The 144,179-nt window shown below is 41.8% G+C and overlaps 1 protein-coding gene across 2 annotated transcripts; it reads right to left on the bottom strand.

Annotated features, from left to right (window-relative positions):
• Nucleotides 1-28,925: 28,925 nt before the first annotated feature.
• MSRB3 (methionine sulfoxide reductase B3) lies at nt 28,926-132,419 on the bottom strand. Of its 2 annotated transcripts, XM_026648787.1 has the most exons (7): nt 132,276-132,363; nt 130,836-130,962; nt 111,503-111,611; nt 109,707-109,784; nt 92,851-92,879; nt 39,349-39,446; nt 28,926-29,494 (listed from the first exon to the last, which is right to left on the bottom strand). In XM_026648787.1, exons 2-7 carry the CDS (start codon nt 130,909-130,911, stop codon nt 29,330-29,332), a joined length of 555 nt encoding a protein of 184 aa, XP_026504572.1. In that variant the 5' UTR covers nt 130,912-130,962; nt 132,276-132,363; the 3' UTR covers nt 28,926-29,329. The 2 variants fall into 2 exon arrangements, with proteins under 2 accessions (XP_026504572.1, XP_026504571.1); XM_026648786.1 differs by lacking the exon at nt 130,836-130,962 and having other exon boundaries at nt 132,276-132,419.
• Nucleotides 132,420-144,179: the final 11,760 nt, after the last annotated feature.

The raw sequence follows: 144,179 nt of genomic DNA, 5'->3' as shown, positions 1-144,179 counted from the left end.
CCTCCAACTACTCTGTCTTGTGCCCCAGTATGTCACACTCGTCTACTACTAATATGAAGTACTGCCTTCTTACTTTTTTCTTTACATGAATTTCAGTTTTAAGATACACATTTTTGTCAGCGAGTTGCTGTAATAGTAACCTTCCCTAATGACAATATTGCTTTGTTATCTACCTTGAAAGATCAGCTTGTAAAATTACTTTGAAACAATCATGGGTGAGAAGTCACAGTAGTGAATCTGAATTCATCTAAGAATGGTAAAAAAGGTGTATTCCAGGAGACTAGAAACCAAGAAAGAGTGGGATGGGAAGCCTGTGTATCTAATAAGGGAGGGAGTAGCTAAATATCTGGGGGATGACAGTAATTCACCACTAAAATGACTTAATTTATGGTAAATCATTGGTACTTCAGGAATCTTGGAATCGGACATTTCCATCAGCTAAAGCTCTTGGCTTGAAAATGAATGCAGCAAGTTCCGTTTCAGAAAGAACATCATACAAAAGTGAATCACAAACAAAGAGCCTGATCCAAGGTCGCTGAAGCCAATGAAAAGACTCCTAATTACTTCAATGGGCATTTGGAGCAGGCCTAAGATAGGCAGTAGCATTAAACAGGGATAAATTCCCTTAACTAGTTAGATGGATTAGATAGACTACGAAGGCACAGCACATGGTGCACCCTCCTTTTTAATAGTTTCAGTTTGCAGCCAGACCATCTCAAGGCATTATCTCATTAGACCTAATCTTCTTCTTACTGGATGCAAAGCTTGCCAAGCCAATTCGATCTAATAAAAGTGCTTCTCTTATTAGAGCACATTGGGCTCACTACTTGGGTAAGTGATCTCTAGGGAAAACATAGGTGCTGCATGACATAGTGATGACGATTCAGTAGATATCAAGGTCCCCTCTGAGTGAACACTGATCCAGTGCCCCAGCCAGGTGTTAGGGGTCACTGTGCTGCTGGAGGTTCCATCTCTCAAATGAAACTTAAAATTAAGATCCTGATGACTTGTAGTCATTTAAAATCCCCTGGCACTTTTTATAACAGTAGGTGCGTGACCCTCAGTGTCCTAGCACATTCTAACTTGGGCAGTTGCATTCCACCTATTTGCAAAGCACTTTGAGATCCATTTAGATGAAAGTTACATGTAGATTAAAGCCAGAAGGGACCACTATGATCATCTAGTCTGACCTGCAGCATGTAGGCCATAGACTTTCACCAAATGGTTCCTGCATCAAGACCATCACTTTTGGTTGAGCTAAAAACCTATCTTTTAGAAAGACATCCTATCTTGCTATGTAAGATCATGATAGTCTAGAGAGCAATGTGCTCTTATTTTTAATGCACAGAAGTTAACAAGCTAATTCCTCATAAATGAATATGAGGTAAGTGCAGAACGTTGCAAAGCTGTCAGCCAAACTGCTTGTGGAGCTCAACAAGGTGCTAAAGAACAATGGTGGAAGCAGGGCTGTCATACAAAAAGAAGCTATGGTAAGGCTGGTTCAAAAGGGCAAGTGAGTCCTCCTCCATGCTCTCTCTGCTGTTCTCTTATCCTTATGCTCCATCTCTATTCCCTTCCCCTCCATTTCCTGTATTTCACACCACTAATGCACTATGTATGAATTAGCAGGTAAGCTAAAGTGTCTAGAATCTCAGTCTCTGAAGCAGTCTGGGCCAGTACTTCCACAATCCTACAATTTAATAAAATGTTGCTTTGCTGCTAAGGGGAGAGCAGAGAATAACATGGGAAGTAGACGGAAGAGTGGAGTATAGAGTGTTTGTCTGGTTGCTAGGTCAAGGAAGGAATTTCAGGGTGGAACAAGCTCTCCATTCCTTAAGTCCCAATGGCATAATCTTTTGGTCTGGAAGAATATTGTGCATACCTAGTATCTGTACATTGTGGTAGCATTAGCAATGCAAACTCAACCATACTGCAACCATCTGTGACCATAATTACTGGTTTGTGTGACCCCATTACTACACATTGTGGCCAAGAAGTACAATGAGGACACAAGCTGACAAGTTGAATATTGACAGCCTCACAGGATGGGCTTTCCCAGCTCATAAGCCATTGTAAGAAAATTGTTTTCATTATGTTTACAGCTGGTTACACAGTATGAACACTCTCCCTTTAGTGACGCTAATGCACAAGCCCTTCCCTAGAAGTACAGAGCCCTGGTCTCCATTTTGGAAATTCTGAGTCCAGTGAATGGTGAGTTATGGTCGAATGCAAGTAAATCAGACTGCTGGAGATCAACCCGCTCGCTAGAGCTGGTGATCCAACAATAATTTCCAACAACCCCAGTAGGGGTACCCACCACTGTCAGGCACTTTGCTATGACCTGCCTGTGGTGGGGCTTACTCACCCTTACAGTGCCCCCTTGCATTGGTGCAGCATGTTGCCACTATCTTCAGATCCAGCAGCTGCTCTAGGCCACCTACCTCTGGTGCCAGACCATGTGGGGCTCTGCCCTTCAGCCAAGTCACCTAAGTTCAGACCCCAGCCAGGGCATCATAAATAAGTCCAAATGAAATTGAACAATTCTTCTGCCCCCTTAGGCTACCAAAGTCTTCTCTTACAAACCCTATCTCAGGGCTTCCCTTGCAGGAGCTTACATTGTCCTGCAGTGCACTACCCCCATTGTCTCTGTTACTCTAGCCCTAGGCTTCTCTCAGCCACAGAGACCTAGCTCCTCTCCAGTCTACTTATTATGGCTTAGCTCCACCCCCTGGCCAAGAGCCAATTAGCTACTCACCTGCCCAGATGCAAAGCATGACTAATTAGATGCATACACTAGCCTTGCAGGTGATGGAGGTTAAGGCCCAGCAGTTCTCTTAGCATGAGGAAGCCTTGTCTGTACCTTCCAGGGGCAACATAAGCTTCCCCCCACATGGGGCTCTGCTGTCCCTCATACATGCTAGTGACAGGACTCTAACCTCCAAGCCGCCACCTGGAGTGTTCAGCCCCTTATCCATTGGATACTCACAGAATTACCAGACCTGCTGTTCCTAAAGGAATTGTACACCACAGCTTGCTAGTTACACCTTAGCCCCCCAGCTCCACTTAACATACAGCACTTAGATGTGTTTGTAATGAAAATGAAAATAAGTTTGTTAACCAAAGAAGAGAGATTAAAATGCTAGCAAACAGAAATGTTGGGAACAAAGGGCTACATATAAAATAAAATCATAACACACGTGCTAGAGCTTAAACTTGACTAACAAGATGCCCTCTTGTATAATATGGTTCTGCTTACCCACAGTCCTTCTCACAGCATTTTTCAGCCACGATGGCTGGGAGTAGGACCTGCCTTTCATGAGAGCAAGCCCAATGGCAGCTTGTCTGCCCCAGAAGAAGGATGCCAGGGCATACTTCTGCACCCCTAGCTGTATTAAAGCAGTCCTTTTTTCTTTACCTGTAAACAGGGCTCCCTCCCCCCGCTGTTCACCTCTTCTTGTTAATTTCTTCTCTGGAAGCACCCTGCAATCTCTTCATTAGCATTTGACTCAGTATGCAAATTGACTTCCAGTGTAGGACATACAATACACAATAGTCAGCTAGGGAGGTAAGTGTCTCCTGCCTCCTGCCTAGTGGGACCTCCCTTAAGGCACACTACCGCTGGGTGACCTATCTTTAACAAGATGGCCTTAGGCACATAATTTCCAATATATATCCAAATCTCCTCCCATATTATCCACACACACTTTTCTCAAAGATTATGATGACAAGTGTGACACAGGCGTTCAGTAGAAACCTTCCATGACACTCTTTGTTGAACTAGACCACATGCAGGGGACCCCAATAGCCCTTACACAGCCCAGTGCCCTCTGCCAGTTGGCATCAAGAAGTCCTTGGGTCACATAGATCAAACAACTCCCAGAGGCTGGTGGTCCATCAATATTTCCCAACAGTCATTAATTATAGGGCCAAGACATTTCTGCTCTTTTAAAACCCGGTTGTAGTGCACAAATACAGGCATACAGTTGCTTCATATTTGGGCTGCACAAGGCAATTCAATTCAAGGCAATTCCACAATGCTAAAGTGGAAAATATTTCTAAAAATCCTCTTTATCTCTCCTGTGGGGGTTCATTTCTTTCTCTCCCATTTAAATATCACTGTGGAATATAGTGCAGCCCTTGCATGTCTGAAGGATGCACAGGAGGGTTGGGGTACATGGGGATTTTTTCCCCCTGAGAACGATTTTTCTCAATCAATAGCTACTTTTTCTTCTTTTTTTTATTCCCTTTGTTTTCAGACTCAGGAAGCTCTACATTCTTCAGCTCAGGATCTGTCTAAACCAGAGTTGAAAATAGAGACTGTGGCCCTTGTGATTAGAACAACATCAGTCTTTCACTTGAAAGAAACAGTTACTGGGAAAATCCAACCAACAGTTGGGAGCAGGCTTCGGTGGATTTGTCTTTAATGTGTGGGGAAAGGCATGGTCTCATTTATAGAATGGTAACTGGTATTAGCTGATGTCTGGAAATGTCAAACCTATTAACATGAAATACTAAACTCATGTGAAATCAGTACTATAATGGCCCGTCTAGTTAACTTCTTGAATGTGTTTTGGACCATATTGCATGCAAGGATTTAAACAAAACAAAACAAAACAAAAAGTGCTTGGTACTCAACAATAGTGCCCGCTTTACAGCTGACCCTTGTGCGTTTTCCAAAGTCCTTAAGCCTGCAGTTTTCAGAGTCGCTGTCTCCATGGATTTATGAGGTGTTTCCAATATTACTACTTTCCCACCGCCCCCTCCTTTTCTGTACCCCTTTCCCCTATATCTGAGGTACTTTAAAGGCACATATTTACACATCTGGGTAATGGAAACGAGACCCACATGACTTCTGGACTCAAAGAATGTATCGTGACAATCTCCCTATGGACTTAGTACCCAAGTGGCCTCCTAATGTGCCCTGGAGATAGTTGATGTCAAATGGGGAAGACAGGCAGGCACTGCAAAGGGAGGGAAACAGTCCAAGGAAAGGTTACAGACAACAAGGTGTAAAGGCATCCCTCACCATGTTTTGGTTATGACTGAGTGCTGAGCTTTCAATACATTTTGATAAGAAACAGGGCCTTTTCGTTCCAAGAGGGACTGGCTGGGAGCTGCGGTAGACAAAGCAGGAATTTAAACGCTGTTAACCCACAGCCTGTGATATAGTGGTAGCAATGATACTTGATAGCCCCCTCCCTGCAGCCCTTGTTAATTTAAGCCACCCACAGTGAATGCATTCACATAAAAAAAAAAACCCAAACCCTATAGATTTCTTGTCACTAAATACCTTTGTTAATTGTAAAAGCTGTCTGGCGATGACGGTGCCCTTCAGGAAACATTCCATCTAGCCCTTCACAGAAAGGGCAGCTGCACAACATACCCTTTGGATTGTTCTCATTTGCTTGGTTTCTGAAACACCACTAAACAGGCAGGCAAAACAAACCAGCCAGCCAAAAAGCACAGGAGAGATGATGACTAAGGACACAGTGCCGCAGACATTTAAGGCCTTAACTTTATTCCCATGAATAATCCCACGGAAGGTAGGGGTAACGTTACTTCTGTGTGTGTTTGCAGGACCGGGCTCAAAGAGATCACATTTTATTCATTTATGATCTAGCATATGTAACATTTTTTTAAATAGCCTTTATGATGTCACAGAGTGACTGAAATCCTGAAGGGCGATTATTATATGGCACACCTGAATAGGCATGTTGTGGAGCTACTCTGGTGACCAGAGCAAAGAGCGGGGAGTCAGGGATTCTGGATTCTTTTTTCATTGATTGACTGTTTAACTGACCTTGGGGATATAAAATTGTATCTGTGCAGGGCTCTAACCTCAAGTTAAGTAATAAAGACCGTGATCTTACTCCCATTGAAAATAATGGCAAAATTCCCACTGACTTCATTGAGTCATAGATTCCACGGCCAGAAGGGATCATTGTGATCATCTAGTCTGACCTCCTGCATAACACAGGCTATAAAACTTCCCCACATAATTCCTAGAGCACAAGTCCCAAAATTTGGGGGGTGAGGGAAGAGTGCACAGAGGAACATTCAGGGGAGCGCAATGGGCCAGGCCAGGCCCCCAGTGGCGCGGGGAGAGAGCGCCACCCAGCCCTGCTCCACCCTCAGCTCTGCTCCAGCCCTGGCTCCCAGCTCCATGCCTGACCCTGTCCCCAGCCTTGGCGCGGCTCCGCACCTGGCTGGGGGGCTGTAGCCCCTGCTGTGGCTTGGCTGCGACTCCACCCCCAGCCCCTGGCCACAGCTCCAGACCCAGACCTCACCCCGAGATGAGGCCCCCTTACCCCTGTCCGTGCCTCCTCCCCAGGAGCTGCAGCCCCACTCTTTGCTCTGGCAGAGCAGGGTGCAGACAAGGGGAAGGGGAGATGTGACCCTCAAAAGTTTGGGGACCACTGTCCTAGAGCATCTCTTTTAGAACATCCAATCTTGATTTTAAATGGTCAGTGATGGAAAATCTACCACACCTGTTGGTAAATAGTTCCAACAGTTAATTACCCTCACTGTTAAAAATTTACACCTTATTTCCAGTCTGAATTTGTCTAACTTCAGCTTCCAGCCATTGGATTGTGTTATACCTTTCTCTCCTAGACTGAAGAGCCCACTATCAAATATTTGTTCTCCATGTAGATATTTCTAGACTGTAATCAAGTCTCCCCTTAGACTTCTCTTTATTAAGCTAAATACGTAGAGCATCTTGAGTCTATCATTATAAGACTAAACAGTCTCGTGGCTCTTCTCTCAATCCGCTCCAATTTATCAATATCCTTCTTGAATTGTGGGCACCAGAACTGGACTCAGTATTCCAGGAGCGGTCATCCCAGTGCCAAATACAGATGTAAAATAACCTCTCTACTCCTAATCAAGATTCCCATTTATGCATCCAAGGATTCCTTTAGCCCTGTTGGCCACAGCACCACATTAGGAGCTCATATTCAGCTGATTATCCAGGGAAGCAGTGTCCCAGAAAAAGATTTGGAGGTCATGGCAGATAGAGTCCTCCACCATGTAAGCATGGCCTACACTCTTTGTTCATAGATATATCCTTTACATTTAGCTGTATTAAAATGCATACTGTTTGCTTGTGCCCAGTTTACCAAGATATCCAGCTGGCTCCCTGAAAGCAACCTGTCTTGTTCATTATTTACCACTCCCTCAATTTTTGTGTCATTTGCAAATGTTATCCATGGTGGTTTTATGTTTTCTTCCAGGTCATTTGTAAAAATGTTTAATAGTGTAGGGCTAAGAATCGATCCCTGCAAGACCCCAGTAGAAACACACCCGCTCAATGATGATTCCTTGTCTACAGTTACAGTTGGAGACTTATTAGTTAATAAGCTTTTAATTCATTTAATGTGTACCATGTTAATTTTATAGCGTTCTAGTTTTTTCAGTGAAAATGTCATGTTAAATGCCTTATGGAAGTCTAAGGGCTGGTCTACACTGGGGGGGGGAGGGGAAATCGATCAAAGATATGCAACTTCAGCTATGCGAATAGCGTAGCTGAAGTCGAAGTATCTTGGATCGAATTACCTGGGGTCCAGACGGCGCGGGATTGATGGCCGCGGCTCCCCCATCGACTGTGCTACCGTCGCTCGCTCTGGTGGAGTTCCGGAGTCGACGGTGAGCGCGTTCGGGGATCGATATATCGCGTCTTAACGAGACGCGATATATCGATCCCGGATAAATCGATTGCTACCTGCCGATACGGCGGGTAGTGAAGTCATACCCTAAGCATCTTGCATCAACACTATTACCTTTATCAACCAAAGTTGTAATCTCATCAAAAAAGTTATCAAGGTAGTGTGACAGGATCAATTTCCAAAAAATCATGTTGATTGATATTAATTATATTACCATCCTTTAATTCTTTATTTAATTGAGTCCCATATTATCCTCTCCATTATTTGGCCCATGATTGATGTCAGGCCTGTAATTATCTGGGTCATCCCATTTACCCTTTTAAAATATTGGCACAACATTAGCTTTCTTCCAGTCTTCTGGAACCAGTATTCTAAGACTTATTGAAAATAAACATTACTGGTCCAGCAGGCTCCTCAGCCAGCTCTTTTAAAAGTCTTGGATGCAAGTTATCTGAATCTGCTGATTTAAAAATGTCTAATTTTAGTTGCTGCTGTTTAACATCTTCCTGAGACACTAATGGCCTGGAAAGAGTGATGTCACCATATGAGACTATAGCGTCTGTTTTTTCCCCCAAATACAGAAGTATTTATTGAACATGTCTGCCTTTTCTGCATTATTATTGATAGCTCTACTTCAGTGCTGCTGGCTAGGGCCCTCATACACCTTTGCAAGGTATTGTACAGTTGGATTAGCTTAAACATCTGCCATCTGGAATAAATATATTCATTGATAAAAACAGTTCCAACACAGTGCAATGTGTTTTGGTTCTTTGATTCTCAAGCACAAGCCAGCTATTACTTTAAAAAAAAAAATGAAGCCCAGATTCCAGAGCTGTAAAGTGACTACAGTGCTGGCATTGGTATGACATTTGGTGATTAATAGTCTTGCTTAGAAAAGTTTACAAATGTATAGTAGAGTTCTATGCAGCTAGGCCTGCATAAATCTGATCTCAAAACGAGCTTAACAGGAGTCAGAGGGAGCCAAGGGTGCACAGCATCCCAAAAGTGGTTCTCAGCATCTTGCAGGATCAGGCGCAGAAAAAACCTATGCCACCAGACTTCTCAGGTCCCACCCCAGAACCGTGAAAGAACATCTGCATCTATATAATCTCTTGAAATCCTTGGGCCCAATTCACCATTGCCCTGCTGCATTTTGTATAGTCATTTACAAAGTGAATGTAAAAAGATGTCTATGCTGAGTTTGTACCATTCCTATTTGGTAACATTTTCCACTCACTTTGCACTGCACAAGGTGAAAGGCAATAGTGAATCAGGCTCTTTAGCTGTTTCTTAGACACCACCAGTTGATTTAAGTACTATTTCTCTTTCCTTCTTAGCTCAAAATTGCATAATGAGGATCTGGAGTTGTATTAGAAAAGCAACACTCTGCTGAAAAATAACATGGCTGAAACCTTGGCTCTATTGAAATCCATGGGAATTTTGTCATTGACTTTAGCAGACCCAGGATTTCATCCCATGTCTCTAATCTCGAAAGCTTGGATGCAGCCCTTTCCTCACTCCAGGCATTGTAGAGTAGAAGCGATTATTCTCTCCCCAGTGTTTAGTAACCATCCTGTCCTTTAAGCAGATTCTTGCTTTCCTAGTTAGAAAAGACTGCTACTAAAGGACCACTGGCACAAACCTACTTTCCTGGGAATATTCAGAAACAAAGGTGTACTGTCTCTTTGAGGTTTTTTGTTTTTGTTTTTCTTAAGGAGTTCAGTGGTGGTTGTAGTACTAAACGCAGTCCTTAGGCAACTAGGACATAGAGACTGCTTTCCACCATCTTAGAATATGATCATCCTCTTTATTTCTCGTCTGACTTCTAAAGTTGTAGTATTGTGATCCATTAACTCTGATTAGCTTAAAAAATGGATGTAAATTCAGTGGGACAAATTTTCAAAGACCTTTGCTCAGACATGAAGCAGAATAGAACAGGAGTACTTGTGGCACCTTAGAGACTAACAAATTTATTTGAGCATAAGCTTTCGTGGGCTACAGAGCACTTCTTCGGATGCATGCATCCAAAGAAATGGGCTGTAGCCCACGAAAGCTTATGCTCAAACAAATTTATTAGTCTCTAAGGTGCCACAAGTACTCCTGGTCTTTTTGCAGATACAGACTAACACGGCTGCTACTCTGAAACCTGTCATGAAGCAGAATGTTACTTTCCTACAAGTACAAGATTGATTGGGAGCGAGGTGAGGGGAGTCCTATCTTCAAAGAGTTATGTGTGCATCTAGGCTGGAAGAAAGTTAGGCCAGCAGAGGAGTCAGCAATGGCATGGCTGACAATACAGCTGTTGATTTGCATGCAGTTGCACACCAGTGGGATTTTGAAAGACGGTTTTTTGCATCATTCAGCTCTACCGCGGTCTCCAGCTTTCAGGGTGGTTCCCCCATCCCCTCCTTTTGTTGCTAATGTACTTAGAGGTGCAATGTTTGTTGGAAACTCACTTTACCATTTGGGTACAAGCAGTTGAAGCTAGATAAATATCAAAGACAGTTTCTACCACATGTTGATTATTACAAATTTGGGGCAGACCCCGGTTGGCTGAGCATATATCCAGCAGGCACGTATCTTTTCTGCCAGATTGTGAAAGGGAAACTGTTTCTTGGACTCGACACCATATGTTGAAAGAAAGACAGGATGAAAGGTGCCAAAAAGTTCTGCCTTCTACAAGCTGGACAGGAACACATCCTTGCTATCCGTATTGGTGGCTGGGTCATACAAAATGCATTTCTGATGTAAATTAGCCTCAATCCTTTGGCTACTCTTTAAGTTTCACTGTCCCTTTGCAATTTATGGCCAAATCCTACTACTAAACATAGGCCTTTTTGCCATGAGTAACCAGTGACTTCAGTGGTGCTCTTCACTGGAGTAGGTGTTATACTCTGTAGTAAAGGGCCCTCTCTGCGAACCTTAGGCAATAAAAAGGGATCCTTCTTCCAAATGAAATTGCCACTTAGCAACACATGTGCTATTCAGTATTATTAATACAAATGGATAAGACTTCAGCTAAGAACCTATTCCTATAAATCATCAGCTGGTGGGAACCTTTACAGTGAAGTATCTCCATAGAAGCTCCCAGCTGCCCTAAGATAGGGAAATCAAACGTAGGGCTAGTCCACACTACTACTTAAGTCAATGTAGTGGAGTGACACAAGTTACATCCACCTAAGCACTTTCCAGACCAGCGCTATGTCGCCGGGCGACGCTCTCCTGCCGACATAGCTTCTGCCTCTCACGGAGGTGAAGTAATTTAGCTGACAGGAGAGCGCTTTCACCTCAGCATAGCGCGTCTTCATCGGACGTGCTACAGCTGCATCGGTGCAGCTGCCCCGATGTAGCGTGGTAGTGTAGACTTGCCCTTAGATACTACATAGCGGACACTGTTTAATTGTCCACATGCAGGGTAATCTGAATGGAACTCTTTGAATCACAAACTTTCATATCTTTGGCAAATGGAAAAGCAGGCATTCAGGATATGATGAACGTAGTGTGAATTGTATTATAACTGGAAATAAGTTGTCTGTTGCCCTGTACTGGGTGAAATAACAGGATTAGAATAGCTGTGCTGAAAAAGCTCACACCCCGCTTGCATAATTTTTCCTAACATTTTAAACTCATGCCACAGAATCAGCAATATTCTGCTAATAGAAGTTTGCCTATAATAAATTCAAAGAGCCATTAATAAGAATATAACAGAACAAAACCAAAACTCTTTTTTTTGAGTAGCACTTTGTTAAGAACTAAACAATAACAAATAAAAAAGAAATGCATGACAAACAGCAGCTGTACTATTTCAATTACCTAGGCCTATATGGGTATGTCTACACAGCAGTTAAACACCTGTTGACTTGGGCTCAGGCTGTGGGACTGTAAAAATTGCTGTGTAGATGTTCGGGATCAGACTGGAGCCCAGGCTTTGGGACCCTCCCCAGACCACCAGTTCCAGTACCATCCTGAATGTCTACACAGCAATTTTACAGCCCCACAGCCCAAGTCAGCTGACCCAGGCTGGCCACAGATGTTTAATTGCTGTGTAGAAAGAATCCCAAGAAATCATGGCAGTGAAGCCAACATTCATATGAAGATGGGCCTCAGAAGTCCCTATTTACCTTTCAGCCTCTCAGATATAGAGTAGATGTGTAGTGGTATGCTACAGAGAGAATTTAGCACTAAAGACAAATTAGCAAATAGCAGTATGCTGCAATTAGATAATTAGAGTAACATTTACAAAGCTGGTGATTTGGAGAAAAAAATATTGATGTGGCCCAGGCTAGATCCATCTGAAGGGATAATTTTCCAAATCTGGGTGTTAGTAAGCAGATCCTTTACTAATGGGCCTGTTTGTCCTCAGTCCCCTCCAAAGCAAGGGTTTGTAATTATATGCACAATCAAAGCCTCTGTATCATATTACGAGTAGTATTACTGTCAGACTATGGCCTCTTTTAAAAAACACTATTTTTCCAGAAATGTTTATTTTAAATTTAGAGTTGTTATTGTTATTTCTGCTTGGTGGGTTAAGAAGGATTTTCTTTCCTCTGCACTGAGGTTGAAAATTCCTGGAAAGCCATGACAATATTCGGCATTCATGATTACGCAGACAGACATATTTCATGAAAATTGCATAGGCTTTTAATACAGAATTATGAATGAGCTCTAATGTTGACATTAGATTGCTTTTCAGAACATATTTAACATATTTCCACATGGCAACCTTGGGGTGTCTCTTCAATAACAGCGATTACTATGGATAGGCTATTTTTTTTTATGAAAACATTTGTTCAGAGTGGACAAGACTTCCTGAAAAATGTTGTACATCTTTATGGCTGACATTGCAGTTGTTTTGAATTAGCTTCCCAGCCCCACCAGGTTTCACCATATAAGTCGTCATGTGCATTTTCAAACAGACCTAGAGATTTTCCTCAGAAGTTTCTGCACTGTAATGTAAACTCAGATGTGAAAATAATTTGTGAGTTGGGAAGTAAATATATAGCCCAAGTTATCCCGTTACTCAGAAGGTATAAATATTCTTAGCTAATGTCAAGCATTTTTTTAAGACAGTGATTTTCTCAGCTGATTCCAAGGGGTTCTGTAAGTATTACCTTGTGAACAATCCTAAATTTACTCTGATAAGAACAAGCTGTTTGATTCCTGGATTGAGTGGAATAGAGTTCGGATTTACCTTTGTATAATGCTAAACACATTGTGATTATACATTACACAGTATACACAGGGCACTATGTGCATTTGGTAAGCAAATGTCTGAGACTTACCTTTGGGCTTTGCCTGAAACAGCAGCTTGAGTGTGTGTGTGTGTGGGGGGGGGGGTACATTTACGTGAGATTCCCTCAGATGGACGGTTTAGTTCTACCACTCTATGGTTTATCCCTTATTTCTGGGGCCCTGTTCTCAAACAAGTGGCAAGGTTTTATATTTCTTTTTCAGAAATGGCTATGTAAAGGTTTTGTTAATTCATTTAGAAATGTATCCAGTATGCTAGAGATCAAGATGGCTGAGCAGCAGTTTTGCAGACTATATGGTGCTTTCAGTTGCTGACATTGCCTTTTGTTCATGTTGACAGGAAGCCACTTGCACCACTTGGAATGATGCACTTTGTTGAAGGTGGGCTTCTACTCTCACTCACATGGGTGCAAATCAGAAGTAAGGCCATAGAAATCAAGTGGGTTATGTCAGTATAAAAGTAATGTAAATGAGAAATGGATGAGTCCCTTAACTGCATAGTAAGAAAGTTTGATAGTTCTAATCTATCTAATTTCATCACCTGGACAAAAAAAAATATTTATTTGACACACTGTTGATATAAATGTATATTTTCAAATATAAACCAATAGCCCACTAGTAGTGTGTATCACTTACCTCTACTGAATAGTAACAGAACTGCTCACCCTATGCGTCACAGGCCAAGCTGATTAGCTAAGAAAGGATTGGGTCACCTAAACTGTTTTGCACAACTGCACCGGTCATAAACATTTATCAGCTGATTCTTCTTTTTCTTTCATATGACAAGAGAGGTGATGAGCATTGTGGATCTCCTTGCCTGAGGAAGTTGTGAAGGCTAGGACTATAACAGGGTTTAAAAGAGAACTGGATAAATTCATGACGGTTAAGTCCATTAATGGCTATTAGCCAGGATGGGTAAGGAATGGTGTCCCTAGCCTCTGTTTGTCACAGGGTGGTGATGGACGGCAGGAGAGAGATCACTTGATCATTACCTGTTAGGTTCACTCCCTCTGGGGCACCTGGCATTGGCCACTGTCGGTAGACAGGATACTGGGCTGGATGGACCTTTGGTCTGACCCAGTACGGCCGTTCTTATGAGCAATGTTCAAATATCCAGGCTCCGTTTAGTGAGGCGTAATCTGCTAATTAAATAGCAATAGCGGACAAATATTTTTATTGTCGTCATCTATGGCTATTTTGGCTTCTGGACTGAAGACATGGAGGAATAAAAACACAGAAAGTCACACACAGCTTTTTACTGCATTAATACTCACACCTGCGGATGGAATTAGCAAGAGATGTATGCTCGCCAACTCTGCATCAAGAAGTGGCATAGGCAGCGGTACCGGAGCCTGTCCTTCCTACTCTAGCAGTGTTCCATTATGGCAATTCCTACAACTCAGCCAGTTGGTAACCCAGAACCAATGCCATGTGACTCACCTGACTAACCTCAATCTGGCAACCTGGCTCGAAACATGAAATAAGAATGAAAACCTTTGTGTGAAAGTGTCCCGGTCATCTAATAGTGACTTTTTTTTGGTCATGATATAGCAACATTTTAACAATTTGCTTCTTCAGCGGCACAACAAAATTCACAACTGAGAAAGAAAGCCATTTTGAAAAAAATCTTTGCATTCTATTTCACCCATGTCTAGGGTGTAACAAAACCTACTGGTTAGTTTTGAGTTTTAGGTGGAGGGAAAAAGATGGCCCCTTTGTGACCAATATGCTTTCAGACACAGGCATTGTATCCCACTACTGGGCACGGCTTCACCCTTTGGAATCTCTTTCCACTGAAACGTCAGCTGTAGTCAATACATAATATTTACCCAACTCACTTGAGGATAACTCCTGCAGGACCCTGCATGGATTGAAGTATTTGATGTTCATGGAGGGAGAATACCAAATATTATTCCCCTTGGACGGACGTCATTCAGCTGTTGGACTCGCTCCCTTCATGTCACGGTGTCACTAGGGATAAATGAAGCCGCCCTTTGGCCAGGTCAGTGTTCGGTTTAGAATGTTAGGTTTGGTGTAGCAATTCAGGCACCTCCCACCACCTTTGCCCTCATTTTTCAATGCAAACAGGCGCCGGCGTCTTGTGACCTAAACAGCCACAAGAGTCTGCCCTTGAAAAACACAAACACTGTTATTTTAAATGAAAGGGCTCTCTGCTTCAACCTGCATCTTCTGGGGAACGACTGCCCTCCCCCTGCAGGACACAAGCATTGTCCACCCACTTCAGTGGAAGCTACTCGGACCCTGGGGCTCTAAAGGGGAGAATAGGACCTTTGGTGCCTTCCCACCACCCACTAATCTTAGCTATCTTGGGGGGGCAATTGTGCTCCCACTGGGGTCAATGGCAAAACTCCCACTGATTTCAAACTGCAGCAGGATCAGTCTCTCAATCAGTAAATTCTCAGCTATCCTTTGTCACTCATTCTGTTGGGTGATATTTACTACGTATGCACAGACCTGTTCTTGCACATACACTCCAAGTAACAATTTATTGGACAATGGCTTTGAACTGGCAAAACACCAAAAGGACACAATGGCAGAGAAAAACTATCTGATGAACAGAGAGGACACTGAATTCATTCTGCAATTTGTGACCACTCAGGTCACTGCTAGCCCACAAAACTATATTCAGTGACCTGGAGACAGATGGGTAGAAATTCCTTAGATTGGGATAATATGATAGGTTTTTTGGAGTCCTGTGCAACATTTGAGTCTGCAAAACATGTGGGAACCTCCTGTAACTGTGAAAGCCTGTATTGACATACAAAGGGGCACGCGTGTGCAAATGGGGTAACAGTACCTGCAAAAAGACTGCTCAGGCAGTTTTTTGCTTAGAAAAATTCAGGATTTCATGAATAAAGAGGGATGCATGCATTTTGTATGGCACAAGAATTGGTTAAGAACTTGGTCCACTATTTTTAGAATGGCTATGCCCCATAGCTCATACACTGGCTAGATCTCTGAGGTGCTGGGCTTACATATGCTATGGGTGGGGTTTTCAAAAGCAATTAAGAATTAGGCAGCCAACTCCCATTGAAAGTTTTCAATGAACATTCAAAAGATTTTCTCTTAGGTGCTTTTGAAAATCTCAATCAATGGGCCTGACTCTCCATTCTATTGTACCATGTTTACAGGAGCTTAACTTCCTGGCATAAAACTGATGCAATGGAGTGGAAAAACCAAGACTTGTATTTTTGTAAATTATTTCAGAGGCTTATATTGTTTTATGTTTGAGTGATTTTAGAGCTCATAGTAGCTGCCAGGTTGGAAATCCTTTTAGCGTAAGGCCTTTCTTTAGCCACAAAACAGGTACAGGATGAACAGTGCGAATGCAAATTTCCCCACTCTGCTACACCTGCCCCTGAACACAAAAGAACCACTGCTAGAGCAAAGGTAGTTGTTCCGTCTCTGTGCTCATTCAGTTCTTGGATTATTGGCCGAGGCTGCCAATAAGCGGGGTTATTGGGGTGGTGGGTTTGTAAAGTGGTGCCAAGACCAACTCATTTCACAAAGGCCAATGAACAGCTATGAAATCATTGTGGATTTTGGCTATTACAGACACAGGCCAAAATTGAAGTGGTGTTCTAGAGGCGAAAGTGTCTCTATCCAATACATACCTTCTCAATTATCCAGCCCCCAGGGGCATACTTTCATGGAAAGCAAAACTTGTTTCAGATAATTACAGATATTTTCCACACTGCCCAAGAGTTACACCTGACGATGTTCTCCAGATGTTCATGTATGTACAAAATGTACAATAATGAAGTTGTTAACTGGATGAGAATGCCCAGACTACAAGAAAAGGGCTACATGAAAAACAGCCTGGAAAAAAACATTCTAAAAATGTACTAGCCCAGGCACAAAATCTACTTGTCCACTTTTACAGTAATAATGAAAGACATCTCTCACTTGTTTGTCATGACAGCTACTTGCTCTAGGCAAGTGGATCTGTAAAATGTGGAATTGCTCTTTTAGGAACATTTAAGACAGACAGGGCACAATATTTTGATCACTTATATTTTTGGGAACAGGTATTTTTCCTCACCTGGGCAGGCAGGATGTTTGTAGTTCTGTCCGTGGGATGTAACATGAAGCCACAGTTTTCAATAGGATTGCCAGTTTCGGTTGGACGTATACCTGGAGGTATCATCGCATGACATAATCTTTAATGCCTTGAGACTCCAGTACAATCCTGGAGGGTTGGCAACCCTAGTTTTCATACTTAAGTGAGAGAGAAAAATCCTTCACATTGGAGCTGCATTGACTTAAATGCTACCAGTCCAAAACCAAACAAACAAACAAAAAAAAAAGGAAAGAAAAAAAAAACATGCCAGTAGCTGAAAATGGAAGTGGAAGAAAACAGATCTGTTGTATTAGCCTAGCAATTCTTTTTGGCTGAAGACAAGAGATTAGATTGCTAGTGTCAGTCTCAGTGAAGCATTAAAAAAACACCAAATCCAAAAGCCCTGTCTGAGATATCTTCAGACTGAAATTTTTCCAAGTGTTTGAAAGCTGTCCAAGAACAGAAGAAACAAGGACTTTTGAAACTAGAAGGCTTTTTTTTTTTTTCATTTGTGGAACAACTTTTCTTTTACTATTGGCCTGTGTTGGTTAAGCAAAAGAAAGTCTGAAAAGTTTGACCAGAAATGCTAGAAATTCTGTGGAGCAGGTTTGCAATTAGCCACACCCGAATATATTATTTCTGCTCAATTTGAACGGTTGGGTCCTGAGCCTGAAAACACATACACACGTGTAAGCCTGCACATGATGGGGGCCTTATTGCTTAGGGAGTTCAATACTTTTTACTGGATTGGTTGCCGCTATAAGGACTACAGAAAGACTTAAGTCTGCACTGTCTGTAAGTTTTCTGTCTTTCACAATTTCATTGACAGTGAAACATCTTGGGTAGAAATATTATTTTCATTTATTTTAAAAATTTATTATGAAAATAATACTATAGTCAATTATTACCAGACACTTGATCGGAAAAGACTTACTGAACATGCCTATAGATCTATTTTATTATAACGGGGGAAAACAAGGTCAAAATGTAACACACATCATTCCCACTCAGCGACACAAAATGCTGAGTCAGATATTTTGCAGGTTTATTGTGAGCTCTGTAGAAGACATCATTTTAATAGTAAATAAACTTAACAAATATTAATTCAACTTTCCCACTGACCTAAGCAGCATTTCAACCTTGTTGTAGTGCATTGGGAAGCCTATGCATTCGTTCATGGTGCCAATCTTATCACACAATGATCCGGATCATATTGATGTTGTTTTTTAAGAAACGGATACTAGCTTTATTTTCATTCTTATGTTTATGGAAAACATTGCTTTAGAATGGGATGTGAGAGGGCACTATTTCATTATCTTTATTAGCTAAAGGAGACTAGAATTGATTTTTAACTTTTATTGCAGGCATTTTATTACAAATTGGAAAAATAAAATGAATGTAAAGAACATTTATGTTACACTAGGAAAGGGCAGCTGGGACCTGATCTCATGGCTGCTCTGCATGCCAAAGTCTTGTTGAAGCCAATGGGTGCGCCAAGAGTGGAAGCTCTATAGAACTAGATCCAGTGAATTAAGAAAGAGGCTCTTTCATACAGTAAGTAAATAACTATTAAGCAGTGTGAAGGGGTGTATTGAACTCTGGTGAATGCCTCCTATTGACTGGGAGTGGTGCTGCAATTTTCTTTTTCTCCTGGCACCCCCTGTAGCGTGTTGACCTCATCAGGTGGGTCTTCAATGGCTCACTCCTCCAGCTAAGTCACAGAGGCCACAATGGGTGAACCCCTTCCCGGGTAACAAGGGGTTGGCCCTCTCCAAGGTCTTCAGCCCCATCTCCGGGCCTGTTTAAATTCCAGCCCCTTTCTCAGGCTTTTAGTACAGAGTTTTATCCCCTTCTCAGGGCGTAGGTCACTTCCCCAGTGGTTGGTGGGTGGACCTGGGCCCACCCATTAGTCCAGATCCCAACCCATGGACCCTATAAACAGCAGCCACCTGCTCCTTCCCTTTAATAGTTGCTGCTGCTGCATTCCCGGGGTGCTTCCCACTTGGTCCCATCACCTTCAGACGTTACCTAAGGGTTACAGTCCCTGGGTTCTCCCAGTCTGTTCCCTGTTTGAGCAGGATCTCTCCCAAGTCTCCTTGACTGGTGAGTTTCTCTGTCCTACCCCTGCTTGACCAGGGTCTCCCCCCAGCCTCTTTGCCTGGAGAGTTTCACCATCTTCCAGCCCTTCCTGGTCCCAGCCAGCAACTGCTCTACTCAGCCCCTGTAGCTCTTTTTATACTGTGCTCTAACTGGCTGCTTCCTTGCAGCCTTTCTAGGCAAGTCTGGAGGATCCACCTTCACTGCTCCTTTCCTGGGATGGAGTGTGGTACGACCGCGAGGCCTCCAGCAGTCACAAGGAGATATAGCATCAGCATCCACATTTATGTTTGTACAGCACATGGGCATAGGCTGCCCCCCAAACTCCAAGCCTCAGGCAGGTGCAGAATTTGCTCCCCCTCCCCAATACAGAAGTCAGACTATGTCTATGGTAGAGCACTTAGCATAACAGGCGTCTCCTTCAGGTGCTATTGCAATATACATGTTAAAAATTTATGCAGCAAAAAACCATCATTTGGTGAAAAAAGAGACAGATGCTTGCTGGTGCCATGGGATAGCAAGCTAGACTTTTATCTATAGTTTGAGATGGGCATTATATTCCTCACTCCCTGTCCTAAAGCGGCAAGGAATCTTGTTGGACCTTATCAAATAGCTTCCCCAAGTCACCTGACTAGTGGCTGCATTTCAGGTGCAGATAAAGTGATTCCTATTATTATTATCATGGTATTATATTAAGTCAATGGGAGTAGGGCCTTACTTTTATATACTGCCCTTTATCCTGATGGATCACAAAGCTTCTATGAAAACATCACTAACAGATCATTTTACATATGCAGCTGCAAGTTCAGTTTATTCACCCGCATCACCTCATCCTCTCTTTCTTTTAAATGACTCTGCTATGGAAATATAGATACCAATGCTACATCTACTGAATAGTTTCTTGAATGCATACTTTACTTGCTATATTAAGGCCCCCATTGTAAGTGATTTCTCACACACTTTACGTATTGGATCCTACATTTTAAATATTATATATAAATATAAAATAAAATCAGATTCTCATATTTGAAAAGAGCTTTGGGAGTCATGAAAATCATATAAATGTAAGATCAATGACTCCCTTTCCCCACTACAAAAACGGAGCTACCTCTATATTGAAACCTGGCTGCTAACAGTTCACAGGAATACCATTTTTGAACAGGGAGTAAAGAATACTACATCTAACTGAAACTAGAGATAAAAGTCTAGCTCACTAACTCAGAGCACCACTTAGCCCTTCATTATGTAATATCTGTTAATAGCATGTGGAGTTTTCTGGGTGGAAGGCACTATTACAACCGCAGGTTAATGGTCAATAGCAAACTCTCGTAGACTGCAGTGGGAACAGAAGCACATCCATTACCAATATCTCTGGAGATCTGGGTCCAGCTCTAGTAAAAAAAATTAATGTGACAGTCTCGTTCCCTTCCCTTGTGGATAATTTTTGTTATTACAAAACTATGACACAATTGGGCGCATGAGAGGCCAAGGACCAGAACAACAGGAATATTGCAGGTCCTGACTGATGTTTATTGGCAGAGTTACATGGGGAAGTTTGCGCCAAGCCTGCCCATGTTATCAGTCACAACCTCATCTACAGCCAAACTGCAAACAGTGCAACCTTGTGATTGGGGGTGCAAGGTGACTTCAAGATCATCTCTACCCTCCATGGGTCCAGCATGTGGGGTCCATCCCTCTGGGTCAAGTTAGAGCAGTCTAATGGCCCCCAAGGAGCCAAAACTGTAGCTAGGGATTGATATGAAATGGGGGTGCACCCTGGTCATTCCCCCTTTCCTCTGCTATGCCATCAGCAGGGAAGGGTGTAAGAGTCTCTACACCAGCTCTAAGCCACTAGACTAGAGGATCTTCCTTGCACTGACTGGGATACACTGGTGTTAGGGTCAGATTATAGCAGCAGTGCAGTACAAAACAATCAGAACATGAGAGAGAAGTTGGCGCCGTGTCACATTTTAGTCAGTATTATCAGTCCCAGAAGCATCAAATGATCTCAGTTATGAAAGGAGGCAAAAAGGGGAGGGGGTAGAGTATACTAATGTGGCAAAATGAGTCCTCAGAATGTCACCTGATATTCTAATTGATTGTCACACAAATTGTCCTTAGATGCCCTGCAATACTTGAGAACAATTAACAACTGAATTACTGCACCAATACCACTTAGGTTCCCAGGAATGTAAACATGAAAGCAGGACTGAAAACAACATGAAAGCTTTTCTCCCCCCCCCCCCCCATTTTTGTAAAACTTTTTGTAGAGTTGATTTATCAAACTGAGTTAATCTGTGAACAACGAAGCGTTCCAAACCTGTTTCCCTAGAGACGAATCCTTAACAAAATGCAAGTTTTCAGCCAAATTGTTCAGCTGCAGTCTATGCACTGGCATGGTATAATTCTTATAATTTGCAAAGTGCTATCCGCATAGAACTCCCCACAGTCCGACACTACACATGAAAACATACGGAAGTGGCTGAAGATTTTTGCTAAGGTGAAGGTTGAGCACTTATGTAAATGTTTCTCTCCCCTCAATTATATCTGGATCTCTCAAATACTTTCCCAGGGACTGTTGCATGAAGGGAATCCGAGTACATTATACTGCTTAGGCCCCTACTACAGAAAGCTGCTTGTGATAAAAAGTTGGATATATATAGAATACACAAAATGCAGACTGGCAGTAAGGGGACCGGGATAAAGGAAGCACCTTAGGATTGGCTGCAGTTGAGAGCAGATGAACCCATGGCAAAAACAGACACACTTAGGAAAGAAAACAGAACAGTGTTTATTCAGAAAGTAATTTTATTGTATATTCATATATGATAAATATATGAAAAGAAATTTTCATTGAAAAATGTATATATGATTTCTTAAAAGTATTGAACTGTTCTGAGAAAAGGTTTTAGTTATTAAAAGGTACCGAAGGGTGAAACGATCATTGGATATCTATAATATGTATGCGTACCTTTTACGTAACATTAAAAAAGTTATTCTATTCAAACATCCAAGTTGCAATAGAGAGAGGATATTATAAAAGATAGCTTTCTATTTCGGCATCATTTGCTTTCAGTACATATAAGCATCGAGACAGTGCAAAGTTTAACCAGATAGAAATGCTCACTTGTTACATTAGACATTGTGCTCAACTCCCAAGATCCTTTTGTCATGACCACAGACAGACTGACCTAAATTTGGATTTTTTAATACCAGCCAATGCTGGCATCTTCTAATAGCACTTACCTTGCACTGTGCTGTGGTGCAGAGAGAGAACAATGAATTTCCTATGTTAAACGGTGTAATTCCCACAGATCACATACACCTCACCATATTGATTCAGTTCATTGCATTCCATATCCTGCAAAAATAAATCTACTGTAGGACAGCTGACATTATTGCTCACTGAAGATTTAGTAATATATTTCTCTAACATAAGACAGAAATACACTGAAATTTGATAACAAATCCAACAGCAATCTGAAATTAAACCACACGTATGCACCACATTTTTATAGACGTTGCATTTTTTACGTTTATGTCAGAAAATGTGGTAGGAGAAAACTTACTTCTCTTCAGACGAAGGTAAGGAATAAAAACAGCCCTTCTGTAAGAAATTGTTAAAGAATAACGGGACCCCGGAAAGCTTGACTGCCTTTATACACTAAGGACTAGCCTGTGTAACCTTTACCTACTTCAGTGAGTAACTGTTTACACTACATCAGTGGGACTACTCCCGAGTAGCGGCTCGGTAATGTTAGGATTGAACAATCTAACCCTAAATATTTAGCATCTTTATTTGTACACCTCTACCCCGATATAACGCGACCCGATACAACACGAATTCCGATAGAACGCGGTAAAGCAGTGCTCTGGGGGGGCAGGCCTAGCACTCCGGCCGATCAAAGCAAGTTCGATATAACGCGGTTTCACCTATAATGCGGTAAGATTTTTTGGCTCCTGAGGACAGCGTTATATCGAGGTAGAGGTGTATTAATTTTACTTTAAAGCATTTTATGCTGCCTCCCTACTTTTGTAATAGAGCTAACGGGGCAATTCTCATCTTTTCATATGCTTTTACAGAGGCTGTTTTTAAAATAAAGGGCGACTGTGTCTACACTTCAAGCTGGGGGTGTGATTCCCATTGGTATTGAGCTAGCATGCTAAAAATAGAGCGCAGCCACTGCAATGCAAGCCCTGAGTATGAACCCGGATGAGGCGCTAAGTGCAGACTTGTGGTGGGTAGCCCCTCCCTTCAAGTGTGCTGCCACAATTACACTCTCTTTTTAGCAAATAAACAGAGCTACTGCGTGTACGTAGGGGGGAGGGATAGCTCAGTGGTTAGAGCATTGGCCTGTTAAACCCAGGGTTGTGAGTTCAATCCTTGAGGGGGCCATTTAGGGAGCGGGGCAAAAATTGGGAATTGGTCCTGCTTTGAGCAGGGGGTTGGACTAGATGACCTCCTGAGGTCCATTCCAACCCTGATATTCTATGATTCCATATGTCTCATGGAGCTGGGAGCCACCCGAGCTCGAAGTGCAGCCATCCTCTACATTTCAGGTGGTATGTTCAGTTTTATTGATATAATAGGCTCAATCCTGCTTCCATTAAAATCAAGGGGAATTTTGTTCCCAGCAGGAATAAGATTGGACCCAATGTCAATCGTAATAGGATACTCACAAAGGGATTACTTGATCTGATTGGTCACTGAACATTTCAAGGCAAAGTGATATTAGATAATACTGTATCACTAAAGCTTAGAAAACCTTATTACTCGCAATTATATCCATATGCTACTAAACTAAATGCTAAGAGCAGTTGTGGAAAACTTCTTGCCAGGTGAAACCAGCAACTTTTCTCAACAAGTGAATAGTCTGGCTTTTTGCCAGGCTTTTTCATGCTCATTTGTTACATCCACCTCCCCACCCACATCCCTCACCATAGCTACTGTGACAAAGTTCCTCCTCTATCTTGGTGGGTTCTGCGCTTATTGGCGGATTTTCTTGCCTCAGAGATTCACCATGTGGGTTGGGGAACACCCCAGAGACCTTCCACTCTGAAAGAACCCATAGTCCAGGTCAATTGGGAGGTTTGGGGGGGAACCCGGGCCCGCCCTCTACTCCGGGTTCCAGCCCAGGGCCCTGTGGACTGCAGCTGTCTATAGTGCCTCCTGTAACAGCTGCATGACAGCTACAACTCCCTGGGCTACTTCCCCATGGCCTCCTCCAAACATCTTCCTTATTCTCACCACAGGACCTTCCTCCTGGTGTCTGATAACGCTTGTGCTCCTCAGTCCTCCAACAGCACACCCTCTCACTCTCAGCTCCTTGCGCCTCTTGCTCCCAGCTCCTCACACTCACACGACAAACTGAAGTGAGCTCCTTTTAAAACCCAGGTGCCCTGATTAGCCTGCCTTAATTGATTCTAGCAGCTTCTTCTTAATTGGCTCCAGGTGTCCTAATTAGCCTGCCTGCCTTATCTGGTTCTAGCAGGTTCCTGATTACTCTAGTGCAGCCCCTGCTCTGGTCACTCAGGGAACAGAAAACTACTTATCCAATGACCAGTATATTTGCCCTCTACCAGACTCCTGTACCCCACTGGTCTGGGTCTGTCACATATCCCTCCCCCCCTGCTCAATGCCAAGGGGTTGGGCAGCTTGGGACGCCAGACAGTGCACACGTGACAAGCCATCGGCGTTGCCATGACGGCTCCCTGCTCTGTGTTGCACACGGAACTGGAAAGGTTGGAGGGATAAGAACCATCTGGTCACCCTTGTGTTCTTCTCCTTGTTCCGCTGCGTCCATTGAAGAGGGGCATGGTCGGTCACAAGGACAAATCTGCGCCCGAGCAGGTAGTAGCGCAATGTTTCCATGGCCCATTTTACAGCGAGGCATTCTCTCTCCACCACTGCATATTTTTGTTCCCTTGGAAGGAGTTTCCGACTGAGGTATAGAATTGGGTGTTCCTCCTCCCCGACCATCTGTGATAGAACGGCCCCCAACCCTACTTCCGATGCATCCGTCTGCAGGATAAACTCCTTGGTGAAATCAGGGGCTATCAGTACGGGGTTATTGCAGAGGGCAGTCCGTAGGTCTGTGAATGCTTCCTCTGCTGCATCAGATCATCTCACCAGATCAGGTCCACGGGCTTTCCCTAGGTCTGTCAGGGGGCTTGCCCTTGTGGCAAAGTGGGGGATAAATCGTCGGTAATACCCCACCACACCTAGGAACGCCTGGACTTGTTTCTTGCGACTTGGTCGGGGCCAATTTTGGATGGCCTCTAACTTGTTCACTTGGGGTTTTACCAGACCTTTTCCCACAATGTAGCCAAGATATCTGGCCTCTGTAAACCCTACAGCGCACTTCGCAGGGTTTGCTGTAAGGCCAGCTCGCCTGAAGGTATCGAGGACTGCCTCCACCTTCTCCAGGTGGGTTTCCCAGTCTGGGGTATGAATGACCACATCGTCCAAGTAGGCAGCAGCATAACTGTTATGCGGGCATAATAGCTTGTCCATGAGGCGCTGGAAGGTAGCTGGGGCCCCATGTAGTCCAAAAGGGAGGACAGTATATTGAAAAAGACCCTCTGATGTAGAGAACGCACTCTTTTCCTTTGCGTCTTCCGCAAGGGGAATCTGCCAGTACCCCTTTGTCAAGTCTAGGGTAGTCAAGTACCGGGCATTACCCAGACGGTCCACTAGCTCATCTATGCGAGGTATGGGGTACGCGTCGAACTGGGATACTTCGTTTAGTCGCCGGAAGTCATTGCAAAATCTTGTGGTGCCATCAGGTTTGGGCACCAGCACGATTGGGCTGGACCACTGACTGTGGGATTCTTCGATAATCCGCAACTCCAGCATTTTTTTTACTTCTGCTTTTATTTCCTCCCTTTTTGCCGCTGGCACCCGATAGGGCCTCATTGTTACTCTGGCCCCAGGGTTCGGGACGATGTGGTGATATGTCTCGGTTGTTCGACCCGGTTTTGTCGAGAACACATCTTGGTTCCGGAAGATCATCTCAGACACCTCATTCTTCTGGTCTGGTGTTAAATCGGGAGACACTCTCACCTGTTTGGAAGGCTTGTTTTCCTGGGTTAGGTCTTTTTGGACAGTTGTGCATGCCTCTTGTGCATGCCAGGGTTTCAGAAGGTTAACGTGATAAATCTGTTCTTGTTTTCTGCGTCCTGGCTGCCGCACCTTGTAGGTTACTTCCCTCACAGGTTCAACCACCTCACAGGGCTCCTGCCATTGGGCCAGAAGCTTGCTTTCTGCCGTGGGTATCAACACCATAACCCGATCCCCTGGTTGGAACTGTCGCACTTTTGCCTGGCGATTGTAATGGGTTCGCTGGGCCTCCTGTGCCTTCTCCAAATGTTCCCGTACAATAGAGGTAACCCGGGCTATCCAGTCTCGCATCTGCATTACATGCTCTATTATATTTCTCCCCTCATTGGGTTCCTCTTCCCAGATCTCTTTGGCGATATCTAGTATGCCACGGGGGTGACGCCCGTATAATAACTCAAAGGGGGAAAACCCAGTTGAGGCCTGTGGTACCTCCCGGATAGCGAACATAAGGTAGGGTAGTAGGGTGTCCCAATCCTTCCCATCCCGACTTATCACCTTCCTTATCATAGCCTTGAGGGTTCGGTTAAACCTTTCTACCAACCCATCAGTCTGCGGATGGTAGACCGAAGTTCTCAGGGTCTGTATATGGAGCAGCGTACAGAGGTCCTTCATTAGCTTCGACATAAATGGGGTTCCTTGGTCGGTTACTATCTCCTTCGGTAGCCCCATTCAGGCAAAGATCCCCACCAGCTCTTTGGCTATAGTTTTAGAGGCCGTGTGCCGAAGGGGGACGGCTTCTGGGTAGCGAGTAGCATAGTCCAAAACAACAAGTATATATTGGTGGCCCCGAGCCATCTTCTCCAGGGGTCCCACTAGGTCCATGGCTATTCGCTCGAAGGGGACCTCTATGATGGGAAGGGGTACTAAAGGTGCCCTCAAGTGGGGACGGGGACTGTGCAGCTGACACTCCGGGCAGGAGGCACAGTACCTCCACACTTCTTCATCTACTCCGGGCCAGAAGAACCGTCGTAGGACTCGTGCCAGGGTCTTCTCTACTCCCAAATGCCCCCCCAAAAGATGACTATGAGCAAGACTTAATACAGCGTTCTGGTGTTTTTGAGGTACTAGGATCTGCTGTACCTTCTGCCCCTGTACTGGTGCAACCCGGTATAAGAGATCCTTCTTCATTATGAAGTAGGGTCCTGGTCCCTGGGTTTTTCCTTCCACGGGGACCCCATCTATTTCAGTCACCTCCTTCCTAATGTTGTCATACCTTGGGTCTTCTGCCTGGTCCCGTCCAAAATTTCCTCTCCCGGGGCTAATCTGCCCAAGATCTAGGGGCCCAGTCTCTGTTGCCTCTACTGGTTCAGAAGCATTAGGGTGGGGGTCAGACTCAGTTGCTTCTCCCTCCTGCGTGGCCTCCTTTTCAGCTGCGCGGGTCCGCCTACCTACAAGAGTGACCCTCTGGCTTTGGGTCAGTATTCGGGTTCCCAAGGCCTTAGCTGCCCTTCTTTCCCTTTTCATCTTTCTACCCTGTCTGGGAGTGGAGAACAAATCTGGGGATATTTCAGAGAAGATTGGGGGTTGACAGTCTGCTGTGGATGCCTCACCAATTTTAGGGTCCCCATCTTTCTCCAATCCCCCTACTGGGAGTAAGTTTCCAAACCCTGGGAAGTCCCTCTCTATGAGCACCGGGTATGGGAGTTTAGGGACTACACCTGCTGCTACCTCAGTAGTGTTCCCTTGGATCTCGATTTTTACTGGGATGGTGGGGTTGTAACTAACTGTCCCATGGACACATGTTATCCCTGTACGTTTAGCCTGCAGCAGCTGACTACGCTTCACGAGCTTCCCTGAGATAAGCGTGATAGCACTCCCCGAATCAACCAGTGCCGTGGTCCCTACCGCATTTAGTTTCACTGGTCTGGTATACATATGTGGGGTTAGTGAGACCCCCACAAGGTGGATTAGGGAGCATGGATCTGCCCAGTTCCCCAGGTTACACTGCATAGGCTCCTCAGAATTGGGACACTGTGCAGCTATGTGTCCCCACTCCCCGCAGGCATAACATCTGTATGGAGCCCTAGGCGTTCCCCGGTCTCTTGGTTTGGGCAGTCTAACATCACGATCCTCTTCTCCCTCAGTGCTCCGACTCTTTGTGGCCTCTGATGGGCCTCTGTCACACTACATATAATAAAGACCTGGCCCTTCAAGGCTATATGGGCCCAGGCCAGCTTAAATTAAAAATGGAGTATTTCAGAAGGGCATTACTTTTCATTATGCAGTCCCACGGTTCCTCAGAGTCTGCTGATGCCTTGTAGTGATTGCTTGCCTTGGGTAGGGCAAACAGCCCACCTATGTCAACCCACATCCACTTCAATTCTCCACAAGTTCTACCTGTTCCTGCCCAAATAACTAATCCCCTTTAATAGTTGTAGCTGCAGAAGACAGGGCCTCACGAAAAAGCAAAGGATATTCAGTGAACCTTGAACAAGTGAAGCTCAATGGTTTTGAGCTTGATTTAATACTCCATTCCAACATCCAACAAGGGGAAAAAATTGATTATAATGCAACATATATGTCCCTGCAACTACACCCTTTGTATTTTGGCAGTAATTTAGCCAAAGGAAGGGCTTTACATCTCATCCATCACTTTTAGTTGGAAGGGAATTGCCTAAATCCAAGTTTTTGCAGGGTGTGGTTGATACAGTGAGATGGTTGAATACACATGACCAAAGGCCACATGCCTCACAAATCAAAACAACCACAGATGTGCTGGGTCTCAAGAATTTTATTACACTCAAGAGTTTTCTGTTGTCTGAAGATAACCACAATCCCCTTTTCTTCACACACACAAAAAAAGAAAAAGAAAAATATTCAAATCTATAGTAACAAAGCAAGAAGAAGAAATTAATAACTAATGGGGCTAAAGTCTCTTGTTTTAAGGCTTCCCCAAAGCAATCTCCAAAAACAAAACCAGGAGAGTCAGTCCACAAATATTTAGAACCTATTATATAGTAAAATACATTGGCAGGCAAGGCCTCAATTTCAACAAAGAAAAAAAAACCTAATGGTGCAGAATGCCTTTATACATTTAAAAATATGATATAATATAGCAGGCAAGTTAGAAAAAACATTGTTCATACGCCGTGAGTTTTCTGCAGACCGCCCTTTGTTCTACAGCTCGGTTTTGTCTGTTTGGGCAGGACTGGTGCTACTGCTGCCTTCTCCAGCATTGTTCTTATCTACAGGCTCGAACGATAACGAAGCAGAGTTTATGCAATATCTTTTGCCAGTTGGACGAGGCCCATCATCAAAGATATGCCCCAGGTGAGCACCACACTGAAATAAAACAACAGAGTATCATTGTATTTCTATACAACTACATGGCACGGCAATGCTATTAATACTAATGTCTTAAGGTTACTCTATAGTGGGACAATGTTTACAATAGGAAACTAGATTGAACAATATCTTAGATACCTTTCATTAGCCTAACCCCTAGTCGATGTCTTTGTGGGCTGTACTGTGCATACGAGGGAACACAGAATAGCAGAACTGTACATATCCGAAATCATTCAGAAAATCATATTTCAGATATGTTCAGATTTTTTGGCTAAATAATTGAAGCCAGGAATAATTTATAAATTGGATTGATGCTTACTTGCAAGGAATTTGTTACTTGCAAGGAATGTGAAAGTATATGTGCTGTCACCACAGAGAGAAGTATTGTTTTGGATGAGTGGATTTCAGATATGTATGATTGCATGGTAAAAGCCATGTTGCTGACTATAACAGAGGTAACATTCACTTTCCTTGACATAGAGAACATAACATTTGAAGAAGCTGATCCATTGAGCCATTACTGAAGAACTAGGACTGCTGTAGAGGCGCATGATGGGAGGAGAATTAGGTTAACAAACATCTTGAAACCAACAGCATGCTGTAATTAGCCACTCCGATTCTTTCTTATTTCTCCAGCATGTCATGAGGAATAAAAAATAAAACCCTGAACTGTAGAAACATTCACTTTGAATAGGGAGTCATGCTGCTTTGCTAGGGCCCAGTGCATCTCCCATTAAAGTAAATGGTTGATTCCAACATGAGTTGCAATCAGTGGAGTTACAGCGGTGTCACAGTTCAGAATCTATCCCTTAGTGGGCTAGCAGTCTGACAGACAGTCACCCAGCCAGACAGCCAGATAACAGAAATTAAGGCAAAGAATTATTCTTTACGCTTAATTCATTTCTAGCACAGTATCCAAAGCACACACCAGAAATATTGAGTATTCCTGACTGTGAATAATTATTCATGTTGGCTAAGTTCCTAGCAGCTCAGCATAATGGGGATAATTTTTTTCTCTCTTTGATCCATTTTATTGCAGTGTCCTCCTCATGTTATAGTCCTCGATTCACCAAAGCATGCACTTGGGTGTCGGTAGGAGCAGGCAGAGATCACTGCTGCAGGTTATACTCTCTTCATGCTTTCAAGGGGTATTTCACAATCGTGAGGGCTAGAAAAAGCTCTCCCTCCCCCCAAAAAAATGAAAACTGAAATTCTTACTAGAGCTGGGCAGGAAACTGCTTTCCCATCCACCCCTTAAATATTTTCCAGATTTTGAAAAAAAAAAAAAAATTAGCACCTCAAATTGGGACAAAAAGTCCAAATCTCAAACATATTCACAAACATGTTTGACAAAAAAATGTTTTATTGAAAAATTCCCCACCTGCTCGAATTCTGATCAACACAAGACTATTGGAGCAGGGGTCCTATGCATGTGCATAACCCAGTGCTGGATAAAGACAGTCCTTACCATGAAGAGTTTAAAGTTTAAGACTCCAATCCTGCAATCAGATCTGTGTGGGCGGATCGCTGAGAGTGGCAGGCTCCAGCTGTGGTATTGGGGATGGCACCATTAAGGGCTAAACTTCCCAGACAGTTTTGGAAGGGCTCTATGAAACTCTTGTTGTTATGTACAGCCAGTTGGAATCAGCCACAGAAAAATGCAGAGCTCTTGCAAGCACGCATTGAGCAATCACTGAAAACCACACCAGGTTCATGAGGGCAGCCCATGATAAAGCCTTTCTGCCCTGGGAAGGCAACGGAAATGGCAGTGGTAGCTCAGTGGAAACACACCATTAGCCAATGAGACTGCTTCCACCCTGTGGCATCATCAGGAAGTGCTCTCAGTAGCTGCTATTATGCAAATGAGTGTTGGGAAGGCGCAGGAATGACTTTTGGGTAGGTGGTTAAGGAAGTGGTTAACAGCATTGGTAAGGCTGGGGACAAAACAACTACCTACAATGTTTTTTTTCAGGAGGGGGAAAAACAAAGGAGGTAATGAGGGTTAAATGAAAAAATAAAAGCATAATATAAACAAAGATGATGCTTTAAAATAATACAACTAACAAGTCTGATGTCATTCATGACTGATCACTTGCTTGTATCCCTCTTTCCTAGCCCTGATCCCTTTTGTCCTTTGAGTTTGTAAGTTTTTTGAAGCTGGGATTGTCCTCATTTTATTGTTTATTACAGCATGTGGTTTAGCATAATGAGGATCTTGTTCTGATTGGGGCCATTGGACATTACCATAATACAAAGAATAAATCATCATAATTTAGTTTCCCAAAGTATTTGTACAAATCCAAAATATGGCAATTAATCTTCTTGACTGAGAAAGTTTTCAAACCTCATGGCTCAATAGCAAAGTCTTTTCCAGATTAACATTTACCAAAAGATTATTTATAAATCACTCATTCTCCAATGTAAAGGAACAGAGGAAGAGAAATTACACAGAGGAGCAGATTTCAGGAAACACTGGCACACAAATTTACGGACTACCAAGTCAACCGATCACAACAGAACTCCTTGGCAAGGAATTCTAAAGCCTCAACACGGTTAGAGGTGGTTTCATTATATTTTTCTGTGGTAGCAGAGTCACACCAGGATTGGATTACTGAGAAATCTGTTATATTTTGTGACATTGTCTCTCCCTAAAATTTACATATAGATTCCATGTACACATGTGCTAATACTCATGTGCAATGAAAATAACTCAAATTCAATTGTTTGCACCAGAAAGGAATTGTTCTGGTTGTCATTTGAGAGTATGAAAGATGTGCTGTCCCTACACAACATACAACGTTTCACCCATCACGGGTGTGGACTATTTTTCTTTGGTGACTGTTGAAGTTGGTAAAGCCTCCCCATGAAAATCATCCTATGCTGGTTCATATATTGGGCAGAACGTGGCAAGATGATGGAATGCCAAGTGTAACTCGTGTCTTTGGCAGATTGGGAGCATAGCTGACCACAGCCAAGTGTCAGCATGGTTGGGTCTCTCTGGGCTCCTGGTTCTCATTGGTTGCCATGATCTGAAGAAAGCACTGTGCAATCGGCTGCTAATGATTTATTCAGAGCATATCAATGTGCAACCAATCTTTTTGAGATTAAAGAATTGTATTGGTTTTTACAGGTACAACATAATAGCTAGAGAGACCCTAGGGGGAAGGACCCCCTGCACAGGAAAGGAAAAGGAAGGAGACAGAATGTGCAACCAATTTAATATTATTTCCTAAATGGGCCGGCAATTAACGTTTACCTGTCACAAGTATCTGACATTATACGTATTTCCAGGATGAAGTGTTTCTAACAGAACTGTAAAAATTGTTTCTCGGATAATCCCAGGGATGCTTTTGTTTTATATTAAGGTGACCCCCCCCCCCGCAGCGTTTGATCTCTAAATTGAAGAACATTTTAAAGAGAGGCTTTTACACAGGAGCAAACAGATGGAGGGACATTTACAGAAAAAGCAACTTACTTTTTCATCTGCAAGAGATTAATACAGTTTGGAGCATGGGGGGTGGGGGGTGTTTACCAAGAACTGCACTGCAGTAAAATTGTGGTCTTTTTTGCTGCTGGAAACATGATTCACATTCTTAGGATCCAGGGGAGGGGAGGAAATGGCTGCGTTATGGGTACACTATATGGGGGTGTTAGTTATCCCTTAGAGTGGCTGCAAGTTGTTCCCCACCCCCAGGCTATCATACTGTGTGATCTGTCCCACCTGCTGGGCCAAGAACACAGGTTCCACTGGTGGGAAGCCACTGATGGGAAGCTGCTGTTGGACTTTGCTGTGGGGTTTAGCCTCATATTTTCCTACACTATTTAGTAAATTCGGGTTTTGGTGTGTTTTAAATTGGTGTGTGCATTGCTAATGCCATTCTGTGAAGTCTGCTAGTTCTAGTTTCTCCGAAGCCAGGTAAACAACGTTCTCAGATTCCTCCACCCCGACCATACGCTGTTTTCGGCTCCATTCAGATGAATCCAAAAACTTTGGGTTCTCTGGAAGGGAGTTGTCATACTCCAACCCATATGTTGGCCACAGGCTTCATTTGACAGTGCTCACGTCCTGCCAGCTGGCACTGAGTAGGCTGCATTTTCAAGTAATCACTGAATAAAGGAGAGATTCCCAAATTCTGGTCCCACAGGGACCTGGCTAGTGGCTCACAGAGAGCTGCCTGCTCAGATGACGCTGGCTTTCCTTCTCATTTTCTGCTAAGAGAAACAGAACAGATGGAACGATGATACAAAGCAAGATTTTTGTAGATCCAGAAGAGGGCAATTAGATCTCTAGGAGGGACACAGGTGAGTTATGCATCACGTGAAAGTATTTTATTTGATCCTGCTTTCAATTTGCAGCCCTGTGTTTGTATTATGAGAGAAGTAGACATTGCTCTCTTTGCTTTTCATTATTTGATATATCTCCACTATGTCACCTCTTATTTGTTTTTTCTCTATACTAATACAAGTAAGCTCTGATAAGATGAAGATCTCAGAGGAATGCTTCAAAAAGAACAGTTACTATTTTGATATGAACATTAGATACATGGCCAGATATGAATTTCAGATAACAAAGATATTCAGATATTAGGGGCTGGTAAACACAACCCTAATAATTTTTAGTGTCTCCTCATCTGGAAATTTTTCCATGCCTTTAATTTAATTTCATTGCTTTTCCTTGGATTTTTTCTATTTGCACTACATCCTTTTCGAGACAGCATGACCCAACATGAACAGTGTTCTATGTGAGGCCATATCTGTGATTTATAGAATGGCATTATAATGTTTGCAGTATTATTCTTTATACCTGAATACTCTCTAACATTTCGGTTGCTTTTCTAACCACCAAAATCCATTGATCAAATCTTTTCACTGAGCTGTCCACAATAAAGTCCATGTCTTTTTCCTGAGTGGTTTCAGTTAATTTAGAACCCATGAATGTGTATGAGTAGGGACTTGTCTATATGGCGCCAGCAAAGCTCCCTAGAGAGTTGTGATTTGTACAGTGTTCTAACATGCTATGCACTAACTGCCCCTGTAGACCCAGCTGGGACACTCTTTCAGGTACCTGGTTCGCGTTGATGTAGTCCTGTTTCAGACTTTTAGAACAAGGTATACACAGGGCAGTTGGAGAGCATGTTATTGCGCTTTACAAATTGCACCCCTCTGGCATGCTTTGCTCTGCCGTGTAGACAAGCCTTGTTAAAATCGTTCCTTCCAAAGCACAAGTTAATATTCAACTGAAAAAATGTGAGGTATCTGCCATTGTATTATGGAACTGTTAAATCATTGTTAAATAGCACCAGTTACCAGCTGGACAGGGTTCTAAGCACAGATTGTGGCACAAAGTATTCTCAATACTTCTAGTACTTCAAAGAGCAGCACTGTCCTAAACTCTGCCAGGGAAGAACTAGTTCTTGTTCCCTCCACACATTGCCCAGCATGCATGGAAGGGGAGATTACTTACCTGTAACTGGAGGTTCTTCAAGATGTGTGGTCCCTATCTATATTCCACTGAGGGTTATGAGCATGCGCCCTGCGCCCAGAGCTGGAACTTTTCAAAGTAGAAATGTTCGGCGTGCCATGCATGCACCCTTGCACTGCCTTATGGTTTTTCCCGAGGCAATGAGAGATGGGGCAGACTGACCACGTCTTCAGTTCCTTTTCTACCACGAATAGACCAGAACTGCAGCAGAGGGGAAGGAGGGTGGGATTGGAACACAGCCAGGGACCACACATCTTGAAGAACCTCCAGTTACAGGTAAGTAACCTCCCCTTCTTCTTCGAGTGATAGTCCCTATTGTATTCAACTGAAGGTGAGTAACAAGCGGTACCTAGCTAGGTGCGAGGAAGATGCTGGAACTGTGGAACGGAGGACCACTGCGACAAACAAGGTGTCCCTTGCAGAACCATGCACTAGAGCATAATGAGAAGAAAAGGCGTGTACCAAACTCCATGTGGCTGCCTTACATATGTCCACAAGTGGCACGTTGTGGAGTGCGGCGGAATTTGATGCTTGCGCTCTCTTGGAATGGGCCCGTATCCCACTTGGTGGGGACCATCTCGATAATTGATAGCAGAGCATAATGCACCCTCAGACCCACTTCGAGATTCCCTGGGTGGAAATGGCCTGCCCTTTCTCTCTGCTAAGACAACAAATAATCTGGGAGACTTCCAGAATGGCTTCATTCTTTGTAGATAAATGCCAGGGCCCTACGTACATTGAGGGAGTGAAGCTGGCATTTCTCAGTTGAGATGGTGGTGTGCAGTTTGGGAAAGAAAGTGGGCAAATGTAGGGTTGGAAGAGGTGGAAGCGAGAAACCACTTTTGGTTGAAATTTGGGATGCAGGTGCAGTGAAACTTTGTCCTTATGGAATGCGGTGAAAAGGAGGTTTGCCTTCATGGCCCCCAGTTTGCCAACCCTCCTTGCAGAGGTAATAGTAACCAGGAAAGCGAGCTTCATGGAAAGAAGAGAAAGGGAGCAGAAGGCCAGAGGTTCGAAGGGAGAGTTCATTAATGACATAAGCACTAGATTGAGGTCCCATTGGGGAGTGTTAGGCTGAATGGGCAGGTATTTATTTACAAGGCTCTTCCAGAATTGAGTAGTCAAAGGAGGGGTAAAAACTGAATACTCCTCAATGGGAGGGTGGAAAGCGCTAATAGCCACTGCGTGCACCCAGATGGAGTTGAGAGCAAGACCCGAGGCCTTCAGATAGAGGAAATAGTCTAAGAGCTTCGGGATGTCCACAGCTTTGGGGGAAAACCCTTGCTCTTGGGCCCAGGAAGCGAAATGCACCCATTTGGCTTGGTAGGATCATCTTGTGGAGTCCTTACTGCTACTGGAAAGGACATCCTCTACTGCCAACAAACACTCCCATGCTAGTGGAGGTGTCCATCCAAAAACCAAGCTCTCAGGTGAAGCATCTGTGGATCGGGGTGCCTGAGTCTGCCATTGTGTTGTATGAACAGTTCCAGAAACATCAGGAGCAGGAGTGGAGATGCTTCGACATGCAGAGAAAAAGAGGAAACCAGAACTAGCAAGGCCAGAATGGAGCAATCAGGATGACAATCACCATCTCCCATTGGAGTCTGTGAAGGATGCACAGCAAGAGTGATAGGGGAGGGAAGGAGTGGTTGATCTGGTCCAACCAGTCGATGACCAGGGCAGTGCCCATTCACAGGGCAATGAGTGCTCCCCTTGAGCAGTATTGAATGCACTTGATGTTAGCATGAGATGCAAAGAGGTCCCTGATCAGAATTCCCCAGTGACCAAAAATGTCCACAATTACCATGTCATGCAACTCCCATTTATGGTCAGCTGCAAAGTTCCTGCTGAGAGCATCGGCAACCACATTCTGGGTTCCTGGCAGCCAGGCTGCCGACAAATGGATACGATGTGCAATGCAACATTTCTGGAGGTATACTGCTTGCGCACACAGCACTGGGGACTTTGTGCCTCCTTGCTTGTGTACGGTGTTGTCCGACATGACAAGAAGGGATAGCTGGTAAAAACGCGTGGCATGCCTTGCATACTGCCTGAAGTTCCAGGATAGCGATATGAATCCTGACTTCCTGAGAGGTCCAAGTGCCTTGTGTCACATGATCTCCCACGTGGGCACCCCAGCCATTGAGCTATGATTATTATGATTATGATTGTCTCGCACGGCGAGGACAGAAGAAAGGGCATTCTGGAGCAAACTTGGAACAGTTCATGAGGCCAAGGAGCAATTCTGAGTCTCCCCAGAGTCAATGGCCGGCAGTCTATGGATGGAACTGGGGCTCATAAGGGGAGCTGTCTCATGACCCACGAATCACGAGATGTCAGCGGGGCCAATGCAGGAGGAGCATGTGGTGCTGGAACCGGGACCGGCAGATTCGATGAGCGATCCAACTTCTTGTCGCTCTTGTGGGTCTTGGAAGGCGGCGTTCCTCTGTGGCCGGAACTCGTGGATGGTGTGACATCTTTCTTGGATCGAAAGGAAGACTTACTGCCATGCTTATGTGCATGCTTCCGAGACTCATGGCTAGGCCCCAGCATGGGGTCTATAGCACTAGTACTGGCAGAGCCGGACTGAGGCTCCGAGGTAGGAGGCACACTCTTGGATTGTGGGGGGGAAGGAGGGTTACCCAGCCAGGATCTGACTGAGGCCCCCTGGCAATGTCCATGAGCTGCTTCTTAAGACAGAGGGCTTGGCCTTCCCATGTACGGGCAGGGAAGTTAGAGGCAGATACTTCACCTGGATGCGGCACAGGCTTCCCCCAAGCAGTACAGACAGCACTGGTGCTCGTCGCTGAGCGAAAACGAGCAAGGGCAGGAAGCGCAAATTTTGAATCCTGGCATATTTGGCACAATCCAGTACCCCACATGGGTTTTAAAATACAAATTGTCAACATCACATTTCAAAATATGCAAACCAAATATCCTTAAATCAAACTAAGTTCTCATGCACACTTTTTCCCCCCACTTTGGCTATCTGTAAATTTCAATTATTGATGGAAATATTTTTTCATCGCTGTGTGTGTATAGAAGGAAATCAACTTTTACCAACATTTACTGATAAAAATAAAATCCTTCCAAGTCTATTTATATTTATCATTTAGTTCCACAAAGCAATTCAGTAAAGTGATGATTATAAGCTCATAAGGTTCCTCAGTCTATTATTATGAAATAAAAACAACACAGCCTGAGTGCCTTTAATACTGAGCATATCTTTTTATGCAGTAAATTTTCCTGCAAGGTGTTAAAATTCTTTTGCAATCAGAGGTCATAGTAGAGCTTCTGAGATTCCTAAAACACGTACAGCACAGCTACCAAAAATGTGTTAAATGGTTTTCTTGCAGCATGTTACCTAGATAAGAATAATACAATTTCTCCAATTATATTAGTAGATATTTCCCTTCAGACTGATTCAGGCACTGGCATGTTGGGCCCCATCCTGCACACACTAAAGTTAACTGAAATTTTGCCATTGACTTCAGTGGGAGCAGAAATGGCCCCAGAAGAATACAACACCATTTCAGAGAGCCTCTTTCTTAACATGCGCTAAGCATTCCTGTATGAGCACAGAATAATCAGGATATATTTCAGCAATGCTGAAATCGGTTATCCCAGCCTTGGTCCTGTCTGGAAACAGAAAGGCAGATTTATACAGCATGAATGAAGCTGCTGCAGTCTCACCAGAAGGAATTTGAGGATTTAGAACTGGATGGTTGAGAGTTGCTGGGTGTTTTTGTAACATGTCAAGTCAGCAGTTCCCCTCCCTTCTAGATAATGATTATGCCATTCACTTCACAGAAAGCTGGGCATCATAATGGATGAAAGCAAGTAGAACAAGACAGATAATGGAAAGTTGGGAGCATCTGGCATTATTATGGAGTTCATTATTATGGCAGATGGGATTACTTGATTTGGTCATTAAGACTGACCTGGGAATGGGGCTTGGATTTCAGTTAGTGCTGCTCTTCAGTAATGCGCAGTGATGGTATCAGCACACAAATAGTCGCTACAACGCTTCCAATCTCTATCAAAACCATTCGCACATGGAAGTAGAAAAGTGGGGCTCAGGGATGAGCATTGAAGGGATTCCTTTCAACAAGACAATTTCTGTATACTTGGCACCACTGATTCAAGCCATTTATGTATGCTCTGTTAAACAGTGCTTAAGAACACTCTCATTAGCACTTTGTACTTTCACTCGGACCATTTGTCTGTCACTTGCAATCCACCATGCGATATTAAGATTATTAGTATTTAATGAACTAAAAGCTTTGTAAATCACAGTGAGAGGGTAAGGTGCTGTAACAATATTTGCAGCCTTTACAATCAGAATGGTCTCTGTGTGCTGTACACTGACCTGACTGCAGCCTGTTTCAATCCTGTGCATCCCATAAGAGAAGTCATCTGTGAACATAATTGCATCAGGACTGATCACATCATAGAATGAAGGCCAACCTGGAAAAGAGGAACAAGAGAAATCAAGAGCTGCAGTATCTTTGTGTCAGATCGTGTTACCAACAAATTATAGACTATGGGGAACGCTGTCAAAAGCACCTACGTGACTTAGGAGCCTAAGTCCCATTTTCAAAAACGCCTGTTATCTCGCATGTACAATTATAATAAATTATTCACATTTAGGCCCTCTCAGAGAACAAGCTGCCAGCAGCTGCCTTTCTTCTGCATCTGCAGAGCTCCCTGGCATGCACCGCCACTGACAGCAACTGCGGCAGTCTAGCCCAGGTAAAGAGATGGGTGCTCTGGTAACCCAGACACAGATTCCAACCATGTAAGGCTTTAAAGATCAGTAAAAAAATACTTTGAGTTCCACCCACCTACCAAAGGCAACCACACTAGCTCATGGGATGCACGTGTTACGTGCTCCCAGTGGAAAGCCCCACTTACTAAAGGGCTCCGGAATTCTGGAATAGCTCAGCTTCCGCATGGTCTCAGGTGCAGCCCCAAGTAGAGAGCATTAAGGGGGTGTAATCTCAGGGTGACAAAGGCATGGATAAGCATAAGGCCTGCATCCAAAACAAAAGACCTCACTTCACTTTGCCACGCACCGATGGAAACACGCGCTCTTCAACACAGCTGCTATCCGAGCCTTCCATAGCAGCCTCAGGTACAATATATTGTGACCCCTATTTACAATCCATGGCTGCACATCACCATCTGAAGAATAACTATTCGCTCCCTAGTCTCCCCCTATCCACCAACACAGGGACTGGAGAACCCAAGCCCCTGCAACTACAGCGTCCCAGCAGATTCCCCTCACACAGCCTGATTAGTTCACCTAAAAAGCAATCGAAGGGCTGTATTGCCTATAGCTTGGCTTCCACATGAGAATCTACTTGAAAGATTTTAAAGGTCACTTAAAAATCCATCCCATACCCACCTCATCACCACCAGATACCTGCCCCTCTCATGCAATCCCCTAAGGTCACTCACCCATACACACACACACACTCTCTCTCTGTATATATGCTCACACATACCAGAGTTCCTTGTTCTTTCTCCTAATATCTGTTAAACATTTGTTACTAATGGTTTCATAAAATGCCTTGCAGTAAGTCATTAAAGAATGTAGGCTGCAACTACAAATCACTTTGCACAGATGAATACAGGATGTACAGAATTTCCCACAAGATTTTTAGTAAAGGGAGGTGTGGAAGCTATCAAATGGTCTCAATATGTGCAGAGAAAGCATGTCAATGTGGAACAATAGTGCACAGCTTTAGTTACACCTTACACAGTTCAATGTGGAGGGAAACTTTTGAGGAAGAAACCATGTAAGAGTGAAATTAAAGGGGAAAAACAGCCCCTCCCCAAGATGGTTCATTTCTCACCCTTTGGGGAAAACATGGATAAATACAGTATCATCTTAATTAAAGCCCCAATCCTGCAATGAGTTCCAAGTAGGAGCCCACCAGGACCCCCAATGAAGTCCATGGGGCCTACCCACACAAAGCTCATTGTGGGATCAGTGTCTAAAAGTGTTATCCAAGTGTGAACGACAGGAAAAAATGGACAGCAGTAAAGCTGAAGATCAAATACGCTGAACAAGGCAAACATCCTGCAAGAGAGAAACCCACCTCTGAATCCCTTTAGTAATGTCAATCTTTAAAAAGAATTGTTACAAAGTAACAAACGTCTTTATAAATTACTCCATACTGTAAACCATCCCTGCCAAACAATGCACATAGCTTCACACAAAAAAACAAACAAAGAAGCAGCCTATTACAAAGTTCTGCAGAACGGGAACCCTTCAAAAATTCTTATCTTCCAGTTGGTGGATCCTCTCCAGCAATGCAAATTATCTCCTGAGTTGGAACTCCACCTAATGATGAGTGAGGTCTTAAGCAGACCTGGCTGAATAATTTTCAACAGAACTTTTTCTGTCAAAAATGAAATGTTTTGCGAAGCAGAATTCTTGTTTTCTGGCCAGCCCTAAGTCTTAATGAAGAGAAGCCCCAAAGAAGAGAGCATTTTCCTCATAATGTGAAAGTATTTGAAGGAGGAACTCTTCACTGCTGTAGAAATCCTCAAAGGGAACCCTCCCTCCCCCTACACACAACAATAAGGAGAAAGCTTCAAAGGCTGCTATGCAGAGATTGAAGCAATCTGTGTCTTGCTGAGAAAATTATCTTGTGCAAAGGGGTTGGGGGGATATGTTTATGTCAGTTTTGACATTAAAGGAAGATCATCCATCCTCCTCTCTCCAGACTTTTCCTTTTGGTCTTCCCATCTAGCACAAAAAATTATTTGTTTTGGATGCATTCCATGCACTTTTTAAAAGTGAAGTCAGCTGAAAACCTGTACAAACAGAGTTGAGCTCCCTTAAAGCAGCCTTTGTACCCAACTGGAGTGACTAGAATTTAGTTTATTAATTTCCAGTGCACACACTGTTTTTTCAGAATGTCCCTTGTTCTATAGATTCTGCCAGTGAGGCATCTGCTCCCCCAAAGTAGTGACTACAACACAGTTAGAAAATCCAAGCGATGGCTCCTAAGATTTTCAACCACTTAATGCTAAATTGTTGCATTTCCACCTCAATGACATCTCCTCCATCTGGTCGCCTCTTTGTGTCTCTTACAGTATTACTGTGATGAACTAATAACATTAAGAGGGTTGACAGTACAGCTATGTGAAACCTGCAGGGTACAGTTCATGAAGGGCACCATCATGTGGTTGGCCTGGAGATGGAACCAAACTAACTGCTGCATGTTTGGTGGAAAGTTTGAATTTATTGGGCAAACTTACAAGGTGACCCAGTACCCTTCACCCTCACCTCTCTCACTCCCTCTCGTGGGAAATGTAGCAAATAGGAATAGAAGGGTATCCTTTGGATAGTTTGTGAGCCTTCTAGTAGCGCTCATTGTGTACTATGTTTCAAAAGCAGCCAGAAACCAGTCAGAGCTGCAGAATGTATCTAGCTAGACCTGGCATGTTTGTGTATATTTAATAAACACACTTATCTGGCACCCAGTCGTACCCATGTGGCTTCTTCATATTGTCTGTATTGTGTAACTAGAAAAAGACACAATAGGGGCTTCTTGTTTCTCCTTCTTTCCCAGGAACCTCCAGAAGATCTCTTCTTGCTTTAGGGTACATCTACACTACAACTTAAGGTGTAACTGTAGCTCAAGTAGGTTACGTGTGCTAGTTTTAATCTAGGAGTCAAGATGTGTCAGCATGGGCTTCATTGCAGGCTAGCTGCCACAGTAAATGTCTGTCTGGGATGCTGTTTACTGGATATGTACTCTGGTTGCAAGCCCATGCTGAAGCCTCTGCCGCCATGTCTTCATTACCATTGTTACCCACACTAGCTAGAATAAAGCTAGGATGGGTACACCTACTCTTCCTTTGCTGCGTGGATATACTCTTAGATTTGTCTTCACCACGGGGGTAAGTCGACCTAAGTTACGCTACTCCAGCTATGTGAATAACGTAGCTGAAGTCAATGTAGCTTAGGTCGACTTAGGTGTTTTCACTGCACTGCGTTGATGGGAGACGCTCTCCAATCGACTTCCCTTACTCGTCTCAGAGAGCTGGAGTACTGGGGTCAACCACAGAGTGTTCTGCTGTCAATTTAGCGGATCTTCACTAGACCCACTAAATTGACCCCTGCTGCATCGATTGCAGCAGTGTGGATATCCTCGTAGTGAAGATCAGCCCTTAGATGTTGTAATCTCCCACCACTTCTCCCTCCTCCAGCGACCTAAGCCCTGCCACCTCCTCCTCCCTCCCAAGGTCCATAAGTGGTGCAGAGTGGCTGCAGTAGCATGGTTTTCAGGTGGCTGCAAGCTACTGACTCATGCTTCATTCAGTTTTTCAAACGGCATTTTGGGGTTGGATGCTTCCAAAAGGGAAATAGGAATGGGGGAGAAAAAGCCCTCCCACTTCTGCTCTCATCTGGTTCTACTGAGTTGGGGCTGAGAGGAACTGTAATCCTTTGCATTGTAAAGACTGTCCCCGGGAAGAGACACCTCATTAATGTTCATGTGTGGTTTCTTTAGAAGGGTAGCACACTAATGATTATTGGACGTTTATCAGCTTGAGCTCAACAGATCTAGCTGGCAGCAATAGCAGGAGTGTTTTCCCTTGAAGAACAGTAAGCTTGGTGGGTAGAACAGGACAGCAGCTGTGGGGAGGGGAAGAAGGGTAATTGCAGGAGACAAGCTGGGGACAGGGAGTTTTGGATTTCCCAGCTAAGTGAACAACTTCAACTAAAGTTTGCAAATTTTTGTGAATAGGAGCCAAGGTTTGTGAATACATTGATCCCTGAACTCAAGATTCAGTTTTGAGAGGGACTGATGCAAATGTTACACACAGCCTTGTTTGTTAGCAATTCATATTGGATTATAGACATTTAAAATGGGCCTAATTCTTATCTTCACTCAGGCCATTTTACACCATTCTGACAGTGGAAAGGTGCTTTAAAACAGGAATATATTATATATATGCACCCACTTAAAGGCCCTGAGGCCTTAGAGTAAATGAGAATCAGGCCCATTTATCCTTGGTTCTGTGGGTTTCTGACATATTACATGCCAGATTTAATTATTTAGATATAGTGAACATCCTTTCTGAGCCAAAAATGCAAACATACAAAACAATGGAACGTTATTCTATCCATTACCTCACTAAAAACTGTGTATAAACGGTACATTAGAGACAGGTCATTTCCACTTGGCCCTGAACAACAAAGACTCTTAAACCAGTAGATTTAACATATTTAATCAGTCATTTGCTACACTTCTCTCCACCTCCTCCATCTGAGATTTCTCCCAAATATTTTGTAAAAGCTGCATGGCTTTTGCCCTAAAATTGGGATAATTTGTTTTTACTGATGACCCTTAATTTGCTGAAGAGAAGATGAAGGCTCATACTCCTTCATCAGAGAATGCTTTCTCCAGAACAGAGAACACCTGATGACTGCCCTGGGCAGCCAGGTTAAGAGCAGGAAGGAATAGAAATGTTTCTGCTCATACAGTATGTCTGATGTTGTTTGTGCAACCCACAAAATCTACTCATAGTCTTGTGTGTGAGAGACAGAGAAATCAAAACTTGTTCCAGCAAGGGTTGCAGTGTATGGCATATGATCTCTATCACATTAAGGTTAAAAGGACAGAAGGAAGCTTATTCTCCATGAAGATGAAAATTCTAGAAAACCTTTGGCATATGCACTCCCAGGGCATATTTTCATAAGGTGATACTGACCTCTGAGAAGAGTCCTATAGAGTACACAACATATTTCCTACTTAAACCATCAAATTACAGCATAACTGTAACACATGATAAATATTTTCAAAACAGTCTACCCCTGGATTTTGTTATTTATCTTTCAAGGAAAATCTCAATCCTGCTTCCAATTTTGTGAGTTGGGGCACATTTTGTATCACTTAGACATCTAACTGCCTGCGTCCACGAATTAGGAAGTTAGAGGTTTAACTGCTAAAATGTGAGCCTATAATTATTTGCAGAAGCAAAACTGCAGGCTGCTTTAGAAAAATCAGGCCCAGTTAGCATTTTTTTTTTTTTCAGAATATTCCTTTTGATAATGTCCTGAACAGCACAATTGCAGTCACAAACCATTTTATGTTTTTGCATTAGTGCCCCCTTCACATACCCGTGAATTGGAGATCTCCTCTCTGTCTTCCATAGCAGTGATTTTTACAGTTATGTTTTCCATTTTAGATTCCAGAGACAGTAAAGGGTAGGCTGCACTTCATCATTTTTTTGCTAAATTATTCCAAGCATTTCCTTCAGAAAGCTGTTTGCAGGTGGAAAGGTAGGGAGTGATGGCATATGCTAGGGCTGCAAAATGGCACCAGCTGGTGGGAGGCAGGGCAGGAGGGAAAAGGGCCTTGACCTGAAAAATGCCTGGTTTCTCTGATGGGTTGGGTTTTGGAACTCGTATGCTTTTTAAACACAATTTTTGTTATTGAAAACCGCAGTATTTAATGTAGAGTCTCATAGTTTGTCTTATTCCACTGAGAAACTACATCTTTGTAAAAACACGAAGCATACAAGGTTTAAATACAGTAATAAATCTTCCACTTTAAAACAGTTGTAGGTCTTTAAGTTACTTCACTCACTCTCTCTCTCTCTCTCCCCCAATACATATTTATACTAAGACTGAGTCTGACAGATCCATATACCAGCCTCTATTTTCACACACACAACCTAGATGTAAAAACTGTACAACTGCTGTAATTTTGTTATATATAATATAATGCCTTTGCAAATACAAGATGTGCTTTGGGTAATTTGGCTAGCTTTACACATTTATTTTCACAGCATTTTCTGGATGATGAATATGCAGCGAACAGTTACAGGAAATAAGAAATATTTCTCACAATATATCTTGCTTACGCTTCAGTAAAGAAGTGGTACCAGATTTGAAATACTGTCCTTGATTCAAAATACTACTTGCTAGGATGGCATTGGATAGAGTAGGCCTGATTATGGTTTCATTTATGCACATTTTACAGTGAAGGAAAATTAATTTCAATGCCGTTACTCCCGATTTACACCAGCATATCTATAAGCAGAATCAGGCACAGAAATCTTGTGAGCCTCCAGGATTATAATCAAGTGTTATATACATCCCACTGGAAAGGAAACAATCCCAATTGTCCCATTCCTATGGCATAAGGCTTTCAGCAGGACCATGAGACCATATTGTTAGGAAGGGACAGGTAGGGAGCTGGGCTGGGAGCAAGGCTGTTAATGTGAGGGAGCATAAGGAAAAAGTAGGGCCTGGAGTTTGGAAAGAGAAGTGGGTGAGCTCTAACAAACTCTCTGTGATCAGCAGAGTTGCACCACTACAACAAGGAAATATCACCCTTAGGAACTGTGTCTGAAGGAAATTTTACAAAATAATTGTTGATATGAGAGGATCATCATCTTGCTATTCTGTCTCTCATTTGGGAAGTAAAGGATTGGAAGTCATAAATAAAGACAATGATTTTTTTTCTTTCTATCGCTGCTCTCTGAATGTCAAAACAGGTCTTTACAAAACAATGTATCAAATCTGGATTTATTTCTTTTGCTTAGTTTTAGCATGATAAATCTGTTTAAAATGATTGTTGAGAGAAGTCTGAAACTTCACATCTACAATCTTGTTTGACATTTGAATAACTCAGAACAATTGGATTGACAAGAGCAACCCAGATATTCCTGGGTCAATGAAAACATACTGCATCTGTTCGCTTTAGAAAATAATAACAATATTAGCATACAGCTATTGCTATGCCTGCTTCATTAACCCTTCCGCAATATTCTAAAACACCTCTATATATAGGAAGAGAGAGAGGTGTTTTAGAATATTGCGGAAGGGTTAATGAATATGCATACTGGGAATGGGCTGCATTTCCTCTAAACTACATCAGACATCTCCAACCTTGGACTTTATTAAAATGCAACAGGTAGGCAGGAGCACTGATCTTTCCCCCAGTTTTCTTACATAGATTCAGCTACAAATGATTTCTTTTTGGTTGAGATTCAATAAAACTACTGAACCTAACACACTTCATCCAAAGGTTTTTTTCCTCCCCTCATCTGAACAGTGTTTCTTGTTACTTTAAATCATGGTTAATGTTTTTAAATATATCTTACACATAAGTCAGTTGTAGATCTGCAGCAGCAAAGTATCTGAATAATATCATGTGTAGCAGTGTAACTATAATTTTAAAATGTCATTAAGAAATGTCTCAAATCGTTTTTAAAATTTACTGTTGACCTGGTAACCTCAATCCAAAAGCATTCAGTTTTGGATAATGGATTTATTTTCCTTATAAGAGCCCGAACAGTAAAGCAAATGTACGTCTTGCAAGAGGCTTGTGATTTGCATAATTATGTATTAGCACCATAATTCACTAAATCAATCACAATTTTCATCTAGTATAAATAAGTCAGTATTAAATTGTGACTGCAAGTTGTGTAGTTATATAAGTGAGTTAGCCTTGACAGCAACCTGATATAATGCATTAATGGGGAGAATCAAATAAATAAAACAAATACAGCCCAGTTATCAACATAATCCAACTAGAAATGAAACTATTATTTATGTTGTGGTAGCACCTAGGAGCCCTAATCAGAGACCAGGACCCTAACTGTGTTAGGTGCTGTACAAACTCAGACCAAAAAGATAGGATCTAAGCTCTTTGGGGCAAGATCTTTCATTTATACAGCCCAGTCCTTCAAGGTTTACTCAAGAAAAGCTCCCACTAAAATCACGAAGATTTTTCCTGAGTAGTATTAATATTTTACCACCACCACCACCACCTAGCTCTTATATAGCACTTTTCATCTACAGATCTCAAAGCAATCGACAAAGGTAGGCAAGTATCTTTCACCTCTTATCTTCCTGGCCATCCATATTAAAACCAAATTTAAAAAAAAAATCCATTTATAAGAGACATTGCAAAATGCCACATCAATTGGGCAATATTTCATAATTTGTTACTGCTTTTAAAAAGCATTTTGCATTGAGGTGGCAAGGGAAAAATAATTTGAGGGCTTCCAAACTTCATGGGCCTGATTCTCTCCTCGTTTACACCAATTTGGTACAACATATCAATCTTAGGGTACGTCTTCACTACACGTAAAGACGCGATATATCGATCCCCGAACGCACTCACCGTCGACTCTGGAACTCCACCAGAGCGAGCGGCAGTAGCGCAGTCGACGGGGGAGCCGCGGCTGTCGATCCCGCGCCGTGTGGACCCCAGGTAATTCGATCTTAGATACTTCGACTTCAGCTACGCTATTCGCGTAGCTGATGTTGCGTATCTTAGATCGATTCCCCGCCCCAGTGTAGACCAGCCCTTAGGTACTTAGATGACCCCATTACCATAGTATCTGAACACCTCACAATTTTTCATATATTTATTCTCACAATATCCCTGCACTATTATCCCCATTTTAGATGGGAAACTGAGGCACGGGTAGACAGTGACTTGCCCAAAATCACTCAGGGCACCTGTGGCTGAACAGGGACTTGAACCCAGGTCTCCTGAGTTCCAAGCTAGCACCTGTACTACAGAACCAAGTATCAAACAGCACAATTCATCAGACGCAATTATTGATGAGCTTGTATAACAAAGTCCCTTTTTACCAGCGGCAATCAAGTATGTAATCCTCTGATTTCTATGTTTACTCAAACATAACTGTGCACAGAGCCTACTTCATCGGAATTCAAGCATGTTTTCATCCTTTGAGAGGCCTGCGTTTGCGGCAACTTTGCTTTGGAGTATTTCAAGAACAGAATATCTATAATTGTCCTTTTTAAAATAAATTCCGTAGATCTACAGAATATTACAAGCCAAAATATTTTAACACTTTTTTAAAAAAATCACAGTTCGGTTAGAGAGAAAAACTAGAATCATGGTGATGGAATTCTGATAAGAAAATTGTTTTGACCCCCTAGTAGTTGGTCGGATATCACCAGATTAGAGACACTCAATCAAAATGTGCCTTGTTACTGAGCAACATGTCATCCACACAACATACTCCCACCTACAGTTGAACAAACATGGATCTCAGTACGAAGACAAGATTATTAAACAAGGGAAAGAGTTATGCGTAATGATAAAAAAGTAAGGCTCCCTTCCTTTTGTTTACTTTAGCTATTAAATGTGATGTCTTTGAAAGAGAATTTATGTGATACTTACATCACAATTAATTTAAAAGGAACAAAATATTCTTACTCATCAAGGACATTTTTTCATGATTTGGGACAAAACTTAGGAAATTAACTGATGACAATTTCCACCCATGATCTACCAAGAAAACTGCACTCCTCTGGGACAAATAAATTCACAAAGCCCAAGAGGATATGAGTGAAAAATGAGGAGCCATTGCTCTGAGGATCCCATAATCCAAAGTAGTCGCAGCAGAAGTAAAACCATCTACCCTGTGGAATTTGGCTAAAGAATGAATGAATATTAACATGGCTGTTCCACAGATCTCTCCAGAACAAGTTCCATTTCCTTGCTCAGGGGGCACTCTCTCTCTTATATGCTTGAGAGAACTAGAAGTTGCCGGCTTAGCAGGCCTCTGAGGTGCCAAACACCCACCAGTTCTAAGAGGTTATGGATCCATTTTAACTTGCTCACACCAAAACAAGAAGGTAGTCAAATTCTGAAAGGAACGTATCAAGCAGCACAAACACTTCTTTCATTCTCCATCAAGAAAAAAAGGTGAGCAACATGTTCATCTAAATTAAAATGAAGTGATATGCCATTATTTGGGCAGAGGGGGAGAATTCAAAGGAAGGAAAAAACAAAGGAAAGGCAACTGCCCTCAAGACCACTCCTCTTGAGGGAGAAAAGTGCAGGTTAACATCTAGAGTGAAGATCTCACATAGCTTCATTTCTTTCTTTCTGAGTGGAGCTGAGAATGTTGCCCTCAGATCTGAAAAGTCCTTTTTAAATATTTAACCAACTCCAGGTCACAGTTCTGGAGTGAATGAATTGTGGTAGTGTCTAGGCAGCAAGTTCTTCTAGATTTCCATAATCAGAAGACAAATGAATAGTTGGCACGAACAATCTGGAAGCTGCCTGGTGCACTGCCTTCAAAGTCTCTTATTGCAAGGGGTATTTGTCTCTACACAATCTGGATTAAACATTTTCAGCACGCTGAGTCATACAAGCACATCTTCCACAGTGTCAGGAACGAAGAGTTGCCTTCCCTGGCCTTTTCAACCACTGAACATGAGGCGAGCATAGAGAATTGTTGCCCCTTAATAAGATCTTAGCTGTTCCCCCTCTTTAAACAGTGAAGGAGAAGAACAAAGAAAGCAATATTTGCTGAGTTGCCAACTTGACATGTGAGGATGCTATTTGAGAATGACCTGCAATGCTAGACCCAGGCCTATTGAGCTTTCACAGTGTAGAACCGGAAGCTGAAGGGACTCACCTAAAATTGGACACTACTAGCAACATGAACAAGATTGTCTAGAATAGGTCAGAAGCCTGATACACTTAAGAAAATCACTAAATAGCACAGAGCTGCTTCCCCCTGGTGGTGACAGTAAACAACTGGTGAATGAGATCCAGCAAGCATGCTACAGAAAGAGTGACATCTAATGTTTTGTTCCTGTCTCCACCTGCTGATAGGGAAAGTAAACCCACTTGCCCAGGCTAATACAGGACTTGTAGAAAGTCATACATAGAAATGTAAGATGATTGTTCTAAAATTGTGTTGGTTAAAGCACATATATAGCTAATCATACAGTTCTAACACCAAAATTTGGAGGTGGCGGGGGGGGGGGGGATGAGTGGATTGTGACAATGGCATAAGAAAACATTCATTTATAATTTAACTATGTTTTTTTCACTAATCTTCCTCAAGACAAGAATAATTTTACCCTAAAACTTACCCAGTCTCTAACATTTTAACATATGGATATAGATTATGCAATGCTAGCATATGTGCTATATTCAGCCATTTAAAATTGTTGTATACATGTATATGGCAATTCATTTATTCATTTGGTTTTCAAAGTAAATATCACAAAAAAGTATTTGCTACATAGCTGCTGATTCTGTGGGTGCTCCAGAGCTAGAGCACCCACGGGAAAAAAAATGGTGGGTGCTCAGCACCCCCCCGGCAGCTCCCCCCCCATCAGCGCCTCCTGCCCATTGGTAGGCCCTGCCAAACAGAGCCTCCCCCTGCCTCCCAGTGCCTCCCACTTGCCATGGATCAGCTGTTTAGTGGTGTGCAGGATGCGCTGGGGAGGAGGAGGAGAAGGGGGAGGAGCGACGGTGGGGCGTGCTCGGAGTAGGGGGAGGGAAGATGCAGGGGGGCCGGGAAGAGGAGGGGTAGGTTGGGGGCAGGGCCTGGGGTGGAGTGGGAGTTGAGCACCCCGCAGGAAAGGACAAAGTCAGCGCCTATGATTCGCTATATCAATTTTTAATTTCAGAAATTTTGGCCCTTTATTTAATTTGAAGCTTTTGATGCTGATTAAAACTGTTCTGCTATATTACTGATTTTTAACTATTATAAACAAATGTGAAACTAGATTCTCCATTGGTACAACAGAGTAACAATTTATACTGCAGTAAAACTGCTGTAAGAGTGGAGGATTAAGACCATACAATTTGATAAATAAAATTGTACTGTTAATATATTTGTGACTTTTTAAAAATGAAATAATTACACAAGCAATGAGTCTGTTCTTAGAGAGTTTTTGTTTATAGCTACAGTCTTCACTAAACCAAGAATTACTGTCACAAATTTATATCTGGGTCTAAACAGTTACATGCATAATACTTAGCTCAGAAATTTGCTGATTGTCTCAAAAGACCACTTTCTTTGCTGTTTTGAAACATGTTATGCTATATGTATCTTCCAAAGTACAAGGATCTGAGGATCCTTTACAACTGTCATCTTGACAAATGAAGTTGAATTCATTTCTAAATAGCATCCAGGCTTACACTTCAGTTTTTTCAGCTTAAGGACATTCAAATATATCCCATAACTCTAACAACAAATGGCAGCTAAGCACTGTCATTTTACACGTAGAGAGAGACACACAGATGAAACTCCTTGTATAAGCAGGACTCGCTCACACTACAATCACTCTAAACATTTCTGGAACTCACATGTCAAAAAGTATCATCTTCAATACACTGAACCTTTCAAAACAAGAACACACAAGGTTTCTGGTATTCCAACCTAACCTGACTTTCACCTCCTTCAAAAGAAGTAAAAGACTAAAACAAGAAGGAAAAAGGACATACACAGGCATTTCTCATCAATTGCTAAATGGTCCAATATACTCGTAACTCTCCTTTACATCATGTGAGTGATGAAAACCTGATGGGAAAGGCCGGCAAGCTACATACTAACATTAAATCACTGGGGTGCATGCTCAGAATTAGACACAAATATTCATAGGCAGACATGGGGAAACTGCAGAGGCAGCAAGTGAAAAACATTGTTGTCATGAAAGGAAGATGCCAAAAAGATTTTAAACATTTCTGAATAAAATGACTACAGGTAAGGCACTGAAGGGGATCAATTTTCTTGAAAAACAGGAGTCAGTCTGTGACCTGGCTCTCCAGGTATTACATGGAGATCTGAACCACAGTGTAATTTAGAAAGTAACTGCTTCAAGGAGCCCAGCTAAACCTACAGACATGAAATTCCAGTCAGACACAGGAAATTCTTTAGGAAATAAAAGAATTTTATGAGTCAGAAGATGAAAATCCCCGTGAATACCCAACCCAACTAATCTAATGAAGTACTGTCACCAGGAAAGGGGTTTGATGAATGTGTGTGTAGTGCACCACAAATTTAAACAAATCAGGAAACCTGAACCTGTTTTCCTTCTTGCATTCCCCCTCCCTCCACACCTTCCCCCCCCACACACACACCTTGTTTGTTTGTTTTTGGTTTTTAAAGGTGCAAAAACAAATTGCCTCAGACTCTCCCCTGTCATGGGATTGTTTCATTTGAGATAAAAGCACAATTCAAAACTACTCAAATATTTGGCAAGATCTCCCCTCTGTGGCCATGGGGAAGTCATTTATTTATATTACTGTAGGGCCCGGAGGCCCAAATCAGGTCAAAACCCCATCCTGTTAAGCACTGTGTAGAAATATAATAAAAGACAGTCCCTGACCCAAAGAGCTTATAATCTAAAATGTAACCTTTGCCTCAGTTTCCCCATCCATAGCATGTGTTCCTAATATCTTCTTCACACAGCTATTGTGAGGACAGACACTCTGTTAAGTGCTTTGAGTACAAAGAATGCTATGTGGGCTTGATCCTGAACGGTGCTGAGCACTCTGGTCTCACTCAGCATAGCAGTTGGGCACATACTTACCTTTACGCATATGAGCGGTCCCATTGACTTCAACAGAACTACTCACATGCTGAAAGTGAAGACTTAAAGTTAAGCATATGCATAAGTGCTTTGCTGAATCAGGCTATAATGCTCAGCATTTTGCAGGATTGAGCCTTAAATTTATTTAGTAGTAGTATCAGTATTCTACTTGGATTCAGAAATGCAACAAATCAAGCCCTAGACTCAATAGCTGGCAACATGGTTATTTGGGGATACACAGCATGACTGGCCACTTCATTTCATCATCACTTACAGCATTTAAAATAAGGAGCTGGAGGGTTATTCGTGTCCCATTTTGGATTCCTCTGTGTGGGGCAAGGAGAGTTTTCAATGACTTCTTTGATGAGTTCTTAGTACAATTTCACTAATTCACATAAGCAATATTTAGTTGTTTGAATGAGCAGAATGCATTTTAGGACACAAACTATGAAAATATTTTTTTTAATTATGCTTGCCCAGAATTCTTGCAAGTTTCAGTAGTTTGAAATCTCTTCTATTCACAAACAGAACAAAAACAAAAATAAAAAATGAAATTATCCATGAATCCAAACTGAAAAAAAATGCGTTTTGGGTCGATCTAAACCTTACATTCCGATTTAGATTTTTTTTTTCATTTTATTTTATATTTAAACTACTTTTACATTCATTTAGTCTACTGCTTAGTTTAATCTCTGAACTGTCTGTCTGCATCCTTCTATTTTGGTTTGATTATGGACTCCACTTAAAATAGTAATTGTTTACATTAACTGGACAAGAGAATGCATGATGTATTTTAACTGTCAAAAGTGTTGTGAACAGCAGCAGCTGGAAGAAGAATGTCTAATTCACTCACAGCCTTGTAGATTCAAGCCTCAAGCCTTCTATATTCCCTATATCAGCAGCTACATTTTTATTCTTGCATGCAAAAAATCCTTTTCTGGTGCAAAGGATTAGCACAGCAAAATAAAACAGTAATATGGACTCCATGGGTGCTGCCATACTGGGTCAGAATGGTAGTCTATTTAATCGAGTATTTTATCTACAGCACGGGCTAGTACCAGACCCTTCAGAGGTGTAAAAATGTCCATTATGTTTCTTCCTAATTCTTGTCAATAGTTGGTTGGTTTATGTCAGAGATGTGATACAGTTTCCCCTCCCTGGTAAATGTTATAAACTTTGACTCATAACTTTACACTTGTCAGTTGTGGAATTTAATTCTAATCTCTTTAAAAAGATGTCTGTCATAACAGGATAATTTAATCACCAAGGGCTGAATCCTGGCCCCAGTGAAGTCAACAGGAGTTTTACCATTGTCTTCAATGGGGTTTCTCCTCTGATGTCCCTTTCATGGCCTACATGTTGATTTATATTTGTTTAAAAGGATTTATGCATAATAATTTGGTGATTCAGTTCATTTCCTAGTGATCAGCTATCCACATGACAAAAGACATCTTCAATCTTGGCAGTCCCATCTGCGATCTCTGGAGAGAGAACAAATGGTTGAATGGTGATCAACACTACTCTGTCACCTCTGAAGGAGATCTCTCCCGATCAAAGGAACAACATATTGGCAGAACAGTGTAAGCAACCCTCCACCACTGCCTGTGCAGGATAAACAGAGAACTATAAATAGATGTCAAATTGACCCAATGGAATCTGTGTTGTATTTGTATTAATATTACAAAAACAGAAGTTACAAAAACTGTGATGATCCAAGGATTCATATTTATGGTTCAGCTGGGCAGATGTTTGTACATAATGTCCTAGTTTATGTATTCATCACTCTTGAAACAAAGATTAAAATACTATTTATAATATTGCTCTTGTACGGTTATCTACGTGACCGGTACCTACATCCTATGTAGACTGGCACTTTATAAATGCCTAAAATAAACAGATTTTACATTAAATATATAGATTATATATTATACAAACATATTCGTCTGATGTCACAAGTAATATACACAATGTTAATTTAAACAAAATTTATGTTAATATCCACTTTTCTGCTGCCACCTATTAATTTAAATTTACTTTTTAATTGTTGAGAAATTCATATTACTGGTTTAGTTTACTTTCTTATAAATGAAAAATCGAACAATAAACCAGGCTACACAAGAGCACCAGATACAAGAAGACATAACTCAGCTTCTGGGAGATGAAAGTCAAGGTATGATTATTATTTTTTTCTTTTTCAGGCATTACCACCAGTACCTAAAGTTACTGCAGGCCAAATTATGCCTCACTTTTGCCTTTGCAACCCCATTGTCTTCACTAACCTTGAGTTCAGCGGTTTAAGGTAACCATTTTTATTGTGGTTTATTTACTTGTTTATGAGGGTTTTCTTGTGGAAGATTTTTTGGGGGGGGCTTGCGGGGGGGGTCTATTGTAGAAATGTAAGTGAATTTTAAAATATCAAAACAAAGGGTAGCCATTTTTATTTAAGAGGTTTATTAAAATTCAAGCCTCAATTAACTAATAATGGGGAAGTCTGTTTGAGCATTTCATAAAAACTCTTCAAACTTGGAAAAGAAGAAAAGTTCCCATTACCTAGCTATTTGTATGTATTCTTCCTTGAGGTATTCTGAATATAATAGGTTTCAGATGTACAAGAGGTTGTTTTAGTGGCTGAGACAGAGTAATAGTTTTACTCAACTACAAAATAAACAGATTCATAAAACTTGTGCAAACAGTCATAGCACTGGTCCTTTTGGCAAATGTCACCATTAAAAATGGATACATTTATTTAGCATGTTCAACCGAGGAACACCTCTTTTTGTTCACTCCATTTCGTCTTTTACCTGTACAATTACCACTTATGTACTAGTACAAAAAATAGACTTAATGAAGTGTAAAATCATGCACTGCATTCAAAGACAGTGCTGTACTTCATTTCACTTTAGTATTTATTTTAAAGTAAACTCTGCTGACACGCTACATAAACAGTGCCTAGTGCATTTGTGAAGTGTTTGAAAATCACTGAAACAAAATTAATTCATATATCAGACATACTATGACTTGTCTGGTACCTCACTGGCAAAAATTCTGACAAAAAACTCTCTGAGAGAAGCAACTGGGGATATGATTCCACTATACGTTTGATTGGAAGAAGAGTCAACAGCAAGATAGACTTTGCCAACAGAATCATGCCCTTGCCAACCATCAATAATTAAGAAAGCTAAGGTTTATGGTGGCACGAGATAGAGAATTTTTTGACACCTCAAGTCATTAGAGGTCTTTTTAATCTTCAGTCACTCCCCTTATTTGCCCCCTCTTCTTCTTTCCTTCCTCTACCGGCAGCCTTGTTCTTCTTCCATTTTATTCAATGAGGCAGGGAACTTGTCTTCTGAGTGGCCAGCTTTCTCCTACTGCAGTCCGTGCTTCAGACTGGGAAGCACAGAGCCGAAGGTACAGGATTTCCCAATAGATCACTGGGAATTCTTTAGCATTGGGGGTGAGTTCCATGGCTCATTCTGTGAGGGGACAATAACCTCTATCCCTGCCCCAATGGAAGGAAGGAATGCTGCAAGGAGATCCTCACAGAGACATTCACCAAAGGAGACAATCCAGCCCAATGACTATAACTGATTCCAGTATTGGGGTTACATATAAAATACTGGCTAACTGAACTACAGAAATATTAGGCTAAAATTTCCACCTGATATTCAGAATCATCACAAATATCTTGAAAGCTATGAAATGGCAGGTAGAGATTTTTCTGCACTCACAAACACATGCTCATGAAGATTGGGCTGACTAAGCTGGTACAGGATTGAATTATTTTCCTCTTATAGCACTGCAAGCAACTGGAGGTTAGCTTTTACATCAGTGGTATAATATTGGCAGTATTATTCTGCTGGAGTTGTCCCAAGTGACTCTCTGGAACCATTTTGGAAGGTGCAGTAGGATTCTTGAAATTACTTACAATCCATTTTACAGGGTCACAACTGTCAGGGTTTCCAGTCAGCTAAGCCAAAAGCAACTCAGCTGCCATTTAAACGTCTCTTCCCTTTTAGGTCAGCCTCAAAGATGCAGCAACTAGGTAATTGGCTCAAATGGAGATCTAACTTGACATACCTGGATATAATTGAGAAATTAGGATAAGGCAGGCCTTCTGCTCCCAGCAACTCTGCTGCTGAGTCTCTGAAGTTGTAACATATTTCAGTGATAGAAGCTAACCATGTGGAGAATGTGTTCAGCTAAAATATTGCTGTCGGTCAGTGTCATTGTAATTTACTTCTTGATTCATCAGAATTGATAACTAAAGATGATCCCAAACTGGAGCCTCATATCCAAACCCTTTAGGATTTTGGGAGCCTTCAGATTCAGATCCTTGTATCTAAACACAACCTGATAGTTTGGTTCTGGGTTTGACCATAAGGAACCTGTGTTCTGGTTCTGCGGTTCCATGTTTCACCCATGTTAAAGGCTCTCACCATCCCAACATCATAAAAAGGAAAAAAGAGCCTGAGACTAGAATTTCAAAAATCAAAGGGTATGTCCACAGTGCAATAAAAAACCTGCAACACCAAGTCTCAGAGACCAGGTCAACTGACTCGGGCTCGTGGCACTCAGGCTGTGGGGCTAAAAATTGCACTGTAGATGTTCGAGCTCAGGCTGGAGCCTGGGCTTTGAGATCCTCGCCTCTTGTGAGGTTTCAGAGCCCGGGCTCCAGCCCAAGCCTGAACGTCTACTCTGCAGTTTTTAGCCCCACAACCCAATCCCCACCATCCTGAGTCAGCTGACCTGGTGCAGCCGCTGCCATGCCGTGGGTCTTTTATTGCAGGGTAGACATATCCTAAGTTACCACCCACCACTGGGCCTAATCTTCTGTCTGTGAGCAGTTTCTAGAGTGTAAGGTTCTCAAGACAAAGACTCTGACAAGACTGCAAATCACTGAGCATATTTTTGGGTCCCTAGGAAATAATAACGCACAAGAACAGCCAATTCTAAACTCTGCCTCTGATTCTACCTCAAACCTCAACCCCTAGCACCAGCCTACACTTAACCTGGATTCATTTATATTTATATTTATATATATATTCATTTATATTTATATATATTTATCACACTCTTAAATGCTACATGGCTATTTGTATATCAAATGTAAGATGTAACTATATAAGGTATCTGCCGGCAATGTTTTTGCTACCAAAATACGGATCATCTCCCAGAGCATTTTCAGTTAATAGGATTACATGAGTTTGGAAATTTCACACAGTGAAAAAATATTTATTTACTTATTTACTTACGTAGTGATAATTAATTTACCCTTTCTGTGCATCAGGAATATAAAAACTTGTGCCAAAGCCACAGACTCTTTCAACTAACTGTGTCAAAGAAAGAAGTGTTTCTTGTGGATGAGAGGTGCACCTAAATACAGGTCTACCTACTCTCTCATGCCAGATTCCACTTCTAACTCAATTCCACTTGAGACATTTTCTCCTTTTTGTAACCTTTGCACCATCCTTCATCCTGACCTTCCCCTCTCTCCTGGATCTGCTTGCCTGCAAGTCTTCACCCTGTTGGGAATAATGCCTGTGTACCTTACTGCTTTGGCTTGCCTCTCCCAAAATCCTCATCCATGCCCACATTTCTTACAGCTCCCTTCTCTGCAACATCCCCAAGTCCAAGTTGCTCAGACTCTCGCACAAGCCGAACATTGCTATCCACATTCCCAGGCATGCTGTACAAAGAAGTGTGACCACGTCACCACTCCTGTCCTCAAACAGCTCTGCTGACTCTCTGTTCATTTCAGGGTCCAATTAAAAAGGTCTCTCCTTCATTAGAATACTCTGCAGGCTTGCTCAGGCTTCTTCAGAGCTCTTGTCTCTCTGCATCCCCCTCCTGATTCCCTTTGCTCACCTAGCACCATCCTGATGTTTCTTACCACAGTCTCACGATGGGGGTGCAGTAGCATTCTTCACTGCCGTGGAAGCAGGCTGTGTGTGGAGAGCCTAGCTGCTCTTCAGGGGCTTTAGCAACAACCACTTTGCGGGTGTGGCATGGCGATGGCCAATAGGTCAGTGACTACACACATTCCCACAGCAGACGTGGACACCACTAAACCCAGGAGGGGCAGTAGCAATGGTGGAGCTTTGGCTGGAGCCCTCTGTCTCCACCCCACAGCACCCCTACCCCACCCCAAGTCCATTGCTTTATGTGTGGGAGTAGAGGATTTGGCCCCATTGCAGTAACTGAGGTAATGTTGATGGGCAGGCCCAGAATGCAAGAATTCACTGACTGAGAGTTACCCCTTCTCATCAGGTTACCTCCCACATTGGCAGGCAAAAATGTGCTTTATGGCTGCAGTCAACTCTGATCCCCTATGGAGAGGGTCTGCTTTTCTTTGCTCAAAACTCTGCAGAAATCTAAAGGGTGACTATTGCCCCTGAGATGTTTGCTGTCAACCCTGAAATATTTGCAGCCCTCTGAAAAGCTTGAACATACCAACAGCTTTGCACACACCCCTGCTGTAATTGTATAGCACTCCGGGTGTTCTCAGTAGGGTTCCTTCCTATACAACCACTAAAGAAGTAAACTGCAGTCTAAATCTCTGCAGGAAAAAAGTGAACCACTAGGACAATCAGTTTCAGAGAGCTGACTTGGTTCCCACACCACAGGCAGTAGCATACAAAGTACCTCTCAGAAGGTGCTCAAACACCTTGCAGGATCCAGTTTAAAGGCAAGGATCAAAAAGTTCTGAGGACCCCAAATCATGCAGCTCCATTTCTGTCCTTTGAAAACACACAAGGGCCTTGCAAGCTCTGTTAATCCAGGCAACATTTAGCCTTAGGGCAAGAACCCCAGCTGCAGCCCCCTTGTGCTAAGCACCATACAAACACAAAAACAGTCAGACCCTGAAGATTTTGCATTCTAATACCAACATACTCAAATGGAGGTGCCTACAGTTAAGCATCGAATTAAAAATGTCCTGATTTTTGAACTGTGGGTATCACGCTCTCTGAAAAGTCAAGGCATTTATTTCACCTTAGCCATCTCCATTTGAACATTTTATATGCTTTTATAAAGAAAAGTTACAATCATGGCAAATAACCTAATTTAAATATTTGGACTGGTTAACAAGATAAATTATGTCATTTACACCTTCTTCTTCTTTCTGCTCTTGCTTTGGCCAACCATCTACTTTACTCTGTCCATCTTACAACATTATTTCCCTTATCTTGGCTTTGCATTTTCTTCATTAATCTTTATTAGGGCCTGATCCAAAGCCAGCTGAAGTCAAAGGAAAGACTCACACTTACTGAGGACTGCATCAGCTCATTAGTGCCAGTCCTTTTGTTGTCTCCACTCACTTTCTGAAGGCTTTTAAAAATGAGTGCTATCATTTCTCTGGTCTCCCATTATCCATTAGTTTTACAACAGGCTTACATAAATAAACCGTAATACTGAAATAATGTGCTAAGGGCAAAAAGTTTCTGTAAACATCGTCCATATTTGGCAGCGGTGGCTATCTCTTGATACAAGGATGATGTCTGCCAGGGGAAAAGTCATTGATGAGACTTAAGATGGCTGAGGAGTCCAATCTGTGCTCTACAGGTTTTTCCACATATGTGACAGGTGGTTGCGTGGAGAGAGCACAACTGCAAGCCGGGATGCTGTACACTTTCCTTCCTCCTCCGCCATTTCTCAGCCTCTTTAGCAAGGTGATTCTCTTCAAAATGGGTTCCAGCTTGATGTATGATGCAATGCCATTGTAGTCTATTGCCAATCAGCTCTTCCTAATTCATGGGGTCAATGCCTCCCTTCTTAAGATATACTATCAGGGAGTCTTTGTAGTGTTTCCTCTATCCCCCACCGGTCCTCTTACCATGATTAAGTTGAGAAAAGAGGACTTGCTTCGGAAGACAAGTATCAGCCATCCACACACAACGACAAGCCCAGTGAAGCTGATGTTTCATAATCTTCACCTCAACATTGGTGATGTTAGCTGCAGATAGAACACTGGCATTGGTGTGACAGTCTTCCCCTCTGATACAGAGAATCTTCCTAAGGCAGTGCTGTTGGTACCACTCCAGACGCTTAAGATGGCTTTGGTATGCTACCCATGTCTCGCACCCAGAAAGGAGAAGGGGGATGACTACTGCATTGTAGACCAGGATCTTAATTTCCATTTGCAGATCTCTGTCAAAGACATGACGAGCAACTTTCTGAAGGATGCGTTGGCACAACAGATCCTATGTTCAATCTCCACATCAAGATTGGCTGTCTAGTAGAGGTGGCTATCAAGATAAGGGAAATACTCAACGTTTTCCAGGCGTTCACCACTGATGACAATTTGTGGGAGAATGGGGGCAACTTGTGCTAGGGCAGGCTGATGGAGCACCTTAGGTCTTCCCAATGTTGAGGGAAAGTCCCAGGCTATGATAGGCACCTGAGAAAAGATCTAGGATGGATTGCAAGTCAGCCTCAGTGTGTGTGAGAATAGCATGGTCATCAACATGCTGAAGATCAGTAATAACCATCCTGGTGACCTTAGTTTTAGAAAGAAGACACTGCAGGTTCAAGAGCTGGCCATCCATGCAGCACTCACAATCCCAATTCCAGAAGAAAGGTGGTCATGAATAAGAATCAAAATCACAGCAAGATAGATGGGGAAAAGGGTTGGGGCAATAACACAATAACTGTTTGATACCAGTACGGATGGCGAACAGGTCCATCTCCAGCCCATTACAGAGGACAGTGGCAATCATCCCATCATGATGTAGCCTGAGAATGCAAATGAAAGTCAATGGACAACCGAACCTAGACAGCACATTTCCATCAATCATGAAGCGTTATGGATCAAAGGCCTTAGTTAGGTCAATAAATGCTACAAACAATGGCTGGTGTTGTTCTCTACATTTCTCTTGGGTCTGTTGTGCAACAAAAATCATGTCGACAGTGCCCTGAGGTGGTCTGAAACCACACTGGGATTCTGGAAGGACGTCTTCAGCAAGAGGGAGGAGATAGTTCAAAAAGATGCGAGCAAGGATCTTCACAGCAATGGAGAGGAGGGCAATACCTCGATAATTCCCCCACATTGACTTGTCCCTTTTCTTAAAAATGGTCAGTATACTGGCATTCTTTAGGTCGGGTGGAATTTCCTCATTAATCCAAATTCTAACAAAAAGTTGATGAAGTTTTTGCATGAGTGCTATTACACCAGCTTTGAAGACCTCCACGGGAATGCCATCTAGGCCTGGTGCCTTGTTGTTCCTAGCCTGATGATGGCACTCAACTTCCTCAGAAGATGGGGGGGGTCAGCAAGAGGTTCTATTAATGAATGCTGAGGAATGAACTTGATGGTGGCAGCTGAGACTTCAGATTCATGGTTCAATACTCTCAAAATGTTCCTTCCAATGCTGCTTGAGGGGTACATTGTCCTTAAGAAGGGTGAAGCTGTCCCGGGATTGCATAAGGGTTGTGCCATTTGAATTTGGCTTGTAGATGGCTTTCGTTACTTGAAAAAAAGCTTCTTATGTCATGTTGATCAGTGAAGCTCTGGATTTTCATGGGCCTTTGCTTGCCACGACTGATTTTTAATGTCTCACAGCCTCCTTTGAACTACAGCTTTAAGCCAATGTAAGTCTCTTGTTTTTGCTGCTTAGCGGGTTCATTCTGCCAAGTGCAAAATGTGCTTCTCAGTTGACATTAGTAAAGACATTCATATTAAGCTTTGTGAACTTTGTTTTCAAAGTAAAACCCTGGTATTATTCCATAAGGTTCCTTACCGTGTTGTTAATTTTACAAAATGTCAGAAAATGGGTAAGGATACATATATATTAAAAAGAACAGTATTGCAGGTTGTAGGATTGTTTGATTAAAAACTTCACTGATACACCTTTGGATGTTACTATTCATGTCAATTTGTGAATAAGCCCTGAAATGACCAGTATAAATCATGAAAAAGTTGAGAAGTATATATATATATATATATATATATATACACACACACACACACACACACACACACACACACACACGCACTCCATTAGCCAAAGGGCCAAGGAAACACATTAACATCACTAGTACAGGAAGCTAGCAACTGATTTCAGCACTGAATTGTTGATGCCATTTGTAGCTGAACACACAATTCTATGAGCTAAATTCTCCTTTTACCAGGATTTTTCCTGCACAGGATAAAGATAATTCTATGCATTTCAACTTCCGGGGTTTCCTGGGAATTCCTTCCATTTGGGAAGTGTGGGAAAGGGGTTATTCTCACTGCAAAACAAGCCACAGGTTTTGCCCCCTTTGCTGATCTTGGGGAACCCACTGAAAGCAAGTAGCATTTGAATGGAAGCCACTGACCTCCTCACTACCTCCTAGATATGGGCCCAGAAGAGTCATTTGCCAGGAGCTCCTCTGACTGTGCCTGCCCATGGATTCCAAACTACAGAGGATCAAGCTCTTTATGAAACTCAACCTGCTGTACACAAGGCACTTACTTAACACACAGGCTACCCCTATGGGTTGGGAGGAGGGCGGAACCCAGCTAACATTATACACCCACTTCCCTTCTTCTCCCCCCTCCCAGCTGAAACTGCTCAGAAAAAGCGGGGGTGGGAAACATGCTGTAAAAAGACACTCCCCATTGTTCCATGTTTCCTGGCCTAGATCCTTGGGCACAAATTCACCATTGTGTGAGGAAGCATCAGGGAGCACAAGAGCTTATGTTAACATAGCATTAAAGCAACATTTAGAGACTACAGCAAGGAATTATGAGTTAAGATTAAAATTCCATTCTCAATTCATTCGGTGGTAGCTATTTTTCAAGCTCTTTAATAGTGGGATATCTTTCATACCACATGTATTCTAATACCTGGTCTCAACAGAGCAAAAGTGGCTAGATCCATAGGTTTCCACAGCACACTATTCTTTAGAATACTAAAAATACAGCCCACTCAGGAGCATTTATGAAGGGATAAAGATCAAGGTCCATTGGAAACATGCTACAATTGTGAGGCAAGAGAAGAATCTAAAAGATGCAAAAAGTTAAGAAAATAGGAACATGTTTAAAGAAGAGAGTTCCTATAATTCTCCCCTCCATGGACCCAGTTAACTGTGTGAGCAATGGCCAATGTAACTTCAATTTGCTACTGACAATTTAAACTGACATTCCAAGGCTTGATTTAAAATCTAAGTCCCTCGATCCTGTTTCAGTCTAAGATCACTGCCTAGCTTTTAAAAATTGGTGCGTGTAATTTTAGGAAACCCTATACTTCCCTCCGCCACATTTAAACTTGTTTTTGTACCCTCAATCCAATGTTTTATTCAGCAGGCTACATTATTCATTACGATATTTCTTCCATCATTCTTGGAAATCAGTTTTCAGAAACTGTATCAGAGCTGATCATTGGCATTCCAAGTTCCAGCCTAGTGCGAATTAAAATGACTGGGTCACTGTCAAGGCTGTATCCCCACTTTGAACCTTAGGGTACAAATGTAGGGGCCTGCATGAAAACTTCTAAGCTTATCTACCAGCTTAGCTTTGGTCCGCTGCCACCATCACAAGAACTCCCTCCCTGGGAAGCCTTGAGAAACCTTTCACCAATTCCCTGGTGAACACAGATCCAAACCCCCTTGGATCTTAAAACAAGGAGAAATTAACCATCCCCCCTCCTTCTTCCCACCCTCCTTTCACCAACTCCTGGTGAGTACAGATCCAAACCCCCTTGGATCTTAAAACAAAGAGCACACACAAAAGCCTTTCCCCCCCCAAGATTTGAAAGTATCTTGCCCCCTTATTGGTCCTTCGGGTCAGGTGTCAGCCAGGTTACCCGAGCCTCTTAACCCTTTACAGGTAAAAGGATTTGGAGTCTCTGTACACAGAGAGCTGTTACCCTTCCCTTTATAGTTATGACAGTCACTTTTTAAACCTCTTAGAAACAGGGCACAAAACAAACAACAATTGACTCAATAGGAGACAATAATATAGAAGCTGTTAGATGAGCAGTTTACAAAAAACAGGATTATTAGTGGGAAATAAAAAAAATTATTTGAACTATTAAGAAAGGGGGTTCTGTTCCCTTGACCACCACTTTGAAATCCTTATAAAACATAAATAGAACATTTCAAATAATATTTTAAATACACCTTTTTGTTTTTTTAAAAAAGTCTTTATTGTGTCCTATGACTATAGCTTAGTTACCATGATTAACATATACTAAGTGATTGTAACAATTCTAAAGTGTTAATGAATAGCAATGTAAATGCAGCAAAATCCCTGTCTAAAGATTAAGAATATTTGGCAATTTTTCCACAAATTCTGAAGATTTGACAAAGACCAGCCTATTGTTTGGGGGTTGACAAAAGCTAATTTTTGTACATTTATAGCACATTTTAGTTTCATTCTCATAACTTCTATTCCATCTCCACCTCCCCCCCATCCAAACACAAACAGACAATTTCCCTCCAGCCCCAGAGTGGATGCTTATCGGTGAGTAATGTGTTTGCTCAGGTTGAATGGTATCATTAGGTAAAATGGACTTTCTGGACTTTACCACATTTGACAATATTTACTAATAATTCCAAGGCAGAAAAAAGAGGGTTGTAACATGAGTCGCTTTGGGAGTAGAGAATGACTGGGAGTGGATAAACAGAATTTCCTCTTAAAATTAAAAAAATATATAAGTTATTAGCACTGGATTTAATTGTTACTATTACATTCATTACTCGTACACATGCACAGCACACAATGGGCCAAGTTCTGCCTGCCTATGTATACAAGTGCATGGCAGAAAACCCAACCAGCGGAAGAATTGAGAAGTTTATCAAACTTCACAGAGGTAGTGTTCTAACCATCCTCCTCAACAGGAGCCATGGAAAGGTGTAATGCAATATGGGGACTACACCCACTGATCACCTGTACCTGCATATACACTCCCTGACCCAGCAATGACCTCTATGGAAGCTCCCACTTATTCAGTGTCTCAACAGGAATAGATTGTGTGAAGAGGCCAGGCATAGGGCTAACTGGAGAATGACCCAAATAATCAAAGCACTTAGATAACACAGTGATAGAAAAAAGCTAAAATAGATGGTAGGTGAGACAGATAGAATGTTTATTCTGATTAGTCATACATTCAGAATATTAATACTGCAGTTTTCATGTAAACCTTGTTCAGAGAAGGGGATGGATAATATGCATCTATCCAGGAGCCTGCCAGAGTTTTATGACTGTTTCAGAAATGGACATCCTTTTCTAAGCCCTGCTCAGCCAGACACCTGTAAGCATGAGGAGTTACTGATGGAAAAAAGACTGGGACTGCTTAATTTGGAGACGAGACCAGTAAAGGGGAGATGATAGAGGTATACAAAATGATGAGGCAATAATACCCAGACACAGGGTGGGAAATGAGATTTATCGTTTAATCTGATATTCTTGCCTTGCAGAGCAGAATGATTTGGAAAAATGCAGGATACATGGCAGTGCTTCTGACCATTTTAATTAACTCATTGTCTGTTTCCAGCCTGTTCATATAGTCATTACTCAGGTAAAATTCAGTGCAAGGTTTGTCTGACAACAGCCTTCAGGATTAGACCTTAATGAAGTTGTGACATCTGCCTTTCACCCAAGCAGATGTGGGTGTCTGGATATGTTTATTTGCCAATCCCACAGTGGCAGTCACAATGCTATGATACAAACCTGTCTACGATTAATGCTTAAACTCTGTGGTTTTGCCATTAAATTAATTCAGCAAAAGGAAAACTGTAATGTTCATTACTTCGTATATGGATCAACATAATAAATTACTTGCAAATAGTTATTGTAGAGATTTTAAGGGTGACCACTGAACACTGCAGTTTAATTAAAAGCAGGCTGCATTTTTCTTCTTACTCTTGCTTCTATAAAAACTAAGTTCAGTTTGTTAATTAAGACTATTATTTGAAGAGGATTAAAAGATGACAGATCTCACCTATAATTTCTTACTAGTCATAAATTTACAGCACTAATTCAAGATGGTCATTAAAATGAAATGAAAATATTTTAATCTACTTTTGCCATTAATCATTACATTTTTACCAGACTGTACAGCTGAGTTATATGAAACAGATTAATATTCTTTACAACAGCATAACTTTCCCATTTCTGCTCATTCTGCATATCATCCTCATCTTCTTGCTCAGAGAAGATTTTATAACTCAATTCCTCTTCTCTCTCTCTTTTTTTTTTTTTTTAGCCAGATGGCCAAAGCTCTTACCCTTTTGTTATTCAGATCTATGACCTCACAGACCACGCTAGTTGAAATAGAAGACATGAAGGTTTGGACAACATCCTCTTGGAAAACAAGCTTGTGTGTCAATTAAAATCAAGAGAGGAAAAAATGCATATTATGTAGCAAGAAATTGATGAGAGAAGAGTGAACATTCAGATCCTCCCATCTAGCTGAGTTCAGCATGAGACTGAAGAGGACAGGGCAAAGTTGCCTTTAAGACACCTTAATACTCCCCAGATCCTGCTGTTTGGCTGGGGACCAGTCCATTCTTTCGCATATGTTAGAGAAGCTCAAGTGGCCATTGGCAACCAGAGATTGCTGGGGCTTAGGGATGCTATGGCCTTGCCCCATTCCCTTTGGCCACACCCCTGTGCCAGAAGCCGGGTGGGCTGGTGGCGTAGTAGAGGCCACAATGGCTTTACAGTGTGCAAGTTTTCCCCTAGGCAGGGGAAATCTTTCTAGGGCCAGATCCTCTGCCTTTATACGGCCTCTTTGTGCCACAGTAGCAGCACAAAGCTGCCTGAGCATGGGTAGGATCAGACCATGGTTATTTTGTGGCCCTTGCCTCAAAATGCAGGTTCTTCACAACATGGAGCTCAAGTGAAGCAACTGGCATGTTCAGTGAGTATTGTGTGTGAGAAGCAGTCCCAGTCTGGGCTGCTAGGCTATCGGCCATTTTTGCCTGGTGGTGCCTATAATCAGACCACTCCAAATACCAACATATATGTACTGAATAAGCTAGTTGGGTGCTTAGAGCTGCTACCTGTTAAAATAGGTGGCAAGATCTCAGGCTGAGCAGGATCTGAACAGTACCAACTGCTGACCAACAGTGCCATGTCATAAGTCAGGGCCACAAGCCAGCATGCCACCCTGTTCTAACAGCTCAATCTTTCCTTTCCTCCAGCCCAGGCTGCCTGGCATCATGAGAAGCACGAGGACACAAAGGGAACATAAGGAATATGGGGTCACCTCTCCTCAGGATGGTCCTGTAACCAGTGATCCAGCCCAGGAGGCCTGGGAGATTGGGGAAGGAGCCATTGCTAACCTCTGCTGTGCCTGATGTCCCAGTGTAATCTATTGGTGAGCATGTGTTACAAGGTCCCCTCTCTAATGATCACAGAGGATATGAGTTATTACAGCCCCCAGTTACATCGCCCTTGCCCCTTTAGCTCAAGCCATAGGAGCTCTTGCTTTTAGTTTGCAAAACCTATGTTTTCTACTGCACTCAATGTATGCTATTGATAACATAGATTGGCATAAGATGGGCAGGTAACATCAATGCAATAATGAAATATTAGATGAGATCAGAACTAGAAGATCAGCTTTCTTGAACAAGTATGACTAATGGGGAGGTTTGCTTAGCCACGTCAAGTTGACTATTAAGTGTTTAAGATTTACCAGTATTGCTACTCTGAGCGTCTAAGCCTTGAGTCTAACTTTATAATATGCAATGACTACTTGAACTACATCTAAGACCAGATGTAATTATGCATTTTATTTGTACACATTCATGAATGAATCCAGGCCCTTGGTCCATAGCCTCAGAGGACCCTTTGACAACAGAAAAGGTACGACTCCTCTGTGAGAGGGTTGCTCGATCTAGGGAAGAGCTGCCATGCATTGGATGCACACCCTTGACATAGCACAGAGATCCACTCCACACCAGCTTGCTACATGGAAGGGACTGGGTAGGGCAGACCTGAAAACTGTTCATTCAGTTATTTCATTTACTAATCTAATAAAAGAAGCTGTCTTCTATACCACATTTCAAAGACTTTCTACCAAAACTACATTTGCTCAATCTAATCTAAGATGAAATTCAATAAGGACAAATGCAAAGTACTCCACTTAGGAAGGAACAATCAGTTGCACAAATACAAAATGGGAAATGACTGCCTAGGAAGGAGTACTACAGAAAGGGATCTGGGGGCCATATAGGACCACAAGCTAAATATGAGTCAACAGTGAAGCACTGTTGCAAAAAATGCAAACATCATTCTGGAGTGTAGTAGCAGAAGTGTTGTAAGCAAGACACAAGAAATAATTCTTCCGTTCTACTCTGCGATGATTAGGCCTCAGCTAGAGTATTGTGTCCAGTTCTGGACGCCACATTGCAGGAAAGATGTGGACAAATTGGATAAAGTCCAGAGAAGAGCAACAAAAATGACTAAAGGTCTAGAAACCATAACCTGTGAGGGAAGATTGAAAAAATTAGGTTTGTTTAGTCTGGAGAAGAGAAGACAGAAGGGACATGATAACAGTTTTCAAGTACATAAAAGGTTCTTACAAAGAGGAGGGAGAAAAATTATTCTTCTTAACCTCTGAGGATAGGACAAGAAGCAATGGCCTTAAATTGCAGCAAGGGCAGTTTAGGTTGGACACTAGGAAAAACTTCCTAACTGTCAGGGTGCTTAAGCACTGGAATAAATTGTCCAGGAAGGTTGTGGAATCTCCACCACTGGAGATTTTTAAGAGCAGGTTAGACAAATACCTGTCATGGATGGTCTAGATAATATTTAGTCCTGCCATGAGTTCAGGGGACTGGACTAGATGACCTCTCGAAGTCACTTCCAATCCTACGATTCTATGATTCTATAAACTAATGTACTTCAGAAAGGCAACCCATCAATTGTTATTCTTCATTATTTGTTACCATTATTTGCATTATGGTAGTGCCTAGAGGCCCCAACTGAGATCAGAGTCTCCTCATGCTACAGGTAGACACAGAACATACATATAATAAGAGGCAGTCAGTCCCTGCCCTGAAAAACTTCCTGTATGGACAAGTCAGACAATGGCCAGGAGGGGAAATGGAGACACAGAAAAGGGGAAGAGCTTGTGCATGGTCACACAGCAGGTCAGTGTGGCAAAGCTGGGATCCAATCTGTTGTCTCTTTGATCTCTACCCTCATTAACATTATGAGGAAACCACACAAACACAGTAAGATTCCAAATAACGGTGTTCACTAACTATGACACAATGCGACCCACAACCCCTAACTACATACAGACACTGCTGCTCACGTAGATTGTGGTGGCTTTGGCCTCCCTTCATAAGCTCTACTCCATAAAAACATGTATGAAAGTTACTCAGGGAACTGTATGGTAATATTCCACTTCGGAATGAAGAAGAAGTTACTCACCTTGTGCAATAACAATGGTTCTTCGAGATGTGTGTATAGGGTGCCGCCTGGAACTGGGGTACCAGTGAGCCTGCCTGATCCACCAGCCTGGGCTCCCTCTCACTCTATGCTGCAGTGATAAGGTTCTTTAACCAGCCCCTGCATGGGAAGGCACAGCTCAGGCACCTCCCAGTTGCTAAGACACACACCACCCCCTTTGGAGGATAAACCCGAAAGGCTGATTGTGGGTGTTTTCAACCTCACAATATGTTTCAGTAACACATACATAACCAAACTTCATAACTTCACATATGACGATAGCACATACCATCCAATGAAATATTAATGTCTAGCAGATCAAGACTTTTAGAAAGATACCTCACAAGGCATACTTTGTACAAAACATATCCTAACTACATGACAGCGGTGAATATTGGGGTACTAGGGTGTCACGGTGTGTTCCTTTGGGTGCTCTACTGTAGGTGCGCTTACGTCCTTGCACTGCCGATTGGAGAACTTTGATAGCAGTGTCTGTTCGGCCCTCACATGTGCTGTTCCCTTTTCATGCCCTGCCAAAAGGCTAAGCAGCGTGTGCGGGCAAACCGCCCTCAGTTCCTTTTCTACCACAGAGTCCTTGACAAGATCTCTGAAGTAGACGGGAGGAGGGTTGTTGTGGAGCACCCATAGGGACACGCATCCCTAAGAACCATCGTTACTGCACAAGGTGAGTAACTTCCCTTCTTCTTCGAGTAGTGTCCCTATGGGTGCTCCACTGTAGGCGACTCTTGAGCAGTATCCCCACTGCAGGACTAGGGCTTCAGAGTCGAGTCCATTATAGATGAAAATACCATGGAGCTGAAGATGGCATAAGAAGTGGAGTCCCTGGTAATCGTGTAACGTTCGGCAAAGGTATGCACAGACGTCCAGGTTGCCACTCTACAGATTTCTGAGATAGGGACATTTTTGAGGAAGGCGACGGCAGATGAAACCGACCTCCTTGAGGGAGTGCACACTCCAGATGGAGGTGTTATGTTGCGAATCTGGCGGTCCTGTTTGAGACCCATTTGGAGAATCTCTGGGCTGCTATCTCTGTGCTCTTAGACCGCTCTGCAATGGAAAGGAAAAGCTTAGGAGACTTCCTAAAAGCCTTCATCCTATCCAGGTAAAAGGCCAGAGCTCTCCTAACATCTAGCATATGCAATATAGCCTCCATTATCATGGCGAGGCTTGGGGTAAAAGGTCGGGAGGTGAATCAGTAGGTCTATGTGAAAAGGGGAGGTCACTTCAGTCTGAGAGCGAGCTTGTCCTGAGAGAATATTGTATAGAGGGGGTGTGCCATCAGTGCTGCTGCTTCCCCTATTCTCCTCGCCATGGTGATCGCCACCAGGAAGGCGGTCTTCATCGACAAGTATGCGAGCAAAAAAGGTAGCCATGGGTTCAAAGGGAGGTCTAGTCAGGCTTTTTAGTACCATGTTTAGAGCCCATGTTGGGGTGGGATGTCTGGATTGGGGGAAAAGGTTTACTATTCTTCTGAGAAACTGTTTTGTGGTTGGGTGTGAGAACACGGAGTATCCCTCTACTTGTTGATGGAAGGCTGCTATAGCCGCTAGGTGAACTCTGAATGAACTGAGGGATAGCCCTGATTTTTTGAGAGTCAGTATATAGTCTAGCACTATTGGGAGAGTAGGAGATGACAGGAAAATCTGTCTAGAATTACACCAAACCTGAAACCTGGATAACTTTTGCAATTAAGAATGACGTGCGGTAGATTTTCTACTGTGTAGTAACACTTCCTGTACCTCCTCAGAGCAAGATCTTTCTATGCGCTGGAACCATGAAGGAGCCAGGCTTGAGGTGGAGTATCCGCAAGTTAGGAGGGAGAGTGTCCTTCATTCTGCGATAGGAGATATGGACTGGGTTGGAGAGAGATTGGAGGGCACATCACCAGTTGTGACAGGTAAGGGTACCAGGTCTGTCTCGACCAGGTGGGAGCAATCAGTATGACATTTGCTCTCTCTCTTTTTATCTTTAATAGGGCTTTTGATGGGGGAAAGGCATAGAGAAGGTCCCTGTCCCACGGAAAAAGGAGATCATCCCCCAAGGAGTGTTGCTCTATCCCTGCCCCGGACCAGTAGAGCAGACATTTCTTGTTCAGGTAAATGGCGACAGGTCTGTGGTTGGTGTCCCTCACCACCTGAATAGGTCACGAAGTATTGCTGGGCTTATCTCCCATTCATGGTCATGTGGGAACTTGCGATTGAGACTGTCCATTTTAGAGTTTTATACTCCTGGAAAGTAGGCTGCTGTTAACATGATGTGGGACATGCACCAGTTCCATAACTTTAGTGCTTCTGCACAGAGGGAGGGCGATCTGGCACCTCCCTGTCAATTTATGTAGTACATGCATGCTATGTTGCCTGTTAAGATTCTTGTGTGTACACCCTTGATTAGTGGGAGGAAATGGACACAGGCATTCCTGACCACCCTGAGTTCAAAGAGGTTGATGTGAAGAGACATCTCTGTGGATGACCATTTGCCCTGCATCATAAGGTCGTTCAGATGTGAGCCACACCCTCTGAGGGATACATCGGTAGTGAGAAGTAATAACAGGGAAGTTTGTAAGAAAAGGATCCCTGTGCAGAGATCTGCTGGATTTTTCCACCAATCCGGGGAGCATTTGACCCTGGTGGGTAGTGACAGGGGTTTGTCTAATCTGTCTCTGTTTGTTCTGTAGACTGAGTTGAACTACATTGGGAGGCAACGCATGTAAAGTCTGGCATAAGGTAATACAGATGTGCCTGCCACCATACGCCCCAGAAGTTGGGGGCAGTGTCTGGCTGATATTTGAGGGCTGTTTTGTACTGTCTCTATGAGCATAGCCAAGGTGTGGAACCTGTGTTGCAGCAGGAGCACCTTCACCTGTAACAAGTCAAGGCAGGCCCCTATGAACTCTAGGTGCTGTACGGGGTGAAGGTTGATTTTTGAACATTGATCTGTTGACCCAACTCCGTGAACAAGTCTACTGAGGTTTGGGTGACCCGGCAGGCCTCACTGAAGGAGCAGGCTCTGAGGAGACAATTGTCCAGATAGGGAAGTAGATCATGATCCTTTCAGAACATAGGTAAGTCACCACTGTGAAGATGAGAGGCCAAAGGGGAGTACTCTGTATTGGTAATGAAGCTGGTCCAGGATAAATCTGAGGAATCATCTGTGGGAATAGAATCATAGAAGATTAGGGTTGGAAGGGACCTCAGGAGGTCATCTTGTCCAACCCCCTGCTCAAATCAGGACCAACCCCAATTAAATCATCCCAGCCAGGGCTTTGTCAACTGGGCCTTAAAAACCTCTAAGGAAGGAGATTCCACCTCCTCCCTAGGTAACCCATTCCAGTGCTTCACTACTCTCCTAATGAAATAGTTTTTCCTAATATCCAACCTAGACCTCCCCCACTGCAACTTTAGACCACTGCTCCTTATTCTGTCATCTTCCACCACTGCAAACAGCCTAGCTCCATCCTCTTTGGAACCCCCCTTCAGGTAGTTGAAGGCTGCTATCAAATCCCCCCCTCACTCTTCTCTTCTGCAGACTAAATAAGCCCAGTTGCTTCAGCCTCTCCTCATAAGTCATGTGCCCCAGCCCCCTAATCATTTTCGTTGCCCTCTGCTGGACTCTCTCCAATTTGTCAACATCCTTACTGTAGTGGGGGGCCCAAAACTGGACACAATACTCCAGATGTGGCCTCATCAATGCCGAATAGAGGGGAATAATCACCTCCCTCAATCTGCTGGCAGTGCTCCTACTAATGCAGCCCAATATGTCGTTAGCCTTCTTGGCAACAAGGGCACACTGTTGACTCATATACAGCTTCTCATCCACTGTAATCCCCTTTTCTGCAGAACTGCTCCTTAGCCAGTCGGTCCCCAATCTGTAGCAGTGCATGGGATTCTTCAGTCCTAAGTGCAGGACTCTGCACTTGTCCTTGTTGAACCTCATTAGATTTCTTTTGGCCCAATCCTCCAATTTGTCTAGATCACTCTGGACCCTATTCCTACCTTGCAGCATATCTACCTCTCTCACAGCTTAGTGTCATCTGCGAACTTGCTGAGGATGCAGTCCATGCCGTCATCCAGATCATTAATGAAGATGTTGAACAAAACCGGCCCCCGGACAGACCCCTGGGGCAATCCGCTTGATACCCGCTACCATCTAGACATCAAGCCGTTGATCACTACCCATTGAGCCTGACTATCTAGCCAGCTTTCTATCCACCTTGTAATCCATTCATCCAATCCATATTTTTTAACTTGCTGGCAAGAACACCATGGGAGACCGTATCAAAAGCTTTGCTAAAGTCAAGATATATCACGTCCACTGCTTTCCCCATATCCATAGAGCCAGTTATCTCATCATAGAAGGCTATCAGGTTGGTCAGGCATGACTTGCCCTTGGTGAATCCATGTTGACTGTTCCTAATCACCTTCCTCTCCTCCAAGTGTTTCAAACTGGATTCCTTGAGGACCTGCTCCATGATTTTTCCAGGGACTGAGGTGAGGCTGACCGGTCTGTAGTTCGCCGGATTCTCCTTCTTCCCCTTTTTTTTTTTTTTTTTTTTTTTTTTAAAAGATGGGCACTATATTTTCCTTTTTCCAATCATCTGGGACCTCTGCCAGTCACCACGAGTTTTCAAAGATAATGGCCAATGGCTCTGCAATCACATCAGCCAACTCCCTCAGCACCCTTGGATGCATTAGATCCGGCCCCAGGGACTTGTGCACGTCCAGCTTTTCTAAATAGTCCTTAACCTGTTCTTTCACCACTGAGGGCTGCTCACCTCCTCCCCATACTGTGCTGCCCAGTGCAGCAGTCTGGAATCAATATGTGGAAAAAGTCATCCTGTAGGTCAAGGGCCTATTCCAGAGATGGAATAATCGCTGGTAGTGCGACCATCTTGAATTTTGACCTTTGACAAATTTGTCCAGAGCTCTGAGGTCTAGTATGGGTCTCCAACCTCTCTTCTTCTTGGGTATCAGGAAATAAGAGTAAAAACCTTTGCCTCACAGATGCTAAGGTACAGACTCTATGGCTCCTAGATGGAGGTGGTGATCTATTTCTTGTTATAATAAACTCTCATGAGAAGGGTCCCTAAAGAGGTCTGGGGAAGAGTATTGGGGTGGCAGGGGGAGGTAAAATGGATGGAGTACCCATTGCAGATGATTTCCAGGACCCATCGGTCTGATGTTATTGTGACATTCTGAACCTTGGGGGAGCGCCCTGTAGCCCACATATTCCTCATTTATATATGATTGTGATCTTGCATATAAAGCAGGCCGTATGAGGTATCAGGGGAAAGGTTATGATCTGCTGAAAGTCGCTATCCATATATGTATATCATGAATGCATATGAAGTTATGAGAATTGTGTTGTATGGTTGCCACTAAAACATGCTGTAAGTTGGAGGATCAGCCAGATATTAGCTCCCCAGAGGCAACAGCAAGGAAAGTAACCAATGCCCGGGCGGGGTGTCAAACAACCCATCAACAGCTGTTGTCCAGCAATGACTCACCTGCATGAGGCCACACCCGGGAATTGCTCAACCTTGCCTGGAGACTCAGTAATGCCCACCCAGACATGCCTGGACTTGTGTGTTCCCCAACCACATGGGACTGAGGGTATAAAACAGAACACAGCAGGCCCATGCTTGGCCTTTTCTCCTGCCCCCATCTATGCTGCAAGCAACAAGAACACTGAAGACTTGAGACTTGACAGAAGAGACTGGCCCAGATTTTGAGGGTGAAATCTGTGTACTATGAACTGCAATATCCAGTGGGGTAAGAAAAACTGCTAGATGTTGCCCAGTCTAATAGGGTTGAGAGTTTAGACTGCATGCTTATATTTTATTTTGGTAACTAACTCTGACTTTTTGCCTCACTTCTAATCACTTAAAATCTCTCTTTTGTAGTCAAATGTATTTTACTGTTTATCTTTACCAGTGAGTTTGTATGAAGTGTGTGGCAAAACTGCCCAGGTTGGAAAAGGATAGTGTATGTCCACTTTCCATTGATGAAGTGGTGAACCAATTAATAAATTTGCACTGTTCATCTTCAGCAGTGCAAGACAGTATATTCCTGAGGTACAGTGCTGGGAACTGGGGGTATCTGGCTGGTGCCTTTCCCTGTGTGATTCAGGAGTGGCTCTGGGAGCATTTATGCAATCTAGCTGGGTGAGGGGCCCCACATGCTGTTGTGCTGAGTGATCACAGCGCCTGGAGGGGTTTGCTGCTGGTCAATAGCAAGGCATTGTGAGAGACAGCCCAGGCTGAAGAGCGTTCAGGGTGCACAGCAGTCCCACAGTCCCAGGCTGCACCCTGGGAATCCCGTCACAGTTATACATTCGCAGTCATTGCGGAATGAGGCAAGGTGGTACCCAAATGGGGGCGATGGGTAGGTTGACTGCAGTTGGTGTTGAGGGGAGTGGTCTGTCAACACCTCGACCATCACATAAAAATTGATGTTTTGAGGTAGATGGTTGTGATACAGAAGGCTGTGGCCCAAGTTTAGAAAACCTGGGTTTTTTTTCTCTGAGGCTCACAGAAACTTTGGGTTGGAAAATGCAAAGTGCAGGATTTATGTTGAAATTGTGGATTAAACTTTCTTTTTTGTCCACGAGTATAAATCCCTAATGAGCGGAGAGTGGCCCTGGAGTCTTTAAGCGTATGGAGGATTAGTCAGTCTTCTCAGCAAACAATTTGATGCCTTCAAAGGGAAGATCTTCTACAGTAGTCTGTGCTTCCTTAGTGAAGTCAGACAGGTGCAATCAGGATGCTCGCCACAGACGAACACCACTGTAGAGATGGACTAGGCTGCTGTGTCAGCTGCACCAAGTGCTGACTGGAGCGCTGTCTTGGCCACTGTTGCCCCTCATTGACAATAATATATGGAGATATACCTATCTCATAGAACTGGAAGGGACCTCGAAAGGTCATCGAGTTCAGCCCCCTGCCTTCACTAGCAGGACCAAGTACTGATTTTTGCCCCAGATCCCTAAGTGGCCCCCTCAAGGATTGAACTCACAACCCTGAGTTTAGCAGGCCAATGCTCGAACCACTGAGCTATCCCTCCCCATAATGGCCAATGGCCTGGAACTGATCATGATGCGAATCTGGGAGCTGATCAATAAAAGTGTTGAGCTTTGTGTAGCTGTTGTAGTCATACTTTGCTGTTAAAGTTTGATAGTTTGCAATTCTAAACAGCCATGTGGCAGAGGAATAGGCCCTTCTCCCGAAGTGGTCGAGGCGTTTTCACTCACCATCATCAGAAGTGGATCTCACTTGGTGTTGGCAGTCCCGGATGTTTACGGCATCCACAACAACCGAATGGGTTGCGTGGGGGGGGGGGGGGGGGAATAAGGAAAAAAAAATCCATATCTCTACCTGGGACATAATATTTTTTATCAGCACATAACAGGTGGGCGTGACCAGTGCCGGGGTTTGCTATATAATCCTGGGCACATCCAAAAGGGCATTGTTGATGGGGAGGGCTATTCTGGAGGATGAGGAAGAGTGCAAGATAATCAGGAGTTTATGATGGGTATCTGCAGCGTGTCTGCTACCCTTTTAGCCAAGTCCTGAAATAGCCTGAAATCATCAGCTAAGGATGGTGGAGGCGGCATTACTACCTTGTCTGGGGAGGAGGAAGAGATGTTGGTCCTTGGTGTGACTTCCTCCTCGAATCTGCCCTCCTGTTCCTCCATGATCTCCTCTGGAGGTTCAGAGGTTTTGGATGCCTTGGCTGAGGGAGAGTGTCTCAAGGGCTTACGGTGATTCATGCTGGATGCCTGAGAGGTGTGAAGTCTATATGCTGCCCAGGGACCCCCAGCAGGGCCACTGGGGTGGTGGGATAGTGCCTGGTGGTGGTGTCCATGGCTGGCCATATCATGGCGGCTAAGGAGCAGGCAGAGGGTATGACTGGGGAGCCCCAGGTTGACAGCAGGCACCATAAGGAGCCTGGGAGGAGTGGTGAGAGACTACCTCCTCTTGCTCACTATCTGAATCACCACTAGAGGGTGAAGGTGTGTGATATGGTGCCAGTGAAGATTCCCACATCCAGAGAAGATTCATTACCAGTGCCCCGGTACCGAGCAAGGAAGACTCTGGTATATCAGATACCGTCAGTTCTCTTGAGCGCTGGAAGTCTTGTGGTGGTTCTCAGGGGGTCGGTGCGGAAAGAATCAGGAATCTTGGCTGTGAAGAGCGCTCCGAGGCAGAGTGGCTCACTGTTGATGGTGCTCATACCAGCAGCATCTTCTTAGTGGTGGTGTGGTCTCTTTGTCCTTATCTACTGGTACCATTGGCTCGGTGCCTATGCCCATAAAGTCTTTAGGAGCATGAATGGTACCTGCTGCTCCTGACCCTTGTGAGCTATAGGTATCATGTTTGGACTGTCTTAGTACCGATGATACCGAGTGTGCTGGCGATCTTTTTCGGCTGGCTCAGGGCTCACAGCTCTCTTTTTAGAAGCCTTAAGTGAGGGATCCACGGCTGTTTTCTTAGACCCTTAGTCCCTAGATGTCGAGGGCTACGGGGAAGATTTGTGCTGTCCGAATGACTCCTGGCTCAGGTCCAGGGAAGGCTGAAGAGCTGCCTCTGTAGGGATAAGTTTTTGTCTCAGCTCCCTATCCTTCCAAGACCTGGGCTTGAGTTGTTGGCCGAGACCACACTTGTGAGGAATGTGGCTTTCCCAGAGGCAGCAGATACAGCAAGAATGTTTATCTGCTACAGGGATGGCCTCCTTACATGAGAGGCACTCCTTGAAGCCCAGTGAGCAAGGCATGCTCTGCTGGGGGGGGGGGGGGGGGGGGCAGGAAAAAGGGGAAAAAAGTCTTTTTTTTTTTTGGAGGAAAGATTAAAGAGAATTTACAACTAAGAGAACATGGGGAATAATTAGCTATTGAAATGCTAAAGGAGAGAGAGACAGAAAGAGATAACAGTCCACAAATGGACTGCTAATGGCTCAATCCCTAGACAGGGGTGGTTGAGAAGGAACTGAGGGGGCGTCACCCCTGTTCGCTGGTTAGCCTCGTGGTGGGGCACGAGGAGGGGACAGCACAAGTGCAGGCCGAACGGACATCAAAAGTTCTCTGATCAACAGCGCAGGGACGCAGGCAAACCTACAGTGGAGCACCCCTAGGGACACTACTCGAAGAACCATAGTTCGGTTTCCAAATAAAACAAACAGAATGGCAATTTTATTGTACTTCCCATTTTGAATTTTTAGTGAGTATAGTACTGAAGAAAGTGATGGATTAATAATACTGACTTGAGCTATGTAGGTGGGTGTTGTGAAAGCCTATTCATACAACTCAGCCACTGCACCTATCTCATTCCTGAGGCTTCTCTTGAGCATATTCCATTCTTGAGGCTTTTCTTGCTAAATAAACTGAACTGTGCCAAACTTAGATAATGTATTTGCGCTGTAGGCACCAGGATGAGACAACCAGACTCATTCTCACTAGTAAAGCAAGAAATAAAATGTTTCTGTACTTTAACAAGGTTGTTAAATACACAATATTTCAGGAGCATAAGCAAAAGTCTCTTCTGATTTGCTCACTGAACAAGACTGCAGCAAGACCAGCTTTTGCAGAATATTTAGGTTGCTTCACTCAATATAAAATTGCACAATGAGCTTCAGTCCCAAGCAGGCTATCACAGCTTTTTCTGTTTTTAAGAAATACAGCACTCAAGATGTTATGCTGATGAATGATGCTTACTTGAAAGAGCAACTTAATGTCTGACAAAGTAATTTCCTCACAGGCCAAGCTGTCTGAATTTAATTACATTTCTGACCAAAAAAAAAAAAAAAGCAAAACCCTGAGCCAACCTACACTTTATATTGTAATCTAATTGAGCACCCTGATCTCCAAGTCCACATGTCACAAAAAACTCATGACTTGTGTGTTTGTGTGTGTGAGTGTGTCTGTGTGTGTGGATTTAGTTCACCTCTTCTAAACCAACATTTACCTACCAAACGGTTTCTAATGGCAACCTTTTTTATTTGTGTAAAATGAACACAAAAATTTAAAAAGTAAAAAAAGGAAAGAAGGGGGCCTCCAATAATTAGCTAGAACAGTACAAATTATTCTTCCAGATACATTGGAAAAGCTATATCTTGAAATATTTCCATTACAAGACCAACTTAAATATATCTGAAAGCTACTGTCTCTGAGTAAGACAGGCAATTTGTAGAAGGAGGAGTGATTTTTTAAATAAGTGGAAGAGAGTAAAATAATAAATAATCCTTGCTGACATTAAATTTTTAGCTCCTCGGGCAAAACCCTTTAATACACACAGATTTTTTAAATGCCACAACAAAGTGCTTTCTAATTGCTTAGAACAGAAGTGGCTAATGCAGTGAGTTTTCTAGTTCATTGAGATGGTGAGATCCTTGGTGTTAGACTACTAAACACATGCAATGGGCAGAAAGAAGGGAATGTCTTGAGACTTTGAGAATATAATCCAGAGCTAAATTCCCTCTAAGCTGCGCGGCCGCACAGCAGGCTATACAGTGCTATACAGCAGCAGCCTGGAGAGAAGAGAGGTAGGGGGTGGGCGGGGACTGGGGACGGGAGCAATTTAGTTGGGGCGTGCAGGGCTGCCATGGGCCCCAACCCTGGAACTCGCTGCTGCCAGCAGGGGGAGAGCAGGGCCCCTCCCCAGAGCTCGCTGCTAGTGGCGAGGGGAGGGCTGGGGGGGAGTCCTCTGGTCCCAAGCCTGCCTGCACACCCCCAGCTGGAGCGCTCACCCCTCCAACCCAACCCTCTACCCCAGCCCTGAGCCCCTCATCCCTGGCCCCACCCCAGAGCCTGCACACCCCAAGCCGGAGCGCTCACCCCCCCACCCCAACCCTCTACCCCAGCCCTGAGCTCCTCATCCCTGGCCCCTCCCCAGAGCCTGCACCCCCAGCTGGAGCCCTCAAACACCTCCCCCCCGCACCAACCCTCTGCCCTAGCCCTGAACCCGCTCTTGCACCCTGAACCCCTCATCACCAGCCCCACCCCAGAGCCCTCACCCCCCCACGCTCCAACCCTCTGCCCTAGCCCTGAGTCCCCTCCCACACTCCGAACCCCTCGCCCCCCCCCATTAATTTTTTTATTTGCACCAATATGGAGGTGATTTGTCACACATCACCTCCATATTGGTGCACATAAGAAAATTCATTCCTCACAGGAGTGGGAAAAATTAGAGGGAACACTGATCCAGAGTAGCGTTATTTATCCACATTAGATAAAATACAAAAGATATCACTCCATATTGGTGTAGATAATTGCAATAAGGTCATAAATCCGTTCAAGGCTGCTGTACTCCAGATCCTACATCCAAGGATCTAGCTGATGCCAGTTGATAGGTATCCTATTATAAACACTAAGAAAGCCAAGAAGAGGAATGCAAGTGGTAGCAGGCAATAGTATACCTAGCCAAGGTCCATTATAAATATGTGACTTTATTGACATGAACTGTGACCATATAGATCATTGTTGCAACCAGGGTCCTCTGGTTGCACCAGGTCTTGTACAGAGGAGGTGTACACCAAGTGGGGTGTCTATGGAAAGGTTGTAGTTTGCTGGTTATGATTATGCTGTCTGTATGTGTGTATCATTTTTGTATTTGAAGTTATGAATATTGGCAATGTATTTGTATCTCAATGTGTTTGATTCTAAGTAGCCTCAGTGAAGCATTTGGTCAGCTTCTTGAGAAAGGACTATTCTCAGGAAGTGCCCAATCAAGAAACACTTAACTGACAATGGACTTTGGGAGACGCCAATCCACATCTGAGATTTTCTGGGAACATTCAAACTAACATGTAAACAATGGCGTCGGCCTGCAAAAAGCTGAATTGTTTATGGACCTGTGACTTGCCTAGGTGTCTACAAACTCCATCTAGTTGTTGTGACTTTGCACAGAAGAACAAAGGAGTTTCCGCCCACAAGAGAGAGAATATAAAACGGCCTGGAAAGCTCTCCATTTTGTCTTCAGCTGGCTCAAGAGATGGCCTCGCCACCCCCAAGAGATGCCTGAAAGAAACTGGTACAAAGAACAGTAACTGTGGGGGTGTAAGTGATTGCTGTTCCCAGACTAGGAAGGAGTCCAGTCTGTGAAAGAAGCTTATTGGAACATCTCTAGGGGTGAGATTTCATCTGTAATCAGTTTCTTAATGTATTGGGCTTAGACTTGCATGTTTTGTTTTATTTTATTTTGCTTGGTAACTTACTTTGTTCTGTCTGTTATTACTTGGAACCACTTAAATCCTACTTTTTATATTTAATAAAATCACTTTTGCTTATTAATTGACCCAGAGTAAGTAAATAATACCTGGGGGAGTAAACAGCTGTGCATCTCTCTCTGTCAGTGTTACAGAGGGTGGACAATTTATGAGTTTACCCTGTATAAGCTTTATACAGAGTAAAACAGATTTATTTGGGGTTTGGCTCTCATTGGGAGCTGGGTGTCTGGGTGCTGGAGATAAGGTAACCGGCTAAGTGGTTTTCAGTTAAGTCTGCAGTGTTGGGGCACATGGTTCAGACCCTGGGTCTGTGTTGGAGCAGACTGGCATGTCTGGCTCAACAAGGCAGGGTTCTGGAGGCCCAAACTGGTAAAGAAAATGGGCTCAGAGTAGTCTCAGCACATCAGGTGACAGTCCCAAAGGGGTCTCTATGACCAACCCGTCACAGAATAGTATGAGCAGAATAAAGATGGTAAACTCAGAGACTTCCTGTAATGGCAGACCCAACAACAGAATGAACCTGGAGAGAAATGGAGCTTTCTAATGCAGCTAATTTACCTCTTTAAAAATTCTAAAACAAATGGGAAGGTCTGAAAGCCTGTGCTAAAAGACTAAGGCCTGGTCTACACTACAGAGTTAGGTCGAAGGAAGCTGCCTTAAGTCATACTATGTGATATCAGATTAATGTATGTGGCTACACTACCGGGTCCTTTACGCCGACCAGAGTCACCTCTAATGTTGATTTCTGTAATCCACGTCTGCGAGAGGCGCAGCGCTTAATTCAATTTTCATGGGTCGACTGCGAGGTAGTGCAGATGCAGAGTTGTGTAATTAGATTTAATTGGCCTCCAGGTGGTATCCCACAATGCTCATCTGTGACCGCTCTGGAGATCATACTCAACTCCGCTGCACAGCAGCCAGGTACACAGGAAACAGCCCCTCCCCTGCTAAAGCCCCAGGAATTTTTGATTTCCCATTTCCTGTTTGATAAGCATTGGGGGCATGCCAGCGTGAACACAGCTGATCATGAAGACTACATGCCCCAAACACGCTCCAGTCTGGTCTGCACAGGAGGTGGTGGATCTCATTGCTGTGTGGGGAGAAGAGTCTCTGCAGGCAGACCTCCGATCCAGCAGAAGAAACTCTGACATCTATGCAAAGATTGCTTGTGTAATGGGGGAGAAGGGCTACATGAGGGACACACAGCAGTGTTATGTGAAAATAAAAACTTCGTCAAGCGTACCAGAAGGCAAGGGAGGCGAACAGTCATTCTGGTGCTGAACCCCACACATGCCGATTCTACAACGAGCTGCATGCAATTCTCGGGTGGTGACCCTACCAGCACCCCCACAAGCAACGTGGACACCTCACAGGTGTCTGAGTCTAGGGACAACACGGAGGACGATATGGTGGATGAGGAAGAGGAGGAGGAGGAGGAGAATGGGAGACAGGCGAGCAGTGGATCCATTCTCCCTGAGAGCCAGGAAATATTTTTACCCTGGAGCCCCATTGGTCACAGGACATCACAGTAGCCGACCATGATGCCGAGGAAGGCACCTCTGGTGAGTATACAGTTACCATCAAAGTCCAGTTAAACTTTGGCAGGCACACACATTCGGTGGTATTGCATGTTTACTGTGAAGAAAAAGCGAGGTGCTGTAGTTCTCTGTTTACAAGAGGCTGCTCCAGCTACGCAGAGGGTAACCCCGGAAAAGACTGTTTATGTGGACTGGGGTAGCCCGGGAATCCTCCATGGAAATCTCTAGGAAACTTTCATGGAGGTACTCTGCAATCCTTTGCAGGTTTCTGGGCGGGCAGTCTTATTTCTTCCACCATGGTAGGACACTTTTCCACACAACTCCTGAATTAATTCTGCTGGCATCATTGTGGTACACGGCATACCAGCATAAGGACCAGGTCTATACCCAGATGCTTGCAGCATCTCCTTCCTTTCCGCCTCTGTTACCCTCAGAAGACTTATATCACATAGGGTTGCCTAGGGGAAATGGGGGAAGTTCTCATTAAAAGTGCTCTTACAAGAAAAAAAAAAAAAAAAAAGAGCATGTAGACCCCCCCTCCCCACCTCCCATTCCAGATCATCAAACCACGCGGCCGCTAATATGCCTTTACTGTGCTCGGCATGGGTCGTCAAGTAGTTTAAGCAGCTGATAGGGGACTGGGGCCCCACATGTGAGATTCTGTAATTTGGCAGTGAAAACATTCCCTCCTCCCCCCGTGGTGCTATGGGGAGGGGCGACTGTTTGACTAGCTACCTCTGCTCCTGACATGCGCCTGCCATAAACTTCATTAAAAATTCGGTCTCCCATGGGGAGGCTACTCACCATCGCTGGAACAGCAAAATGGCGCAGTGAACGGTTACGGATTCTGATTATGTTATGGCTTGCACCTAGTGTAATAATTTTTTTTTTTTTTTTAAATGAAAATGGCCTTGCTATGGAAACATTTTATGCATGGTCCCTTTCTTTTTTCCTCATGACTGACAGCTGTAAATATGTCCTTCGGCGTGTCACCAACACCTAAAAGCAGACTTTCATCGATTAGAAGGGGATTAGAAAGAGAACGCCTGAGGACATGTTCACGGAGATAATGAACGCCTGTGGGACAGCTGACACAGAGCTGAGAGCATGAGTGTGCGGCACAGGATGAGATGCACAGCAGACCCTACTTCGGCTCTGGAAATACTGCAGGAGAAGGCACGAGGTGTTTGAGATGCTCACAGCAAGAGTGCACAACTGAGTAGGCTCCATGCTTCTGGGGTTATGGCATGCGCACGGCCGATTTAAGCGCGAAAACCACTGGGTTGTTTGCCATTGATATGAGGGCGGGAGGACAGTGCATCATGGGATGCTGATGCAGTGTTCCCATTCTCCCCTGCAACAATGTTTTGGTCCCATGAGGCATTGCACAAACATCCCAAAACACAATGTGGCAAGTTGCACTTTGGGATAGCTACCCATGATGCACTGCTTTGTGCATTGATGCAGGCGCTGCTAGTGAGGACACACTCTATCGAGACAATGAGCATGGTGTGGCCACGCACAATCGACTTAATTTGGAGGTTTAAGGTCGAATTAGATAAAGTCGACTTAACTTTGTAGTGTAGACAAGCCCTAAGGAGCTACCATAAATCCAGATACTGCACTGTATGTTGAACGATCTGACCAACTTTTCTACTCCTATGTAGCAAAGAGAAAATAGACCGGGCTGCTGATCAATTTTAGTTATCACAAGTCAGGGCAATATTTAGCTCTTCATTCCTTTATGAATTAGATGTGTCAAAATGTTTTGTCCTGGTTCGTGAGCATTCCTCAGTATATTATAGATATTAATCTGAGTTTACTATACCCTCCAGAGGATCCCTTTCCTGTCTTTAAATGAGGTCTAAATCTATTAAACATTCCTCAAAATTTTTTAGTAGGCATTGATAAAATGTTTGATTGTTTGGTCCACATTTGAATCTTAGGCTTTTGGGGGAGGAAGGGTCCAATGAAGACTGATGTTTAGTTTTCGCTTGGGACATGCTTTAGTTGGAGGATGAGTTTTGTTGGTGACTGTTGTAGGTTAGCTACAGACTTTAACAGGATTGTTTTTCAAAATAACTATCAAGGGAGTGACAGATAAATAAAGGCACTGTATATTTTGCATTTCTAAACAGATACATAAATAAAGGAGTGAGACAGGAGAGAAACTGTCTCTGAAGATGTTGCACTTGCTCGAGAGAAGCACTTTCATTTTTAGAGGAACAAACATCATATCAAGTCAGGTTAACTTGCATCAGCAAATGCAACAAAATTAAATGCAACGCAGTGTGCATCCTTGCGTGCATTTGTGTATTCAACTGCTGCAAATGTCTGTTTCAGATGCACAGCATTTGCACTTTTCTCATTTTACAAGGTTTCCACATTCTTAACTTCATCCATTCTCTGGTCTGAGTCAGGAAAATGTTTACTTGACATTATACCACTGGAGTACAAATGAAGTTATACACTTTTTTTTTTTTAATTCCTTCCTTTTTTCCCATTACCCCCTTCTTTCACCTTCACTATCATCTGTGTCTTACACAATGTCCCTGAGCAGTGACATACTGCATCTTCTAAATTTTGTAAAGTTTCCTTTCAAAGCTCCATCCCTGAACATAAGCCCTGTGATCCAAACCTACCACAGTTTCCCCAACATAAATTCAGAAGTTGGTGAACAGGGGAAAAAGTGGCCAAAAGCTGTTTCTGAAGCTGTTTACTCAGGACTCCAGACAGAAGCTCCATAGGAGAAGAGCTCTCTGTCAACATCTCCTGGTGAACAGGGGGGAGTATGGCTACAGAGATAGCTCATTTGCATAAGCTTTTTACCCAGAAATCCTCCAGTGACACCTTGAAGAATGAACAGAACTGTGCACAAACTCTGAACGGGTAGGGTGGTGGGAATGAACAGAGAAAGGAGGAGGGGTAAGGTGCTCCTGCATTGTGGCAGGGACTCTGCTATATGGTCCTACATGCAATGTCCCACCCTGAAGACTTTGCAAAGAGATGACACAGAGGTGACTCCACAGTGAGAGTCAACAGGCACAGAGATGGATTTGTGGCAAGAGGCACCAAGGTGGCTCTTTGCTGAAGCTGCAGAAGGCAGTAACAGCCCTGAGCGAACTCCATTGTAGGCCTCCTGTAAAGCTGAAATCGCTATAGATATGTTGGGTGTTGGAGACTCAAGGCAGACCAGGCAGCACTCCCCCTAGAAGCTGGAGACAGGCCTGCCTGAATGCACTCCCAGACTCTGGGGATGTGTCTATCCAATTAAAGGACTACTGCCAGAGATACCGCGAGCTGGGTGTTTTACTTTACTATTAGTGTTTATATATGTTGTAGCTGCATTTTCCCAAGTTAATGCCGTGTCCCCTTAAATCCTTGATTTATATACAAACTCTGTGCTTGTAAGTGGGGATGTATTGCCTGTTAAGGGTGTCCAGAGAAGCTTTAGCATTTTTCTCAGGTTTCTGGGTGGGGGCTCCAGCAGGTGGTGTTTGTTAGTTTTATCATTTGAACCCAGCCCTTGTTGCTGCCAATGACACATGGCAGAAGCGTTACATGAACAAGAGATGAAAGTGCTCACTGACGTTTTGCGTCAGCACTTCTGCCTCTTTTGTAATTAAATTAGGGAAGTTCCTGCTAATGTGACACTTGAACTGTGAGTTGCAGTTCCAGGGGAACATATGGAGGAGGCAAGTTCCCTGATGGGGGGAAAAAGAAAAATCAACAGAAAAACAACCAGAGGAACAACTAAGTGGTAGCTAAAGGTTCTACAAGAGAAGTTCTCTTCAGTGATACCATCACACTAGGGTTGTTTTTTGGGTATTTTACTACTACCACCAACAAAGTGTGTGCAATCACCTGAAATATATACATTATCCAGAGTGAAAAAGGACCATGTACACAATTTTTATATTTTACAATCAATTCCATACAGCACATTAAAACTCTCCCTATATACCAGCAGACATGCATTCCTGTCTTTCTTTTCTGTTAATCACCTGTTCACTCACAATCCAATTTATATGCAATAGACTCATTGTAAAGCAATGGTGCCTGATGCCCTAAGTGAAGAAACGATTGGCCCCTCCTTCAAACACATGAATGCACTTCTGCCTTTTACTCCCACTCAGTTCAGCCGGCCTCCCAATCACCTATGAGTTCTCATCGAGGAAGGTTGCCTGCTTTCTGCTCAGTTGTGCTCAGGGACAAAGGAGAATCAGGTGGGTAAAAACACCACAAGCAGAATGAAGTGGTTAAGGATTGGCCAGTTGATCAAGAAAAATGAAATTCCCAGTTCTATTGTGGCATTTCCTTAAGTGTAGAGCACTAGACAATTTGTAAGCTCTTGGGGAGACAGACTACTTTTATGTTTGTGCAATGGGTACCTAGTGCAATGGGTCGCTGGCCAAAATCAGGATATCTGAGCACTACCCTAATAATAATACAACTCTCTACACAGTCTAGGTCATCAGTAAGTATCTGCCAACATAAAATGACGTTTTTCTCTTGAGCAGAACAAATTTGACTTCACAATGATGTGGCTACTTGTCAGCAACACTGTTTATAAAATGCAGCATAGTTCAACAGATAAGGCCACAAAGAGCGAGTAAGGAGACTTGCAATTTATTCTGACTCTGTGGTTCTCACACTGTGTAACATTGGCAACTTACTTCACCTAGCTGTAACTCTGGTTCCCCATTAGTAAAATAGGGATAACGATACTTAGCTATCTGCTTTGAGATCTACAGATTAAGAATGTTATATAAATATTACGTATTATTATTTTATTATTAAGATTGACATTTCCCTTAATTTAAAATCCTTCCGTGTCAGATATACCACTACAAGTCTACACAACATTAATCCGATCTAATTTACTGTCAGCGGCATGATATTGATCTACAACAAGAGAATATGAACCTGTTGTTTTGTTCCAAAATGCCACCTTAATTTCCAACCAACCACAATGGGGCCTCTATACAATTTATTATTAATTAATAATAAATAAATAATAATAATAGAATAGTATAATCTAAATGATACCCTACAAAATGCTAAGGACATATTCTCAGCTTTGTTTTTCATGGGTTACTATGACGAATGGCAAATTTTGAGAGAACAGTAGGACAAATACTATATTTTTAAAGTATTTCTTACAATAGATTTTTTGCTTTAATATATTTTGGGGTTTTTTTTAATTATTTAAATCCATGATATAAAAGTAAACCACAGTCATTTTGTCACCTAAGAACATTTATGGCATGAAGCTAATTTCATATTTTTGAGGCAAAATTTTTCCCTTGATAAAGATACAAAATTAGCGCGCAAAAAAGTTTCTCAGACAAAATTTTTAGTCATGAGGGTGAAAACTATGTCCCCTGTACAGATGTTCTAGCTATTTACATGATAAATACTGATTATCCATACAGGAATTTTACAGCACACATTTAAGTTAAATGTTCAAGTTCAAATTAATCTTCCTTTGACAATGTCTGCCTAATATTTCAGTGTTGTACAGTGTTTCCAAAGTCTGAATTTATAGTGAATCTATTAGACTTTTTTTAAACGCTACATTTCAGACTTTGTGCCAGCTTCAGAAAAAAAATAGTCATGTTTTTTTTATTTTTCAATATTTTCACACATGTTGCTAGAAAAGAAACAGAAGGAAATTCTCCCCCTCTTGCCCTAGAGCAGATTTTTGTGCTTCAAGAATAGTTTCCATTCTTCCCGTCCCACCAAATACATACAGAGAGTGACCACTAAGGGCTTGTCTACCCTCGAAAGTTAATTCAGATTAAGGTAGGTGTGAATTTATAAAGTGCAATAGCTATTCCTGAATAACTCGATGCATGAACATTCTTATTCTGGAATAAAAGCTTAATCCATTTTCAAAGCTGAAAAGGAACAAGGCATAATTTTGCCATTATAACATTGTCTATACATGGAGTATTTGGGAATAACAAAGTCCTAGGTGTACATCTTTCTGTTTTGAAATGGAGATGTGCAGAAAGACAGATGGAACAGGGCAGCCAGAGCAATATTCCTACAATTCATACATCCTGCATGTTGGTAAAGGATGTTAATAAATCAGAGAGAGCTCAAAGAAGAGCCACAAGAATGATTAAAGGATCAGAAAACCTGCCTTATAGTGATAGACTCAAGGAGCTCAATCTATTTAGTTTAACAAACAGAAGGTTAATGGATGACTTGATTAGTCTATAAATACCTACCTAGAAAACAAATATTTAATAATGGGCTCTTCAATCTAGCAGAGAAAGGTATAAACACAATCCAATGCCTGGAAGTTGAAGCTCGACAAATTCAGACTGGAAATAAGGTGTAAATTTTTAACAGGGAGAATAATTAACCATTGGAACAATTTACCAAGGGTCATGGTGGATTCTCCATCACTGACCAGCAACATACCAACTTTACACGTTTCAGAAGGATGAAGCCACATACATCACGGTGTTAAAGGTGGGTGCTACCATATCTGTCCATGTTAAAGACACATTCATACCAGAGATAGGGGATTTCCCAAGCATGGTGACTGACAGAATGTTCAAAGCAGCTCTCTGGCATGACTACGAGGTGGCCTCAGTATCCCACTAAGCTTCCTATGCCTCTAGCCTCTTTCTATTCCCAGTGTAGTCACTCTAAAGAAAAAGCCTGGCAAATATTGCCCATCAGGAGAGAAAGAACAAAACCATACAAAATACTAGAGTCCTTGTTCACACTTTAAACATATTCACTGCAAAGGGGAATTCTTTAACAAGCATTTTCATTCCAATTAGGCAACAAGGAAGAGCAACAGTTGGTAGTTCTGTTCCATGCCATCTTTAGAGTAGTTTTATAAAAAATACATCAGAAAACATTTAAAACTACCTTGCCCTTCCATTACATATTCACAAGCCATGGGCACCAAAATAAGCATTTACCTCACTTGAGCAATACCTGCAACTAGGAACCCCAAACACAACAATTAAAACCACAACAATATCACTCAATTATATACGAATCATGAATTGGGTCTTCTAAGTCCTTCACTCTGCAAATTTCACACCCTATACTGGCTGCTGCAAAGATACAGTCCAGTGTAAAAAAAAAAGGGAAAAATAGTACAGGTACCTCACAATTCAAATTGAGATCACTGCTATAAATGGGAAAAAAGGAAATACACCGCTATCTCGATTTAACGCAACCTGATATAACACAAATTCGAATATAACGCAGTAAAGCAATGCTCGGAGGGTGGGGGGCTACGCACTCCAGTGGATCAAAGCAAGTTCAATATAACGTGGTTTCACCTATAATGCAGTAAAAAATTTTGGCTCCCGAGGACAGCGTTATATCGAGGTAGAGGTGTATGGCATTTCCGAGAGACTTCTAGGTTACTAACATTGTAGAATTTTCAGAAGTATAACAATTTAAAACCCTGCATTAAATAAATTAATGGGGTAACATTAACTTAATTACAAGACTGCTCTGAACTTATATTAATATTGTTTTTCTATTTAAAATAAAATTTTCCCTCTTAACTAAGATATGTATTTTTGAGTGACTGTTTCATGTAATAGACATTTCAGCTGCTCTCAGTGTAAGAAATTATTTTTACAATTTAAGGGCCTACTATTTTATAACTTCAACAAACACCCGGGTATAAGTAGCTTAACAAGTGGCAGTCTGCTTTCACCATCCTCATTTGGAGAAAACAGTTCTGTTTGCTGCTTTGTGTGTTTTGTCTTGTTAGATACATATTAATCCGTTATACTGACCTTCGCTTTTTTCCCCTGTAACACATTAAAATTCTTTAAAAAGGTAAGTTGAGAGATATTGCCTTTTGGTAAACCTACTAGAAAGAAGTCTGCAGACTGGTCTGGCATGCATTGTGTACATGCATCTGTCATGAAAATTTCATGACAAATCACCTGCTTCTTGACATACAGGCTGCACAGAATTCAAATTCCCATGAAATGTCTTTGTCCACAAGGAAGAAAAACATTCATTTTGAAAAGGTAATGATAATTATCAAGCTCTACCTCTCCTCTATTTGCTTTACTTTTTATTATTATGATTTTTTTTTTAAAGATGGATCAGTTAAAACTTACTGCAAAACAATGGCTTCCTGGTGATCATCTCAAGGTAAAAAGAAGAAAGTAAAAAGGTATGAACCAATGAAGAGAATGAATTAAAGGCATCAGCAATAACAGTGCTATTCTTAGGTGGTAAGAAAACTCAGATCCTTTTCAAGATTGGCCTGCCTCAGTCTCATTAAAATTGAAGCTGAACTGATAAATTAGTCTGATGAGCAGAACATGAATACAGTGTATTCAGCATGACATTGTAAATCTAAACATACCTGAATTGGAGTCAAACTTTGTTTCTGACCTGCAAAGGGAAACAGAAAGAACTTACATTATAAGAACTGCTTTTAAGCATGGAAACTAGTTGACAAGAGGGAAAAAAACTACTGTTTTTAAGAAGTAGGCATACCTCTGTGTTTTAATAATTCATGCATGCAAATTGATTTTAATCCCAAATGCTGCTTTTCATGTTTAATACTTTTATTGGATTTGCACAATGTACAGTTAAAAAGAAGAGAAATTTTAAAAGAAAGAAAAAACACACAAGGGAAACCAAACACAGGATATAAATATAAAACCAGGATTAAGTTATGTAACTATGTATTACAGCACATACTTGTAGTTATGAAATACATATTGTTCTCATTCATTTTAGTTTTCAAAAAGTAATTAACAGGATTCCATATATTCATGAACGTTTCTAATCTATTTTTGAACCAGATACTTTTCATTAATATCATATGTATTGTATACAATGATCGGTAGTTGGGCAACATCTTATGAGGGTTTTGTGTGTGTCTTTAATTTCCTCACTCTGCAAATAGAAAAAAATAGCTCTGTTCTCTTTAAACACAAGTTGAACTGATTTTGATGTCTTAGCAAAGATAATGATGTGTGCTAGATGCACAATTATCCTCCTTCTTGTGTCCTACAGATTTTCACTCTCTAACAAGGAGTATTGTCCTCTAAGAGCTTAGCACATAGCAAATGAACCTAATAACCTGTACATTTAATAAGAAGGAGAAAAAGTCTAGCCCTTGTGGGAACATTATGTTTCAGATATAGGTTAATAATAGTTGTAAATTCAGAAGCCTTTGAAGCTCTCAGTTCAGCTGTGGGAAAACTTAAGTTGGGTAATTATTCTCAAGATGCGGCTGATGTGCTGTCAAGCAGAATTAACCCTACCACTGGGCCTATCTGCACAAGCGGCTATAAGACAGCATTGTCTATATCTAGCTCTCAAACCAATTAGCGGGCATGCTCCAGTCAGATGTATATCGCTCAATCAGTTGTATATATGTTCACAGCTGCCATAGCAAGATACAAGAACTGACCAGCAGGAGTTCTGTTAGAGGAAGCTAACTGGCAGAAAGACTTTTTGGGGAAACACATTTAACCAAGAGGGAAATAAAACGTTTGGTTCTTTTAATCTGTGACAGGATGCTGGGGTGGTTTTGGAAGTTACAACCTTGCTTTATGAAAAAAGTACAGGAACAAAATATAGATATTTGTTTTAGATAGATAGATAGATAGATAGATAGATAGATAGATAGATAGTCTTTAGTTATATATATATATATATATATATATATGACTTTGACATGTCTAAAAACAATGTCAAGATAATCAAAGTGAGAATCTAGAAGAGCAAATTAATGTCAATCCTCTACGTTCAAGAAAATTGGACAAATGTACACAATGAATATTAATGGAAGAATAGGGGGAAAACAAGAGAAAGGGAGGGGGTGAGTTAAACAATCAAAAAGGAAACTAGAAATGTACCTGCCTCCCTTTTCCCTTTTTCCTCTTGAACAATTTAAATGAAAACCTCTCCCCATTTTCCCCCTCTTGAACAATTTAAATGAAAACCTCACTTTGGTCAAAGGATGGAGTGGAGAAGAAAATACAGTGATATTTTCAGCAGAAACACATTCTAATTTATTTTTTACCACGAGCTAACAGAAGCATTAAACAAAGAAAACATGTAATTCATATACATTCAAAATCAACATGATGGGAAAAGCTGCACAGTTACCACTCTATTTTAGTTCCTTTTTTATACTGGAGTGCAAGGGCCTGATTTTGCAAACATTTATGCATGTGACTTACAATGGGTATTCCCACAGAGTTCATACCAAAAGAAAAAAATACAGAGCTACTCCAAACAAAGAGATTCAGTATATTTTGCTTAACATACTCTCACCAAGTTGTACTGTATCTATTTATGCGGTTCAATCATACCCATCACCATGTTATCTGATCACCTGAGATGCCTGGACTTACTGAGCATCAATACAATTAATATGAATATGGGATCCAAGATAATAGCAAGGCTTTTCTATGGCTGACAGGGACTAGAATCACTGTGTGCCCCCTACATTGCATATTTTCCAAATAGAGTTGACAGGGCAACTTCTCTTCTTAAAGAAGACCAGGATCCCAAAATGCCATAGGGGGACAGCTTCACTGAAGTTCTCTGGTTTCCCACCAGTTTAATTTGGGCAAATTTTGTAGACAGAGGAAATTAGTTCCAAAACCCTTGTTATCAAAAACAGACAATCACTTTTCACTCTCATTAACAACACCTAGATGCAATATAGATCTCATCTCTCTTTAGCTCTATTCAGCAGTTAATTTTGTGGCAATAAATATGCTACTTCATCTGTATTTGTTCTTCCCTCGTGATTGGGCTGCTTCAGGCTTTACTTTTTTCCTTTTGTGAAACAGCTTTTACTGCATGACATTACACAGCATGGCCACTCCAGTGCTATCTTGATATGTAGTGTCATATGCTGGAAACAGGAGTAGGCTTTTTGATTGGGCTGGAGACCTGTCATTCACCTTGTCATGTGAAATGTAACACACTGTGAGTTGCTGCAACAACCACCAAGCCAGAAAGTAGTGGAGGGAGGGGGTTGCCAGGGGTCACTGGGCAATGTAATGAGTACTAAAGCTCTAAATAGTCATAAATTACAGGACAGAAAACCAGGAAACCGATCTGGGGTAAGAAATGAATAGAACTTAATGTCTAGCAGTTGCTATGAAAGCAAACAGAATACTGGGATGTTGCCATAGAAATCATTTAATAAGAGAACATTATACCACTGTAGAAAGGGCTACAGAGACCAAATCTTGGAGTACTGGGCAAAATTTAGGACACAGTATTACAGAAATGGTATTGATTGAAGAATTGAAAAAGGGAAAAAAGGTCGAGGACAATGAAGTGTCTCTGACACTAAAACTAAGCAATGACTTAGAGGAAAGAATGAAAGAGCAATCCTCCAGGAATTGAAGGATTCAAACGTCAAGGAGGAAGAGGTTTAAGAAGATGTTTTTGTTTCAAGTTGTTGAAGGAGGTACGGCTAGAATTTAGGGGTAAAATGCTGGTCCCATTGACGGCAATAGCAAAGCTTCCAATGCCTTAAATGGAACCTAGACCTCATTCATCCTAGACCTCAAAGTCATTATATTTCTCCCCTTACAATACAGCAGATTAATGTATCAGAAACTAGGTTCATATGGCCATTAAAACTGTGAATAAGGAAACACCAATATCAGAGACCGTATCAAACAAATTCCTGGAAGTAAGTTCCAAGGACAACTTGTTCTATTAAAAATAAAAATATTCCCTATGACTTTATTACGTTACCATTTCTAAATTACATTAACTAGCAGGAAGGACTTTGTGGTTCTGTTATTTGCTCCAATCTGAGTATCCTGCAAAGCAAGATCTATGACATGGGACCACATACTCACTTTGTAAACTACTTTTAATATTGTTTCCATTGTTTGTTTTTTCTTGAGTGTAATAAGTCTATTGCTTAACTAAAACTCGTGTGATTCTCATTCTTCATCTTTTGTCCCTCTTGTATATTCCCTTCTCCTTTGCCCTACGGGAGTGTTCTGAAAGTAATAGCAGCATTCAGACACACAGGGAGCAGAAGATTGTACTATTGTACACAGGGCCATCCCTAGGGCGGTGCAGGGCCCAGGGTAGAAGTGACGAATCTGTCACTGCCAGGACTGACCCATCACTTACGGGACCAACCACGCTGGCCAATTGCACCGGCCCGCCAGGCCCCCCAAAGCGCAGGGCCCGGAGCTGTCGCCCCGATTCGCCGTAACCATAGGGTGACCAGATGAGGGGAAGAAAATATCGGGACACATGGGGGTGCCCGCCGGCAGAGCAAAAAAAACAAAACAAAAAAAAACAAAACACTGTGCTGCCAGCCACAGTCATCCTACATACCCAAGGGACGGCTCCAGTTTTACATTTATAAATTGCCTTTCATCACAAAGTGCTTTACAATCCATAAACATATAGCATGACGCTGGAATGCGGGGCAAGCAAACAAAACTACCAACACAGAAAAACAAAATATAATGAAATTAGGAAATTTTAGCTAAGGACATTCAGACAGACCCTTACTGCCATGAGATCTATAAATATCCACAGGGATAGAGAAAGTCTCTCTTTGGAAGGTCAAACACAATAAATTGCACGTTAGTCAACTTATCTACTTTGGAAAGATGAATCAACCTTGAGAGGAATTGAACCTGTGGTTCCAGGATGCCTACGTGTTTTAAACCTGATGTTTTGACCCTGAAGCCTCTCTCCCAACAAAGGGAGAGAGAAAAACTGAGCAGTGAGAACCACAAAATGATTCTGAAGAAGAGCTTTCTGGAGCTCAAAACTGAGTCTCTCTCACCAACTAAAGTTGGTCCAATAAAAGATTATCTCATCCACCTCGTCTCTCTCAAAATGTTTCTATGCTGTTGACTTTGTCATATATTCTTCCAGTATATAACTGAAATGTAACAACTGGCCTGTGGCACATATTGCAGATGGACTAGTAGTGGCACAAATACAACTGTGCATATCTGGCATTTGATTTTCCATTTGTCAGTGGGGCAGGTTTTTTTTGCGGGGTGGGGAGGAAGTTGCCCGCAGTTGTTTAATTGAGAATTCCACTAATCTTCTGCAGCAGCTCAACATTAGCACCATTACTCATTTTTCTTCCTCTGTCCTTCCCTGTCTGAGTCTCTATCAGATTCTTTAGCCTTCTTCACAACTGAGTGGGAGATTTGTTTTTGTTGGAATTAAATGAACACAGGGAACAGATACTGTAAAGCTCTCTGCCTCCTTGAATAGCATCTGCTGCAGCCTCATTAGTTCCTATCTTTACAACAGCTCTTGTCCTTATAATAGTTACAAGAGGGAGGGAGAGAGCATTGGCCCCTTTCAGTTTGTCAGTACTTTTCCCTCAGACTCATATTTTATATGGATACCACGCTATCTTTTTGCTTTCCCCAATGATACCAGGCATAGCTTTGACAGGGGAAATATTAGCAATTTCATACCACTCAAAACAGAGCTTTCGTTGATCAAGAATCTGTTGGAGTTGGAAACATAAATGGTAACTATGGGCCAACTTTCTTCACTTATTACTTTCTACTTTTCCGTAGGGTTGTGTGAATAAACTTTGCTCCAGACTGTCTATGGCCGTGGGCTGGGGAGAGACAGATGTAGACTGCTTGTATGCAAGTTCTGACCAATTGCAATCAAACTGATGTTCTGATCACTGCTGGCAGAATGAAATAAAAATCTCTAATCATTCTTTCCAATTTTTCCTCAATACAGATAATACTAAGATAAGGAGCATTATCAGCATCTTCCTCCCCTTTCCAAGCATAGACAGTGCCTCAACCGAAAATGCTCACAAATCCTATTTATGCACCAAGCCCCAACCAACAAGACAAGTTTCCAAAAAGAAAGAAAGAGAAAAAACATCATGGATTGAAAACTAATACCTGGTGTAATTATCCATCCAGGGATTTATACGACCCCATTAGTGTGGTATCTGAGCACCTTCCAAGTATTTAAAAAAGAAAAATCTCTCCCCTTCCCAGCCTGTAAGAGAAACAGCTTCATTAACTGTAGGTTGTTATTGTGTGTTTGTGTTCAACCTACTGACCTGAAAAGAACAGTTTTAACTCAACTGTGGTCAACAGAGTGACTCCAGAATGATTTCCCCCAATGTTTATATTAATGTTATTGTAGACAACACGTGAATTTTCTGCAGCTTGTTATGTAGTTCAATACCTATTCACTGTGCCCAATGTATCTGTCAGGCTAGATACAGTAAATATGACTAAACTTAACATAGAATAACCAGGACTGACTGAAGAGTCTAGTTCTTCCCATCAAGGCTGATGTGTAGTCAGTCCAAGATGGCATGCATTTTAAAACACAGGATACAAACTTGACATTTCTAAACAACATGTAAAGCTAAATTTTGCCCTCAGACACACATGAAACTCCCACTGAAGTCCATGGATACTACATATGGGTAACTCGGGACAGAATGTGGTCATTAGTATCCATAGAAACCTTGGCATTTATGACACCTTACCCTTAAACATTTTAAATAGGGGCTTGCACCTCAGTAGCGATTGATAACGGTGAAACTAAACAATTTCAGAAGTTCGCTTGGATGAGTTCTGAAATGTTCATCAACTAGTATGGGGGGAGGGGAGGAGTGTCTCTCTTCTCTTACTTTGCCCTTTATGGTGCTTCGCATTCTTCTGCCACCCTCTTCCAACTCCAGGCATATCCTTTCCCTTCTGGAAGTCCTACCCTCTTCAACTTCCTCTACCCAACAGACTATGCCATCCCCCAACTCTCTGTACCCTCCCCAGAAAATACTCTACTTACTGTTGGTGGTGTTCCATCAAGGGAATCTACAAAGGGGGAAGTCTCAGCTTTAGTGCTCTCCTAGATTGTGGCTGACATTCTAATTATATGTGCTCCTGGACTAGCAGAGGATGTCTTAGCATCCATGAAATTTATAGGCAGCAGCCAGTCTGGTAGAGTTTGTCAGAGTTACAGAAAAACCATGACCAACTTTAACAAATGTATATGGCTTGCCACGAATCAGAGAAAAGTGGACATCTACTGTTAGTTTTCTAAACTGGTTCGCCCATCCTTAAGACAGATATGAAAATGTTACAGGAATTAGATGTTTGCATGTCTATTAGCAAACATGAATATACTTGTTGTTCAAATTTTAAAGGTATCTAAACTAATACTTATGAGGTTTGTCAAGAGGTTGGCAAATCAAGAATTTAAAAAAGTTATCCATGCACTTATTACAAATTCTAAATAATGTATTCACTCTAGTTACTGCATCTCCTATAAGCCACACTTGTCAAACAAAAACAGTGAATCAAGTCTTTCCCCACTAGCTCTGTAGCTACACCCAAGGGAGACAGTACTCACATGCTAGAGATCATGGTTGGGAACAGGGGGGGCTGAAGCAGCTGCAGGCATCACTAAGATCTGCTCAGCCTGTTCACTAATCAGTAAAGTTGTGTAATTCTTTCATTAAGGAGCTATTGAGGACTTGTAGGATAAACTGCTCTTCCAACTTGCCACAAAGGACATAGATGGCATGTGAAAACTCCAGGAATGGCACAGTGTGCAGCTGCTCACTGACTCCTGTAAACTGGGTAAAGCACAGCCTTGTGGCAAAGGGTTCATCTGTTAGTGAACTGAGTCACAGCACCAGCTGCGTGACTGTATTTCAACTGTAACTTTCTTGCACAAATATTCCCATTTGGTACATTTCCTAGAAGCCTCCTGTGCAATGCTACTCTATGCTACCGGAAAATTCAGGGCATTCCTCATCTCTTTCGGAACTAAACTCAGTCACTAATGGAATTCACATTTAGTACCACATAGAAAATTTACTTAACACTAATTTCCAAGTTCACACTAAATCCACTATCTAGCAATAAAGGTTTTTGGAGTTGGAAAAAAATTCAAATTTAGTTTCTTTTCTTCTCTTTTTTCTGGTCCACACTGTCCTTGCTCCCATTACTTTTACCTAGAAGCCCATTCAGGGACCGCACAATTCCTGCTAATAAAAGCACAATTGATTCCACCTGCAGGCTTCTCTGTAACTGAACTACAACAAGCGGCACAAAATTCCAAAACAGCTTTCCTGGCATTTAGAAAACCTCCTTTAAAATCTTGTGATGGTTTTAGAGTTCTTCCCTTCCCTTTCCCAATAAGGTTACACTATCAAATCAAGAAATCTTTATAATTTATTGTGGGGTAAATAACTCATTACTTTGTGAAGACCAAGACAGTGGCAATGCTGGCTAGTGTCTTTGACGACTCACTAAGACCATTTTCTTTTCTCCAGCAGTCCCTTCGTGTATTGGCCTCTTCAGGATTCTTTTATCTTGCTGATAGGGAACATTTTCTTGCACTGTACCTTTTTGTTGTGTTGCTCTACTATACTGGGTATCAACGCTGCCAGAATGAGAAACAGGCTGAAGAAAGCACAATGGCCAGGGAAGCTCCTAGACCAATATATGTCTTCTGACTTGCCTTTGGTTGGGAGGGAAGTGGGAGACTGGAGGTGCTTCCAGTGGAGAGCTATTCCATTGGCAGCTGCTCCATCTCCCCTCTGGATCAGCACAGGATTTCATGGCTGCCATGAAAAACCTGGTCTGAGGTGATTCTGGTTTAACACACATAGCTGGTCACATTATGGATCTAGTATTGAGTATGGGACTGGAGATGGAGGAAGTGGAAATTATGCCCATAGACTGATCGCCACCTCTGGCAACCAGTGGTTGCATTGCTCCTTTCCTGCAGGGACATAAGACTTGCGTTATGGTTTTCAACCCTCAGGAGCTTATTGAATCAGAGTTTCCAGATGGCTCTCTGGAAGAATACTGTTCAGTCAAAAGACCACTCTTTGCAGAGTTTGGTTGAAATACACAACAACTTGTATCAACTCCATTGATACAACAGCCCCAAAATACACTCTTGGCTGACTTCACCTTCACAGGTCACCATTGTTTAAAGATGACCTGCAACTTACGATGCAAAAGGCAATCATTGACTGATGCTGACAGTTCTTATGTTCATAGCAGAACTTAGATAAAAACATAAGTTGATAAATTAGATAAAAACTTAAGTTGCTGGAATGTTGCAACATAAAACTACTTTATATCTTAGAATTCAGAACAATAGCACACAAGAACTCAAAAACAGAGAGAAACCACAGGCTGCTCCCTAAGACAGCAAGACACAACTCACCTACCTTGTTTGGAGCTGGCTCTTTCCAGACTGATTCTGATTGCAATGCTTTACTACAGAGTCCCCTAACCTGCAAGCAGTATATGGAACGGCCCGTATTCCCCACTCGTAATGCGATAGCTTGCAATTCCAACACAGTACTCAATACACCACAACAATCTTTCAAACTATCAACCTGATCTTCCTTTTTTGGGAAAGGTCATTGATCAGATTGGGGCAGATCAACTCTGGCAATTTCTGGCATCCTCAGATTCCCTTGAGTCTCACCGCTCAGGTTATAGAGCTGGGTTTGGAGTGGAAACCACATTGGTAACAGTGGCTGCTGATTTTCTCCTAGCAATGGAGAAGGCTAATTTATGTGAGCTAATTTTATTAGATCTGGCAGCTACCTTTGATACAGTCAATGAAGAAGATTTGTTGGGATACTGTCACTTCAAGGGAATGGATGGGGTTGCTAAGTGGTTCTGGTTTACTCCTATCCATTTTGGGGCAATTGCTTGTCCACTCCAAGAGCTCTCTCAGACAGTGTTACTACTGGAGTTGGTTTCATCACTCCCTCCTGTTCAGAGAGCATATGAGACCATTACGAAACTTGGTGAGGAAATATAACCCATCTGCTAATGATAGCTCTATTTCCATCACATCAGACCTGACTGGAAAGTGGAACAAATAATTTAGTACCGTTCCAAAAGCACTAGGAGTGAGCTGGGTGAGGGTTAATCTAGGTAAGACCATTATAAAGTTAGTGCATTGGGGGAAGTAAGCAGAAGGGTTGTGCTTTCCAAGTCTGGATATGTTAACCTTCTGGATGCTTTGCAGAGCACACCTTTCTTTGTAAGCAATTAGGGAGATTAGGCACTTATAGATGGCATGATGGAAATTAGGTGATTAAGAGCTGATTTAGATGGGTCTTCTGCTATGGATATGGCTAGGTGGAGTTCTATGGGATTTTTGTGAAAGACTCCGCTAAATGACTTGAAATACTGCATTAATGCATTTAGCTTTTCTAGTGGCTTGCTTTGAAAATGTCGAGAGGTGCCAGAAGCATAGATAAAAGTGCCACACAAGTCAAATAAATATATAAAATGAATAAATAAATACATTACTATTTCTTTCACCACATGGGAGGGGATTAGCTGACACCCTTACCAAAGAGAATTCCTTTCAGAAGCCAGCAAAGGTAGCAGTGAAGGAGTGGCTAATTTATTAAGACTTGGTGACTTTTCTTGCACCTCAGAACTGGAAGTTTAAACAACAATAATATTAATTCCTTGGGCCTCCCAGTGCATCTTGTGTGTACTATGTCTCTCTTGCATAGGCTGTCTATTCTTTTACTTGTTGTATCAAGCACAATGCTGATGTTTAATAAATAATTCATTATAGATTTTCTTCTGCGGAAGTGACTTCAGAGTGCAAATTCCAGTTGTGTGTCTTTGAGGAAAGACACCGATCATTCTAAACTCCTTCTGCCATGGTTGCTGAGAAAAAGCTACTTTTGCATGGTAAAAGGGAAATTCCTTGAAAAATCAAGCTAAGAGTAAAACACTTACAATTCTTGGTCTTTAGAAAACAAACAGCAGATTAGATTTGTCATTCATCATTTCTAGAGTAATTTAATGGTACAGGTGTTCTAGTTTTCTGTTAACTGCCATGAAGTGACAGATCCCAAAGATCCTGCAAGCTAAATAGACATGGCACAGCAAAAGATTACAGTAAGCAAGTGTGGCCCAGAAGATATTAAAGGCAGAGGTTTACAAAAGTGAGCTCCTGAGACTTGTTCATTGTGTGTCTAACACATCACTTTCTTTAGCTATATTCCAGTGTGGGAGAATGTGTGGAGTGAAGCTACAGTGACGTTCAGTGATGGAACAATTGGATTTAAAGGAATGATGTTGTTTTTTAAGTTTGAGACACCTTCTGACTATGGAAAAAGTTAAAGCACATTCTCCATAAACCCGTGGTGGTACCAGCAGTTTAAATGAAGAGAGATGTTGAGTTTTAATTGTTTCTTTTTATCTCTTCTACTGATAAAGATAGAATTCTATCTTAAGCATGTAGCAAAAAATAGGTCTTTCATCTGGAGCACAAAATTCATGTGTTCCCTGACCTTGCGTGTCACATGGTAATGAAACAGCGTAAATCAGACATGTTAAAAGTTGAAGCTTGTTAATATTAGTACTGAAGCTTCAGTCTCCTTCCTGGCTAAACTAACGGGTCCATAGTTCAAACATATATATTTACAGATTACAATGATGCAAAGGAAAAATTAATGGGCACCCAGCAGGAGCCAAATGGAAACATGTGGGTTTCAGATGAAGATCTGGAAAAAAAAAATTCCTATTTGCTTAAATTTTCAGTTAGCATTATGGAGTTTTTTCTTTTCACTAGTGCTTCTCTTCTAAGAGACTACATTGGTGATTTAGCCTTTGTATGGGGACATTTATTGAATTGCATAGATTTTGTATTCTCCTAGCTATATACTTTTGCTACCGTTGCTACCTATTTTCAACTTTTTGGGCTGAAACACTCTCTCAATATCTTTTCCTAGTCATCTATTTTAATTCATTCAACATATCTTCTAATCGAGGAACTCACTATTCCTTGCTATTTTGCCTCTGAAACTAATGATTACAACAGATATAAGTTGCTGAGTTATGCTGTAAAACATTTGCTTTTGTAGTCCTCAGCATGACGACACTGATGTCTACATAGGTTTTTATACCTGCCCATCACTTATCTGAGCACCTTTCAAATGCAGATTGATAATGATGATAGGCAAGAATAATCCCATTTTTGTGTGTTTACTTTTAACATCACTTCAAATGTTATAAATAAATATTTTAAAACATACCCTGCACAATCACTGTTTGGTATGCCAGCCATCCAGATACCCAGCTGCTATAAACGAGCATAGCTCCATTGAAGTCAATGGCATTACAGTGATTTGCACTAGCTGAGGATCTGGCCTGAAAAGCTTGAATACTAATCATGGCAGGCACACCAAAGATCATTTTTGTGGAGCTCAAAGAGATAGGCACACCAGGGTTTTTGCAGCTGTGGGCAGGGGGTGCTCACTCCTTCTTCTCCCCCTCCTTGGCCAAGCATTGCCTCTTCCTCTTCTTCAGTGCCACCCAGTGGATTTGACTCTGTGTATGTGGAAGGACTGCTTGAGGACCTGGACAGAAGTCTTATAATGGTGGAGGGAAGGGCACAGTGTCATCATGTAAAACATAATACTTTATAAGACCAGCCCTGAGGCACATTTAACAGGCTTCTGTAATTGGATGGGGTTTACAAGAAGTGGGATAAAATCACCCCTTTTCATAAAACCAACAGAGATTCTAGAAGAGGCTTTGAAAACAGGGTCATTCCCATTTTCAGGGATACATGGTTGCCCTAACCATGAAATGCAAAATATTGATGCAGAACATGGATTGCATGAATATCTTCAACACTGCCCCTGGCAATACAGCATGTAAACATACAATGGACACAATGACCTAATTCGCAGAAATACTGTGTATTACTATATGCGGGGAAGCCAGGGCTTGTAACATGGTACAAAGTATAGCCAAAAACTTACACATGGCTACAGAAACTGAATTCAACTTATTATCTTTACTTCAACTAAAAATACCAAGGCAGTGCCATAAGAGCAGACTTAGTCAACACTTCTCATCTGAGAAAGTCACAAGTAAGTCTTAAAGTGGAATTTGTTCTATCCTGTATCCTGAAAACTTCCCCCATAAGTGACAGTCTGAACATGGGGTTTGAAAGAGTGCACATACACCCTTCCAAACAATTTTGCTTACTACTGATCTTAGGACACTTTCAAATGCCATTCTTCCTACTTTTTGCTCTTACTTCCTTCTTGACCCTGTCCCCTACACTTTAAAATAGGTTTTAGGGATGTCTCATGCATATATCATTCTATTGATCTCCTTTCCCCAACCTAGTCAGAGATAAGAGCCCTGTCCTGACCTGCTGTCTTCCATATGCTCTACAGAGTGAGAATGTAAAAGCAGATGTTGCTGTTTAAGGGAAAGACCAGGTTAGACTTAAGACAAAACAGGGCAGGAGAAGAAGTCAGAGTGAAGAAATTATAGTCAAAAAGGAAAGTGCCTAAACAAAAGTGAAAAAGAGTAATTGACACCATGTAATCAGTTATGCTTCTAGTGCCCCATTTTGTAGGATATTTTCCCCTACTACATTTAAAAGAGGCTTAGTTTTAAATTAGCAGCCTGCTTTTGAAAAATCTTGGCCAAAATGTCTAATTCAGCTCTTCATATGGAATAATAAATATGAAAATTCAGTGAGCATATATAATTTTCCCTTGAATAAGAAAACCAACTATTTTGTTTCTCTGTGAACTACTTGGGTAACCTTTTGGGAAAGGAGGAGCCTATACAGGAAGGATGGGCTCCACCTAAAATCAAAACAGAACCAGACTGCTGGCATGTGAAATTTAAAAGGACAGAGGAGTTTTTAAGCCAATAAGTTCAGAGGCGCACACAATTTGGACAGAGACAGTCCTCTGGGGAAGTTTTATTAAAGGGGACACTCCATATCCTAGTAAAGAGGAGAGGATAGAAATTGATAAAGTAGAGAGAGGTAGGAACTGAAGAGAAACAATCAAATGAAAAAAAGTCCCGTTCAATTACATCACATGAAGGCAGACAACTAAATATTAACTAATTTTATAAGTACGGGTATACAAATGCTAGAAGTCTAAGTACTAGGATGGGTGAACTTGAGTGTCTGGTATTAAATGAGGATGTTGATACAATAGCCATTGCAGAAACTAGGTGGAATAATGATAATGAGAGACAGTAATATCAGGGTACAGAATATACAGGAATGACAGAGTGGGTCATGATGGTGAGGGAGTTGCACAATATGAGAAAGAAAGCAGAGAGTCAAATATAGCAAAAATCTTGAAGTAAGTTTTTTTTTTTTAAATGTACCAATAGAAATTCCATGCTTGAATAATAAGAGTATAGAAATAGGAATGTACTACCAATCACCTGACCAGGATGGTGATAGGGAGTGTGAAATATTCAGGGAGATTAGAGAGGCTACAAAAACAGAAAGCCCAATAATAATGGGGGATTTCAGCTATCCCCATATTGACGGGCTACATGTTACCTCAGGACAGGATGCAGAGACAACATTTCTAGACACCATTAATGACTAATTCTTGGAGCAGCTAGTCCTAGAACCCACCAGGGAAGCGGCAATTCTTGTTTTAGTGCTAAGTGGCACACAGGATCTGGTCCAAGAGGTGAATATAGCTGAACCGCTTGGTAAAAGCGACCATAATGTAATTAAATTTAACCTCCTTGTAGGGAGGGAAATACCAAAAAATCCCTCCACAGTAGCATTTAACGTCAAAAAGGGGAACTACACAAAAAATGAGGAAGCTAGTTAAATGGAAATTAAAATGAGTAGTCACGAGTGAAATGCCTGCAAGCAGCATGGACATTTAAAAAAAAAAACCCACAATAATAGAGGCTCAAACTAAGCATATACCTCCAATTAAAAAAAAGTAAGAGGACCAAAAAAATGCCACCATGGCTAAACAACACAGTAAAAAAGAGGCTGTTAGAAACAAAAAGACATATTTTAAAATTTTGAAGTCAGATCTACTGAGGAAAACAGAAAGAAGCACAAACTCTGGCAAGTCAAGTGTAAAACTTAATTGGACAGGCCAAAAAAGAATCTGAAGAGAAACTAGCAACAGACACAAAAACTAATGGCAAAAAATTTTTGTAAGTACATCAGAAGCCAGAAGCCTGACAAGCAATCAGTGGGGCCACTGGATGATTAAGGTGCTAAAGGAGCACTCAATGAAGACATAAAGCCATTGCAAAGAAGCTAAATGGATTCTTTTCATCGTTCTTCACTGCAGAGGATATGAGGGAGATTCCCACACCGGAGCCATTCTTTTTAAATGGGAAATCTGAGGAATTGTTCCCGATTGAGGTGTCAGTAGAGGTGGTTTTGGAGCAAATTAAATAGTAATAAGTCACAAGGAACAGATGGTATTCACCCAAGAGTCCTGAAGGAACTCAAATATGAAATTACAGAACTATTAACTGTAGTATATAATCTATCACTTAAATCAATCTCTGCACCAGATGACTGGAAGATAGCCAATATAACGCTAATTTTTTTTAAAGGCTCTAAACACTGGCAATTACACACCACTAAACCTAGCTTCAGTATCAGGCAAACTGGTTGAAACTATATTAAAGAACAGGATAATCAGACACATAGAAGAACACAATATGTTGTGGAAAAGACAACATGGCTTTTGTAAAGGAAAATCACGCCTCACCAATCTATTAGACTTTTTTGAGTGGGGTCAACAAGCATATGGACAAGGGCGATGCAGTGTATAGGGTGTACTTGGATTTTCAGAAAACCTTTGACAAGGTCCCTCACTAAAGGCTCTTAAACAAAGTAGGCAGTCATGAGATCAGAAGAAAAGTCCTGTTATGTATCGGTAACCAGTTAAAAGACAGGAAACAAAGGGTAGGAATAAATAGTCCGTTTTCACAATGGAAAGACGTAAAGATCAGGGTCCCCCAAGGATCTGAAATTGGGACCAGTGCTGTTCAAAATATTCATAAATGATCTGGAAAAAGGAGTAAACAGTTAGGTAGCATCTTTGCGGAAGATACAAAATTACTCAAGATAGTTAAGTCCAAAGCAGACTGCAAAGAGTTACAAAGGGATTTCACAAAACTGGGGAACTGCGCAACAAAATGGTCGATGAAATTAAATGTTCATAAATGCAAAGTAATGCACATTGGAGAACATAATCCCAGCTATACATACAAAACCATGGGGTGTAAATTAGCCATTACCACTCAAGAAAGAGATCTTAGAGTCATCGTGGTTAGTCTTCTAAAAACATCTGCTCATATGTGCAGCAGCTGTCAAAAAAGCTAACAGAATGTTAGGAAACATGAAAGAAATTGATAAGAAGACAGAAAATATAATGGCATGTTGAATACTGCATACAATTCTGGTCACCCCATCTCAAAAATGATATATTAGAATTGAAAAATGTACAGAGAAAGGCAACAAAAATGATTAGAGGATATGGAACAGCTTCTGTATGAGGAGAGATTAAAAAGATTGGGACTATTCAATTTTGAAAAGAGACAACTAAGGGGGACATGACAGAGGTCTATAAAATCATGAATGGTGTGGAGAAAGTGAATAAGGAACTGTTATTTACCCCGTCACATAACACAAGAACCAGGGATCACCCAATGAAATTCATAGGCAGCAGATTTAAAACAACATAAGGAAGTACTTCTTCACACAACACAGTAAAACCTGTGGAACTCATTGCCAGGGGATGTCGTGAAGGCCAAAAGTAGAACTGGGTTAAAAAAGGAATTAGATAAATTCATGGAGGAGAGATCCATCAATGGCTATTAGCCAAGATTGTCAGGAATGCAACACCACACTCTGGGTGCCCCTAAACTGCTAGAAGCTGGGACTGGACCACTCGATAATTGCCCTGTTCTGTTCACTCCCTCTGAAGCTTCTGGCACTGGCCACTATCAAAAGATGGACCATTGTTCTTACCCAGCATGGATGTTCTTATGTTCTTAATGGTCTAACCACCAGACTGGAGTATGGATAGACTACCTCCATAGGGCCTACATGAGCCTACAGAATGGGGATCACTGGTTTACACCCACATCTGAATCTCCAATGCTGAAATAAAGAACCCAAATAACTCTAAAGTTACCTCACCAGCTAAGTCCATGGCTCTGTATTATAAAACTCATTTCCCAGTCAAGTTACTTATACTATAAGACTCCCAGTTTACTGTATTATGCTATTTAAATTTTTTTATACTATCTTTTGGTTTGAATGAAAGTTAATTTTTAATTTTTCTTACAAAGCTACTGTAAAGCCTGGAACATGAGAGATTACAGTGGATCATAACATAATATCTAATACAGAAAGAAGTCTTGAAATTATATTTAATATACTCACTTGAATAAAGGAGTTCCACAGACAACACATTTGTATATCCCATGAGCTTTATGATGTGTGTATTCTCCCTCAAAGGCGCTGGGAAAAACAAAAACGCTATTTTAAAAATCAGTAAAGGAATAGTGTTTTTTAAATACTATATTAGAGTGCAAAAAGCTGAACTCAAGAGTTAGCTATTGTTATTGTTTATCAAATGAAAAAATGAGTATCTTCATAAATTTGCCTTAACAGTTACATACCATTCAGGAGGAAGCAAAACCTCACACACATCAAAGATAAGAGCACAAAAACCAATTGCTGTTTAAAACTGTTTGGCAACGTCCTAAAATTAGTAATTTTTAAACAAAGATTGTTTAAAATTTAATTAATCTTGAGCATTTCTCTAGCTTTAGTCTTCAAACAATCTTTTAACAATGATCTCAAATGCTCAGCAACAAATAAAGCTCTAGTGTAGTGGGTAAATGACACTGTTGGTTTGTTAGCACAGGATGGGCTGCCCGTCTGTTAGAGTATCATTCGTATCTTAGCAGAAAATGAAACAACTCGTCCATCATTTCAAGCTGCGTGAGCCTTATATTTTTAGTCGAAAAGGAATATTACAATTTTAAGGGAATATTTTTCTAAGTTAACAAACTTAAGGGCTAGGAGGTCATTCATCTAATACAAATCAGCTGTGCTAGTCCAACAAAAAGCCTATGTGCTCGGCAGCTTGTTTTTATTATCCTTTCACCCTTTTTATGAGGTCCAATTTTTTTTTTATAAACAGGATTTTTAAGAATGACCTACTCTCCAATTGTTTGTGTGCATTAAATCATTTTGCTAATCATATACACAACAGTAAGTGATTAGGGTGGAAGAAGGTCTCATGAGTGGAGGCTCAGGTCCCACTGCCAGCTCATTTGTGGGGGGTTTTGTGCCACTGATTCTCATTCATTACATTCAGCAAATAGTCTACTCTGATAGGAAGAGTGTTGCCTATTAACTAGGACCCCATGTGTGGTAAAGAGCCCTTTCAGGTCATGAATGAAAACAAGCAGTTACATCATTAATACATTTGGATCAGAGGTAAGCTAGGGCCTTATGCCAAGCTCCATGGTATAAATTAGACAACAAAATGGTTAGACTTTGGCAAGCTGCCTTCATGCTGGAATCAGCTGAGAGAGACTATTCACTACGAACAGTTTGGAAGTGAGCACTTTTTTTTCCATCCAGGATTTAGGGCTAGCTTCCAGGGACTAAAGCCATGTGAGGGCAGTTATTGAAAATTTTTGACATTCCTACCACAAATGAGCCAATAAATACCTTCTCCACATGCGCTTCAAAAAGAAATTGGAGTGGGGTGGAAAGGAACTAAATTATGCTACCTTCTTTTTGCAGCCAAAATGTCTATACTTACAATGGCCACCTTCAAAATTTCAGCCTCCTGGCAAAGAGCCATTTTCCTCATGGTTCTGCTCACTGTGATGTCTTCCAAAAAATGTACCTAAACCGCTATTACTTCCACACATTTTGTAGTAAACTAAAAACAGACCCTAAACATAAGCTCTGTGACTTTATAAGACACTTAGTGTTCATTTAATACACACACATACACACACACACACACACACACACACACACTATTGCCTTGACCACCACACGGCAGATGCCTGTCTTTTCAGTGGTGTTAATTTGTAGGGGTTAGTAAACAAGTGGAGAATTCTTGAAAGCGGTTGGAGGGGAAACAGCAGCAAAGGGGAGGAAAGAAGGAAAGATGCCTATTTCTTCATGAATGTGCTTCCTTCAGCCTGCCTTACCTTTCAGTCCCTTTCTCCTGAGTGACATGGTACTGCAAAGGCGTCAGCCGCTTCCTCAGGTCCTGCTGGGAAAAGACCACCTTGCAGTTCTTTTTATCCCTACATGACCCTGAAAAAGGGAGAGGATATGAGAGAAGGAGTCTTTTTAGCTTAAATCTTGAATAATTGCTTTGGCTGACGGCCACAGCATAGCTTCTGCATTCACTTGTCAATGACCAGACCAGTCCCTAATGCAATAGAACGGCTCAGCTGAACTGCAGCTGATTATTTCTTCAAATCCAAGTTTTAAAAGAATGTTGCTCAAAAGCCAGGTGATTCCACTGGAGCAGTGACAATGTGCTACAGCCAAAGCCTTCTGTGCGCCATCCTAAATCTTTACAGTCACTCATGAGAAGGTAACATTTTCCTACCACTTTAAAAAAAAAAAAAAAAAAAAAAGAAGTCTGCAAAAAATAACTCAAACTCGATGCTCTTTTCAAGACATCTATATTGTAGACATAAGGTAATGGGCATATGATGTTTAGCCACAATTCAGCATCCAATGATTTCACAACCTTTTAAAGAAGTTTTAAATATTATAAATTGTTATACTTCCAATATGGTTGATTTCTCCACCATCCTTACATTTATTTTAACTTTGTTTCAAAAGGTGTATTTTTGTCACAATTGAATTATTCTTACGGACTATGTCTCATAACGCAGATCAAAATATCAGCCCGAAGAGAAAAGTCATTTCACTATTCTAAAAATTGTGCAGTCCTCAAAAATAAAGTTGTCTTAAAAATTATAGCTGGGATGTATTAATTAATTAATTTGTTAATTAATTAAAATCAAAGCTGGCTCATACTCCCTTGAAAATCCCAACTTAGACTATGCCTAGGTTCTACACACAAAAAGAAAATCTAAATGGTCTCAAGGCATTATTGTAAAAACATCATTCTTATAATGCAAAATCTGTAATTACTCCAGAAAAGAATTCAAAAAAATTTTTTTTGAGGAAGCCAATCTGAGATTTATACTTTTCAGGACCCAATACTGGTTGCTCTGGTGAATGAAAACAAAAAAAATTACACTAGTATAAGTGTGCTGAATGTGGAAATAGCTTTACTAACCATATGTAATACTTCATGTAAAATAACTCTAATTATTCAAGTAATTATAATATGCACAATTAGAAATAAACAGTCCTGACAAAAATATTTTTGTCAGCAATATATACACTCATAAAAAGTCCAATTGTGTTCCCAAAGTAGAGGGAACGGAGCTACCCATCTGTATGTCATTTAGTACAAGAGAAGCAATGGCAGGTTTAAATTACGTGGTATTGGATTGCAATTTCCTAACATTGGATGCTTTTCTGCTTTTTTACCTTGAGTCATTACTAAGAGTGTTCATAAAAAGTAGCTTAAAGCACAGATGCTTGCAAATCATTTAGGCAAAGATGTTTCTCCCCCTCCCCCACCTCCACCCCTTCTTTCTCTCTCTCTTGTTTTTTGCTTTGGAAGAATAAAACTGTTGGTCACTACTGACTAACCTTGTCAAGTAGGTCCAAGGAGAAAAAGTAAAATTGAGAACATCTGATTGAAATAAATAATGCAAACATATAAAGCTTGGCTACTGAATGAAAGGTATTGAAAAGCAACTTCATTTCATAGATTAGAAATTACTTTTGATCTAAACATTCTTAAAAACAGATTGTTTTCTGAAACATCTCATTAACTGTGCTGCAGAGCCCTCCTGTTAAAGGCAAGCTTTGAAAGAGCGCTGCTATACTCCTTTGTTAGTTTCAATCTTATTTGGGAGGGGGATAAAGATTTCATTCCAGGTTTCTTTGTTTGTCTTTCAAGAACCACTAAAGAAGTATTCAGACAACTTTTGCAGGAATGTGCCCTGTGCCATGGCTTACAAATTATTTGGTTTTGGTGCACTTAAAGGTCACCTTCCAAATTAGCAAAATTTTCCTACATCCTGGCTTTTCAACCTTAAATGTAAATATTGTTTCCTAACTGTAAGTGAGGTTTGTTCTTTATAACATTTGGTTGCTTATTTAAAGATGTCAAACTTTGGAGATTTTTATTCTCAGGGTGTGCTGTCTTCTTGCACTAATAAGTCTTTCGAAGGATAACTAACAGCAAAAAGAAGTATATGCATTACATAAATAACTCAATGTTGCATTATGCAGCTCAATAAGAAATTGTCTGAGAATTATTAATCCCAAATCTTATATTTTAATATTAAAAAGCAGGCCAAATTGGTCCGATGAGTTTTATAGACAAACACCCCTTTATTTTATTTTTTTTAAACTCGCTCAAAATTATTTCTGCTTCCAAAACTTCATCTCATTCCTTAACATTAAAAAAAATAACTAAGCATATCTCAACTTTGAAAAATCATGGAAAAGTTGAGTGTTTTAAAAGAAAATCTCATTTTAAACTCTTACAATAATTCCTTAAGTGGGTACCCTGATTTTATCGTTTTAGAATCATAGCATTCTTTACTGGGTATAGTCACTACTACACAGAAGGAAATTTCCATTTCACTGTATATCATTTAATCCATGACCTTGCAATCAGAAGTAGGAAGCATGTTATAAGAGATTTTTACCTATTGTTTTTATAGTTACCTGAATCTTTTACAAGACAGACAAGTATTTACGTGTACAGTGAAATCTTGTTACTCTGCACTGGTGTACACTGCAAACCTACACTGGAAAGGGATTTTCAAGGTTTGCAGAGCACTGGCCAGCAAAATTCTAATGCTGTGCTGCATCCCACTTGGATGAACCTCGTGTCATCGTGTGGCCCAACTCTCAGATCTCAGGAACATCCTTAAACAGAGCTTTGACACTTATGGTTTAAATGTTCATGGCAAACTGATAGACCAGTAAATTAACCAAGCCTGTTCCACGTTGCTCTTGAATGTCAGAGACAAGGGGTAATATGCTGTATATCTACTGGCTACCCCCACCACTTGCTAGTTTGCAGTGGGTCTCCCTGTTAGGGTGAATTAGTAAGGTTCTAGTGTTTTAAGTTCTTTACTTAGGCTCCAGTTCAGAATAGCATTCCTATACAAGGGAGCACTTAAAACATATGCATAACTTTAAGCATGTGCTTAAGTATTTTCCTGAATTGGAGCCTTATTTTGTAATACTATGTCATGCCAGATTAGCCATCCCCATGCAAAACATTCACAGATGCAACATCTTTATCTTGTGGTTTATAGCGATGCTATCACCAACATTGGTTTAAATATGATGAGGAAGAGGCAGCAAACTAGAGAGGGGAAAACGCTCACTTTGCACTAAAATAATGCCTGTACTCCACACTGCAAAGCTTATATGATAGTTTCTAAAGACAATTGTTTGTGTGCACTTTAAAAAAAAATTACCTTTTTGGGGGGAGGGGGGAAATCAGTGGGAAATGCAAGATGAAAATAGGGAGTATGGGAAAACAATTATGGCTGGATCATTTCTTCTATGGTGATTATGCAATAAATAGCAATTAATAATGCAACCAATATGGTATCCATACCAATTATGAAAAAATATCAACAGTACAGAGCAAGAGCCCAATCAAATCACCTTACTGTTCATAAAGAACACAGAATGAACCTGTCCATCAGCCCATGCCTGTCTTCCTTGTGTTAGTTCTCTCAACAAGGGGTCAATAATCCTGAAACAGGATTCCCATGAAAGTCTCTAAAACTTTAGAAGGCTTCTTAATTTCCTGGCAAATCAGATCTAAATTTGTGTGCTGCTTATTCATAAACTTTGCAGGTCAATGTGAAAGAGAAAAATAATCTGCAGTTTTAAAATTAGCATGGCATCCACTTTGGACCAGTCATTTCATGGGACCATGAGGAGGGCGGAAATCTTAAATTTTCACTCCAATTTTTGCCTCCTTGAAGTAAAAAACAGGAGAAATTTTAAACGTATCTTCAAGATAGTAAGTGTGCATCTGAAAATCCTGTTTTGGTTTGTTATACCTGCCCCTACTTCTGCAGTGAGCTCCTTACATGGAGCTCCAGGGAAGTCTGTGGCAGGGGCTACCTGCATGGAACTCCGAGAGATCTGGGCCCCAGTTGAATATTTACTGTTTATCCTTCCCTCTTCATTCTCATTACTGTTCATTATAAAGGCATTTTGCATACAGCTGTACTTCAAGATCCTTTATGCTGCCAAAAACGGCAGCAGTGCTAACCAAAGTGAAACGTGGCTTTCGAGGCTTCAAAACAAGGTAGAGGCTTTTTCAGATGAAACTAATAATAAAACAGGAATGTCTATTTTGGGGCTAACAAATATGCATAAAATATCATTTTTGGATGTTTTATTGATTTCTGCATCTCAAAAATGGCCTTTTTGAGGGGAAAAAATGCAAAGCACATTGGAAATAATTACCATCCTCACCATCACTTCCCCTTGTTTTACAGCTTGTTCCCTCAACTTGGAGCCCAGCACTATAAAACAGAAGTGAGCTGCAAGCATTTTCTGGTGTTGACCTGAGCACCTCACCTTGTTTCTAAATTCCTATTTTTGTGAAGCTTTCCAAATCTGGGATTCATAATGAAGACAAACACCAACATATACACAATTTCCTTTGATTTAATTAATAACAATAACATAATAATAATACTGTAATACAAAAGAGCAGTAAGGTTTCTTCAGATAGAGTGACAAAAGCTACTACTCATAGCTTTCCTTCTTTAATACTCTTTTGAACTGTTACAATTGTATCTTTTGTTTTGTTGCTTCCTTTCTCTTACTGCATTGAAAATAACTCACATTTCAAATTTCATGTAAAGCACTGTGTATATTCTCCTCTTCGTGCATGTGCATAAGTCCCTTTCGCACTAATGGCCACGATAGGCATGCAATGAGTACATACTATTAAGACTTCCTGAATTAAATACAGTGAGACAAATGTTCCAGCACAGCATCACTGTATAATAAATCAGGCTTCCAGTTTTCAATACTATTATTAAACTTTTCACGCATGTGTCAGGGGGTTTAATCACATTTTTTATACAGCACCATAGGTCTCAATTCTGCCATTTGACCAGTATAGACAGCCCCCTGAGACTACACAGAGCCCCACTGATTTCACAGGGATTCTGTGTGGACAGAAGGGTCTACTCATGCGGATCAGACTGCAAGATCTATGTCTAAGCATACATCTCCTTGCTTCTCCAAATCACATGCCCCCATCTATGGGGTGTACCTTCCTCCCTAATGGCGAGTTACCTGGAACTGATGTGAAAGGAATGCTGCCAGACTAAGAGTTATATGTTTTTTAAAAAATCAAATATCCTTACCGATTGATATGACCAAACTTTCTATTTCATTAAAAATTGAAATATCTTAATTTAGTTTCCACCATTTATGCTATTAGTTGACACTTTGCATTTCCCTCATCTTGAAAGAATGAAAATAGGCAGGTCACTTTCATTTTTGTTTAGTCAGTTTCCCTTTATGCTTATTTAGCCTTAGCAGAATGCTCCAGCCTAGGAGAATGTTGGTTTGTTTTTGTTTTTAAAAAAAACACTATAGAAGAAACTTTTCATTGGAATTACAAAACAATTGATGGAAACATTTATGTTGGTTGAGTTTGAAAACATTTACAATACCTAACTTTTGGTTCCAGTTTGACCTGCCAGCATTTTCTTAAGATGATAACTAAACATGCACTGTCAGGAACAGTAACAATGGGAAACAAATGAAATCAGATTCTTACTCAATGTAAACTAATTTATCAGTAAACCTGTTCTCCCGTTCTCCAGGCAAACCATCACTAAAATGTAGGGCTGTTGATCAATCGCAGTTAAGTCATGCGATTAACTCAAAAAAATTAATCATGATTAATCGCTGTTTTAATCGCACTGCTAAACAACAGAATACCAATTGAAATTTATTATTAAATTTTTGGATGCTTTTCTACATTTTCAGACATATTGATTTCAATTAAAACACACAAAACAGTGTACAGTGCTCACTTTATATTTTTATTACAAATATTTGTACTGTAAAAATGATCAACAAAAGAAATAGTATTTTTCAATTCACCTCATATAAGTGCTATAGTGCAATCTCTATCATGAAAGTGCAACTTACAAATGTAGATTTTTTTTTGTTACATAACTGCACTCAAAAACAAAACAATATTAAACTTTATAGCCTACAATTCCACTCAGTCCTACTTCTTGTTCAGCTAAGACAAACAAGTTTGTTTACATTTATAGGAGATAATGCTGCCAGCTTCTTATTTACAATGTCACCTGAAAGTGAGAACAGACATTCGCATGGCACTTTTCTGGCTGGCATTGCAAGGCATTTATGTGCCAGATATGGTAAATATTCGTATGCCCCTTCATGCTTCAGCCACCATTCCAGAGGATGTGCTTCCATGCTGACGATGCTCATTAAGAAAATAATGCATTAATTAAATTTGTGACTGAACTCTTTGGGGGAGAATTGTATGTCTCCTGTTTGGTTTTACCTGCATTCTGCCATATATTTCACGTTACAGCAGTCTTGGATGATGACCCAGCACATGTTGTTCATTTTAAGAACACTTTCACTGCAGATTTGACAAAACGCAAAGAAGGTACCAATGTGAGATTTCTAAAGATAGCTACAGCACTCGAACCAAAATTTAAGAATCTTAAGTGCCTTCCAAAATCTGAGAAGCACGAGGTGTGGTGCATGCTTTCAGAAGTCTTGAAAGAGCAACACTCCCCAATGCAGAAACTACAGAACCCAAACCACCAAAAAAGGAAATCAACCTTCTGCTGGTGGCATCCGACTCAGATGATGAAAATGAACATGCCTCGGTCTGCACTTCTTTGGATCATTATCGAGCAGAACCCATCATTAGCATGGACGCAGGTCTTCTGGAATGGTGGTCAAAGCATGAAGGGACATATGAATCTTTAGCGCATCTGGCACATTAATATCTTGCGATACCAGAAACAACAGTGCCATGTGAATGCCTGCTGTCACTTTCATTGTAAACAAGAAGTGGGCAACATTATCTCCTATTTTTTTTGCACATAATTCTACATTTGTAAGTTCAACTTTCATGATAAAGAGATTGCTCTACAGTACTTGTATTAGGAGAATTGAAAAATATGATTTCTTTTGTTTTTACAGTGCAAATATTTGTAATAAAAATATACAGTGAGCACTTACACTTTGTACTGTGTGCTGTAATTGAAATCAATATATTTGAAAATGTAGAAAACAGTCCAAAATATTTAAATAAAGATATTCTATTAACAGCACGATTAATCGCGCAATTAATTTTTTTAATCTCTTGCCAGCCCTACTAAAATTACATATTAGAAGTCTTATGTTAAATTCTAATTTAACTTTCTAGATTTTCCCCCTTTAATCCACAACTTTTGTCTAACTCCATCTTTTGGTTCATTGTTTCTGTTCTAAGTTTCCTCATAGCTGAATTCAATCAAAGACCATCTTTGAGTTATTTAAAGTGTTGTTCAGAAGATTCTCTTCAACTAGCAAGACAAAGACTTATTATTTTGAATATCTGCAAAGCCAACTTTAAATAAAATACAAATCTCGGTCTTAAAATTACTGTTTCCTATATTGGGGGGAGGGGGAAATAGCTCTGTATTTCTTTGCGGAATGGCTCCTTCGTTTCCTTGCTTCAGGTGACCATATCCCACCTACATCCCATACCATTTGCAGTTTCAAACAAGCAGTAGCAATGGAGAAAGAGACCATTTTCGCAGCACTGTGTGTTGAAAATCTGAGTGCTGGAGAGGATATTTTGGGTCAGGTGCCAATTAAATAAATATAACCCCGCTCTTTTATTTTAACACTCAGGAGGGACAGAAGGAAGAGTTGACACAGTGAAGGGGAAAGCTGGTTCTTTTAAAGTGTATTTTATTGCATGGGAAACTTACAATGGGAGTTGTACTTCTGGAGTTGTCTAATTTGTTTTTAATCTGAATGGATCATCAACAAACCAAGGCCATGATGTTTTGTTGATGATCCACATATATAGGCCATCTCTCTCTCCAGATATTTTCAGCTCTATCATAAGTTTCTCGTGCAAAAATCAAACTTCCAAAGATTTCAATGACTGATAGCAGTGTAAACAAAAAAAACAGAACAAAAATCCCTTTTTTATACACTCTCCTTTTAAGCTAGACATTGGTATTGGAATCAATTGTTTTCTTTTTATCATCTCACCCTTTAGTGCTAGAGTCACTGGGAGATGTGGGTGCCTGGTTCATCTCATGTCTAGCATTTTCCCCTTTAGTTCCATAAAGCTGCCAGTGGAACAATGGTGGCTATGTTGCTGAGACAGAGCCTGTGAGAAACGACTCATCCCATGGAGAAGAAATACAGAGCTGTTTTTGAAATGTAAAAAACGATTAAAAAAAAAAAAAGTGTTGTTCATATGGGAAAAATAGCTCTGTATATCATCTCCAGGGGATGCCCCTTTACTTCCTTATTGGAGGCAACTGTGTCCTGTGCACTGCTGAAATATCACCACTAGTCACTTAAGCTTGGTTTTACATCCTTTCAAAATCATGATCACAGATTTATACATAGACTGGGCAAAGCACTCAAGCAACTATCTTGCACAGGCTGGCAGGTGACTATAACTATCTTATAGGGCTTCTCCATCTATTCTTTTTAGGATTACTATGATTAAGGTGGTGTAGTGCTTTGTAAATGGAAGCACCTTCAGTAAAACTGAGCAATCCTGGTACTTAGAAAATCTGGAGATATTATAGATCAGCCTCTTTCAAGGATATATGTATATGAGGTCACTGTCCTTGCATTACAGATAAACTCCAAAAGGTCCTAGAAAAAAATGTTGCCATATTATATATAATGCTGTCAAATGATTAAAAAATTAATCGCGATTAATCGCATGATTAATCACACTGTTAATAATAGAATACCATTTATATAAATATTTTGGAAGTTTTCTACATTTTCAATTATATTGATTTGAATTACAACAGAACAAAGTGTACAGTGCTCACTTTATATTTATTTTTATTACAAATATCTGTGCTATAAAAAAAAGAAATAGTATTTTCAATTCACCTCATACAAGTACTGTAATACAATCTCTATCATGAAAGTTGAACTTACAAATGTAGAATTATGTACAAAAAAATAACTGCATTCAAAAATAAAACAATTTAAAACTTTGGAGCCGGCAAGTCCATTCAGTCTTCTTGTTTAGTCACTCACTCGGACAAACAAGTTTGTGTACATTTGCAGAAGATAATGCTGCACGCTTCTTGTTTACAATGTCACCTGAAAGTGAGAACAGGTGTTCTCATGGCACTATTGTAGCCGGCGTCGCAAGCTATTTACGTACCAGATGCATTAAAGATTCATATGTCCCATCATTCTTCAACCACCATTCTAGAGGACATGCGTCCAGGCTAATGAGGGGTTCTGCTCAATAAAGATCCAAAGCAGTTCAGACTGATGCACGTTCACTTTCATCATCAGAGTTAAATGCCACCAGCAGGTTGATTTTCTTTTTTGGTGGTTCAGGTTCTGTAGTTTCTGCATTGGAATGCTGCTCTTTTAAGACTTCTGAAAGCTTGCTCCACACCTCGTCCCTCTCAGATTATGGAAGGCACTTCAGATTCTTAAACCTTGGTTCCAGTGCTGTAGCTATCTTTAGAAATCTCACATTGGTACCTTCTTTGCGTTTTGTCAAATCTGCAGTGAAAGTGTTCTTAAAATGAACAACATGTGCTGGGTTATCATCCGAGACTGCTATAACGTGAAATATATGGCAGAATGTGGGTAAAACCCAAGGAGTTCAGTCACAAATTTAATTAATGCATTCTTTTCTTAATGAGCACCGTCAGCATGGAAGCACGGCCTCTGGAATGGTGGCCGAAGCATGAAGGGGCATACGAATATTTACCATATCTGGCACATAAATGCCTTGCAATGCCAGCCAGAAAAGTGCAATGTGAACACCTGCTCTCACTTTCAGGTGACATTGTAAATAAGAAGCCGGAAGCATTATCTCCCGCAAATGTAAACAAACTTGCATCTTAGAGATTGGCTGAATAAGAAGTAGTACTGAGTGGACTTGTAGGCTCTAAAGTTTTACATTGTTTTGCGTTTGAGTGCAGTTATGTAACAAAAAAAAATCTACATTTGTAAATTGCTCTTTCATAATAAAGAGATTACATTATGGTATTGTATGAGGTGAATTGAAAAATACTATTTCTTTTGTTTATCATTTTTACAGTGCAAATATTTGTAATAATAATATAAAGTGAGCACTGTACACTTTGTATTCTGTGTTGTAACTGAAATCAATATATGTGAAAATGTAGAAAAACATTCAAAAATATTTAATAAATTTCAATTGATATTCCATTGTTTAACAGTGCAATTAAAACTGTGATTAATCACAATTTGTTTTAGTTTAATCGCGTAAGCTAGCTGCGATTAATCAACAGCCCTAATTATATACCTTCATGAAGGAAAAAAAGCCAATATGACACTAAACCTCTAAATTAATGACAAACTGGGAACAGGGTAGCTATGGGGGGTTGGTAATAGGACATGACGTTTTTTACCTTTAAGTTCGGAGTCTGAATTGGGTTATAATTGTTCAGTGGCCTATGTGATATGAATTGATACTCTCAGCATAGCTCCCAACAGTAACATCCATGTAAAAGAAACCATCCTCACCGTCGTAACTGGCACCTCCGCTGGCAGTCTCATCAGAAAGGCTATGAACTGAGTAAGCATGGAGACTGACCTATTCTATTCATCCTTACAAGTGAACCACACAAGCCAAGATTGAGACAGGTTGGCAGAGCGGGAGAAACTCATACTACGCTATCTTTTTTCTCCCCAGAAAGGAGACTTCTGATTCCAATGCTGTCATTTTGACACCTTTCACCAGACACTACATAAAAATGAAGACATAACATATGGAAATATTTTATTAACATAAGAATTAAGCTAAATTTAAAAATAGCAAATTGCGCTGTCTTTTCAGCTATCTTGTGCGTTTAAAAATATTTCAGTAAGCCATCAAAATATGTATATTCCCACAACTTTAATAAAGGTCTAACCTGCAGTAGAAACAATTAAAAAGTCAGCATTTGCCAGCAGTTACCACAGTGATGTGCAACCTATAGTTATTCAGGCTGTTGCTAAATCCTCCTGGTAACTTCCTTGGCAATAGCGATGTGCCACCTTTTCAGCCTGCGGACAGAACACAGTATTTCAAAAGGCCAAGATGCCACAATCGATATTTTGGGGCACAATCTCTGCCCTGTTTGTGTCCTTCTGCGCTGCTTAGAGCTGAAACTACCTGCAAGTCCCCTAGTGTTTAAGAGTTCCTAGCAGGCACAGCTGGCTCCTACGCCTACGACCATCGGCACAGAGAGATGTATTGAGGACAAGAGGACATGGCTGGAGCATACTGTGCTCCAGCTATCCCCAGCATAGATTTGGTGCCTAGGGGACTATTGCCAGCTGGCAGGAGTTAGCCCCCAAAATGCTCTAACCTGCACCAGGGCTAAGGCAGAAAAACAAGGATCCATAAGTGGTTGTTGGTTCTCAGCTTCTCTTTTCCCTCTCCCCTACACAGCTATGTGGAGGAGGGAGCCCATCCTTCGCTAGCTATTCCCACAGGCTCAGGAAGACCCAGCTGAGCTCCTATCCTGCTGTGCTCTCCTTGGTGCTCCCACAGCTCAGCAGGATACTTGGCAATCGAGTAGCCAGAGCTACTCGGTCTTTCTTGCCTGTAACACAGCAGGTAGCCAGAGGGGAGCTATTGAGTAAATGCAGCAGGAAAAGAACAATAGCTGCTCAGAGCACACCTTGGTCAAATCAGAGCTGCTCCTGAGGCTGCAGGAGAGGCGATGCCCAGATACTTCCTTCCCGTAATGATGGACTCAATTCTAACACTTCCTTTTTTACATCCCAAGGCATGGCAGACAGAGCACATTTTCAATTTGTAATCAAAAGCAAATTTTTTGTTTAAGGTGCTTTAACAGTCTCCCTAGAGGGCCGCAAGTTAGACAACACTTCTCTACCAAATATCTCTTCCTCTCCGTTCTTAGTGCCAAAATCTCCATCCATGCCTTGGTAATGCCGCATTTATGCTATGGCAACATTCCCCTTCCTTGCTTATCTGACTCGCACTTTGTACCACTGCAGGTCTATTCAAAAGGCTGCCATCAAACTCATGGCAGACACCCTTCCCCTTTGGAAGTCCCTTCAGTGTATCCAGAACACCTCCTACATCAACTCCAAATGCATTACCACCACCTTCAAGTGTCTATGCAACTCTTGCCCAGCTAGCATCTCCTCTCTTCTCTCCCACTCTGCTAATTCTGTATATCCTTCCCCCACAACACATCTGGGTGTTATCCCATGCTGCTCACTACAGTGATTCTGTATGTAATGCAACCTCTGTCTCCTCGAAACCTACTGCTCACCACACCCTCTCCAACAGTTTCCTGTTTCCCCTGGTCAACCTAATAATATCTAGATTTTTTTTTTTAAAAGGGGGAAATTTGAAGGAACAAGAAACCTTATTTTGTGTAAGCCTCCCTTCTTCTTACCCAATGTCATCTCCCTCTGCATCATATCCTCTCTAACCTGGATTACAAACTCTTTAGACCTGGGAGAGTTTCTTTGTTGCTCTTGAGGAATTCTCAGGCCTATGGGGCTATTTATATACAAAAGTTAAACAAGAACATGATAATTGCTGGCAAAATATTCATTTTTCCTGGCCACAACTGTATAGTCTCTAAAACAATGAAACCCAGAGTTAAAGCTGAAAATCCATCTTTAAATTATCCTAGCGTTTCCCAAGCTCAGAGGAAAGGGCAAGCTACCTCAGTCAGGGTGGTGTGGAGCATGGAAGTGGAACAATGTGGGCTAAGAAAGTTCTGAGAGCCCAAAACTACCCCATGCTTGCCCTGCAAACATGCTACTGCAGCAGTTCCCAAACTATGGGGTTGCAGCAATCCCTAATGTGCAGAGGATGTCATTTTGCTCCGCACAGTGTAATCTAGCATGTATGGTGATCATGCACCGTGTCCTTGCACGCAGGATGCCATTTTGTAGAGCAAAATGGCATCCTCTGCAGAGTGACCTTATACACACCATATGTATGAGGTCACATTGTGTGGAGAACACCATTTTAAAGAGCAAAATGGCATCCTCCATGCAGCATGGTCTCACACGTACGGTGCGTGCAAGGTCACGTTGTGCAGAGGACGTCATTTTGCTCTTCTGGAGTCCCAGCAGAAAATACTTCATTAAAATGGGATTGCGCCAATAAAAAGTTTGGGAACCCCATGTGATTGGGTGGGTTCTTAAAAGTCATCATTGCATTGCCACTCTGCTCCCACTGGGATCTCTAATGCAACAGACTGTGGAAGTGGCTCTTTGTTTGCAAGGATGGGAGCACAGGTCCCTGCCCATCATCCCAAGCAGCTTCTCTTCTCTCACAGCACAGTGCTCAGCCACTAAACACGGGCCACTCAGTACCACCAAGGGACTTCCCACCAGATGAAGCATGTAACAGAGCCTTCTAGTCAGTCAGAGAATGAGGAGAGGACAAAAACCCAAGAAAACAAATGCAGAAAAAGAATGCAAAGGAAAAGGAACAGAGACAAAGAGATATAAGAGATGAATACACAGAAAATGAGAGGCCCTGGCAGCAATGCCTGGACATAGCATTGGAGGAATCAAGACTGCCTGTCCACCAATTTCTTGCAGGGGTCCAACTGAAAAAAAGAGGGGTGGACACCAGTGATTTAACATGATATGCCTATATTGTGTAGCTCATGTGGAAAGCATTCCCTGTTGGTTACTGCTCTAATATGGGGCAGAGAAGAGGATGCTAAGGAAGGAATTTCAGCCTTTTATACACATTCCTGATTTTTGCAAGTATAAGGCATAATATGAATGTTACTCAAACCAACCAATTTTATGAATACATTTCATTCCCTCTTTGATACTAAAGAATGAACAAACAATATTGAACAAAACCTTTTACATTGCACATATACAAATGTACAATATTTAAACAATTATGGATTTAAATACATTATTTTCCTAAGTGACCAAAATATCTGAGTAAATTTCCATTCAGGCATCTTTACAAAGGTGATTTTTTACCTCAAATAGTGTGCCTTCCTCCTTTAGAGCCATCACATAGATATGACAACAACATACCATGTCAGGTTACAACAGGGTGCTATTATGAAGTCGCTAGGATATACACAATAAACATCTTGAAGAAAGGTACTGAGTCTCTATAAGCGACAACTGTAAGCACCATTTTCATGTTAAGTATATATAAATACATTAACATACTATTTACTATGGCACTTACATAGTACTTTTCATCTTCAACACTCTATACAAGCATTAGCTGAGTAATTCTCTACATCCTGGCAAACTAATGAACTAGCAACATGAAAAATTGTATTTCGGATAAAAACAGTATTCTGATTATAGAAGCATAAAATTTCATTTCTTTAAATCTTCAAAAAACAGTGAATTTGCTTTTCTCTCTCTCTCTTTTTTAAAATACTATCTGGAGAGGGGACAAAAGTGCATGTATCTGAGACCTTGTATGACAAATTTAAGCTCAGAGTAAGTACGTTATAAATCCCACAAAACAGGGATTTATAATGAAAACACTGACAGGCACTTAACCATAGGAGTATTAGTGGGTGTTGCTAGAATTAGTATATATTATCTTTCTCATCAATATTTTTTTTTTCAAACCACATGAAGAGACATCTGCTATATTACATCCTTGGTAACACACTAAGAGAAACTATGGAAAAGTTACAGCATATATGAAAATAATATGTACACATATACACACACAACATAAATACATTTAGAAATATTTAAGTTACACTATACACAATCTGTATAAAATCTAATTGTGATTACAATTTTGGTGGATGCGTAGGCGGGAGAGGGGGGGACATGGTTGACTCAAGTTTTCAGAACTTCCGTTGTAAAAGCCAGATTTTGCAAAAACTATGTGTGAGAGTTAATTTAACTGACATGAGTAGTCGCAGAGTTCACGTGGTTTATACACGTGAATTACTCATGTTTGCAAGAGCTGCCCCTACATGTAATCCTTTATGTTAATTGATTACTGCAAACAGTCCAATTTTGAATTTTGATATTGTAACTATTCATTATATATTCAGTATATTTTACTTATATTTCCAATTTAAAATTAATTGAGATTTAATAAAAGGTGTTATGAAAAAACATACTACATATATTTGTTTAATAAAAGAGACTTACACCATATGCCCAGCACCCTTTCATACAGATGTATTGTAATACAACAACCATATCCTAGAAAAATGTGGTTTGCCAGTACTCAATCATTCTAGTAATTAAACACTGCACAACAATTTAATCATCATTTAAGTCTTTATTATTTCATATACCTATTAGAAAATGTGCACGTAAGCATACCCAAACTCTCTAGACTTTTGTATCATTAGTTTTACTTAATTTTTACAAATACTGTAATCTTTCTTGATCTACAATAGCAGAAAAACAGATTTCTATCTCATGCAAAAAAATGTGATGCAAGCAGCACAACATTCAAAGTGTTAAAAAAAGAAAGGACACTTTTTAAAAGGAATGAGAGCCCATAATAATTCAAAGACACAGCAAAGCAAAGTAAGGTTTTTCTTTATAACTTGGTGGTCTGCTACAGAAAACATATGTATATGGAATATGCATAATTACTGTTTGTATCCATTACTTGCTGGTATGCATTAAAGTAGCCAAAGGAAAATTTATTCTTATCTTAAAAGATTTCAAAACAGATCTATTTCATTATGAACCCAATCCTGAGAGATGCTGACTACCTCCTACATTTCAGTGGACGTGGAGTGCACCAGATCAGGGCCAAACAGGGTCAGTTTATTCTAAATCATGTGAAAGTATAATGGAGTTGCAATTGTTACTGGAAATGAGGAAACCTCTAACATTATATAAATAAAGTTTGTGTATAAGCCCAAACTTGTGTGATTTTTCAAAATGCTCATGCTTTTCTTATGATAGTTTATACACACTTTAAACTAAATTCTCAGAATGTACTATGTATGAATGATTTCTAAAGTGGAAGCTTTTCATTCTGCTCTATTTAGGCAAAAGAATATATGATTAGTGCCATCTAATGGAAATCTGGAGTACTGGGGTACATTGTAGCAAATTCTTCCCTGCTCACCACTATATGTTAGATTAAAAAAATACATTGAAATGTTTAATCCTATTATTTTGTATAGTTAGAAGGATGCATTTATACCTCAGGCATTAATCTGTGGATTTTAAAAATGCAAACAAACCTTCCATCAAATTAAGAATAATAATCATATGAAAGGTATAGAGTTTATAACATAACACAGTGTGTATCCATAAGACAAGAGCTACAATATACTGAAGATTTTTGGATTGGGAAGAATTACTCGAAATAAAAAGCAGATAGTTCTGAAAATTAATGCATGTACTATTCTGAAATGAAATTGAATGTATTTGTTTTGAAAAGCAAAAAAGCTTTCATTTGGTCCTAATCTATAAATGACAGTATATATGCACTCCATTTTATAGCACAAGCAAAGCTTAGGGGCAGTATATAGATGACATATTTGGACTGAAGCACTTATTCATAAAAGGCAACAGCTGATTCTGGGTATCATCCAGAAAATTAAAATGGGTATAAAAATTATATTATTGTGCCCAATCCAGCAAATATTATAAGTGTGGTACTTTACTGATGTGAGTAATCCCAGTTTACCAATTACAAGATAGTTTAACCACCACAACTGACTAAAGCCTTGGTTTTATGCCTCATTTGAAAGATGGAACCTCTGTCAGCACACTGCTCCCTAAAATCATTTGGTGGCATTGGTTCATTAAGTGACTCACGTGAAATTATACCTCCTAAACCACATCTTGTACCACCTGGATTTTCTTTGAAAGTTTCTATCCAACTAAAAGTAGACCTAATCCTGCTTATCTTGAGACCTGATGTGCTCACAGCACAAAGGGATACAGTAGTACATTATACATTTTGTGCAGAATATGATGGGGGGAGGGCAAAAAAATAATTTTCATAAAATGCTTGTACTTCCAAAGAAAACAGGGCACTTCTCTGTCTCTGAAGGTAAACTCAAGATCCAGTTGGACTGTGGCATTTATGCAAATGTTGCTTCTAGGACTTATTCTTGCATTTACATGATGCATCCTTCACCATTTAGTTCTGTTCCCCACCTCTACTACACATAAACAAATTGAATACAAAATTAGCCAACATTAATTTATAAGTGTCTAGGAAATTTAGTTTCCTCTTAGAACACATGAAATATGCAGTTATACATTATTCTGCTATCAGTGGATGAATTTTGTTTTATAATATACATCTATAAAGTAGTCAGTGTAACTGATCTGTTAAAGTTTGTAGTTCTGATAATACAAACAGAAATAAATTGCAGAGCTATAAAAGTTATAATAAAACACGTGAATATTGATTATGTCAGTGACACAGGTGACAAAATGGTTAATGCGGTGCTTCATGAGCAGGTATGCACTAGAAATACTTCTGTCAGATTCTGTTCCTAACAGACCAGCTTTGAGATCTGCTTGGGATCTGCTTGTTAGAATAGGCACAAAATGAACAGGAAAGCTGTAAATGCCTCATTTTAAGGCAGGTCTCACCAGTGTGAGCTCACATCAAAGGTGCATAATAAGTTAGGAAATTTGCTTGTCCTCTGATTTTATTATTTGAAGCCTGGGTCAGCAGCACATATAATTGGAAGCAAAGATCGGGCTGACACAATGGGGTTTATTGTCTCCTTATCAGGGTTCACTTGTAACTCCTGTTTAAGTTAATAGGAGTTATGGAAAGGAAAATAGACCCCTATGCCACAAAACTGGGGCTCAGTTTTGATAGTTCAAATAAAATTATAATCAGCTCTAGAAAAATCAATTAAATTTAAATGTTGTGTCCTATCACGAAAGCGTTTATGACACTCCTTCCATATATCAGAGGGGTAGCCGTGTTAGTCTGGATCTGTAAAAAGCAACAAAGAGTCCTGTGGCACCTTATAGACTAACCGATGTATTGGAGCATAAGCTTTCGTGGGTGAATGCCCACTTCGTCAGGCACATCATGTCATGCCAGTTAGTCTATAAGGTGACACAGGACTCTTTGTTGCTCCTTCCATATACTATATGCTGATCTGAAATGATATTAGCAAACCGCAATGATGCTTTAATTGTTGCATTTTGTGCCTATATCCAGTGGCGATGGGTGCATAACAAATGCCCAAATTGGAACGTTACTTGGGGTTTCAATCAGTGATTATTTACAGCTGCATCTTAGTTTTTATTTTGACTTCTTAAAAAAATAATTCCGGATAGCCTTTGAATTCTAAAAATTAATCCACTAAAGTTGTCATTTCCTGTCAAATAGTCAGATCTGGTATCTTATAAAGATATTACATATGTTACTGTTTAAATGCCGATATTAAACATTTAGACTAAGGTCCTGCAGTCAGATTCACATGGATGGGCCCTTATGCCCCAACGGCCGCCTTTGCAAATCCAAATTCAGGAGTGGGGCATTACACATGAAGTGTGGTTATTCCTCTCTGCATTTTTTTAAAGGTGTATGTTTTTTCTAAAAAAGAGCAGCTGTGATGGAGCATTTTTGTTTGATTGAACTATAGTATCACATAAATAAAGTACACATTGTGAGGGGAAGAAAATTACATTACAGCTCACATCACTTCCTGCATGAACCTTTGTGTGCACTATTATTAAAAGTAATTTTACAATAAAAATTTCACACACACAAAGGAATAAATGCTGAAAAAGATTTAAACGCACTTGAACAGTATTTTGAAAACATTTTCCTAAGACACTTACTAAATAATAATATTTCATATATTAAATGCTGCTAAGCAATTTCTTATTAAAACCGTGTGCAATATGTAATACAACTGTGATTTTCAGGCTAACTGCATAGTCTGTGTCAGGGGACAGGAAGATGCTATCAAATTTGAGATATATCATATCATATTGGGCAAGGAAGCTGGACAATGTTTCCAAAGCATTCTAAAATCTGGGCTATGAACACACTAAAAGCAAAGCAGTGATTTATAACAAACTTCCAGCTTCAACAGAGAACTCTAATAAATTACAACTAAATTTAGTAAACCATAGTGTATCATTTCCTGCAGCAGAGACACCCATTCCTAAAAGGGCCCTCAATATGCATGACACAACAAGCAGCACCCATTCAACCTGAGGGAAGCCCACAGGCTCGCAGGGCCACTGGCTGGCTCTTTGTCACCAAATGCAGCAGGTTGAATGCAGACATCACTGTGATATCCTCACCAACAAAACCAGAGGCAAAGAACAGGGGCAAGAGCTGAGTAGGGAAAAAAAAAAAAAAAAGATGAAAACATCAAAAATGTTAGATACATTCATAGCAAAACTGATGGTTATGATTCTACCTGAAAAGAAAACATAGGACTAAGAAATTCTGAATGCACATTTATTAGTTGGTTTAGCCCCTTTTTGCCTTCTGCTTTAACCTTGTTTACATTTGTTAATTAGAATACATAGCATACAATGCTGCAGCTCTTTATGTTACCAGGCAGGGGGGAAATCTTAATGTCGTGCAATGCAGGGCAACCCAAATTTGCAATTAAAAATTTACTGAAAACACATGTCTATGTGGTGAACGCTGGAAACCAACCATTATGAAAAACTGTTCAGTTGGCTGGTTGGTTAAACAAAGCCAAACTTTATTTTAACAAAAAACTTTCCAGTTATCAGGAAAAATAATGGGGAAATCATTTCTTTAAATAAAGATAATTTATATCTTAAATTCTCCAAGGGATACATTTAAGCAATTTTCCAGCTGGCACTAATATAGAAGAGAGGGATATGGCAGTGGGGATTTTTTATTTTGTAAGATGCAACATGTGTCTATGGTAATGGTTTTGTTTACCTCACAATAGGAAGGATGAAATGCAGCTGCCTCAGAGGATAGCCATTCATAGCTGCAGTCTGCTTCAGAAGATTATTGCAGTAACTGACACTGGGGACTCAAGCCTACCCCCACTGAAGTCAATCGTGAAGTTCTCATTGATTTCAGTGGGAGCAGGATTAGGCCCCGCATGGTTAATGATTTGAATAACAATGGACCACTCTCAACCTCTTCCAAGACACGTTTTTTTAAATGGTTACAGAATGGAAATGCCCAGAAATGTACTCAGGAATGATTTTCTCTTGTACATTTCCTGAACCAGAAGAGAAGTCTGTGCATGGTCTCTTCTGACCCCTGAAGAACAAACACATAACAAACAGTAATATATATTATCACGTCACTCTGGAGTGTATCTGACAGAAATCTGCTTGTATTAACATGCCTGAACTCTGACTTCTCCAAACTAAACTCACTACAAAACCAAAACATTTTTATGTTACTAAATGGAGACAAAAGAGAGAAGGAAGGTAAGTGCCACACAACGAACAGCTCGAAAGAACCATTAAACATAAATAAACATGTCATTTTCACGAGTGACTGCAGAACTGGTTAAAAAAAATCCTCCAGAGCAGACTACTGACTAATAAAAGATCAAAGATCTATACACAATAAACAGTACAAATAAAAATGTATTTTTTTCTAGTGACCTTCACTGTGAGAAGTAAAGTGTGCAGTGAAAATGTAATTACCTAGCAAAGCTGCAGTCTTATTGTGCTCCCGCAACTGATCATAAAACGTCTTCCTATTCTGTTTCATCAACTGCAGTACCAGGCAGCCTGTGCGCCTACCAATCGCAGCCATCTGGCTTGTGTCAAAGCCTGTGAGTCAGGCAGCTACAGTGCAACAGGAAGAAAGGCAGTGATGTCACTCTGCAGGTCAGGCAAAGAACAAAGATGTATTCTACAATTAAAAAGCTGGGTGCCCCAAGAGTAGGGGTCTCCAACATGCTCTTACTGGATAACCTATAGTTAATACTGTTTTTACTATTATCTAAATAGGAGAGCACCATCTAGTGGTTATTGTTGCAAAAGGCTCTTTTAGGAAAAATCATTCAGTTAGCAAAGACATAGCTGTGTTGCTAAGGTTAGATAATGGACTCTGAAAGTGTTAAAAAGAACTTTATACAGCAAGATGGACAAAGGGTATGGCTTGCTTTCAGTCAGTGATCTTATGCCCCATACAGCAATTCTATCTATTACATGACACAGTCACACAAGCAAGGTGAAATGTTTAATATTTGCCAAGTTTTAGTGCTAAGGCTGAAATACTTCCTTTGACTCTCGTGAGTGAATTTGGAAGTAGGAGGGAAGGAGTGAAAAGGAGAACACCATCTCTGTAGTGATTTCAAGTGTAAATTAATCAGGATTTTGTTACTTCTCTGAGAGATCACTGGTCTTCCCAGGCCACACCCCCACAGACGTGGTCAGTGGAGACACAAGAGCTGAAGCCCCCGTTAGTATAAAGGGGGCTGTTGGCAGAGCATTCTCCATTTGATCACTGATCGGTTTCTCGTTAGAATAATTTATACTGCAAATGTATACCAATTTAACAGATGCACTCCTTAGGGCCATAAGATACCATTGATTTGCATGCAGAATTTGTCAATGAAGTCAACTGGCTTCTGTAAAAACCGATTGCATAACAGCTCCTCAGGGCAGAGACTGTGTCCACCTGCGTGGATGTGAACAGCATCTAGCAAACTGTGGGTGCTACCACAATACAAACTGTAATTCAAAGAATAAGACTAGTATCTAGTTCCTAATGTCTGCATTTACATCATTCAAATCCCAGTCCTGTGCTCATTTCTCAAGCAAAACTGCCACTAGCCTCAATGGGAACTTTGTTTCCTGTAGATATTATTTTACGTAGGCTTGGCTCATAAGAAATTCACAACATAGTACTCCTAATTTATTAAAAGTAATCTGCTGAGAAAACTCTCAGCTATTTTGGAGACCTTGGCATCACACAGTAATTTCAGACAGAAATTTCTGTAGGCCAAGGTGTGATAGAAGCTGCCTATACCATGTCTGATATGTAGTTTACCAGAGATCTTCCATTGCAGCCATTTAGAAATACAACATTCTCTAACATTGTTGCACTGGGAAATAGAGGATAGAAAAATAAAAATACTCAATTTCACACTTTCTAAAAGAGCATCATTTGTGTTTTTTTCACTTTTTACAATCTGTTCACTATTCTTTAGATGGGTACGTCCCATTGGATGACAGAGGAGCTGGCACATTTGTTTGTGAGGGGAAAGGAGGGAGAAATGTTAGTCTCCACTCTTTATATTTTCCTCATGTTTCATTTTTCCTGTTGTGCCTTCCCTCTGCTTGCTTCATAGATTTGTTTCTTAACAACCTAAGGCTGTTTACCACTGCAGCACAAACTATTTTTTCCTCTTTTGTTACAAGTAAACAGGACTGCAAGTCCCCAAAGTGTAAGCTGTTGAAAAGCTATTTAAAAACCCCAAAGATTTCAAACTAGACAGACCCTGATCACCTGAAAAAGCCACTGTTCACCAAATTGTTGCTATTGGTCCCAGGTATCGATAAAGGATGTAAAGCTATAACTCTACAAAACCCAATAAAACTGAACTAGCATTCATAAAAAAATACTACAGCAGAAGGCTTTCTTCTCTCTTTTGAAGTTTAAGCGCTATTTCTATTACTTGTATTGCAGCAGTTCCTAGAAGCCTGAAGCAGCACCAGGGCCCCCCTGAGCTAGGTGTTGTGCAGACACACACAAAGCCATAATCCCTGCCACACAGAATTTACAATCTAAGCTGACAAATGACGTGCAAAGGGGGGTGGAGGGAAGAAGGATACAGTCAAAAGATATATAATTTTTAGCATAAGCTAATGCAAGATAAATGTGCCTAAGAAGCTGCTGTACATCCCTGCCCTGTTATTTCCAAGCAAGAGTAAGAGAGCGTGTAGTTGGAAGGAGAACAGTGGTCAGTGGCGGATTAGTCACTGGGCCAACGGGGCCTGTCCCCAGCCAATTGAAGGGCCCTGGAAAAATAGGCACCCCCGTACCCTGACCCCCCTCCCTGGCATGTTTCGGCTCACGGGGAGCGGACAGAGCAGGACTGAGCAGTTTTTCCCCTGCACTCTGGAGCCTGCCTCAGCAGCTGGACACTGCCTCCTGGGTCCTAGTGCCCTCCTCTTTCCTCTACAACCCTGATGCCCGCAGGGAGGAGAGAGGACAGAGCAAAGGGGGTGGGGTGAGGAGAAGGGGAGAAGAAGGGGAGGAGGAAGAAAAGGAGATACGGGAATGGGTGGAGGGAAGCAGGAACCCAGCATGTGGCGTTCCCTGGGCAGCAGCAGCCCCAGCAGGGAGGCAACCACTGCAGCACCAGAGCAGGGACATCTCTGCAGCAGCCGATGCCAGAGTGGTTCCAGCAGCAGCTGGGGCTCCCCCGTTATGCCATCCTGTCCCCCCCCCCCCCCCCCCCCCAGCACTGGCAGCCCAGGTATTGCTGTAGATGGGAGGAGAGATCCAGTGAACCAAGGGGACTGGCTTCAGCGTGCACGTGCGCGCGCATGTGTGGGCACACTTTGTCCCCCCAAGCATAGCAGTCAAACTACACTTATGGCCCCGGGACTGGAGGAGTTCTGGCTCCCTCCTGTGGCCTCAGGGCTGGGGAAGCTCTCACTGCCCGCTGCGGCCCGGGGCCATGGTGGGGGAGGGGCAGAGCTTTCTCCGGTGTTGGGGCTGCAGTGGGGGAGCGGGGGCAGAAAGGAGCAAGGTTGCAGAGCAGCAATGGGGGGGGCAGAATGGGGCTGACTGTGCGTGGAATGGGGCAGGGCAGCGGGGGAAGGGGCAGAATGGGGTGAGGCCATGGGCAGGGCCGCAGACGGAAGGGGCAGAACGGGGGGCGGGACTGCAGGCAGAAGGGGTGGGGAGGGGCTCCCCACTTGCTCTGGCCCAGGGCCCCACGAAACCTTAATCCACCTCTGATAGTGGTAACATGTCTGGATATCAGTTAAATCTCTTGATCCTGTTTCTACTTTGCCATAGACTTCAACAGGTTCAGAATCAGACCTGCAACTTGGATTTCTAAAATAAGAAGTCAGGCCACTACAAGGAACTTAGGAGGAAACCACTGTTCCAGTATCTTCAATGCCAATTACCATTCTTGGGGAGAGATTTTATGCTGTGCCTCTAGAGCAGTGGCTCTCAACCTTTCTAGACTACTGTACTCCTTTCAGGAGTATGATTTGTCTTGCATAACCCAAGTTTCACCTCACTTAAAAACTACTTGCTTACAAAAGCAGAAATAAAAATACAAAAGTGTCACAGCATGCTCTTACTGAAAAATTGCTCACTCATTTTGTCTGTATGAAATTTTAGTTTGTACTGACTTCACCAGTGCTTTTTATGTAGTCTGTTGTAAAACTAGGCAAATATCTAGATAAGTTGATGTACCCCCTGGAAGACCTCTGTATATCCCCAGGGTATGCGTATCCACCACTTCTCTAAGGGGTGCAGCACAGAATGCTTAGCCCAGGGAGAGGGTAGGTAAAATGGTTTTCAGCCACCTTTGCACTCTCCCAGTCCTGGACTGTTCTGGGGCCTGAAGAGACCCCCAGCATAATGCAGGCAGCTCAGGGGGGCCTGTTTAAGTTATAGCAGCCTCCCAGGGCTGCCCTATGGACTGCAGCACTGTGCAGAATCTCTGCAGTGCTGTGTGCTACAGCTGTACCCCTGACACCCCCTCCCACCCCAGTTACGCACTCAACACATCCCTTACACCAAGGCTTCTCTCCCAACTGGAACCAGGGTTTTAGGTAGGGTTGCCAACTTTCTACTCGCACAAAACTGACCACCCTTGCCCTGACCCACCCCTCCTCCGAGGCCACTACCCTGCCCTGTCCCTTCTCCGAGGCCCCGCCTCTGATCACTCCATCCCCCCTCCCTCCCTCTGTCGCTCACTCTCCCCCACCCTCATTCAGTCGCTCATTTTCACCGGGCTGGCTCAGGGGGTTGGGGTGCGGCAGGTAGTGAGGGCTCCAGCTGGGGGTGCAGGCTCTGGTGTGGAGCTGGGGATGAGGGGTTTGGGGTGCAGGAGGGTGTTCCAGGCCAGGACTGAGGGGTTTGGAGGACGGGAGGGGATCAGGGATGGGGCAAGGGGTTGGAGAGCGGGACGGGATCAGGGATGCAGGTTCTGGGCGGCGCTTACCTCAGGCGGCTCCCAGAAGCAGCGGCATGTCCCCCCTCCAGCTCCTACGTGGAGGCGGTGCCAGGCAGCTCTGCGCACTGCCCCATCCACAGGCGCCACCCCCACAGCTCCCATTGGCCAGGATTCCTGTCCAATGGGAGTTGTAGAGCTGGCGCTTGTGGCGGGGACAGCACGCGGATCCCCCTGGCTGCCCCTACGCCTAGGAGCCAGAGGCGGTATATGCCACTGCTTTCGGGAGCCGCGCGGAGCCACAGCAAGCAGGGAGCCTGCCTTAGCCCCGCTGCGCCGCTGACTGGACTTTTAATGGCCTGGTCAGCGGTGCTGACCAGTGCCGCCAGGATATCTTTTCAACTGGGTGTTCCAGTCGAAAACCAGATACCTATCAACCCTAGTTTTAGGGCCCCTTTCACCTGGTGCAAAGGGGCCTGAGCAGGGGTGTGGATCTCCCTCTTGGTATTTCAGCAGTCTTGTTAGATTGGCTCTCATCTCCAAACACAGTGCCCATGTTCTATCTTGTTAACCATCTAAATACAGTAAATCACAAATTCCACTAGCTCCTGTATTGTCTTACTAAATCATTAGATGGGATCTGGAAACCTTTTGTTTGTATTATAAACCCAAACAATAGCTTCAGGAAAACCTTACTTTTACGATTTTGATATGAAAAGGTGACACTGCAGTGCTGTCAACTCTCACTACTTCAGTATGGTCAATTCTAAATGTTCAAAAATCACGAGTCAGGTCCCCAGAATCATGAGTGTGGCTTAAAAATCATGAGAACTGTTAAAAAAAATGCAGGGGTTCTGTTTTAATTTGCCTTCTAGATTTTGAGTCTTTTGGATACAGCTGGGTAATTTTTTTTACAAGGTGTTAGCTCTACAACTATGAAGGCTAGAAACATATGTTTTTAAAAAAATGAGAGCTGAGACTCTATTATCATATGGTTCTGAGAGCTGGTGCTATAGGTAAAATATCAAGAATCTCGAGACTTACAACAAAATCACATGAGTTGTCAATATTATAATTGTCTTGTGAGTCCTGCAATGTTAGGTGTTTTTCTGAAAGCCACAGCTCCTAGAATCCTGTTATTATGCAAGTATAACTCTCATATAAAAAAAAAATTTCTAGCCCTCACGACTGCAGGCAGTTCCTCTCTTTCTTCTACTTTTTCATTTTACACTTTATTCTTTAGCTGTACAAAGATTAGATTGTAAACTCTTGGGGAAGGGGGGGGGTGTGTGTGTGTGTGTGTACACACAGTGCCAAGCATAATGAACTCCAAATCCTTGAGCGGGTCCTTATATCACTTCTCCTGGCCCTTCCCCCTGGTTCAGTCACCTACTCAGCTACCTACACATGAAGCCTGTTAGAACTTAGCACCTCATAGTATATGAGCTATATGAAGGCAGCAGCTCCTCCTCCATGTTCCAGTTTTTGCAACTCACCCTTTACCTTTCCTTCCCTGTGTTCTGTGTCCCCCTTCACCCGCCTCCACCAAGCTCCAAAGACGCCTGATTTATGTCCATGTATATTAAATTAACTGGTATTGTACAGTATGAATATGTCAGGGGCCTTCTAAGACATTGCAACAATTCCAGCGGAACAAGAAGGTTGTCATGTGGGAGAAACCCAAATAACTAGAAACATTAAGATGGTACACAAATCAATGAGATGAAAGTGTTATGGTAGAAGCTTAACTGAGCTCAGGGAATCACAGAAGTTAGAGATGGAAAAGAGATTTTTTTTGGAAGGTCATCCACTCCACCTCACTGCCAATGCATGACTGTTCCTTACAGGACATTTACTAGTGCCTGGGCATTTCCAATTTTAAATGTCCCAAACAATGAGGTTTTCACCTTTTTCTTAGGTATCTCAAGCAATGTGGCTTCTATCTATTTCCTAGACTTTGAGTTTGTAGGCTGTTCCCATAAAGTTGAATTTCAAAAGTGTTTTGACAAATTTAAGCCCAACAACTATTTCAGAGTTTTTGTTTTGCTTCGTTTTCTAATTAAGTGCCTTAACAGCTCTGTACCAAATGCTCGATGACATGATTGAGAGTGGTATTTAACGTATACAATTATTCCAGCCCTCCCTCGTGAATAATTTAAAAAAAACTTTTTAGCTATTGCACAGTCCTTCCCAGTCACTCCCAATCACTCAAGGGCTTACGTATGTAGAACTCTGAAATGCCACAACTATCAGAAATTTGGAGGGAGCATTGGAAATTGTCTATGGAAATTCAGGTAAGTGGAAATTTTTAAGTGCGTCACATAATTTTTGAATTTTTAAATCATTATTTTGTACTTTTGGTATAAAAATGGTACTTTTAGACTAATGTATGTTTCAGCTCTTACTCCTACCATACTTGAGGCATTCAGAACATAATTGTAAAGTTACATTTCAAAAACCTTTGAAATTCACCTTTATGAGAGGTCTTAGGCACTAGATTTTCATGTAAAAGCAGCAAAGAGTCCTGTGGCACCTTATAGACTAACAGACGTATTGGAGCATGAGCTTTCGTGAGTGAATACCCACTTCGTCAGATGCATGTCTAGATTTTCATGTGTTTGTAAAATATATCAATTGATAATGTAAATTGCACATGTTCCAGATTTTCTATTAAAATCCCTGGCAAGAGCTGCTGCATGATAGGAGTAAGGTATTCCAAATCATTAATAGTTAACAGCATGCACCCATATATCATTTGTAAGGTTGGTGTTCATAAAATCAAGGGTCTGCTGTACAATAAATTTCAGAAACTTACATAGTCTAACATAATGGTCTTTACAGTTAAGCAAGGCCTTTAAAATATTAAATACAGGCCAGATTCTAAAACTTTTACTCATATTGAGTAGTTCCTTACTTCTTGTGTAATTCTACTGATTTCAATGGCTCTGGTAAAGTAAGAAAATATTCACTGTAATCAAAGGTGTCAGACTCCAGTTCTGTGAGGTATCTGTACATTTCCTTTCTAGATATCAGGATAACAATTCTAGTTTTGATGTAAGTGATTTCTCTGTATAATAGGAAAATTACATTTGATTTGAGGAAGTCAGAAAGTGACAAAATTTGTATTTAGTTACTGAATTCAATTAAAGCTTCTTTCTGGTAACAGCTGTAAGAGATGAGGAGTTCATGACCCTTTGCCATCTGATTCTGATATTCTTGTTTGCTAAGTTGTTCACTTTAGCATCTGTCTGTGTATTCCAAAGGTCAGCTTTCTGAATTGTTGGTATGACAAAAGAAATATAAATATATCCCAGGAACAAATAAAAAATGATGTGGGAAGGGTAAGAGGAAGTTCAAAATAAACTGACTCTTTTGGATTCTAGACCACTAATAAAAATGGAAAATAAAAGCACATTATCATTCCTCTTTTACAACTACTCCTGCTTCCTGCCTTCAGGGAGATGCCACAGCATTGATTCCTCATTATTTTGTTACTTAACTTTGGTATACAGCACCCAGGGGCGGCACCAGGCACCAGTGCACCAAGAGCGTGCCTGGGGCGGCAAGCCGCAGGGAGAGGCCTGCCGGTCGCCCTGAGGGTAGCAGTCAGGCTGCCTTCGGTGGCATGCCTGCGGGAGGTCCGCCGGTCCCGTGGTTTCAGTGGCAATTTGGCGGCAGGGACGCCGAAGGTGCAGGACCGGCGGACCTCCCGCAGGCATGCCGCCGAATCCACGTTACCAGCGGACCTCCCGCAGGCATGCCGCCGAATCCGCCTTACCAGCGGACCTCCCGCAGGCATGCCGCCGAAGGCTGCCTGACTGCCATGCTTGGGGTGGCAAAATACATAGAGCCGCCCCTGACAGCACCATAGCTAAGATGCTGCACTTCTCTAAAGAGTTTTACAGTCTAAATTGCCAGTTCCCAAACTGTGGACCACATATCACTCGCTAGTGGTTCAAGGAGGGCTTAGATGATGTATTAGGCGTGGCCAAACCACAGCTTGTGAGCCGCATGCAGCTCTTTTACAGCTACGTTGTGGCTCACGGAGGCCCCCCCTCCATGTTCCTTCCCATTCTCCACCAGAATGGGGGGCCAGGGGGCTTTAGGCTTCCGCCCTGAAGCCAAGTGATGGGGCGAGGGGCTTCTGCCCTGTAGGGAGGGAGGTCTCAGGGCTTTAGCTCCGTATCCCAGCAGGCACTGCCCTGCGAGGCAGGTTGTGCGTGTCTTGCGGCTCTCGAACTTCTGTAGATTATTGTATGCGGCTCAGAGGGTCAGTAAGTTTGGCCACCCCTGCTATATATGTTGGGCTGGCTTCTCCTCCTTGTTTTAACCTATAGTGAAGGCTCTTGCCTGGAGGTCTGAAAAAAGGATGGAAACAAGAAGCAGGAGCTAATCTAGCTGCTTCTAGTAGAGGCCACTGCTAAAAGAGGAGAGGAAACAGAGCACTGCACTCTGCAACCAGAGTCAATTGTGGGGGACTGGAACTGGAACCAGCAACAGAGAGTTATCCAGGGGAGGTCTACTCACCCTAGCTGAGGGGTGAATGTAACTTAAAGGACATACCGGTATGCCAGAGTCCTGGGCGGGGGCGTGGCTTCAACTGGAAGAGGTGGGGACTTTCAAGATTTAAAGGCCCTGGCGCTGTGGCTGGGAGCCCCAGGGCCTTTAAATCATCCTGGAGCTACCAGCTGCTGAGGCGGCTGGGAGCCCTGGGGCTCAGGGGCAAATTAAAGGGCCCGGGACTCCGGCCGCCGCAGAGCTCCAGGCCCTTTAAATCACTGCGGGAGCCCTGCCTCTGCGGGGAGCCCCGGGCCCTTTAAAGCGCTGCCAGAGCCCTGCCGCCACTGCCCCGGGGTAGCAGTGGCAGGGCTCCGGTGGGAATTTAAAGGGCCTGAGGCTCCCTGCAGTGGCAGGAGCACCGGGCCCTTTAAATCCTCCCCGAGCCCGGCTGCAGGAGCCCCGGGGCTCAGGCAGTGATTTAAAGGGCCAGAGGTTCTGGCCGCTGCGGGGAGCCCTGGGCCCTTTAAAGCGCCACCGGAGCTCCAGCAGCAGGGCTCGGGCAGCACTTTAAAGGGCCCGGGGCTCCGGGCCCTTTAAATACCTGCCCAAGCCTGGCTGCCAGAGCTCCGGCTGGAGCCCTGGGCCTTTTAAATCACCGCTGGAGAAGCCGGTCCAGTCCGGCACAGCGTACCGGCTCTTGCCGGTATGCCATACCAGACTGGACCGGTTTACTTTCACCTCTGCCCCAGCCCCAGACAGACCTCTTAACTGCAACAGCTTGAGTGTAATATGGGATGAGTTCAGAAGCTGGGAGCAACACAGCCTTTGGGGCTGGGAGTTTGTTTATAACAGAGGCAGGTGATTAGGATAACAAAAGGCTTGTCATTAAAGTAAATTAAGGATCCTTAGATGATCCTGAAAGCACTGCCAGGGACTTCAGTTAAAAGACAGGAAACAAAGGGTAGGAATAAAAGGTGAGAGTGGAGAGAGGTAAACAGTGATGTCCATCAGGGGTCTGTACTGGGACCAGTCCTATTCAACATATTCATAAATGATCTGGAAAAGGGGGTACGTAGTGAGGTGACAAAATGTGCAGATGACACAAACTATCTTGAGTAATTTAAGTCCAAAGCAGACTGACGAGAGTTACAAAGGGGGCTCACAATAAAAAAAAAAAAGTTAGAGGAACATTGTTTGAGGGACTGTGGGAAAAAGTTGAGCTTTCAGGAGGGATTTGAAGTAGGAGAGGGAGGTTTCGTAGTACTGAGGAACAGGAAACAGAGAGCACCATAAGGCACAGGAGGAGGTGGTGATGGTGCTGCTGAGGTAGACACCAAAGGAGTGATTGCAGAGTTTGGAGGTGAACCAGTCAAGTATGGAGTCCCAAAAGCCCAGGAGGAGAAAGGATCCATGGTTAAACAGTACCGGTTAAGAAGTACCTAGAGTCTCTGAGCCTTGTCAGTGCATGCAACTGCTTCATTTCCAAATTACTATTGCCCTACAGTACAACTGGCAAGACTTCTTCAAAATAAAGTAAAATTGGGTCAGTCTGGATTATCCCTCCTTCTACTCCCAGTCGTCTCAAGTCTGATGCACTAAAATAGAGCTCTGTTATATTTTTGTTTTCCCGAACTTGGCAGCGTACCAACATATAGCACATTCCTTTTATGGCAGTAAGTTTATAACTGCAACAGACTTAAATAGACTTTTTTTTAAAGTTACAATCCTTTCAACATCTTGAGAAATATCCCTAATCTTTTCCATTCCAGGACAGGCCTTCATAGTGCACCAGCGAAGATTAAATGGCTTCTGGTGCTCAGAGGACATGATGCACGTATTCTGAAAGCACACTTTTAATTTAATAATTCCTACTGGCTGGCTTGCTAGCCTGCCATTTTGTTCACTGATTAAGGATGGAATTTCTATCCTGCTCTTCAGAAATTACTTCATATTTTATCTTCTGAGAAAACAGACCAGTTCTGAAGTTTCACCCCGTGAGTGAAGATTAAACAGATGTATTTATTTTTTGAGACTCTATTGTGGTATATGTTGTTTGTCTAAAGAGTGGTACACGGTATGTATGTGAAATGGTGATGTGTGTCAAGTGAAACATGTTGTATAATAAACCACAGTAAAGAATGATATGTAATAAAATTCTCATACTTTAATTACCACTCATAAAAATGTTTTTAAATGACCTGGTTAGAAGACCAGTGAGGCCCCATTCTTGTCAATTGTCCCATTGTGACAAGGACTGCCACAAGGTTTGACACAATCCTGTGAAGTAGCATTTTTGTCCCCATTTTACAAGTGGGCAAACAGCCCAGCGCAGTGACATTAAGTGATTTGCCAAAGCAGCGGCAGAGCTGAAATTAAAACTCAAGAGTTCATTGTTCCCAGTCCTAAACTCTGTGTACAAGATTACGGCACTGCTGCCTTCTGCTGTACTCCGTGTACTCTGGAAAAAGTACTAAACTCTTTAACAGGTTAATTAAGCATTATATCTCATTTGGAGCACTTTGGCAGCTCCAAAAGGCCCCAGTTGGGATCTCAGCCACATTGTGCTGGGCATTATGTGAGTGAGGAATTATTTTCATTAATGACTAGCACTAGGATTTTCAAAGGAGCCTAAGGAAGTAGCCCAACTTTTACCAAACATCACTGGGACCTAAATGGGACTTTTAAGTTCAAGTCTGGAGGAAGTACACTGCTTTGAAAGAATACTCTTGCATGTTTGTGTTGCTTTTGTCTAAAATAAATGAGTATGTGACGGCTTACTATGGAAGCTAATTTACAGCTTGCTGAACGTGCGCAGATATCCCTAGGTGACTGAGCAATATGCAGAGCTGCCCATGCAGATGCTTTATTTTAATAAAATATGCATCAATAAGGCAGTCAGTCACTTTTCATGACCCCCTTTGTGATGCACTGCAGGACAACCGAGAGAAGACAAAATTGA

The sequence above is a fragment of the Terrapene carolina genome, unplaced genomic scaffold (assembly GCF_002925995.2).
Source record: "Terrapene carolina triunguis isolate 2854851 unplaced genomic scaffold, T_m_triunguis-2.0 Scaffold68, whole genome shotgun sequence".
Classification (NCBI taxonomy): domain Eukaryota; kingdom Metazoa; phylum Chordata; order Testudines; family Emydidae; genus Terrapene; species Terrapene triunguis.
Note: the sequence above shows the minus strand (reverse complement) of the source record. Positions and strands in the feature narration are given on the sequence as shown.

Coding starts and splice junctions, on each gene's coding strand:
- MSRB3 (XM_026648786.1), bottom strand. CDS start 132,387: ATGGCTGCGATTGGTAGGCGCACAGGCTGCCTGGTACTGCAGTTGATG. Junction 109,785..111,502: donor CAGGAGAAAGGGACTGAAAG/GTAAGGCAGGCT, acceptor TGTTTTTCCCAG/CGCCTTTGAGGGAGAATACA. Junction 39,447..92,850: donor AAAGTTTGACTCCAATTCAG/GTATGTTTAGAT, acceptor CCTCTTTTCCAG/GTTGGCCTTCATTCTATGAT.